Raw genomic sequence first — 110,756 nt, 5'->3', positions numbered from 1 at the left:
AATCCTTATTTCTAAAACTTTCACCACGGTGAGTCAAAAATATAAAAATAATGGGGGGTATCCGAATTCGTTGCGGAGATAAAATGTCTAGAACACCACCGTACCCTAAATTTGTAAAATCGGGCTTTGTTAGTGAATGTGGCTACAGTATTTTTAAGTCCACAAATATTGCAAATAAATCCCTGAAATAGAATTTTCTCTGGCTAATATTGTTTTAATATGTGAATCTATTACCTTATAACATAAAATTTTCGCAACACGTTTATTTCGCGATTTCGGAGATCGGATATTTCGCGACACTTTATTTTCGCGATTTTGCGAAAATGTCCTAACCTAAATCACTTTAATTTCGCGATTTTAACTACAACATTAAAAGTTTGATTATTTTTTTGACAATGTGAGATCAGACGCTTTACAAGATTCTTTATTTCAAGAGGCGCTGATGTCTTCGTAACTGTAAGACGCACATTTCCGACGGCCACCATTTATACGAGGATCTTTAGAGAGTCTTTAGAGGGGCCAGTAGAGACAACGGTGAGAAGAAATACATCACAAAGAATGTGGAAGCTAGTGAGATTTTTAAGTTATGTACCAAAAATGTATTGCTCGGACATGGAAGGCAGCATTGATTACGAACTTCCTTTACTAGACGTTTAAGTGAGTAATAAATTCATCCTTTCTTTAATAATGGACATAGTGACGGTAACTTAATTTTGGCGTCATCTTATGTTCGCGACACTTATTTTTCGCGACACTTTAATTTCGCGATATTTTTATAATCGCGAAATTAAAGTGTCGCGAAAATTTCATGTAATAAGGTATTTAAATTTCATTAACGAGTGCAGTGACGTTCCTTTAAAAAAATCTTATCATTTAATGAGGATTCGATGCGGTGTGGACAGAAAAATTGGAAACTTCCCACATCGAATTTTTGTTCAGTTTTTTACAAACGCTGGGAATTGGAGAAGGAAGGTCGTCTATTGATTAGTTTGTAGATAGCTCCCAGTGAATAATCTCTTCCCTGAGACTTCTTGTATGCAAGACTGCCTGTATAGCCCAAGCATAAGCATTAGGCCTTTTAAGGACTATCCTCACCCAGACAAACACACTATATTTACGAAATTTTGTAGGTATGCAGTCTCTTCAGTGACAAAAATTCCCAAACCTTTTGATTCTTAACACAGCTTACGACACCATCTCTTTTGTACTCCTCCCGCTTTATTACAAGGTGTGCCACCATTCTGAGGTTTGGGTGAGTCACACTTTCGTTCATGAGTTCGCACGCCAAGTCACGCTGCAAAATGACCAGTGTCCCCACTCGACCCAGCCTCCATTGACTTAAAGGAAACAAATCAAAGGTTTCATTTAAGAGTTATGGGTGTAACGATAAGTTTTATGGCTATCGGGCACTTATTTGCCTGTACTTGGGAACTCTTAGGCGGATAGCGAACGGAATGATTCGGTAAACAATGTGATTCAACGCGGAGCGGGGAGGTTAACTCGACAGAGCCACTGGCTTGGCTGCCTGCACTCGTTACGTATGCCAGAGGCACAGAGAACTTGTTTCTCCGCCTAAGTGGACGATAACGCAGCAGAAAACCAGGAAACTTCTTTGGAACTCAGCAAATCTTCTGCAGGATAATCCTCGATGGTACTTCAAACTAACTCATAGTATAAACTGCTAAAAGTAAACTTCACGGTAATCAAGGTAATCACCAAGGTAATCGTCAATGTTATCCAGCAAGGTAATTCACAACAGTTTACGCGTTATTTACATACAAACCTAGGTAAATACAGTTGTCTTTCGCTATCGAGTTCTTATACAAAATTAAAGAGATCTTATTGTAATAAGAAATGAAAGTTAGTTTTCCATGCGAAAGATTGATGTTTTTTTTTTCCAAAATATAGTGTTTTCATTGGCTAATTTTTTTTTCTTGCAGAAGATCACAAAAATCACAAAGACCAGAAAGCCGAGCACCAGTGCTGAGCCTACGACCGAGTTTAAAGCTACTGCGGTTCTACCTTATGTCAAACAGTCAAAGGTCTTTCCCAACAACTTAGACGCTGCCTACAACAACAAGGCGTACGCGCTGTTTTCAAGTCGGAAACTACTTTAAGATCGAACCTAGTACAACCGAAAGACGCCGTTGATCCGACTAAGCAAGATGGCGTTGTTTACAGAATTTTCTGTGAGTGCGGCAAAGTTTACATCGGTGAGACTGGAAGACCTATGCAAGACAGGATCAAAGAACATGACGGGGACATCCGGCTCGCCCGTATCCAGACCTCCGCCGTTTCGGAGCACACCCACAACACCTGAAAACAAACAAACCGACGCTTTGAACTCGAAACCTTGCTTGAAACTTTTAGTCGCACTTGCGAAGACGCGAACTCACGCTTTGAACTCAAACTCTTGTTAAGATTTTATTTACACTTGTGAAGAAACAAACCGACGCTTAGAACTTGAAACCTTGCTCGAAACTTTTAGTCATACTTGCAAAGACGTGAACCCACGATTTGAACTAAAACTCTAGTTAAGAATTAATTCACACTTGTGAAGAAACAAACCGACGCTTTGAACTCGAAACCTTGTTCGCAACTTTTAGTCGCACTTGCGAAGACGCGAACTCACGATTTGAACTAAAACTCTTGTTAAGATTTTATTCACACTTGTGAAGAAACAAAACGACGCTTTGAACTCGAAACCTTGTTCGCAACTTTTAGTCGCACTTGCGAAGACGCGAACCCACGGTTTGCTCTTTTTTTCCTTGCCGGTAGACGCGAACCCAGCTTTCACTCAAACTCTTGCTTAACGTTTATTCACACTTATGAAGAGGCGAAAAGCGCTTTGAACTCGAAACCTTTCTTAATTTTTATTTCCACTTGTTCACCTTTATGCAACTGTCGCCCCTACCCTTCCCCCGCGCCGTCGCTATTTTCACTGAACAAAACCTACCAGTATCACCCTCCCGGGGAGAATTTGTCTTTTCTTCGATCTTTCCGAGCGTTTAAATTTCCCGCTCGTATGCTAATCGGTAACTCCGTCAAATCCCTCGTGTGTTCTGAAGCTGTTGCGCCATTGTTCAAAAATGGCCATATAGGGTCATTTTTCGCTTGTTAAACAAAGCCTATTGTTATCAAAGTTGAAACGCATTTCTTGATACGCACTTCCCGCTTTAGAACGAGTTAAAGTTTATTGATCGTGAACCACACTGGTACACACGCAGGGTCAAAGATGCAATTCAGATAGGACTTCATCCTAACAATATCAACAGGGATAGTGGAATTGAAATTCCCGAAGCATGGATGCCCATGATCAAAAAACACAACACCAGGAGAACTGAACGACAGCGGACCCCTAAGGGAACAACAGCACACCAGAACAGCGAGGATCGAAATGCACCAATCACAGCTGTTGAAAACCAACCAATCACAGCGCAGCAGCGTGCTTTAAAACTTTACACCTAACCAGTCGACCTTATCGCCTGATGAAGACTAGCAGTGTGCAGTCAAAACGTCGCGATTTACATCACAAGTGACACTACGTCGTGAGACAAACGGAAATACTTTATTATTGAGTAATAAAGTTGTTGTAAAGTTATTGTTCTAGAGGAGGACTTGCTTTTTTGGACGGTACTTGCTTTGAGTTTTGATTGGAACACTGAATTGTCCGTGTCCTTTGTGATTAGCCAGAATGCTTGGTTTTGTTTTACGACACTCAATTGAACAGCGCTCTGAAGACACACTTGGCACTCGCTCGTTGGAAAGTCCATGTAGATTTCCGCTATACTCAACCCGCGTCCGGTCTCGGTACAAACCGGGCCGGGAGAAAGAGAATGCAAGGAGAGCTAATTTAAAAAAAAATTGCATTAGATAAGGGCTGCTTACTGAAGAGAAAGCGCTTATCCTATGATTTACATCAAATAGGAAAAGTAAGTAAGGGTGTCTCAGTGATGATGGGCGTCGAATAAATAAGCCGTTTGGATGATATTCGTAGGGCCCAGCCGACCACTCTCACCTTAAACACTACCAGGTACTTAGGCGGGGGAAAGAGTCAGTAGCTTACGGGCACCCACAACTAACTCTCAAAGATGGTTGAGCGAGAAGTGAAAAGAAATCAAAAGAAAAAAAAGGGCAGAAAAAAGACTAGCCTACGCGCATGCAGCCGCCGTCGCCCTTTTCCCCCGCTTGAAGGAAATAGCAGATAGCTGCATGCAGGCTAAAACACTTTCACAATTTTCCCGCTAACGCCCAACGATCTGCAAGGGAGATTAAGATTGGGCCAAAGTGTCGGTTGTGTAATTTGCACGTGGCCGGGAGTAGATACATACACCCTGCTTATTGTGACCACCTACTAACTTAACATCCTCTTCTCTTGAAAGGCCTTCTCCTGCATCTTCAGTGCTATATGGTCAGCAGGAGACGTTAAAGAACCCACACAAGGAAGAGTACAGCACGAAGTTCTCGCAATGTTGTGTTCTGGGCCCAGTTGTTCGAAAGGTGGATAACACTATCCACCGGATAAATCGCTATCTAGTGGATAAGTCTTAACAAAACATACTGTGCTATCCACCGGTTAGTGATTTATACGGTGGATAGCGTTATCCACCTTTTGAACAACTGGGATCTGGTCTTTTCCCGCTGTACCGTTGTACTGTTGAAATGCTTGGAATTACGAGCTATATTAAAAGCTGCTCTACAGTCCGAGGATAAATAAAGTATCCACATTCGAGTCAGCAAAGGTTAGTTTGTACAGGTTTTCGAAATAAATCTTAAAACTAGTTTGATTAAAATAGCAATGCCAGACTGACAGGACATCGTTGTAATCTTTATTAACACGAATACGTTAACACTGAGTAGTATGGTATAACTTTCGATTTCTTTTTTGACTAAACTTGGTGGCCTGTATATTTACTTAGAAGCCTATGACACGACTTGGTATGTCTACTAACTTGCACGGCTATCACAGCTTATGTAGCTTAGATATATGACTGGATTTATGAAAACCAGGTTAGTGAAATTTTCACCGTTGTTAGCGCAAATCGACGTCAACGCTTTTTTTTTCTCGCCAGAAACTATCTCTATAGTATCTCCAAAGTAGACGATATAAAAACTAACGTGAACGTCAGTCTTTTTTTCTCTTCTCCTCTCTCTCTTCTACCTTTCAGCGCTGTAGTTCATTTTGTTTTTCTCGGTATGTTTTTAGGCCACATCGCAGTGTAATGTACTTGGTCAAAAAACACTCAGGTCACCGGCTTTTCTTTGACCACGTTTTCATAAATCCAGTTATATATATTTTAATGTAAATAGTGTCCCCGATTAGTTTTTTCTTAAGCTAAATACCTCACTGACACCTAATAATTGAAGTCTTTCAGATCTTTAAGAGAACATATTTTATCTGGCTTGACGTCTTTTGATCCTCTGGTATTAGCTATTATTTGCAGCTTTAAAACAATTACATTGATATTTTGGTCAACTTTGGTCAGCTCAGCTTTACTTTTCAGCTAGCTTAGGAGAATATTTTAAAAACGGACCTTCCCATAAGATGCAACCTAACTATACAAATGCAAAATGGTAACACATTTTTTGTTCTATCCAGATCTCAGTTAGAAGTATAGTTTATAATGCTCAGAAATCAATAAAAACTTGGGAGATGGAAGGATGAAATAATCGCACCAGTTGTAAGACAACAACTGAAAACGACTATTTTTTTTTTTGGTATGTCGAAATTTTGGGAAGGGAATTCGAATAATGAAACGGACATGTGCGTCTAATTTATTTCCTCTTTAAAGGCCAGGAACCAACTCGCAGTGTGAAGGCTGGATTTGCTATAACTTAAAAGGCTTGACTTAAAATTCAAGAACCGTAGTCCTCGTCATCACTGTCTCTCCAAATTGCATCTTTGCTGTATATATGCCACCCATTCTGACTAGATCCTGACGACTCCCCATGATCGATCCCTTCGCCTGAGTATGTGTCCCAGTCATGTCCTGAGCCGGAATATCCTTCATAAATGTCTGCTAAACAAATGAACGATTAATATATTTAACACTGCTCCTGGTACAGTGATACTACATAAGTACAAAACCCGGAACGTATAGTTCCCCCATGCCTGTAGATAGCCCCCAGTGCATAGCTTCCTCCATGTCCTTTCTGGAAGTACTTGTAGGTAACCCTGCTTGTGTAGCCCCCTCCCTCTATAATCTCAATGTCTTATATATTTTGAAAAATGCCGAGGAAAGACCGTCTATTTTTTTTCCTTTTTGGGAGTAATGTTTGTTGTAATGTAACGAAATGTACACTACTTCTTGCAGGCTTTTGCTATTGTACCGTATCTAATTTATTCAATTAATCAGTCCGTTTGTTAGACAGCCAGCTAGTTCAATGTAGGTATCTCATACAGTAATTCAGATATCATTGTCAGATCTGGCATACAGTCTCACAGCAAATGACTTGATTCCAGGGGTATCACTATTCCTGTAATGACTGTTGTTGGCGACTGATGTTTCGACAACGTAAGCAGAGTCAGATATAAGACTTGACTCTGAAGATGACTTCTGCTCATGTTGTCGAGACTTCAGTCGGCAACAGCAGTCGTTTTCATCTTTTTCAGAACTATCCTCACCCGGAAAATCACACTTTTCGAGTTATTGTATGTATTCAGTCGCTTCAGTGGCAAAAATTTTCAATTAAATACTGCAAACCTTTCGATTCTCCACACTTCCGTTTCCGACAGAATCTCGTTTCCACTCTTTCAGCTTCACTACACGGTAACCCCTTCCGAGGTTTGGGCGAGCACACTTTCGCTCACGTGACCGCATTCCAAGTCCGCAAGTCAAGCTGCATTCTGACCAGCGACTCCACTTGCCCCAGCCTCCATCGATTACTAAAAAGAAAACAACAGAACTATTTTAACGTAGGCTTTATGATGTGAGAAACATTAAGTTTACTTTATATTTCTCCTTTCTTTTGTCCCTGCACGGTCTCTGGCGGAAGGGTATGGAGCTGGCCTAAAAGGTGGCTTAACTTGTATGCAAGAAGCATTTTTATACAATTTAAAATCAGAAGTCCCCGCTTCGTTCATCAAAATGTTTTTGATAATAGCTGTGTACAAGCTTGGCTACTGTGTCCTTGCCTTTCAAGCGAAACCCTAACAACACCTTAATGTCTACACGTTAGGCTTAGGATGAAGGCCAAGAAAAGGAGCCTTATTGCCTGTAGAGAAGAATGTTTTTGCATGATACTAAAACTATAGTTCTCAAGAAACAGGAAGATTGATGCAAAAGTATAACAACAATTGCCTGCTTGCCTTTATGTAAGTGAGAAACGATCTTTCCAGTGATGTATGTGCCGAACAAGGTACTATTAAAGTGGGTGATTGTTGCACATTATTTTTCACAAACAAACTAAAGTGCCAGTCTATGCACACCTTGGCATTCCTTTATTCTGCACTTTTCCTGTCCTACTTTTTCCGCCTCGTTGCACGGCGCGCCGCGGTACTGAGGTTTGGGTGAGTCACACTTTCGCTCACGTGACCGCATTCCAAATCCACAAGAAACGCTGCATTCTGACCAGCGACTCCAATCGCCCCAGCCTCCATTGACTAAATGAAGTAAAAAAAAATAATAATCATGGAATGACATGAGTTTCAAGAGCAGTGAGGTCAATAATATTGTTCACATGGTTATAAGGCGAAAATAAAATAGTATAGCTTTTAAGTCAGTATTTAAAGGCAACCTGGGAATTGAAGAAGCAATAGAGCTCGTCGTTCAGGCAGTTACGCCAGTTTCCTGGACGACGTAACTAGAAGTTGGTTATCATATACATCTTTTTGGATCATCAGATTGTCCAGCGTAGGTCACCCTCCAGCATTTTATCAGATTTTACCCCAATAATTCGCCAATACCCATTCGTACAATTGGTTCGAGAGAGGCACTGGGAGTAAGAACTTTCATCACACAACATAACGACCCTGGCCAGGACATCTATATCTGAAGACCAACGCGCTTAGCATTAGGCCATCCCCGCCTTCCCCTCCCTCTACCGATAAATAGAAAAGACTCACCTGGGGCAGAACAACCATACAACTCCAATCTGAGACAGGAAACTTTAGCTAACGTCACGTTTGGCGTCACTCCTTGCGGTGCCATTGGATAAATACGAATCGATCCTGTCGTTATTGGAGGCTGCAGATCGTGTCCCTTTAAGGATTGGACATTTGTGTTGCCATCCAATGTCTGCATAAACCAAAGAAACGTAGTTCAGTGCAAACTGCATTTAGGTTATTTGACAAGCAATCAAGAGGCATTGTTTTGCATGGAAACCGAGAATCTCTCCTGGATCAAGCTCTACCTAGCTGTAATCTTTACACTCACTAAGTAAGGGGGGGGGGGGGGCCCCCCCCCCCCCCGCTTAAATAAGATCTCAATTAATATCTCAAACTGTATTTACTGTACATGTAAAGTGTTTGGCGTTGGTAATTTAAGGTAAAACAAGACTGCAAGAGATAATAATCCTATTCTTCTATTTCTGGTCAACTTTAGGTATATTACACTAACCATCTAATAAAGGTTTATAGAAAAGGTAAATAAAACATAAATGCATAGAGAATAATCAGAGCCAAATCATGCAAACATTGGCAAACAGAATCAGCACTTCTTACATTTCCGACTGGATTACTTTTTTCCAATAACTTTATAATGTACACTTGCTAGGCTTATCTCTCAGCGTGAACCACATGTTTTCAAGCTCAAAATTGTATTCCAGTAAAACTGGATCTAATAAAAACGAATCCAGTAAATCCAGCTTTGAATCACCCTGAATAAAGACACCGTCGAACATTATGGTTTTTTTACTTACCAGGCTCCCATCTGCTTTCCGGTAGACAAACCACTTGCCTTTCTCCAGGTACTTGATTTGATATTTCGTTGCCCATCTTAGATCCTTAAGACTACCCTGTGTCATTATCTTTGTTATCGACTTTTCCTTGCCCAATAGGACTTGTATATAAGGTGAATTATCATTCAGCGCTGAGCACCAGGCCCCTTGGGGATCGTCCAGTCGTGCCAAGGCAGGGACATGGTTTGCACTTAACCTGGATGATGCCGAGATGTTCGCATCTGGAATTCCTTTGCTTTGCATTCCCAATTCATAATTGCAATCACCTGAGAGAATAAAATGCTTCAAAAGTCGGGCATGATTACCCAGGAACATTTGCCATTTAAATTCTGAAGTTCACCTTGCAAAGTTCCCTTTATACAAAACTCTTTGCCCTCAAGAGAATCTGAGAAGAAAGCTAATAACCGCAACAGCACCCAGAAAGGCGTAATTGTCTCGTTAAACTGATATAATGCACGGTTTCCAAATCCTTCTTTTAGACATTTATTTTTATTTTTTAAAAAGGCCCAGAGACAAACGAATTTCTGTAGTTTGAAAGCTAAAGATAAATAAATTGCTTTTTTAAATTGCCCTGTAAGTAGATTTACTAAAAGTGGCCCATCTTTTTTATAATCCAGTGACCTTTAGTCACTTGCTTTGATATATATTTTTCATAATTAAGGGCCTCTTCATATGATCCCGGTTGACCGGGCTGGCCCAGTTACCGAGATCTCAGCTCACTCCTATTTTCTTGTAAAATTTTGGATGTGTTCATATGAGAAGGTGGGCCAGCCCGGTTACCGATATCTCGGTTTCTGCAACCGAGATCTCGACAACCGGGAAGAATATTTTCCCATATGAACGCTCTAGCCCGGTCGCCGGGACGCAACTTTTTTTGAGAAAATAGCTTCCCTTTCGTAATTGGGCGGTCCAAATGGTTTAATTTTGCCTTGTATTTATTTCCACTTCAGAAATATGCGAATTAGCTTTATTAATAAAGTTACATGGGTCAATAAAGCTACGACAGTCGCGAAAGATGCAACTTTATGTGTCGCCATTTTGCCTTCGTTTCTTGAATTTTATCCCCGTCAACCGGGCTAAAATTTTCCATATGAACAGAGGTCAAAATCCGTCCTGGTAACTGAGACAGCTCGTAAACCGGGCTCATGTGAAGAGGCCCTAAGTGTAGGTATTTTTGCCCTATTTTTGGCCCTTGTTGGGCACCGAAGTAATATATATTTTTTATCTTCTCTATTTTCTGCTTGGTTAGCAAATTTTAACTGACTAATTAAACATGCAATGTGCAGCACTTGCAGATATGCCATTATTAAGGAAATAAAGAACTTGTAGAAGGTCAAGCATGTTGTACGGCTTCAGTTTTCGCAGTGCTATATTTTGCTTTCTCAGTAGCTATATTTAGTTTATTTTGCTCTCTCAGCTCACATGCTGACAGATAAGATAACTTATTTGGTCCGTGAGCAGTTGACAGAAGTTATCAACAAAAACGGTGTGTGAGGGATTTGTTATTTTCCCCCTGCGGCGTCAGAGATCTGCCTTGACCTGTTAGGGAGATAACCAACCGGGAAAGATATCAGTTACTGTGGTTCTTGTCACACAAAACCATAGGGGGAAATAGGAAATGATTTTTTTTTTAGTAGAAAGCTAAAACCAAATTTTTCAAGTGGAATCGATTGCATTTGACCCATAGAAGGTCTATGGTAATCTAACATATAAAAATCGAAACAGTGCTACAATAACTGGCAAATGAAACTTCCAACGAACAAGATAGAATACTGATTGTTTGTGTCTGTTAAGTGTATACGATTTGTGTCGATTTATCGACTATTATCGATTTCCTTCGTTTGAAATAAAGCTGTGACGTCGCAGATTTACGTGCGTTTCCTGTTTTGATGGAAAAAGCTTAGCTTGGCGCTTTAACCGATCTTTTCTGCTTACCGAAGTTAGTCCTAAATTTCCCATATGAAATCATGATACTTCAGAATTTCCCCCAGTTAGGTACAACTCCATAACTTTTGAACTTGAAAAAGAGTTTTCGTGTCCTTCATACAGGGCAACTTATACGACTTCAGTGACTGTGTACAAAAAGGTTAGCTCACAGACTACTGCAAAACAAGAACCGGCCGATCGAAAGAAACTATATTCTTACAAAATGATGCCAGCTTTAAAGCAGAATTTTCTGTGCCTTTTCCGTGAAAACGAATCGTGAAAACAACCGTTATCGAATTAAAAACATTTTAACATGCAGCGCTGAAACCATTCGCAGTATAAACTTTCGTAAACATTAAAAAATGGAATATGATTCGGTCAGAAATGAAATCTCACCTTTTACTTCGCTGGAGTTAAAAATAATCCAGATGAGGCACGTAGTGAGGAAGATCCTCATTGTGTCTGTAATTTGGACGTATTGATTAGAAGCTAACTTCGAAGCCAAGTTAAACTCAATCAGTAGACTGAAGACAGTCAGCCCACAGACTGAAGATAAACGAAGGCTTCAAGTCGACAGATCGAAGACAAAGCTGAAACTGTTGTATAAGGTTAATGAACTAGGTCACGTTTTATTTCTGAATATTCATTTCAATCACTAACTGTCTTAAAACAGGACACGTTTTAGCCTGCATGAGGTATTTGTTTATTATCTTCATTCCACTTCAAAAATGATGATGCTACCGCGGTCGAAATTTTTTTGTAGTAAAATTTCTTGCAGAAATCCCCAAAAACATAGAAAATGCTCATAATAATGTTTTTTGGAGAACGTTTCTGCAATGTTTTTAGAAAATATAATGCCAAACAAGAGTTATAAGAGGTCCCGTTTGAACCTTCTGGTCGGGTGGGGGGGGGGGGGAGTGGAGAGAGAGCGCGGGAGGGGAAAGAGTGGAGAGAGAGCGCGGGAGGGGAAACACTGAAAGTTCTCGTGTTGGTTTCAGCTACTATAACTTAGTAATTATGCAAGCTCTAATAACCATGATCGCAACGTTTCCTAACATTTGATGAGAAATGTTTTCCTGTGTCAAATGTTTGTTAATACGTTTTGGAATTGGCTGATCTAAAGCCTGGTTTTCACTAGCGACGCAAGGACAAGCACAAAGATAACAGCTATTATTTCACCGCGAAAAAGGTTTCGACTCAAGCAAAATCACAGGTGCATTGCATTTTGATCCTTGTGCTTGTGCTTGCGGCAAGCACAAGCACAAGCAACTAGCCGGCTGTCACTCACTGATAATTTCTCAGTTTTATTTTTTAAAATATGCTCGGAGTGGCTTTAAAAGCTGTCTCGTGAGGGTAGCCCATTCAGCAACGAGGCTGGTAATCATAGGGGCCCTGGGAAAAAAAGATATCTGCGCAACTTTCGGAACATTTCAACTGAAATATCCTGGAACAATCTATAGCCCTTTATAAGCCTCTTGTAGTTGGTAGGCCACCACCTTTGTTTATCTGGTTAAATTTGGATATACTCCACATTTCGGGGATTTTAATCTCAAATGATTGTAATCAAGGGGATTAAGACCACTATTTATTCTCTGTTTATTTATTTTTGCTTTTCCTAATGGAGAATTGCGGTTAGCTGCATGTAACTTCAAAATGGTTCAACGAAAAAACGTGTGATGGCATAGAATCAGAACTGATGCAAAAAAATAAAACAAAAACAAAAGAAAAAAAATATATGTGTATATTTATTAATTCGTAAACCCTGTAGCATTTCAACGTTTCCACGAGGAAATGTTTGCTTCCAGCAAAACTGTTTAAAGCCATCTGCCTGTCGCGTGCACCTTTAAAGGAAACTGCTTTTTTTTTTTGTCTGTGTGTGTCCCGCCTTTATGGGAGATAAACACTTAGGTAACATGGTAAAGTTTATTTTGTTTTCCTGCTAGATATATCACTAAACCAAGTAAGTAGCCAACTGTTTACTTTTATTTGCTCTCTTTTTGGACAAGGTCGCCGAACGTTATCTCAGTGTAATACTGTAAGCTAGAACATTTCAAACACTGCAGGTCGACCCAAACTGCTTGCATTTATCTTTGAAACAGAACAGGACATTATTCATTATTGCTAGTACCCTGTAAAGGGATCACGAAGCTACTTTTACTGTGTACGTTTGTACAATGACAGTTACACGCTGGTAAATTAGTACTTGTTGCTACTGACACGTTCAATTACGGCCCGTTTACAAAACAAGCTCAAATCGGGATCGGATCGGATCTCAAAACCTCGGATTGGATCAAGCTCCCGCCATAAAAAAAAGGATCATGATGAAGCTGAAAATGACATCAATTTCCAATTAACAGCATTTCTGCTTATAGACCCTAATAGCCATTTAGCCAGACGAACGCCATTCCCAAGTCTGTGATTGTTACTATAGTCGTACACCTACTTTTCTTTACAAGTGACATGTTTACAAAGTACTTTTCGAAGCAATTTGAAGAGTATTAAAAATGTTGTTCACTGATTCGTATACATTCAAGTTTTATCCGGAATATTAGTCAACTCGTGTACCCATTGCAGACCTATGCGAGCTACCTCCCAAAAGAATAAACTTTTATTTGTCAAAAAGCACGCATTGCATTAAACAATTTAACACTGTGAACGATTCCTGCCCTGTGACACTAAAGTGAATTTCATCGATAAAAAAACTTTGATATAAGCACCAACTTGAGTAAAAAAACGTGTTGAACAGTGCATCACTTTGTCTTCGAATGTTGCCTATGTTCTTTAAGTTTACATCTGACACATATTTTTAAAAAAATATGGTTCTTTTTCTGAGAAGACTGAATTTCAACGGAGTAACTTGTAAGTTATTTCGTTGAAATTCTTTAAAAAGAGCAACATAACCAAAACTTTATATAAAAATATTGAAGATCCGATACCAGGATTCATTGTAAGAAAATAAAAAGCGTTCTCTGGTAAAATGTTTTAAAAATTATTAGCTTTCGACAGCCAGACTGCTGTCTTCGACGGATAAAAATGAAGTCCGTCGAAGACAGCAGTCTGGCTGTCGAAAGCTAATAATTTTTAAAACATTTTACCAGAGAACGCTTTTTATCTTCTTTCAAAACTTTATAATTAGCTGTATAATAAACGCTCTCTATTTTTTTCTTTTTTGGAAGGCAAGTACTGTCGGCGGAATTCAAAAACCTCAGCAAATATTGAAATTATGACGATTAGAAGAAGTGGGAAAAGCTCTTTTAATGCGACATTTTTATCATCTGTTGATTAAGAAATCGTACAGACATATTATTCCCCATAAGTCTCAATAGCTCTAGTTTATCCTCCGACACGCTCCCTTTGAAAGGCTAATTAGCCTTATGAACAGTTGATTAGTAATTTGTATCGCCTATAAAATCCCTCAGACCACCCCGGCTTTGCATAATCATCTAAAGGGATTTCCTTGTGCCTGCTGGTTTGCAGTATTATTTTAATATCACTTACATGTGATCTTTCACTGATATTTTGCCTTAACTTAATGGTCTGTATGATCACGTTACAGAGCATATCAATTAAAGTAAACAGGAACACAGTCATAAAGAATAGAGAATAATTGTTCTGATTCAGCATGTTGTAGTCTGTGACATGCAGAGAATCTTGGCACTGGCCTGGTTGTTAATTATGTTGCTTTTGCCTGCATTCTTATGCCTTTAGTCACATGATATTATCTCGCCACACTGAATTAAATCCATTAGATGTCTGACAGTTGTTGTTACTACAAACATGGATTTAACAAACTATTCCTATGCTAGTGGCCAGAGCTGAAACAGCTCCAATTAAGTTTAATTAAAAAGTTGTGGTTTTCACTTGAGCTAGTCTTCAGGGCTCAAATAAGCACGTAATAATTAATGTAAGTTTTGATCGCGACAAAAACTAGTTTAGTGTAGCAGTTTGAAAGAAAGGCTAAATGTACGTGACAACTATCGATAAAATATATTTAGTCCTGCTTTCAAATAAATACAAAATAAACAAATAAACAAACAAATAGCATACATCAATAGAAATATTTTTTTTTTATTTGGAGCTGTTTCGTTACTTAAAAGGTCGCACAAATGCAAAATGAGGGTCTACCGGCCCCTCAAATAATACTGTTTTCTATAAATTTGTTTGTTCCTTTGAAAAAAAAAAAAAAAAAAAACAAGAAACAAACGAACACACTAACAAACAAACAGATACATGGTATACACAATTTTTATTTTTAAATCAAATAGGTCACCTTGTTCCAAAAGACCAAAAAAACAACGACTGGTCTGAAAAGAAATTTAATTCAGTTAAAAATTAATGGTCTTTCAAAATTGTTTTGTAATCAAACTTTTTAAAATTTAACTTACATGCTCTCTGGTCACAGATCTGTCGGGAAATTTCTCCGCTTCATCAAAAATGTTCAAGTTTCTGTTCACAAACATCTTTGCGGTACTTTATTCGATAGTGTAAAGTATGCGACTTCAGCGTAAATAAAAACTCAAATCGCTCAAAGGCCACAAACAATAGACATTTGATATGCGTGACTGCACTACGACATCCCATATTTCACCAAGGTCTTTTATTATTATTTAAAATCACTTGAGACTTTGGAATCCGACCATTCAGGCAAGCCACACATAGCCTGGTTATGCTTTTGACCGCCAGCTGGAATCGATCCGGCTCAATCCAGGGTTCAGATCCAATCCACTTCCTCCGATCTTATTGTTGTTTCTGTCAATGTCAAAGCTATTAATTTCACAAAGCGCAAAGGCGTGTCCAACTTTGACAGCCAAAAACATTTCCGTGGCAAAAATAAACACAATTAAACCGCAGAATACAGATATAACGGTGATCGATAAAACAACCTACATCAGCGTTTATCTGTTCATAATGAATTTACGAACGTATAAGAAGTTTATCAAGAAATATTCATTCCGAGTTACAATATAGAGAAAAAGAATGTTTATCACTGGTCATATTTGTTTTTGTTTTTGTTCTTGAAGGACATCAAAACAAAATTACGCGAGATAGTACGCTAAAAGAAAACATAAGGGTTCATTCATTGTCGCTATGTTTCTAGCTTTCTGTCGTTTGCAGCTTGCCTTGTTTGGAAAAAAAAAATCTCATTTTCTGCCAGGACCATGTTTGTCATTTCAACAAGTTTGGGTATAAAGGATAATAACCTTACAATATACGTGATGATTCGTTTATCTTACTATTCAGGAAGCCTCCAAGGTTAGTCCTAAATTCCCCATGTGAAATCATAATACTTCAGAATTTCCTCAGTTAGGTACAACTCCATTCCTTTTGAACTTGAAAAAGTGTTTTCGTGTCCTTCATACAGGGCAACTTATACGACTTCAGTGACTGTGTACAAAAAGGTTAGCTCACAGACTACTGCAAAACAAGAACCGGCCGATCGAAAGAAACTATTCTTACAAAATGATGTCAGCTTTAAAGCAGAATTTTCCGTGCCTCTGGTGAAAACAACCGTTATCGAATTAAAAACATTTTAACATGCAGCGCTGAAACCATTCGCAGTATAAACTTTCGTAAACATTAAAAAATGGAATATGATTCGGTCAGAAATGAAATCTCACCTTTAACTTCGCTGGAGTTAAAAATAATCCAGATGAGACACGTAGTGAGGAAGATCCTCATTATTTCTGTGATTTGGACGTATTGATTAGAAGCTAACTTCAAAGCCAAGTTAAACTCAATCAGTAGACTGAAGACAGTCAGCCCACAGACTGAAGGTAAACGAAGGCTTCAAGCCGACAAATCGAAGACAAAGCTGAAACTGTTGTATAAGGTTAATGAACTAGGTCACGTTTTATTTCTGAATATTCATTTCAATCACTAACTGTCTTAAAACAGGACACGTTTTAGCCTGCATGAGGTATTTATTTATTATCTTCATTCCACTTCAAAAATGATGATGCTACCGCGGTCGAAATTTTTTTGTAGTAAAATTTCTTTCAGAAATCCCCAAAAAATAGAAAATACTCATAATAATGTTTATTGGACAACGTTTGTGCAATGTTTTTAGAAAATATAATGCCAAACAAGAATTATAAGAGTTCCCGTTTAAACTTCTGGTCGGGGTGGGGGGGGGGGGGGGGGGGGAGTGGAGAGAGAGCGCGGGAGGGAAACACTGAAAGTTCTCGTGTTGGTTTCAGCTACTATAACTTAGTAATTATGCAAGCTCTAATCTCTCTAATTACCATGATCGCAACGTTTCCTAACATTTGATGAGAAATGTTTTCCTGTGTCAAATGTTTGTTAATACGATTTGGAATTGGCGCCTGATCTATAGCCTGGTTTTCACTATACGACGCAAGCACAAGCACAAAGATAACAGCTATTATTTCACCGCGAAAAAGGTTTCGACTCAAGCAAAATCACCGGCGCATTGCATTTTGATCCTTGTGCTTGTGCTTGCGGCAAGCACAAGCACAAGCAACTAGCCGGCTGTCACTCACTGATAATTTCTCAGTATTTTTTAAAATATGCTCGGAGTGGCTTTAAAGGCTGTCTGGTGAGGGTAGCCCATTCCGGTATCATAGGGGCCCTGGGAAAAAAAGATATCTGCGCAACTTTCGGAACATTTCAACTGGAATATCCTGGAACAATCTATAGCCCTTTATTAGCCTGTTGAAGTTGGTAGGCCACCAACTTTGTTTATCTGGTTAAATTTGGATGTACTCCACATTTCGGGGATTTTAATCTTAAATGATTGTAATCAAGGGGATTAAGACCACTATGACATTTGAGCGCACGTTATTCGCGCAGTTTCACGTTTTTTTTTTCTCTGTTTATTTATTTTTGCTTTTCCTAATGGAGAATTGCGGTTAGCTGCATGTAACTTCAAAATGGTTCAACGAAAAAACGTGTGATGGCATAGAATCAGAACTGATGCAAAAAAAGAAAACAAAAACAAAAGAAAAAAATATATGTGTTTAATTCGTAAACCCTGTAGCATTTCAACGTTTCCACGAGGAAATGTTTGCTTCCCGCAAAACTGTTTAAAGCCATCTGCCTGTCGCGTGCACCTTTAAAGGAAACTGTTTTTTTTTGTCTGTGTGTGTCCCGCCTTTAGGGGAGATAAACACTTAGGAACATGGTAAAGTTTATTTTGTTTTCCTGCTAGATATATCTCTAAACTAAGTAAGTAGCCAACTGTTTACTTTTATTTGCTCTCTTTTTGGACAAGGTCGCCGAACGTTATCTCGGTGTAATACTGTAAGCTAGAACATTTCAAACCCTGCAGGTCGACCCAAACTGCTTGCATTTATCTTTGAAACAGAACAGGACATTATTGCTAGTACCCTGTAAAGGGATCACGAAGCTACTTTTACTGTGTACGTTTGTACAATGACAGTTACACGCTGGTAAATTAGTACTTGTTGCTACTGACACGTTCAATTACGGCCCGTTTACAAAACAAGGCCAAATTGGGATCGGATCGGATCTCAAAACCTTGGATTGGATCAAGCTCCCGCCATAAAAAAAAATAAGGATCATGCAGACAAGCAACATGACTGGAGGTCAAGAAGTGACTTTTAAAGAAGTATACTGATGAAGCTGAAAATGACATCAATTTCCAACAGCATTTCTGTTAATAGACCCTAATAGCCATTTAGCCAGACGAACGCCATTCCCAAGTCTGTGATTGTTACTAGAGTCGTACACCTACTTTTCTTTACAAGTGACATGTTTACAAAGTACTTTTCGAAGCAATTTGAAGAGTAAAATGTTGTTCACTGATTCGTATACATTTTTCCTCGTGTACCCATTGCGGACCTATGCGAGCTACCTCCCAAAAGAATAACCTTGTTTTATTAGGGATTTAAAAAAAAAAAAAACGACGAAAATCTGGATGAAACTCAAAATATTATTTGTCACAAAGCACGCATTGCATTAAACAATTTAACACTGTGAACGATTCCTGCCCTGTGACACTAAAGTGAATTTCATCGATAAAAGAACTTTGATATAAGCACCAATAAATCAAATTCTTGAGTAAAAAAAACGTGTTGAACAGTGCATCACTTTGTCTTCGAATGTTGCCTATGTTCTTTAAGTTTACATCTGACACATATGTTTAAAAAATATGGTTCTTTTTCTGAGAAGACTGAAATTCAACGGAGTTACTTGTAAGTTATTTCGTTGAAATTCTTTAAAAAGAGCAACATAACCAAAACTTTATAATTAGCTGTATAATATACGCTCTCTATTTTTTTCTTTTTTGGAAGGCAAGTACTGTCGGCGGAATTCAAAAACCTCAGCAAATATTGAAATTATGACGATTAGAAGAAGTGTGAAAAGCTCTTTTAATGCGACATTTTCATCATCTGTTGATTAAGAAATCGTACAGACATATTATTCCCCATAAGTCTCAATAGCTCTAGTTTATCCTCCGACACGCTCCCTTTGAAAGGCTAATTAGCCTTATGAACAGTTGATTAGTAATTTGTACCGCCTATAAAATCCCTCAGACCACCCCGACAATGCATAATCATCCAAAGGGATTTTTCGTGCGTGCTGATCTGCAGTATTATTTTAATATCACTTTCATGTACATACACAACTGCTGTCATCTTTCACTGATCTTTTACCTTAACTTAATGGTCTCGATGATCACGTTACAGAGCATATCAATTAAAGTAAACAGGAACACAGTCGTGAAGAATAGAGAATAATTGTTCTGATTCAGCATGTTGTAGTCTGTGACATGCAGAGAATCTTGGCACTGGCCTGGTTGTTAATTATGTTACTTCTGCCTGCATTCTTATGCCTTTAGTCACAAGATATTATCTCGCCACACTGAATCAAATCTATTAGTTGTTGGACAGTTGTTATTACTACAAACATGGATTTGAAAAAGGAAAAAAAAAAAAAAAACCAATTTGTGAAAAAAAACTCACAAACGTTGTCTAGTGCCAAGAGCTAAAACAGCTCCAATTAAATGTAATTAAAAGTTAAAAAAACTATAGTGGTTTTAACTAGAACTACGTAGTCTTCAGGACTCAAATAAACACGTTATAATGTAACTTTTGATCGCGACAAAAACTAGTGTAGTGTAGTTTGAATGAAATGCTTAATGTGGTGCCGACTATCGGTAAAAAAAAAATATTTAGACCTGCTCCTGGGAGAAAAATGTTTGTCTCGATGTTAGAACCGAGATATATTCCTGCTTTCAAATGAATACAAAATAAACAAATAAAAATAACATACACCAATAGAAAGATTTTTTTTATTTGGAGCTGTTTCCTTACTTAAAGGTCGCACGAATGCAAAATGAGGGTCTACCGGCCCCTAGAATAATACTTTTTCTTTTTTTTATTGTTCCTTTGAAACAAACCAAGAAATAAAGGAACAAACAAACAAACTGATAAATGGATAAATACATACAATTTTTATTTTTAAATCAAACATATTGCCTTGTTCCAAAAAAAAAAAACGCCCGGTCTGAATTAAGTTAGTTAAAGGTCTTGTAAAATTGTTTTGTAATCAAACTTATTAAAATAAAACCTATATGCTCTCTGGTCACAGATCTGCCGGGTTTCTCCGCTTTATCAAAAATATTCGAGTTTCTGTTCACAAACATCTATGCGGTACTCCATTTGACAGTGTAAAGTATGCGACTTCAGCGTAAATAAAAAGTCGCTCAAATCGCTCAAAGGCCACAAACAATAGAAACTTGATATACGTGACTGCACAACGACACCCCATATTTCACCAAGGTCTTTTATTATTATTTAAAATCACTTGAGACTTTGGAATCCGACCATTCAGGCAAGCCACACATAGCCTGGTTATGCTTTTGACCGCCAGCTGGAATCGATCCGGCTCAATCCAGGGTTTTAGATCCAATCCACTTCCTCCGATCTTATTGTTGTTTCTGTCAATGTCAAAGCTATTAATTTCACAAAGCGCAAAGGTGTGTCCAACTTTGACAGCCAAAAACATTTCCGTGGCAAAAATAAACACAATTAAGCCGCAGAATACAGATATAACGGTGATCGATAAAACAACCTACATCAGCGTTTTTCTGTTCATAATGAATTTACGAACGTATAAGAAGTTTATCAAGAAATATTCATTCCGAGTTACAATATAGGGAAAAAATGTTTATCGCTGGTCATATTTGTTTTTGTTTTTGTTCTTGAAGGACATCAAAACAAAATTACGCGAGATAGTACGCTAAAAGAAAACATAAGGGTACATTCATTGTCGCTATGTTTCTAGCTTTCTGTCGTTTGCAGCTTGCCTTGTTTGGAAAAAAAATCTCATTTTCTGCCAGGACCATGTTTGTCATTTCAACAAGTTTGGGTATGAAGGATAATAACCTTACAATATACGTGATGATTCGTTTATCTTACTATTCAGGAAGCCTCCAAGGTTATCTGCAAGTGAAGGTATGAGATTCTCGTGACGATTTTGCTCAAGATATTAACAAATATAGATCGAAGATAATACGCGGTCGCCTTTGAATTCTTGGCGCTCGGCTGAGCGGTAAAAAAAAAGTCTCACTCTATAGTCTCTTCTCTAATTCTCAAGATGAACTCTGGAGACCTCGTTTGTTCTGGTCAGTGCGGATTTAATAGTGTGTTGAATACACACATACGCCTGAATGATTTTCGTTAATAGTTTTGACATGATAAGAAGTGAATTGCAATCTCATTTGATATTTTAAGCACCTTAAAGGGCGTCGTAATTATCGAACTTGGCGCCATTACTCAAGCGCTTCGCTGGAGGCTCTAGGCAAACATGATCAAAATGAGGTCTTCAGTTGTTCTCGCGTTATCTCTAGCAGTGTTCGCTTTATCCGAAGGCTTAACTTCGCAAGCCGAGAAGGAATTTGCTTCTGGCTTCCTTCAAATGCTTCACATGGATCATGCGCCTAATATATCTTGCAATCGCCATGACATTCCACGCTACATCTTAAATCTGTACAAGAGCAAGTTCGCAAGGAAACCGTCCGGCGTCGGTGAAAGAGCTTCGGAAGGCAGTACCACTCGGATTCTGTTCCCACAAGGTAACAATGCCGGATGTCTTATAGTTTTACAGAGTTAATTCGATAGTTCATAAATCCACGCAAGGTGCCGACATTTGTGATAAATATGTGCTAAGCAGAGACTAATTTGTTTGTTTGCTTTCATGATCGATTTTCAACAGATCTTAACGAGGCTGCAAACACCATTTCCCTCCAGTTCAACTTGTCTTCCGTTAGCTTCAACTGGAGCAAGATACTACGAAACGCTGAATTGCATATTCATGTTTACCCCGGAGCTGTTCGCACTGTGAAGGTCAGCATCGTTCGCGTGGAGCAGTCAAAGAACTCGAGAAATATTTCAGACGGAGATCAAGACACAATATCAACTCGAGATTGTCACAAAATGACCAAAAACAGATGGACGGTATTTAATATCACTCGAGTCATACACTCGGAGCTGAAGAGGGGTAGCGAAAATGTCAAACTGTCTATCTCTACTACTCCTTCGGTCAGAATTGGTTTAAATGGAAAGCGAAAACCTTTTCTTGCTGTTTTCTCTGGGCCGAATGAAATGCCAAGTCGTGGGTCACGCAATGCTCTTCCACTGATGACGCAACAGACCGTGACAAGTAACGTGACCAAGAACATTGGCGTGACAAACCAGGCGCAAAAGACACGCAACATGAAAAGAACGAAGCGTGGGGAGCCAGCGGAGGTAAACATCTGTCGAAAACGCCGCCTTTCAGTCCGATTCCGCGAGCTCAAGTGGAACGGCTGGATCATTGCTCCAACACGCTTTGGATTTCACTATTGCGATGGTTCCTGTCCGGGAACTCTTAGCCAAGACTCGAATCCAACAAACCACGCCATCATGCAGAATATTCTACATCACCGACTTGGTAAGAAGGTCCCAGCGGCCACTTGCGTACCTACGGAGCTTCACTCGATGAGTCTTCTCTACTATGACGTAGATGACACCATCGTTTTGAGGGATGTTCCGGGGATGGTAGCGTCAAACTGTGGCTGTAGATAAATCTCGAGATGTTTATCAGCAGCAAAATCTGACAAGGAGCTTTTCCAACCCAGAGTGAATGCTATAGCTGAAGCCTCGTAATAATTGTTGAAACACTTCGTTTTTGACAAAATTTGCCCTTCCTCAGCTCATCCTTCAATTGTGCAATGTTGACAGTACACTTCAGAACTGGTACATTGTAACCTTTTCAGGAGTGTCAAAAGATCGCAATCTGTCGTTTTTGAGTGTTTCGACAAAGTTTAACGAGACTTCGCTAATTTGCTGATTATAACCTCTGTGAGGTCTGACGCGTTCCAAGACGATAAGTGAGGTTTAACTGAGGACAGGCACTTGCCGTTTTATATGTCTTGAAAAACAAGAAACTGAATTACTTTTTGAGGCCTGATAAAGCAAGCCGCAGAAGAGTCGACAAGAGTTAAGGGTGGGATTCAGACAAGAGTTTTCGTCAGCTGGGCAAACTAGCCGAGGCTGTGAAAGCGCACAAGAACTGGTGGCCAAAGTAGAGTTTTAGTTTGACTCTCTCGTAAACTCTCGTCGATCACTCAAGTTTTAGTTTCAAAACTAACAATTCGTAAACGAAAGGTTTGGTATCAATATTGGTCCATTCGGAATTAAGTTAAATTTTGGTATTTTCTTATTCGTATCGAAAAGTAAAAATGGTCTGGCCATAGTAAATTAAAAACAACAACAACAACGACGACCGACAACAACAAGAAAAGATCAGTGATCTTTTCAAAAAAAAATATATATATTCACTATTACTCCTGCTTAAAGATGTCAAACATCAGTCTTAAAAAAGCAGCTTTAACTCGGCCATTCTCCATACGTACATAACATTTTTGAAAGATGGTTTGAAGAATGTGAATGTACATCAATACTAGTCAGCTTTGATGGGTTTCGTTATTCTCATCATCTGTCATCCGGAACTAATAAAAATAATCAAATTTAGGCTTACATTTAGCCTGAACTTTGACAATTCGTCTTTTGCTAATTAAACCGTTTTCTACCTCAGCTCAATTTTATTAACTTTTATTTATTTTGAAAATTTCACAAAAGTTGAAATAATGACTTTAGGTTAGTAGTTTGGGTCGTTAGGCAGTTATACTCTAATTAAACCGTTAATCCTTCAAGCCCCATGGTCAAACATGGTAACTCTACATTTCTTACAATCCTAGTTAGGAAAGTTGCTTCACCTATTAAGACAATTTCGAGTGTTGATTATTTGGTTAATTCTCATGACTTGTGAAATGGAGTATTATTTGATAATACAAGGGTTAATTTGATTTGTTCACCGGGTCACGGATTTTAGACATACAAAAATGGCAACCAAATTGAGTGAAATATAAAAATAACCACTGAAAACAATAGATAACAAATCAAATCTCTTCCGCGTTTTGCGTCGTCCGCCCCACTTCTCCCTTCTTCCGGCAGCCTTTCATCTCCCGCCGGGTACACCCTACATCACCTCTCTCACTCCTTCGACCGAGCACAATCGTTCGACCTCGACGCAATAACCGCCCCCCACCCCCGGTTCCTTCGGTGCTCGCTGCGTTGTCCCGCGAGGGGGATTGCCCATTCGTGACTCTTGGTGTTCGCTGTTCCACTCGACTGCGTGTCTCGCATGTTGTGCCGATTCTCCTCGTGTGTGGTGTCGTTTTGTCGCTCCATTGTGTGGCGCTTTCGCCTTTCAGCCGGCGTTGAGTGGTGTGTCACTTTTTTGTATCGTTTGTTGTGACAAGTCACTTTTTTGTGTCCCGAGTTCCCTGCGTCCCTGTTAGTCCCGAGAGTTGATCCAATTTGTCTCTCCCTTCTCTTTGCTTCGTCGAAAAAACTATTTCAACAACGCAGCTGACACAATAGAAGGCACGGATGAACAAAAATTGAAGAAGGTTAAAACGGATTGCAATAAGGGTTTTGGAAAAACTGTTAATTGAACAGTTCTCAAAGTTAACGTCGTTTGTTCAGTATAACTTTTAACTGTAACGTCCGGGAGACATATTAACAGTTTGTAATGAAGCTATGGTTTTGGAATTCCCTAGAAGTAGTTTTTTCGCTAACGTTAAAAGTGCGTTCCTCTGGGATGATCCGGATCAAAATCAATGATCTCAGATCATTCAGATCATGGTGCGTCAAAGGAACCGATGAATCCACTCTGGGCAAGAATCAGAAGAATTCCTCGGTACCTTTAATGCACCATTGATCCGACTGATCCGGCGCCGGATCATCCCAACCGAATGCACCCTAAAAGTTTCACAGCGGGTACTTGGCAAACTTCATAAAACAGACTAAACTCAGCCGTACTACAGTCCCTTTAAAGGGTTAAGGTAAATCAAAGCTTGCAGTTTTGTGTAAATGAAGACCATCTTGAACAGTTAAACTGCGTTTATTCTCCATAGCATAACTATACTAACTACATCGTGAATTTATGAGTTCCAAATGTCCAAGTTTGTTTGATTCCTTTTTTACAAGGCTTGTCCCTTCATAAGTGACACTGATCTCACATAAAATTGTAAAAATAAGGATTACGTACAACAAAGCAGAGATCACAAAGACTGGAATTCATAAGTAATTATCATACGCATTAGACAAAAATAGCAACGGGTTAATTGCTCAAACGATATTAGACCGTCTACAAGTCAGCCGAAAACATAAACAACTTCAAACATTCGATAACAAACTACGGACTTTTTAAAATACCCTATGATTTTCGTTTCCATCCAAAGCTGTACTTACAAAAGTTACTACTGTTTGTTTACTAAACGTACTTCCCCTCGGAGTTAATAGGAATGCTTTATCCAAGGCTATCATTTGCTAGCCTTACTTAGGATCGATATTCATTGTTCATTGTTTCTATGACAAGAATATTCAAAATTCCTTTACGATGCCAGGCAAATATTCAATATTCTTCTAAGATTTAAAGTCTCGGTTATGCGATTCCGCTTCAACCGAACTAAAACATCTAAGAAAGGACAACTGCAACGGACGAAGTGAAATTAGTGTTCATTATCATAATAAATACACTTAATAATGCCCAATTTAAATAAAAAAATGTGAGGCAAATATCGGCTATAAACAGTATACAAACATGTTCGAAAAAACATCTAAATAGTACTTCCGCTGCTATTTTGACATAGAACCACTATCAGAACTCTTTAAATGGGCTCTATCACGCATTTTACCAGATTTTTGAACAGCCAAATTTTATTTATTATGACGCAGGGAACTTAACATAACAGTCCATTTTTATTACAAATTGCTATATCAGAGCACTGAAACTGTCTACGAGCTTCTTTGGCTGCGGATGTCTCGGATGGAAAGGGATTACAATTTGAAAAATTATAGCTTAACCTACCAAGTTGTTTCCTTTGCGTCTTCAAAATATCGATATTTATAGCCGTAGCTTGATTTCTATCCGCAAATTAAGGTTATACCTTCCTATAGATGATCAAAGATAATGTTTTCCACGGGGTTAGTTGCTTACCACTAATTTCAGAACAATTTAGACAAAAAATCTACGAAATCCCTGTGACGAAGCTACGTGGAATACAAGACCAATCAGATGAACAAAAAAAAAAAAGAAACACAAAAATGCAAAAGAATATATTTATATATTACAAAATATAAATTAACAAACTTATTTTAAGTATTAACACAAATAGAACTATTAAAATAGTTCTAATTGTGTTCTTTTAATTACAAAACAATTAAATTCTTCATTATTTGTTTGATCAACCTCCAAAATTGTGTTAAAATAACTTCCTATTCGTACGTAATTAATAAATATATGAAAGATGGTATCTTAAACTATGTTACCTCTATAAACAATTGATTGCACTGATCCTAAGCAGAGAAAAATAACAAACTGGAAAGGCTATGCCATTTTCTCAACAGGAAATACCTCCTCAGTTGTATGTTATAGCAAATTCTCAACAGAAAATATTCCACTGTTATTTGCCTAAAACTTCCAACTGTTAAATAACCATGCACAGTTTCACGGTCTTCCTTTCCAAATTGCTGGCCAGATTTTGGAGCCGAAGAATGCGTACGGATTTAGGTTTTCCAGCGTTAAAAACGCGATAAAGATGAAAAGCTTCCTGCTGGGTTATCGCGAAACGAAGTTCTGGAACTGATAGTTCAAAGATTTCCTTCTGGTCAGAAGAAGTTGTCTTCACTTCGATGTACGTGCTCAAAGTGGTACGATTCTCGTCTCCTCCCACGCCTTTTAGATGTCGCCGTATTTCAATATCATACGGCGTAGTTGTATTCCCTCCTTCATTCACCCAAATAATTTCCACTTGCACATCTGGAGGAACGCATTTTGCTTGGTTCTGAAGGAACTCGAACACGCACTGCTCTCCCCATCGACCAATATCTTCTCTGTTTGGATTGTCCGCTAGAGGGATCCGATCCAGGATTCTCGTGTCACAGTTAAACGGGAGATCCTCGAAGTCGACTTCGGCCGTCCCTCCATTAAACCATAGATACGAGCGAGTAGGAGAAGTTTGCCCAGGGTTAGTTACGATACAATGCTCTGAAGGTCCAGGTGTTTGTGGGGACTGGGGTCCCACATGTGATGTATTATGCCTGCTGCTTTCATCTTCAGTGGGAAGCGAATCTGTTGTCCCTCCAACCAAAGGCGATTCTGGGTCATTCTTGTCACTAGTGTTAACAACTGTCGCCTCGGGTGTTGTTTTTACGGCAGTTGGAACGTGATGTTGCAAAGGAAGGGCTTCAACAGGGTGGTCACGAGCTAATACTGTTTCATTTTTCTCTCTGGGTCTTTCCTCGTGCACTATTGGTCTTTCGGTGTTAATGTCACGCTGCGTTTGTCGTCCCTGGGCCAGATGATGTCGGTTATCGTCTTCAGGAGGTTTCTTCACAGAGTCGGGCGGAGCCGGGGGAGGCCACATCTTAAGCGTGCTTTCACTGCTTGATTCTCCTTCGCGTTGGCGAGTCTTATCATATTGAGCAGCAGACTTGGGTGGCCAGGAGTGAAGACTACCGTCGCCAGGCTTGGATGAGTTTCGTAAGTCGGCATGAAGAGGGACAGCTTCACTCGTAGCTTCTTCTTCAACTTCAATGTCTGGTTCCTCGGGAGGTGGTACACTCCAAGGCTCCTCTCCGACTGGTAATGGATCCAAACCTTGTACTTCTTCCAAAAAGAACTCAAGATCATTTCCATTGTAATTCTTCACTGCAACCAAGAAGTTACTGAGGTCGGACGCACCCTGCTTTTTCCCGCCTAGCAACAGTTTCACCATCTCGGCATTTAAGACATCGGCATTCTCCTGATACTCTTGTACCACGTAACAACAGTACGTGGAACCCACCGCTTGCACGCCAGACTTTTCTTTAGTTGGAATGCGAACTTCAGGGTGCGTACTTAACGAATACACAGTTTCCAAACTTTGCACAGAGGCAAATTGCATCTGCAGCAGTTTCTGTGCAAACCCTTGACGTTTTAACTCATCGTATACTGTTGGGTTTCTGGAATGTAGAAAACGTTGCACTGATGGTATTAGTTGGTGAAAGTATTTCTGCAGAGGAACGCATTGGTACTGTACTAGATTAGGAGTAAACTCTTTCGTTATGCATTTACTCAGCGATTTTACTTCACAGGTCTCCAGGAACAATGAAACATTGTGCTGCATTTCTTCTCTGTCATGCTGAAGCTTACGCATCGATGAGCGCTGTTTTTGAGGCTGGAAAAAATCCCCGAAGTCAAGGAAATGGACGCTTTTCTCTTTCTGGAAAATCTTTAACAGAGACTTGTCGTCGGGTAAAAGCGGCTTGTCGGTAAGTGCAACCCATTTACCGAATGAAGGGAAAATGCACTTCAGTTCTCTTTCTAGGGATTGTTTTAGAAAGGCAGCCATATTTTCATCTATTTGCTTCTCAACTCGTATGCTGTCGTTGTGGCCGCGTGCGACACACTTGTTTCCTAAAGTTGCAAAAATCTTCAACATGTCATTCGACGAGGAGGGAGAGGGAAACCCAGCAACTTCAGCAACAGTTGAAGCCATTTCGATGTACTCATCTACATTGGGTGTTTCGTCTACATGCAGTTGATCAATGAAGAAAGCCGCCAGACTTTGCTGGCTTTTTGGGCTACTGTAGTGCCTCTCTAGTAATCGCCTTGTGGTTACCTTGCCGTTTTCCACAAACAGCTTCACAGCCACATCCGTCGGGTCTCGCCAGCACACATCCTTTTTCAACAGAAACGAGCCTGATGTTTTTTGTGCCAATTGGTGCTGTTGGGAGGACGACTCTGGATGGCGACGAGGGACAAATATCAGCGCATTCTTGTGAAAAGCATCATTTATTTTTCGCCTGTCTTCCTCATTCTGGGACATTTTCTCAAAGAGGAAAGAGTAGACTGTACCCATATGCGCCACTGAAGTTGTAAACTCGAGTGGTTGACTTCCATCTATGGCCTCACTACAAGAAGCAGACCATTGCTTCATCTCGCTGATCATACCATCCACGTTGACTGATTCTCGAATGCGTAAAGTGCTGATGAACGCATTGCTCTTTAAATCAGCAGCAACGAACTTCACATGATCCTCTAGCAGCTGGTAAACGAGATCACTCCACACAAAGAGGTCCCTTGGAAGAAACAAGTTGGTCCCTCCAGTGCTGGCCGCCATCCATGGCTTTGAGACAAGATTCAGGTAAAAGGAAGATCGAGTTTCGGCTAGGACGTGGTTATTTGTATCTTTGACTTGAACTGGACCATCAGCGAATTGTGCGTACTTTATTTCCCACAGTTCATCGATGCATTGAGCCAAGACCTTCGATTCCTCAGGGCTGATTCGTTGCTTGACGTTGGAAGCGACAATCTTATCAAGAAATTCTTCAAATTCTTCGCAAGCCCAGTCATCGACTATGTAAAAACCATCTGGTGTTGTTTGCCAAATAGGTTCGTAAGTAGCCCAAGGAGACTGAGCCTGAAAAACAGAGAAAAAAAAAGCAAACGTTGCATTTTGCGGCCATTTCTAGGGTATTAACATTCCAAATAAATTCCTTTGTACTTTAATCGAAAGTATAGCATTATACTCAACCAAGTGTGGAAATCAGTCTTATAATAACGTTACTTATTACGAGCTCACCAAGCTGTTCCGATGCAGTTTAACTTGCTTTCTTTTAATGGCAAGAAAGTGTTGCACTCCAAGCTCGGTAAGAAAATCTTTCCAATCCGTGGGGCGAGCTTTTGATGCTGAACACGAATCCAAGTACGATTCATCAATAAGAGTCCAAGAAATACCTAAATAGCAGGAGAAGAAAATGTTACAAGTTAAAGATAACTGCTGATCTACCAGATCAGTTATACAAAACACAATACTAAAGCGACAACGTTACGAAATAATCAATCTGGCGACTGAAGACGGAAAGCAAACTCAGTGGAAAAGGTAAGGGTAAAGTCTGCGTTCGATCTCCGATGAGCTGTCTCTTTTTTGCTTATCTTAAGCGATTCAAAGGAGTATTTCTAACCCCCCTTGACAGGATGCTAGTCCATCGCAAGGTTACCCCCATCATTACTTCGCCGGAACCCATTTATACACCTCGTTGGAGAGAGAGGGCCGCGGCCGCACTTGAGAGTTAACTGGGTTAATTTTTGCCCGGTTCCCCTACTAGGTGTATGGTTCCTCTCGTTTTGCGTGTGATGGAGATTCTTCTCCATGGATGATGACTGCAACAATGTTGATCTGATGCCACTCCTGGTACGACCCAGAAGGTGTGACACCCAGAAATCTTTGTTCGTTTCTGACCGCTCCTGGTTCGAGTCGGTTACTCTCCATCGCGCCGCACTACATTTTTTACCCGGTTAATTTATTGATTAATTGGAAATACTCGGTTCCCATGCGGCGCGGCCACTGTGAGATCAAAGTGTCTTGCCCAAGAACACACTTCAATGACCCGGCCAGAGTTCACACCCGTCCCGTTCGATCCAGAGTCCAGCACACTAACCAGTAGGCTACTGCGCCTCCCACAAATTCAATAGATAAGTACCCACAAAAAATATGTGGCTTACTGGGCAGTTGACGTGCAAGGTCAATGGTGTTGCCGTATTTTGGTGTAAAATGGATCGGGGTTGCTATCGGGTTCCTAATCCCCTTGTTGGTCAAAATCTGTACGCAGGACCTCAGTTCATTCATGTCACACAAAGAAGGATCGGTCAAACGCTCTTCAAGGATGTACACAAGATAACTTCTTAACACCTCTTTAGACTTGGCCTGCAAATCACAAAATACATCTGTGTTAGCAATGATTTCAGCACGCAAACTTTTGCATGCCATGCAACTAATCAAATATGTGGAGCATCGCACCGGTATCGCACACAGGTTCAAAATCCCGATGAAGCCCTGGGTTTTTTTCAGTCTTCTTTCTTTTGAACTTCTTCTTTAATTGTAATTTCACTGCAAGGATCATTTCTTTACTTTATTTCTTTCCGCAGTTCAAATATGAATTCTTTCATATATTTCCGCAGAGAGGACGATAGCGTCTTTCCCGCGTACGCCAACTTCTTCAAGTTTACTGGGGGTCGCACTTGTTTGGATAATTTGCGGCCACAGATTTACTGCCTCATTAAAAACTGCTCCGCCAGTGCTTTTCTTGTTCTTAGTGCGGTAATCTCTTGATGAAACTTGATAAATAGGGGCAAGCATCTATTTTCAGCAATCAGGAGCAAACTCAAAAACCTTCTGTGAACCTTAGATCTCTGAGATTTAAATTTCGTTGTACATGTTCCGGCCCCTCTTTATCTAAATGCTAAGGAGTATGGATTATAACAACACCAATATGGTACCTTCCACTTGTGCGACTTAAAAGTAGGAATAATGTGACTGTTGATAAGCTCTCTAGCGCTCCAACTCTTGACACCCAAACGTCTTAGCAGCTGTTCAACTTGAGATCGACCGATATCATCCAGCGAAGAGAACAGGGCTGGGTGCACTGTGGAAAGATCTTTCTCAAGCACAGTGGAAAAAGTCTGTTCTTGAGATTTGGCACCTAAAACAAAAGGATTTTAACAGCATATCAAAAAGATAGAAAAATTTCGGCAAAGCTGTGAATCGCCAATTGACAGTAACTCGGTGAATGTTCAAAACTGATTTTTGCCAGTCTTCAATTATTTCTATTCAACTGAACGCGAACTGCATGCGAACGTATCAGGTAACTTTTGAAAGCTGGGGGATATCGCTTGAGTTTTGACTCTGTCAAGTGGCGTCTTTAAACTAGTCGTGCGGGGAAAATTGAAGTTGACGGATTACAACTAAGATACATAAGACACTTCAATTGAATTGAACGACAACCAATGATTAAATTTTAATTTCAGTCCCAGGTTGAAAATATTAGTACCTTTCTTCTTCTTTGGCGCAGCTCCCTCGGAAATTTTCTTCATTGACAACGGCAGGAAAACGGAATCGCCCATCAGGTTCACGAACGAGCCATCCGTCAGCGGAATCACGCTAAGAGACCCAATCAGATCCAACATTTCCTGACTGCTATTTCGCTCTTGTTCAAGGCATCGATACATGCACTGCAACCATCTAGCCACCCAACTTATCCTCCCAACATCCGGTCTGCGTTCATCGCTTTGAAACGCAGCCGTACTAAGCTCTGTTGAAGCTCTTTTCGCTTCCGCTTTTCCAATCTCAATCAAGTGCTTGCTGGATAGAGTCTCAATTCCGAGTCGAGATCTGAGAGTTGGATTAAGTGCTGCCACCATTTCTGGATGGAGGTAGCTTAAACCCAGATGTTCCTCTAGCAAGGCAGGAGTAACAAGCTCTTGTATCGTGCGGTCTTCGCAAAAGACTGCTTTACAAGGAAGGACCCACTCGTAGTCATTCAAAGTGTTGTCACCGTCGGTCGCTTGCTGGGTTGCCTCACTGGCCTTCTTCACTGGAATGCAAGGCTTGCCTTGAAGGAGTTTTAGAATATGGCGGGCAACAGGTGTGAAGAAATCTAAAATTTCTTCCTCAAGCGGGACAAATTGAAAGTATGAAGCCAACGCGGCCAGGCCGGAAAACGAGGAGTGGTCCTTTAAAAAAGAAAAAAAAAAGTCGTCAGACATATCAAAAAATTATTATTATGTTCGACCATCTTTTTTCGATGTGTTTTCAATGTCCATCTCTTTACTAAATTGCGGTTCAGTTTTCTTACACAATCAAAGGACAGTGTATAGAAAAACATTACAAACGTGTTAAGAAGCTACGGCAGAATTGTTGAAACACCAAGCAATGATTTCCCATTAGCTATTTCAATACGAATACAAATATCGGGCCCCACCCCCTTTAGTCCGAGAAGCCTTTAGATCGGGGCCTTAAAGATCCCGCGTCCATGAAAGTATGTAATTATGTATATAATTCCGACTTAAAACAAAGGAAATAATTAAAAAGTAACTTTATTGTCACCCACCATGAACACAGAAAGAGCGTCAATGAACAGTTGTGGAATCTCCTCCCTGAGCCACTGATTCCAGGACTTGTCGCTGTCCACATCTTCCCTTGACGAAGGAACTTCAAAATCTCCTTGAATGATGAATCGAAAACCGTAACTTCGGAGAGGAAGATAAGCAAACACATTCTGCTGTGGCAAAGTCTGTAGAGTGTGAAATTAAAAAAATAGTAAAAACAGTTAGTCAGCTCTTTCTCCCTTTCCTGTAAGCGCAGGCTACTCTTTAGTGTGATGTTGGTCCCTGTCACTTTCTTATCGTTGCTAAGTTGAGCATCAACAAAATGCCTATATCGTGTCTTAAGTGATATCAAGCAACTGGTTTATTTCCTTCCCTGGAAAGGGCGTTAGCTCATGGCAGGTAACCGTGAGTGTTTTGCAAAAGAATAAAGCAACACGACATTAGTTCCCGAGGCAAGGCGCTTACTGGTCCACCTAGACTTTCTCAAAGCCCGTTTCCGGTAGTAAGGTCGCTCGCTTGTCGCATCTTCGTCGCTCAAAAGAGTCAACTTTTGGCAAGTCTACGCTCCACCGCATAAGTCATTAACGAAATGGCGATTGTAGTCCACGACAGTTTCCGTCAAATTATTTTCAATTCAAACTTGTGGTAACAAGTCAATACATTTCACCTGATGTCTCTTTCCTAAACTTGTATCATTGTTCAAGTCTCCAAACAGTGGAAAAGCTAGCGCCAACTCAGTCATCTCGACGTCTTCTTTCATCTGAAAAAAAAAAAAAAAATCCATGGTGTTCATATTGGTAATCTACTGCAAGAAGCAGTACTCAAAACCCAGGAGCCTTGTCTTTCTCAAGGAAAAACACTAGTTGTCACTCGTGTTCCACGATTACCGTAATGATTCCATTTAGCGCCCGGAGCGCTTATTTTTTGGCACCTGAAGGGAGGGCGCTTATTTGAGACTGGGCGCGTATTTAATTATTTGAGAAACAACCAAATGTTCAAAACAAAACTTTAATAAATATCAAAATAACTGGTAATAACAGAAACTGTAATAGTAAAAAACTGTTGAAAGTTTGGTTAAAAGAGTTGTTCATTAGCAGTAAATATCTACATCTACGATACGGTGAATGTTCATGAGTATATCTTTTCGACGTCGATGACTTTAGCAGAGGCAGTTAACCACAATAGGGGCGCTAATTAGAATAGGGGCGCTTATAAAAATGGGGGCGCTTATTGACAAAAACACATTTGAAGGGGGGCGCTTATTCGGAAGAGGGCGCTTATTGGAAGGAGGACGCTAAATCGAATTATTACGGTAATTTTAAAGTTCTAGAAAAACAACAACAAACAGCAACAGCACAACTAAATTCACCGGTGTCTGGGGAATCTTACATTGGAAGCATCAAGTTCTTTCTTGATCACCAGCCAGCGGTCTGTGCCTTTACTGTGCGACACTTCCATGATGTTATCTCCCAGGTCCTTCCTCACCATCTCACGACGGCTGTTATTTACCTGGAGAAATACAAATATAAATAGCAAGAAGTTTAAAGTTCCTGTTAAGGAAACAAATCCTAGGCGGTGATGGTCGCAGTGGTTTTCTTAACAGCCCAGTTTACTATCTTGTGGTGTTTTTAACTAATCAAAACTAAACCAAAATCAATCGTGACTTGGCTTAGCTCATGCACGTTTTCCTGCCAACTTCCATAACTTCCATGTTTTAGTTTTAATTCTGATTGCCTCATTGTTCGTTATTTTTCCTTTTCTTGCGACTGAACAGAAGTGATTACCTGGTAAGCGCGACGTCTGTTTTATAATTTTCTGTTAGTAGTCTCAGTATTTTGTTACCTGGTCGTGTATAAAAATTCCTCTTAAACGATGCAGGAATAGAAGAAGCGAGGGATGAACATCTCGGAACCTGGCGGAGAGCGAAGACTTCTGGATCCCTTGATGTTCTTCTTTCAAAGGCAGAACAATACGAGTTGGCCAGCTGTTAGAAAACAAAAACAAAAAATAGATGTGATATTGAAAGATGGTTGCAAGAAAAACAAAACAAACAAATGAAAGCATGAACGATTTCATCTCCGTACATGCCAGTCGTGAACACGTGTTTTATTCAGAATCTTTAATCCTATAATCTGTCTCTATCTTCAGTTTACTTTAAAATGGCTTTATTCGCTACCTCGCTTGCTTGCATTATGGTGCTGAATTTAGCAATTGGCAAACGATGTAGTATAACGTTTAATTTCAAATATGCTAAGCATTTTAAGGATAATTCATTCCTTAATAAGTAAATTCCACCTGAGAGTTTTACAAAACTCCCTTCCTTTTCGTGCGATATTAGCCTCCTGGCCCCAGTTGTTCAAAAGGAGGATAACGCTATCCACCAGGGCCGGGTTGTTCGAAAGACGATTAACGCTAACCCAGGATTAAAAGATGATCAAGATTTTAATTTCTCTTGTTTTAATTAAAGGGTTTCCCAAAGCTAATATTTTGTTAAGTTTGAGATTGGTCCATGTCAAAACTGTGGTACAGAAAATATTAACAGAAAACCTCAACGAAATTATATAAAATCCTGGATTAGCTTAATCATGCTTTAAACAACCGGGCCCAGATAAATCACTATCCGGTGGGAAGTGCAGTATGTTTTGTTAACAGTTATCCACTGGATAGCGATTTATCGGGTGGATAGCGTTATCTACCCTTTGAACAATTGGGCCCTGTGAAATTTAGTGTAAAATCTGCTCGACCAGTAATGAATTTCCCATAGAATCGTAGTTCACCTGTCAAATTCTCCTCTAACATGGCTTGCTACTTCACAAACATCGCCCTCTTCCATGTCTTCATCTACGTCGTCTTCATGCTCAGATCTTTCTTCATCCGGGTACCGCCCTCCAATCCACTGTGGCAATATGTAACCTATAGGACCACTTTTGGCGTCAAAGCGGATGTGGTAACCGTTGGAATGGACTTCTGGACAATCACTGACGCGGAATACCGACTTGAAACCGATGCCTTTTTGTCCTGGAATAGAAATGGGAATAAGTTAAAACCTACGGGTCAACAACTCTTCTTGCAAAAGATAAGTTTCTAACTTTTGTCGACTTGAGACTTCGTTTGGCTGGGACTTGCGTGCACTTGTGTTGACTTGCGTTTATTTGGATTGAAATGAAATTGTCCTCAACAAGTTTTACATATATATCTGAACAAGAATGTGATTGATCAGTTTTGTTGAAAACTAATCGGTTCTTTCTTTATTTTTTAGAAAGATTGGCAAACGGTTTTAACGTGTACCTGCTTATAGCTGTGGTATTTTATCGGCTAAAAGTAGTTTAGTAAGTTCTGCACAAACTTGTCCATAGACAACATTTTTCTCTTCAGACAAAAAACACGAAGCCTGAGGCCAATACAGGCCAATGTAGGGCCAGGCATCTTACTAAGTGGGTCCGGAAAACTAAGATGGAACCACAGTAGGTAGGTATTGAAATAAACATCTGACTACAAACCAATGTAACCATAGCGATGCGCTCCTTTAGTACTCCTGCCAACATCACACAGCGCTCGGATATTCTTCTCCTCGAATCCAACCTCGTTGTTTAGTACCATGATCTTATCCCGCTCGAGGACAAACACGAGGGACGGGAATCCCGCGCCGCTACACTCCTCGGGATATGTGTTATCGTCTGCATTCTGCACAAGTTCCAGCACAAAGTGCGTGTCCCTGGTGTACAGCTCGGTGGACAGACGGTGTAAACCGCGACCTTCACGTTCACGTTGTCGCTGTACAAGTTTGGATTCTTCTTCTCCGAGTTCAAGACCGATTCCAAAATCTTCACGGCGAATTTGTTCGATGACTGCCCTGCATTCCTCTTGTTGTTCAGTGGAAGGCGCAGCGGATGTGGATTGAGTTGGTAATTTGTCCTTAGTGTCTGAAGTTACTACTGAAATGAACGAGGTATAATGTAAGTTGAGTTATAAGTGTAGAAGTTTTAAAGGTAATGTCGGTGTAGGGCCAACGAGACCCATCTTGCGGGAGCTTATCCCAGTTTCCACAGCATTAAGCGATTAGAGGTATTTCTACACCCACTGGATTGGATGCTAGTCTATCGTAAGGTATCCCCAACATTATCAATTCACAGGTACCCATTTATACACTTGGTTGGAGAGAGGCTTTGTGGGAGTAAAATGTCGTTTCCAGGAACACAACACAATGACCAAACCAGGGGACGAACCCGGACCTCTCGTTTCGGAGTCTAGCGCGCTTACCATTGGGTTAGCAAAAAGACATTCAAATTATAAGAACAGATTTTGAATTAAAAGCAGACTATAAGAAGAGTGTGAGAGAGCAAGTATGAAAACAAAATCAGAGAGGGAATTGACGAAGAAAAGAAGGAATACAATTATAATGAAGAAACAAACCAACCAGCTGAAGTAATGAAGTAATGCAAGTAATAAAACAATCAGAACGAATAAAACAACGAAAGACTGTACTGTAACGAAGGGAAAAAAATACTGCTCAAGTTTAAAATCAAAGGAAGGCAGGTAAGCTGAAACGAAGCAACGAAAGTATTAATAATAGGGAGATAATATGAATACCTTCCTCTCCGTCCTTTACAGTAACACTGTCTTCAAACTGAAGGTTTGTCGCGTCATCTTCTGGCTCATTTAAAGAAATCTGGAATATTGGACAAACAAGAGGTCATTTATCTAACAAAGAAAAAAATCTGTAATCATACAGTAAGAAATGAGGTGATATGCTTCTGATATTGCTTCACAAACGAACGAAAAAAAGACCCACCGACCGACCGACCGACCGACCGACCGACCGACCGACCGACCGACCGACCGACCGACCGACCGACCGACCGACCGAACGAACGAACGAACGAACGAACGAACGAACGAACGAACGAACGAACGAACGAACGAACGAACGAACGAACGAACGAACGAACGAACGAACGAACGAACGAACGAAGCTACCTACCTCTGATTCCTGCGAGGTCCCTTTGTTGGAAGACGCGACTGGTCTGACCACAGCAACTGGCCTCTTGTGTTCTCCATCACTGTACAATCCAAAGTGTAACTCCATATCTTCCTGTTTACCGAACGAAACTCTGTTCTGAAAGTCTTCTATCCACTGACTTATACCAAGGGCAAACCCAAGCTGATGAAGGTGGCTGCGTTGAGACTGGGTCGAGCAGCTTGATAGCAGAAGCGATGGCGCTTCGGACGAGCCAACAAGTTTCTTAAGAGGCTCAAGAAAAACCTAAAAAAATGTACGAGTATAGGAAATTAGTAAACAAAATGGGTGGATAAGCACCGAATGCCACAAATTCCATAAACGGCATTCAACAAGTAAACTAAGATGTTAAACGTTTAATTTTACCTGAACGGAGTTAGATTTGCAGTCTGTCCAACATTACAAGTATAAGTTAATAGGAGTTGTCTTTAAGATAACAGGCTTAGTATATTGAGAATAAATGACTCGAAATATTAATAGGCCATTTCCGAGTTACCCTTTCCCCATATTTCAATACAATACAATACAATACAATACAATACAATACAATACAATACAATACAATACAATACAATACAATACAATACAATACAATACAATACAATACAATACAATACAATACAATACAATACAATACAATACAATACAATACAATACAATACAATACAATACAATGTTTAATGTATTCGACTCGTTTTGCACGAGTTTTCGTGCAAAACCATTCATATAAAAATGACTTTTACCTACAGGTCCATTTTCATGCAAATCAAACTCATTTTCATTTGAATGGTTTCGCACGTAGATTCGTTTTGAAACAGAGGCAAAGGTTAACCGGAAATGGCCTAATTTTTACTTATTGTCAATTTTTTTCTAAATGTTAGTTTTGAGAATGACGATTTGTCCTGTTTTTGCCGATTGTGCGAAGAAAAAAATAATAAATATTCATTAAAACGTACTTTTGTTGCAATTGCCTGGGCCAGTCTGTGTGGCATTCGAGTCAAACACTCAAGAACAAAGGCAGAGCGGTAATCAGAGTCATCTATATCATGATCGGCAGCCATGGAAGCTAAACAAGACTGCATGTGATTGGCTAATAAGGCAACAGGTGTATTAGCGACTCCACCATTCACTATCACCATGGAAACCAGGTGACCAGCGGTTCCAATGGCGTCTCCGCGACATGCGCACTCCTTGAACATCTCGGGAGATGTGTCGGTAGTGACTCTCAGAAGAACCCCTGGTGATGTTTCCATGACAACCAGTGGACTCTGGCTTTCCAGCGATGACTTTCCAGCACTCATAAGGATTCTTTCGTTTTCCAAAAACGACTTGAGGTCGCCGAGTTTTGACACGTCTCCGCCAAAAACTTCGTCCCAGTGAGTCCACAGTGAAACGTCCTCGAGTAACGGAACACTACGTATGGCCTCTACCGCTTCCTCTTTACTCTTATAACCCAGGACACCGCTGTTATGCGCGGCTAACCTAACGCTCTCAGAATCGTTCGTGCCAGTGTCTTGATGGAGGAGGGCAGCTTCGTAAACTACCGAGGGAGTGCTTATTCTCGCTACGTTCTTCTTTTGCTCTGTGGCTTTTTTCAGCAGATTCGAACAGGAGCCAAACCCAAGGTCCGTCACTTTACTGACGCCGTAGTAACTGCACAGATTGCGTTCAATTGCCTTCTATGAGAAAGAAACATTACAAAATTTAATAATTGTGTTGGTTGTTTTAATTTCTCGTACAAATTTGCAATTACGTAATATATATCAAACACGAGAGACAAAGTCTCATCGGGATATTCAAACGCCGAGAAGAGAGTTGAAAATACGACGCGCAGCAGAGTATTTTTGACAAAATTCGAGGTGTTTGGATAGCCAATGAAACACTGTCTCGAGTAATAAACTATAAATGAACAAGGATCGGGAATCGAAAAAAGACTTTGTTTGGGGATCTGCGTGGTAAAATGTCTGTTACTTCAACTTAATTTCACGTTGATGTCCTTACTAGATTTTAAAAAGTGAAGTTATATGACTAAAGGTAGACCCCGTGACGTCGTAAGCAACATTGAACAGTTGTTTTTCGCGCTGCCAACTTTCATGTACATGTCGTTCTCAGAATTTTCTTGGAAGTTCAATTTCAAGATGGCGGCCAATCTGTCGTTCCGGCTGCCATCTAAGTTTGAACGTCCGACAAGGCCTTGGGGACGAGGTTGAAAGGAGAACCCGGAAAGAACAGAACTTGTTTTCGTTAATGAGAGCTCTAAGCTTCAAATTGGCAGAGCAAAAGTCTTTTATTGGCAAAATCACGGCCACATAATGAACAAGGATGATTTCCGAGCATTGTAAACGACACTTTAACACAAATTAAGATTAACTTGAAAAAGTCGGGTCGACGTTTTTTTAAGTTTAACCGAACGCAATCCGTTTAAATCTTCTCGAATTTTTCCCATCTATTCCACTTTTTGGCCTTTTTGTGTTTCTTTTGAGTTCTTCTACAGTTTTAAACCGTTATTTGAACATGATATATCAGTCGATTCTATGACCGGTTGGTCAGTGCTGAAATTGCCTACAATTGCGTGGCATGGCCCCGTTAACTTGAACAAGTAAAACTTACAGGAGATGTTTGCGTTCCACACTGTGATATAAAATCCAGCACATTATTTAGCGAGACCTGATGACCAAGCGTCGTTCCCACTCTCCCTGACCGAGCCATCCCACCAACTTGTTCAATAGCTTCAAGCAGTTCTTTATGCTTCGTCAAGAATCTCAGAAAAGAACCATAACCAAATTCATCAAAACTGTTGAACCCTGGAAATTTGTTCACAATATTTCCCTCAATCAATGCCAGTCTAGCAAGGTCCACGTTGTCGGCGTTTGTTAACCACTTCTTCACTTCTTGAACAATTACACCTGTCGAGAAAACGACGATTAGTAAACTGCGACACAAAATAACTTTATTTCTTTATACCTTTCTTCTAAAGCTGCGAACTTGACAGTAAAATAAAATGAAACACTCATTTACGATTCAATCTCAAATTTAAGCTCATTGGCCGTTTTCACACTAGAGACGGACAAATCGTCTGAGACAGACAAACCTTCTTAGTGTGAAAACGGGACGGACACGATTTTGGACGTACAAGTCGTCTGAATTTGTCCGTCGATTTGGCCGTCTGGGAAGACGATTTTTCTGAGGACGACTTGGTTGTCTGGACAGAGAAGTCTTCTAAAACCCATCTTAAATTACGAACAAATCGTTAGACGACTTGTCCTTCTTGACAATTTGTCCGTCTTTTAGTGTGAAAACGGCCATTGCAATCCAGTCGTGTTTAAGTGTTACTGGCCCCATGCGGACATCCGTATTCCTCTCAAAGGGTCTTTGGTAGCTGCACTGTTTTCTTTGTATGTCTTTTTTGTTAGTTAAACTTATCAACATTTAGGCCCTTATTTTGAGGCATAATTCAACTTTCAGACCAGTCTGTGTACAAAAGATTCAGCCTAAAATAGCGAGTTCCATCGACTGCAGAAAAGCTACTGTTTTTTCTTTTTCTTTTTGTTTTAAGAAATAACATTTTCCATGTTTCTTTCGAGTTACAGAAACATGAGTGGAAGCTATAGAAACACGGTTTTAAGTGCGCTCTTTCTTATGGGTCAGTTGAATTCTCAAATTAAAACAAAGGAAATTAAAACCGTGACGGTGGTTTGGATAATTATGTGATTTTTACGATTTTATTTCTCCGATTTCTCCGTAGTTAAAGTTTCGATTGAGAAGATATACATGTATGAATCACCTCGAAGTTCATCAAAAATATTCTCCTGCGCGTATTTTCAACTCTCTTCTCGGTGTTTGGAAATGCGGTGAAACATTCTCTCGATTGATTGATAAATTACAGTACTTCTCTAATATAAACTACTTGTAAGAAGGAAATCAAACCTTCACTAGGTGGAACAGGCCGTGCTTCCGTCTCCTTTCTTTGCGTCTCATTGTTAGCGGCTTGCATCTCAACTTGAGTGTCAACCAGTTCCTGAAGTGCATCTCCAAGTAAACGCTTGCAACTCATATAGCATGCTAACTGGAATAATCTTCTCCCGAGCAAATCACCAGTTACCATGGTGAAAAACTTTGTTATTTGTTTCTGATGTTTGCCGGCAAACATTTCCAAGCAGCAGTTGAAAACTGCTTTGAGTGAATCTACAGGAGAAGTGTCTAGAAATCTCATCACACAGCTCCTCAAATCGCCGAGCTCTTGTCCAAGAAGATCTTTCTTGATTTTTCGCAGGTGCCTCTGTATTTCTTCGTCCATATCGATCGTCACTTGTTCTCTGACAGCTTTCCACTTCTCACTCTCGCCATGTTTAGCTTTCTTAATCACCTACAAAAATGATTATAATAACTGAATTAATGCCCAAGCTGCCAGTGACAGGTGAAAGAAAAATCTGGGCTGCGCCAAAAACGTGCACACACCGCAAGGCCTTATCCCAGTTCAAGTTTGCGAAAAATGAAGTGATTAGTAACAATTTGATACTTTCCATAGATAAAGCACTAGCCCATCGCAAGGTAGGTTGGCCCAGGATTTTATCAGGTTCGCTTAATAGACCGTGACAATATAAGGGCTATTTGTACGAGAAAAATAAGATGCGAATTAGAGCCATTACTTCACGCATGCTGTTGTTGCGAGCTTCTTTAAATAGCCCTTATGTGAGAGTAAAGTGTCTTACGCAAGAACACAACAATCGTACCCAGACCGGTCGTTGCTAAGCACTAGGCCACCTTAACTTATGTCTAAAAGGTTAAGCAATAATTTAAAGAAAGGGCGGATATTTGAGAGTGGGTGCGGCCTTATGGAGAAAATATAGTGAAATATTTACAAAATCAAAAACGTTATAATTGCATTACCGAAATTGCCAGTCCGATGCTCTGAATCCTGACTCCAAGTTCGTAAGGAGTTTCACATTTATACTCTTCACAAAGGTACTCCATGAAATGTTTTAAATCCACTTTCTGCCGCCACAAATCCTCTTTGGTCATGTACTTTTCTAAATGCCTCAAAATCTGAATGGTTGTAATGTGTGGCAGAGCGGGAAGACCCGGTGGCGCTTTGAACATGTCATACACCACAGGCTGTTGTAGCAGGGGACCCAACTTGAGATCTTCAAAGTCTGGCTTGGAGCCCAGGTCCGCAAGGCTCTGGTTTAGTTCATACAGTGTGGCGATACTGCTTGACATGACGTACGCATGCACGAATAAGCTAACCTGTGTAAGGAATGTACAAATTGTAGGATTATTATGGGAAAATATAGGCTGAAGATAAAAAATAGGACACACAAAACGTCATTACTTTTCTTTTTTTCACGAATGGTCATCCGCCATGTGAAATTGAATATATTTGCATTTGTTGGAACGTGCGAATTTTTCCATTTTTTTTTTTTATTTAAGGAAAAATTAACAAATTCGACTTGGAGCTGGTTTTACCGCAAAACGCGTTGTTTTATCTCAAATGCAAGTTTGTGACGTTATACTGTATATGTTGTAATAATAATAAATAATAAAAATATTTGTATAGCGCCAATATCCTAAACGTTCAAAAGCGCTTTACAGAAGCAACGTTAAAAATATTAAATATACAACAACTTTATTTCACATAATATTTAAAGAAAGGTACACACGTGGATAAAAAGGTTATAAAAATTAACTATGGCGCAAAACTATTTACAATAAACGGTTCTATGATACAGTCGTTAAAATGAAAAGCCAAATATGTATATATACAGTAGAAAATGAAAAAAAGCTGAGAAGCGTTTAAAATTGGAATGAGCAATTTAAAATGCAAAGTAATGGTTACATTGTGTGTTTGATGTGATCCGGCGTACGCGAGTAGCAATCAAAAACAAAACAAAACCTATTTACTTGAAACTATTTACAATAGACACTTTCTGCAATTTCAACGTCAATGTCAGTGTTTTTAATTTCTCGTTGAGGTCTTCTTTGTGCCCTAGAGCCTCTTAGACTTGTAAATGAGTGCAGATCTTAATAATGCAAATGAAATTCGGCTTCTGATCCATAACATGGTTTTTGCATATTAAAACACTATTGAAAAATAAATATAAAAATAGTAAAAGAGTTACAATAATACTTAAAATCTTAAGACTAATAAAAAAAGTCGCTAAAAAGTTATAAAATGCTTTTTTAAAAAGGAACGTTTTAAGTTTATGTTTAAAATCTTTGGTTTTAAATTTTCAAAGCAGTTTGATTTTTTTTGTTCATTTTTTCATATTCATAATCATTATCTGAAAGAAAGGGAGATAAAAATCAACCAAAGATAAATTTTAACCAGAACATATATCAAACAAGAGAATGTTTCGTCACATTTTCTAAACAACAAGAAGAGAGTTGAAAAGACAACCGACAGCGGACCGAGTAAGTTTGGCGAACTTTCCTAATACTGACAGATAACGGTATTAACTTTCAAGTACTCACTTTAGCTTGCAGCTGAATCAGATCATTAAGCGCAGGGATGTCCTTATCTCTTCTAAAGCCCAATGCACTGAGACTCAATTTTCCAAATTCTTTGCAAAGTTTAGCTTTTACCACTTCAAGGGAAACAAAGCGACCCTCTTCCGCCATAGAAGTAATGATTTCCTCTGCTGCCCTGTTAACTTCTTGGAAAGAAATGTTTCTTGTAGACTTTGCATTGGGTGTAACAGAAACCATTTGTCTATAGGCGAAGTTAATCGAATTTTCCAATGGACCTGGTGTGCCAACTTGTCTAACACGTGCATCTTTGAGCTCTACTGGAGAGGAAGAAACAGAAGAAACATTTCCTCTTGCAGCTTTGGGTGTGTCCATCTCTTGCAATAGCCTTCCATATCCAACATTGGGAGAAGGGAGACTTTCACTGGCTAGTTTTTCCTCTTGAGCTTGTTGTTCCATTATTTCAAGAAGCGATACTGTCCTAGCATTTAGCTTTGCACTACTAGTAATAGCTTCTGTCATTTGCAGTGGTGTCATTTGTGTTCCATGACCAAAACCTGGGAAATGAATATTTATTATAAATTCACATTATTACAGGACGTTATGGACAAATCTGATTTGAACATCTTAACTTGTCTTTATGTATGGGCAGTTTTGTGGATGTTTGTGCTTCTGGAAAAAAGGGTGCCTGATGAAAGATTAGGTTGGTGAGTGTCACTTGTCATTCTTCACCAAAGATTGTAAATAGTTTCTAAAATTGGGGTAAAAATGGATTGGGCCTCAACTGGAAGCTTTCAGTTTTTGTTTGTAAAGGCAAATAATAGTCTTGTTTTCACATGTTTCATAGCATTCGATAAAGCAATTTTCCAAATCTAGATCTTTAAATTATATAATTTCTCAACAAGATTTTAATTTTGTTTTAAACAAATTGACAGAAATTTGAAAATTTATACATTAAATTGAATAGCAAAATTTTAGTTTTGATCTTAATTTAAATTAAAACTTATTTTAGTATGAATGACACAGTGACAGTCACACAGACCATTTGATGTGTGTACCTTGTGAGGTTATCCTCTTGTTTGGAAACTTTGGAGACATTTTCCAGTCCAGTCAACCAGAAAATGCTGCTCCATAACCATTCACTGACTACTGGAAGTATCCAGAAATTCAAACAGGGTTTTTTGGTCAAATGAAAAGTGTCCCTGGTAACAAAAACTAATTTATGCAAAATCTCATAGAACACTTTTTATTGCACAGCAAGGGTAATAACAATGTTCTTCTTTTATAACAATAAATTTTTATACCTGAAGCTTCTAGTCTAGGAACTGGTGGTGGTGACAGTGGAAGAAGAGAGGCACCCATGAATGTTAACGTGGAAGGACTTGGTGATGCTGGTAACTCTGCAGGGCCAGCTAATGTTGAAGTACTTTCTTCAGTTGGCTCATCATTTGTTTTTTTCACTTCATTACTTTTCTTTACACGCCTACGTGCTTTTAAAAATGCTCGATCACTGACATTTGAAGAAGCATCTTTGGGATTTGTGGAGCTCACATCTGCACTGGCACCAAGTGATGATTCCTTGTCTTTAGTTGGTGAGATGGGAGTTTTTAATGACAGTTTGGAATCCAACTTGACCTGTTGAAACCCAACATCAGCATTACTGGAACCCGTCTTGTCTGGTGAGGTTAAGTTGTTCATGGCATGGCTTGAATCTGGCTCTTTCAGTTTCATTACCACACCAGATTCATCGTGATATAAATCAATGACATCACCTAATTCTGCCATAAGGGTTTTCAACTTCTTTCCAGTCCTTAAATACTTATAGTATTTGTCGAAGTTCTTCCCGAACTTTTTCTTGTACTCTGGTTTGAAGTGGCCAATATTCAAACAATGTCCTTCGCAAGCGCTCAGAACTTCGACGACTTCTTTCTTCAGTTCGGCTTTAGCAGTGGATTCCGAAGCACTTGCCATAGTTGTTACAACTTTAGTGAGAAAACCTTCACAACAATACACCCAAAAGCTGAACGGATTCGAAACTAATTAAGACTTCAAATGTGCCGGCCGGTACGTTCAGCTGTGTAAACACCATCTCCAGCTCATTGGCGGTTTAAACCGGGCGTAGAGGTCGGATTCGCAAGACATTTGCAAACCTGAAATAAAACTGCAATGCATTTCGTAACTTCAGTTATTAATTATTTCCTTGTTTAAACGGCTTGCCCAATGAAAATGCTGGAATATGCTGTGATATTTTCTAAGAAATGCATAGTCAACCCACGCGTGTTTTCCTAGAAATACAATTTTTACCAGGCGTTCCTGCCGTATTTCCTCGTTCCTAGTCCTTTTCAACCACATTATGATCCTTTGCGATACGTGCAAAATGGCGGACTGACTCGAGGTTTTTGCTGGCAAATTCATCTGAAAGTGAAAGTAAAACCGTTGTATTACTGATAAAAGTGTTCAAGTAGGAATAACACGCAATAACTGTTGAAAGAATGGCGGATAGTGAAGATGAAGAAACTCCCCCGGAGCGGGATGTGAAGGTACATTTTGCTTTCAAATGCTGATCCGTTTTCTGCTGACTGCTGCACAGCGAGCAAAACCAACGTGACAGTTGTCTTACGCCAAATTTATATGCTCAGATTCTTAATAAAATTATCCTGCGTTACAGGCGAACTATACCGGGGTTTATTTCGTCTGCAACGCAGGCTAATTCTTAAAGCAGCAATTGACTCTAAACATAAAACGGAAACGTGACTGCAAAAAAACTCACAATTTCGTTTCCCGCCAGCAAATCGATTTAAGTCCCGTGGAGATTTTCATTTTCATTTTTTAACTATAAGCTGTACACGTTAAACTTAACGTTCTTAATTAAGGTCAATGAACAAATGCTAAGGTTATTTAGTTTATTAATTTTAAATCAATTTTGATTTGTTGTAGGATTTTAGCTTCAAGCAACTGAGAAAAATACGAATGTTTGATGCACCAGCAAGTTTACCCACAGCTCGCTCAAGTTTACTTGCTACTTCAGTCAAATATGGCTTCGTCTTTGTAGGCTGTCCTACAGGTACAACGCTTAATGCACCTATCAATGGTTTGCCCCAGGATGGGGGGGGGGGGGGGCAACCCCAGGGGAATTTGAAATTTTTTGGAAGCCAAAGTTGAATTCCCCTCTCCTGGGCACCTAGTAAATGTCAAATTTCACATATCTCCTCTTAAATTTCTAACCCAGCAGACCATTTTAGATGTCAAAATCCCTACCCTGGGAGAATTTACGATGTCAAATTCCCGTGGGTTGCCCGCCCCCCCCATCCTGGGGCAAACCATTGATAGGTGCATAAATCATGTCAAGCCAATATTTGTATGATTTACTGTGCATTCATTAGCATTTCTGCTACAGTCAGTGACACAAAAATGTTTTATGCTATGTATTGGGATTTACTACTGTAAATAAAGGCCTGGCTATAAATAGCTAGGAAATATTGTTGCAGAAAAATTGGCAAATGTTTCCCAGTTACATGTAGCTGCATGAGAAACAATCCTCGTGTTGCAGAAATATTATTCCTCAGATCAAAAACATTTTGCTTCGCAGATGCAAATTTTGCTTTAGAAACATGTTTTGTGCATGTGGCTAAACTGGGAAGCATTTTCCTCTGCAACAATCTTTCTTAGTTTAGCACGTTTTAAACAAAAATTGCTGCAAAATGGAAAAATTGTAGCAGTCTATGTGCATGTCTTCATTGCACTTTTGAGTGGTTAGCGGAAAAAACTCAGTTAATTCCAACTAATAAATTGTTTACTGTTTAAGCAACATAGCCAGTACATGTTTGTACTTTAAAAAGTTGAAATAGCCCATACTTACATCCCAACTCAATTTTAACTCTTTTATCTAAACAGGAATCAAGGTGATAAAAACTGAAACCATTGAAAGGATTAATGAGTCTGATGAAGGAAGCATGCAGAATATCGGTATGTTTATTTCCTGTATTTTATTTACTGTATATAAGTTCATGTAAATACTGCATGTACAGCTGTAGTAAAGGTGGAAACCCTGTTTTATGAATTTTCCCTTTTAATCTACAAGTTAAAATAAACGATAATAACGAACGACGTTTCGGAGTCGTCATGACACCATTTTCAAGTTCAAAAATGAAAAGAATAAACTGTCAGAAAAAGTTCGCTTAAGATTAACATAATAAAATATGCAATGTCACGCGAATAGTTTGGCTCGGATTGAGTCTGATTGGACATTTAGAGATGGTGACAATTCTCTAATTACTAGCATTTCATGCACTAAACAATCAAACTTATTATGTTAATCTTAAGCGAAATTTTTCTGACAGTTTATTCTTTTCATTTTTGAACTTGAAAATGGTGTCATGACGACTCCGAAACGTCATTCGTTATAATTTATCGTTTATTTTTACTTGCCTATGTATATCAAAACCCTTGCTCATAATCTACAATTTGACATTACTAATGTCTTGTGTGTACTAATTAAGACTTCTCTCTTTTAGTGGGGCACTGTCCATCATCATTCATAGAAATTGGTCATTCTGTTCGGTTTGTTGGTGTAAGCAGTGATGATCTAACCCTGTCTGTCTGCTATGAGAATGGAAATCAAACCATCATGGTACTCTTTGATGTGCCAACCCTTGGAAGTTCTGTAAGTTGAAGTTAATATGATGATCTTACACTCATTTGATTCATAATTTGCATGTTCAATCAGTTACTCTTAAATAAGCTTTGTCACAGACAATGCATCTTTAAAAATTGGCAATTTTTTTCAAGTTTGTCTTTCCGGTAAAAAAATCTATCTCAATCTTCATCAGTCAAAACCATCCTTGTTTATTTTCAGACTTTATTACTCTGTTGGGGTTTTACTATACAGTTGAACCCCGTTATTTCGAATTGTCAGGGGAAACAAAAAATAGTTCGAAATAGCGGGAGTTCGAAATAGCCGATAGTAAATGACTGAAGGGCAAATCCAAGGAAAACAGGTTTTAGTTCAAATTAACGGGAAATTCGAAATAACCGAGTTCGAATTAGCGAGGTTCAACTGTATTAGAAAACCATTATTTTGATATTTCCTTCAATTTCAAAGTAATCAGAAAAAATGACTTAAAATACTGTGACATAGCTCCTTTAATGTGTGTTTCCAGAAATATCCATACTCACTACATGAAAAGTTATTGGAAGCTTCTCACCTGTCTGTCAGACAGACAGTCTGCATTATTTTTGTAAGGCTGAGAATGCATTGGATGTTATAGTAAAGATTCATTGTTCAAAGTCTTTACTTTGTCATTTCAGAACTCTTCAAATGCCAAGTTTGGTGAAATTACTCTAACTAGTGATGCAGGTTTGTAATAATTGTATTTTATTTTACTGAATTCCAGTTACATTCTGTTTATAAGTGTCATAGTTCAATTTTGCCCTTGGTACAATTTGGTAGTTTCCTTTGTTTTGTATTTATCATCTTATATTACCATACATTAAAAGGAAAATACCACCGTGACATTGTACCACTCTTAATACACTCTTTACTCAATCATACGTACTAGAACTCCAGGAATAAGCCACAAGTCTTATCAGGGCTTGAATTTAAGTAAGTATATAGAATTTTGATTAATGAAAATAATGTACACTGGTGTACATTGCTGTACCTCAATCTATTTGCCTATACATAAACATACATGTACACATTTATTCATTTGCCTGTGATCAACTTCTACCAAGGCTGTGCTCTAAGAAAAATTACAAGGAGCCCAAAGGTTCCAAACTATGAGATCCTGGGTGCCCAGCATAAAGCTTACATAAAAGTATGTAAAAGAAATAAGATTATCTGGTCGCCCAAGGACAAAAGTTATTCGCCTGAGGCACCCTGGCACTCGTAGAGCTCAGCCCTGTTCTACAGTCATGTAATGTTTGTTGTTTTGAACTGTTTTTGTTTATGCAGAAGTAAAAGTTGGGAACCTTTTGTGGAATCCTGGTTTTCCTGGTATCTTTGCTGTCTGCTTCAGTTCTGGTTCTGTGACCCTGATGGAGTTGACTGAAACATCAATCAAAACAATGGCATCCCTGCCTGCAAGTGTAAAAGCAAACGCAAGTAAGATAATATTATAGAGTTATTTATTAAAAGTATGGTACTGATCTCTGAGATCTTGTGTACTTTCTGAAAAAAATAAAATATTACATCTTCATAGCTCACTTGTACCTGTAACCAGTGCAAATTATTATTAACATTACTCAGGGATGTAGCTAAGATTTTCAACATGTGAAATTTTCTTGATCATGGGCGGAAATTTTGGGTTGCATTAAACAAAAGATCTACCCAGATGCAGTCTTTTAGTTGGAAAATTTAACTCCTCAGGTGGTTATTTTTTCTGCCTTCATCCTGTTATTTACATCCCTGATTAACTGCTGTTACAAAGTTCATTCCCTTCCATTTTTCATGCTGAAATTGGTCAGATGATAAACACCCAATACCTATACTTGAAGGCAGATTTCCTTCCTGAAAAAGGCACACCATAGGAAAGAATCTGACTTCCTTGCCCCAAGAATCTGATTCTTAGTAATAATTTTGTAGCCAACAAAGGATATTAAAACTTGATTGCATCAGGTTTTCTTATTATAAAACACATTCTCTGAATGTTGTTTGTCTCAACCCCATTTTGTACAGTACACACATTTTGCTAAATTCTTAACCTTTTACAATTACAGTACATGTACTTTACATGTACATTTACCTATGAATTGATTTGTTTTAATTAATGTTTTCTCTAGTTTGTTGGAGTCCTAAAGGCAAGCAGCTGGTTGTTGGCCATAGAGATGGCAGTTTAACACAATATTCACAGGTAAGTAAATGGTAATGACAGTACATACATGTAGCCCACAGAAAGGTCATTACTGCTGACATGTAAGGCTACATGCATCTTGTACCATGCCGTTGATAAAATGTTTGGAAAATCTAAAGTTCTTATCGGAAGCTGGCCAGTCATCAATACACACTGTACATCTTTAAGTCATCTTTGTAAAAAATTCAAATTCATTCTTTACAATTTCTGTGCTTGGCAATCAACAAAATGTATTGTTGGATACTGTTTCTCTTTTCTGGCGATCAGTAAAGGTACTGGGAGGTTCTTACAGTGTATATGTTATCTACAAGACTTTTTTATCTACTCTCGGTCAATCAGAGTAAAGTAACTTTTAACCACATAATTATTTGTATAAATTTGTATTTAAAATCATTCTTATTTATAGGCACTCCAAGTAAAAAGGGAAATAGAATGCCCTGAAATTTTCATTGATGATCCACATTCAGGTAAGCACATGTACAGTGTAAGTTATGTTACAAATGTACGTGTGTCCATGTATAAATACATAGAGCATGTACATGCATGTAGGTAATTGGGCACAATAACTGTGAACAGTTGTACCAAAAATTAATGATTTTCTCCCTACATTGTTGTTATCCAGTTTGGCTTATGGTTTATTTTGATCATGTTTGTATTGACAAAAATATTTTTACCATTCATAAATATTAATGAAAAGGAATTACCGGTACAGTAACAAAGTGCAATGAAACTTTATGTAAACATTTAGTACTATGTACTGTAAAAACATTGCATATGTTTCTCATTTTGGCTTTTTCATCTGTTTTTTTTTTATGTAGTGACAGATCTACTATGGATTACTGCAACACTGTTTGCTGTTGTTTACTCCAGTTTTGAGGAAGGAGACACCCCAAAGTTTCAACTTATTTCCACTCCTGTAAGTCAGAGTTTTTCCACAAACAATTGTCATTCTTGTCCCCAGAGCCGCTTGTCCTTCTTAACCAGCAAAGCATGTGCATGAGAAAAAGCGACTCACATGATTTGATTGGCTAGATATTGCCATGATTAGTGCTACATGTAGATTAAATGATACTGTACATGTATAATATATATTAATTTTATATAATTTTATTTAGTACTAGATACACAATAAGTACTAGATACATGTACATATATATAGCCAGTGTTGTCCTGCATATTCAATAAATTAGTTACATGTGGGAGGCGCGGTGGCCTAATGGTTAGCGCGCCGGACTCCGGAGCGAGCGTTCCGGGTTCGAGCCCTGGCCGGGGGTCACTGTGTTGTGTTCTTGGGCAAGACACTTTACTCTCATAGTGCCTCTCTCCACCCAGGTGTATAAATGGGTACCGGCGAAATAATGCTGGGGGGGTTCCCTGCGATGGACTAGCATCCCATCCAGGGGGGAGTAGAAATACTCCTAGCTGCTTAATGCTAAGGAAACCGGGATAAGCTCCGGCAGTATGCGCCACTTTGGCTCGAAGCTGACCTTTTTTTTTTTTTTTTTTTTAACATGTAATGTACACTTATTTACAATTTGTTGTTCTGTTTATTTTCAGAAAAATGAACCAAGGACCATTACTAACTTTGACGATATCTATTATGTGATGAGTGAGGAACGGCAACCAGTGTTTTATTTCAAAAACCTTGCTGACTGGTGAGGAACATTCATTAACTGTAAAAGCTCTTAATTTATCAATTGATTCTCTTCTTGCAAAGATTGCTTCAAAGCAGTAGATTTTTCTGACTTTCTCAATTCAATCTTGTGGATAATATTTACTTTGAACATCAGTTTGAACGGCAATAATCTTCTTTCAGGTCTATGCTGGTGTCAGCTTGTTCCAATGGGTTTGAAGCTGCTGTGATTGGAAAATATGGAGGAGAGGTACATGTATGAATTAGTTGGATTCTTCAATATTGTTTGCCCTCAATTTTAACCAAGATTTTGTTTTTATAAATTGGTGAAACATCCATATTAATTGAACGTTGCATCTTGTACCGATGAGTTAATTCTCTACTTTCCAGCTTGCATTGAAGAAGGTACAAACTGGCTTAAGATTAAAATTTATGAATAAAATTATTACAATGTAAGCACTGGTTCTCTAGAAGCAAAGAAATGGAATCACACTCAGAGATGCTTCCACTTTCTACATCCAAAGTGAAATAAAATCTGAGAATCGGACAAATAGGAGAATACAGTGTAAGCGGAATATATTAATCTGAGCTGACGCCATTAAAAGCCCTTTATCTTCAATTTAACCTTAATTACTAGCTGTTAATGGTTTTTTACGTGTGCATGTATTTGAACAGGCCTCGACCACCTGGGAAAAGTGGAATTTTGAGGAAACAGGCCGTGCAGAAATGCCTCTGACTAACAACAATGATGAGACGTTTCCCATGGGATTGGCATTTGACTTCACCTCAACCAGACCAATTGCTGTAGGAGAGAAGAACCTTCCCCCTGCCCCAATAATGATGCTTCTATCAACAGATGGTGTCTTGTGCCCGTTTTATATGATAAATCAAACTCCTAATGCTAATGTCAGTATAATAAAAGCCTTGGAGCCTTTGCCGCTAGGAGGACAAAGAAAGCAGATTGTGTCAAGTACTGGTAATGTGTGTCAACCACCTAGGTATACAGTCAGGGGGAACAAGTGCAAGTTGATGGGGACATCACTTCTCAGAGAAGTGACTGAGCCGTGGTTTTTGTCCCAGAAGTTGCTAAGCGAAATGACGACATGTACAGTATTTGCTCGCTTGATTGCTTTTGGGGTACTCGTGAGCACTTACGCTAGTTTTTGATAGGATGGAATCATTTGGAACCTCTTTCAGTGCTTCGGCGAAGATTTGCCAAAACTGGCACTTGTTCCCCCGACCAAAGGCTTTCACATGTGCAGTTGTTATAATTTGAAGGCTTAACTTATTGACTGCACAGTGTGCAACACTCATATATTGATAACATTGAAAAGAAGGAAGGGGGAGGTGCAAGGTGCAATTTAGATAACTCTAAGATTACAAGATGCATGCACAATAAGTTTGCACAATGAACATGTAGTGTGCACAGAATATAGTCTATAAGTTCAAAGAGGTCTTTTAAGTTTCTTGATTCAGTACTACCCAAACTAATATCTGCTGGCTTTAGCTTAACTTTATACTTGGTTGCAATTTTAGGTCCTTCTTCAACTGGTACTGTAGGTGTGGGCCCTCAAGGAAATGTTCCACCTGCACTTAGTACTGCTGGAGACCTTCCTGTTGGTGTCTTTTCATTTGCCGGTGCCAAGCCAGCTGCTTCATCGGCATCTGGTTTTTTGTCATCAGGGCCATCAGGGAACCTCCCTGCTGGTACCTTTTCATTTGCCAGTTCCAAACAACCTGTTTCCTTTTCATCAGGGACTCCAACATCAGCAACACCTTCAAGTGCGGCAGCTAATAGCTTTTCATTTGCCAGTCCCAAGCAAAACATTCCTTTGAGTTCTGGCACTCCCTCATCAGGAACACCAGGAAGCCTTCCAGTTGGTGCTTTCCCATTTGGTCCCCCTAAACAAACTGTTTCTGCACCTGGAAATGCCCCTGGCAGTGCCTTTTCATCAACCAACCAGAAGCAATCAGGGTTAATAGCTGCATTTAAACCTCCTGCACCGTCCCAAGTCCCTGCAACAGAATCAGGGAAGCCCTTAGGGAGTACTCCACAGCTTGTCAAACCTACACCCACCAGTCAAACACAGCCTGTTAATCCTGGACTGCCATCTTTTCAAAAACCTTCACTGGCCACTGCAGCTACTGTTAAAGCACCAAGTCAAGCACAGGTAGAAGTATACAGTGTAGCACAATGTATTTTTTTAAATGTAGTTGCACTGCTCCTCTGGTGCCAGTTCTAAGACCATTATACTTCTAAGTGTTTTTTGTTACCACTGTCTGCACTGTGTCTGATCTGCTTCAAACAAATACTAACTGGCTTGAATTTGCATCATGGTGCAGGCAATTGCCACATGATCTGTAGGCTTTCATTTCTTCTCAAGCCAAAACTAAATTATCGATAATTACATCTAACTGTTAATGTGATACCTTAAACATGCCAGGTGATGCATGCACATTTAAGCTACTGTGTCTGCCTTTATGACAGACTTTTCACCTGACTCATATTTGCAACAAAAAATAAATCATTGATGAAGTTTAAATACTGGGAAGATCAAAATTTTAGATGCGGCCAAGTTATGTCACTTAAAATCTGTGCGCTGATCATGAGTTCGCATGTAAAAAAGGTGTTCTAAAAATTTCATTATAGGACCTCAATCTTGGAAGTGGTCAACCAAAGACAATCTCTTCAGTTCCTTCCCAGTCGGCAGGCCAAGACTTGTTGGCACAACCAAAGCCAATGCCTGCCAAAGCTGTTGTGACCAGAGCATCTGGTACAAGAAAGGAGCTGTATAATGAAGAGAGATCAAGATTGCCAGAAACAAAATCTACTCCACTGGGTTTAAAATTACCAGGCCAATCAACTGTCACAGAGGGTGCAAGGCAAGAACCTACCAAAAAGGTACATAAGAGATGTACTTTGTTCATTTGTTTGTAAGCATCCATGTAGCCCATCGGAAGAACACCATATACATTTATTATGTATTTTAGTTTCCTTCCCTCCCTTCCTCCCTCTTCTCCCTCCCATCTTGTCCAATACAATAGCTGCTATTGTGTAGGGAAGAAGTTTTACAAGCCAACAACTTGAGTGGATCATTTTAACATTGATTACTTGACATGCCTTTAAAAACAATCTAATATTTAGATGTGTTTAATTTTATATCTGGTTTAAAATTAATTTTTTCAAACCAGTTTGATTTTTATTTTTCATTGTCTCATAATCATTGTTGTAATCTGAAACAAAGGAAAATAAAAATAACAAGTTTGAAAAATTTTAACCCAAGGATAAAATTTAATCACAACAGATGCAAACCTGGTTTTTTAATGAATATAGATAATGTGACTTAAAATCAAGTGTAACTGAACTGTTTCTGTCTGTTTTTTTTTTAATTTATAAATTTTAAATAAAATTTTCATTTCTTTTTTCATTGCTATAGAAACTAGAACATGGCCGTAATGATGTGTCTATATCTTATTTTTCATTTTAGTGTCGATATATTTTTTCAATGCTTTATTATTGTTTCTTTGTCAGACTGTTCAAGTTTCAAAGGGCAATGTCATTGAGGCGTCTGTGTCGGAAAATATCCAAGAAGCGGTAATTGTGGCTTAACTCTTTGTTCTTTAGTGTTTACATTTATTGCTTATGTTTCAAGTACATGTTTACAGGGGGATTTTTGTGTGTACTCAGTTGTGTTGTGACTTTCATGAATGCTTCAGCCTTTAAACTGTCTCCTTCCAAAATTAATACACTGACCACTGTTACATGTCATTATTAATTTGTTTACACTGATGCACGAATTACCTATACTTGAAAAACTAAAACTGTTTGCAGGACAGAAAGGAGAGGTTGGTTGATTGGTTAAATTGGTCAGTCAGTCAGTACCTTGGTTGTTCAGTTGACCAATTCATCAACTGAATAATTGACCATTTTAACAATTAATTGGATTCATTGCTTGTGTAATGGTGCCCAACCAATTGACTGTCTCTTGGATGAACGGATGGAGGGGCAGGCAGACTGATAAACAGAATGATGGACAGACTAATTTTTGTTTCATAGTTATTTTTGCTTGCATTTGTTTTAGATTAACCACTTCAACAAAGAGATGGCAAAGTTACATGATAATGTGAAAAGCATGCAAACGAACTGCTGCCTTACAGAGGATAACAAGGATTTAGCTTCTTTTAAAAAGACAACAGATGAGATTGGTCGAACATTGGCAGAAATCAAAACAGCAACCAAGGTTTGTGAAAGTAACTTGATCTACAGTGTTTGTATGGGAAACAAAAGGGAACCTTCTCAATAAGGTGTCATGTATTCTAATTCAGTAGTCTCTTACGGGAAAAATGGACTTTGTTTCTTGTAACTGTTCATTTGGAACAAACTTTTAGCTAAGTGCTCATTACTGTATGTTAGAGTTTCTGGATACTTTAAATATGCAAATTGAGTAAGAATTGAACTTTTCTGAGATGCATTTTGTTGTCTTTGAGAGACAATAATGTTTGACATTGACTATTGATTTGCTCGTTTAAAAAGTCAAACACAGTAGTGGTCAATCTTGTACATGTAGTAGCAAGAAAAATTCCTGCTCTGCCATCCAATACAGACATCGCCCTGCTACTACTGTAGCTGTGTAGATTTGTACTGACTGTAAAACTAATTTGCGTGTAATATAATTATTCCATTTTGTGGAATTTTGTCCATTTCCATTCTCTCAAACATGACAGGATCAACAAAAGGATATTGATGATGAAAAAAGAAAACTGTTTGAAGCATTTGAAATGCTTGAAGATGCCAGGTATGTTGATTATTATAAATAACTTGCCACAAATCCTGACCAGTTTAAACCTATTGTGCATGGTAAAGGTAATGTTATTCATGATCTCCTTTTTGGTAAGATTTTGGAACTACAAGGACATACATCATGTACATGAAGACAGGAGCAGAAAATCTTAAATCTAAAATCCAAATCTTCTGTGTGTATAAGTATCACAACTGATGAGAGAAATTCCTGGTCACGAAGTGATCTTTGGAATTGGTCTATAAACTGAACACTTACTTTACTCACAAGTTTTATAAGCTTTTGTACTTTGTTTGAATAACACTGAATTCCCTGAACCATTTAAGCACATGATAAAATTTTCTTCCCTTTTGTGGATTTAACAACAACATCAATGGCCATCATTCAGTCCATTACATGTAGTTTTTTATATAAATTTTGTCATTTTTGAATAGTAAATTGTGCAAAGTAGCATTTCATAAATTCTTTTTTTTTACCTCATAGGATCAGACAAGAGAAGAAGAGTGACCCAAGATATGTTCAGTTATTGAAGGTGCACTAAAATTTGTATGCAATATTTATTGAACTGTTTAAAGTTTAACAGAGTGTTAATTGCATAAGAATCTGCATGATGCCTAAGTGACATTGTTTTCTGACTTGTAGTCATGTACATGTATGAACCATGCCGGCATGTGACAGTCACAAACTTTACATTTGTATGTCAAATTTTGTGTTGTATACGTTTATAATGATGGTATTGAGTACCTTGTGCTCCAGTAAACTATTTAAACCACAGGCGGCCCAAGCTCTCTATCAGATTACCTTTGGACGTGACTCTTGCTTACGAGCGGTGTTGTGTTACAAAGATTCGATTTATAAGGGTTTGTATGGGAAACAACGGCCCAGGGGGGGTACTTGCAGTATACATGACGGGGGGGTCCGACGGAGCTTCATATTGCGAACCCAAAAAAATACATGAGCCTGAAATTTTACACCCAAAAAAATACCTGACATCAAAATTTTCTACCCCAAAAAGTACAAGACCTAGCACCTCTATACTGATTTATTCAATAAAACAGACTTTAAGACCTAAAAAAATATATGACAGATCTCTTGACCCAAAAAAATACAGAGGGTGTAAATTTTCAACCGAAAAAAATACGTCGGGACCTCCCCGTCATGTATACTGCAAGTACCCCCCTGGGAACAACGGTTTTGCTTTAAAAGTAAAAAAATGTATATTTTGTGAACAAAGTTGACTTACTCTGATTCGTTGTTTCATTCTTTGTTGTCTGCCAGATTCTCAGGTCGATACAACGCGTTTTCGGCGCGTTATCGTTATTTAGGTGTCCACTGCTAAAATAAAGACAAGGCTGTACACTGATTTCCGGAGTGCCCGCCGCTCGAAGCGAATAAATCCTCTGAAATTATAGTCCTGTCGACCCAATTCCTCCACAGAATCAAAGAAGAGATGTTGAAGTTCCATGTCTGTTCACTTGATTCGCAATTCTGCGCTCAAACGCCTTCGCTACGAAAGCTTTTTTCCGAAATTGCTTCACTTCACAAATTCGAAATAGCCGCGTCCAAACTGGCGTGGACGTTCTCGTGGTTGGGTGACTATAATTAACCCGACAAGGGTGGACAGCATCGATTTGTCGCCGGTGCATGGCTGTCAACAAATCGATGCTGTCCACCCCCATCGGGTTAAGTATAGTCACCCAACATGCTATGCGAACCACGAGAACGTCCACGCCAGTTTGGACGCGGCTATTTCGAATTTGTGAAGTGAAGCAATTTCGGAAAAAAGCTTTCGTAGCGAAGGCGTTTGAGCGCAGAATTGCGAATCAAGTGAACAGACATGGAACTTCAACATCTCTTCTTTGATTCTGTGGAGGAATTGGGTCGACAGGACTAATTTCAGAGGATTTATTCGCTTCGAGCGGCGGGCACTCCGGAAATCAGTGTACAGCCTTGTCTTTATTTTAGCAGTGGACACCTAAATAACGATAACGCGCCGAAAACGCGTTGTATCGACCTGAGAATCTGGCAGACAACAAAGAATGAAACAACGAATCAGAGTAAGTCAACTTTGTTCACAAAATATACATTTTTTTACTTTTAAAGCAAAACCGTTGTTTCCCATACAAACCCTTATAAATCGAATCTTTGTAACACAACACCGCTCGTAAGCAAGAGTCATGTCCAAAGGTAATCTGATAGAGAGCTTGGGCCGCCTGTGTTTAAACTTTTACAGTGAACTCCTTCTAAGCCCAATTGTTTGATCATTTCCATACCATTTCTATTTCATAGTCTAGAGCTCTGGACCCGTTGAATGCAAATAAGATGAGAGTCATCAGAAATCTGCACCTTTATTTAGATAAAACTCTTAGGTAAGTAATCGTTAGTAGTTCTTATTGAGGAATGATTTGACTTGGCATGTGGATGAGATAAGGTGAGATGAGATTTAGCATGATTAGACCAACATGTGATGGATTGCGATGGGATGGGATGAAATGGAATCCATGGGATGGCCGGATAGGAAATAGTTGGTCCCCATTGCCATCATCCAATAAAATTATGTAATACTATGTAATTATCATTACTTTACATATGTTTAGGGAAGTGAACATGGTTCTTGATGAACAGTGGAACAAAGAAAATGAACAAAAAAGGTAAAAGAAGTTTTTTTTACTGTTCATTTAAACTGGAATGGCAGTCCTGCTTGCAATTTGGGAGCATACTCTGATCTGACGGAAACTGTTGCACATAATTACAGCTACATAAATGGGGATATTATTTCAAACAGTCAATAAAACAACACTACTAAGAGTAACAGGCCCACGATCAGGGCTCAAAATCGTGGGCTAACAAGGATAAGTATCTTAATAAGAACTACTGCAAAATTTACAGTGTATGCTAATCTGAGAGTTACTTTGACAGATCCATTCAACGTCCTGCTTTGGATGAAGTTTACCAGACTTTGAAGGTCCACCACAAAATTGCACAAGATCAAGTAAGGCCAGAGTTAATCCCCAATTCTTGTCAATTAGTTTGTTATAATATTTATTTAAGTAAATTCTTATTCTTCCTGACTGCCACATATTGTATTATAATTATCATGCAACAAAAATATGATGTATTGATTGGACCTTTAAGGCAGTAAAGTTGGAACAAATCACACAAGATATGAAGAACCGCAAACTGTTGTCAACTACCTGGCAGAGGAGTTCAGTTCATACAGCAAGTGCAAGGTATCTGAACTGTAAAACCCATTACCGTACCCAAATTCCCAAGCGGGATCTACTGTCCTGTCCAAATTTTTCGCTTTTTAATTCAAATTTTGATTTTGAAGATGAAGAGAAGAAACTCCAAACAAATGAGTGAAAACAATGTCAGAGGGGGAGCTTGATAGAAGTGTCGAAGATCAGAAAAGTATTAATACAAGCAGGTCAACACAGTTTGCCGTAGGTACCTGGCAAGCACGGCTTGAACAGAGCGATTCTGTTGAGGTCGAGAAAAAAGCCATTGAAGTTTACATAAAACAAGAACTATCCCAGCTTTTAAAGCAGTTTTACTTGGAAATATGCATGGCATATTTCCAACCGTCTTCATGGAAAACCATTCAACCATTCAATATGCACGGCATATTTCCAACCGTCTTCACTGAAAACCATTCAACGCAGTCTTGACCCGTATTTGCAGGAAAAAATGCCTGATTCTCCATCATTCGTGATGAGCAAAAAAAAAAAAAAAAGCCCTCGGCGCAAAAGTCAAGCTTCTGAAGAAGTCTGGGAAAGGCAATAAGCCAAGTGCCACTCAACTCAACTGTTGTCCGCTGAGATGATTGAAAAGATGTGGGAGAAACAAATCCTCGGAAACATGACGTGAAGCACTCACCAACGCTTATTTCTTAAATATTAGTCAACACTTTGGGTTCCGTGGTCGCCAGGAGCACCACCAGCTGAAGTTTGGTGATTTTAAAATCTTCTCCACAAGTGCTGGAAAGTACGTCGAGTGGTCAGTGGAACGACTAAGGAAAATTTCAGCAAATGAAAGGAAGTTCAATCCCAAAATGTGGGCCACCAACCACAAAGAAAAATGCCCAGTGATGCTGTTTGAAGAATACATTGCTCACCGACCAAGTGAAATGTGCCTCCCAGATTCGCCGTTTTGGTTGGCAATTAATTACAAGCCATTAAATGGAAAGCTTCTGAAAAACCAGAAAATGGGGATTAACAAAATCAATGGCCTCATGAAAGCAATGATTGAGAAGATAATCTGATAGAAACGGCCAAAAGTACACAAATCACAGCAACAGGAAAACCCTCATTACCAGGCTGCTGAAAAACAACGTCGAGCAGTCAGATATTGGCCAACTAAGTGGACATCGCAATGTTCAAAGCCTCGACAGTTATGCCTCAACCCCCGAAGAAACACAAAGGAGAATGTCATATATGATAAGCAAATTCAAGCAATGCTGGCCGAATCCCACAGTTGTGCTATACGCGACCAGTTCGCAGAATTCCTTGAATTCCAGTGCAAGTGGCCTTCTTTTGGTGCAAGGTTTGAGAGTGCTGCCATTACTGTCAGCTTTAACTCTGGTTCTCTCCTCCAACTGAACATTTTTGAAACTGCTGAGGCAAATATCTGAAGCTTTCTTGTCATATGTATTTTTTAACATTGTGTGTTTGTTAATTCCCACGAGATGAGATTTTCTTTTCTTCGGAACGCACTGTAGTTTCCTCTTTACCAAATGACAGTGATGTTTTGCAAGACGGATTTTAAACATTTTGGAACCACAATTTGTCATTTTGTTTGCTGGATATAACTTAAAATACAATTTTTTTTTTCATTCATCACTTCTACCGGTATTTTTCGCGCCTGGGCCACACGATAGAACGCCTGGCAGATTTCATTACAGTTCCTACTAAAAATAACACAGGATTTTGGGCTGAATTTGGGTACGGTATATACATGTACCTAATCCTACCTTTTTGGTAAGCTTCAGCAGCATATCAGGCTCGTTTTGTCTCGCCATGGGTATTTAGGCGAGACATAGTCGAGCCAAAATTCCAACCATGGCTCGATCAAACTCGCCTGATAAGCCGCCGAAGCGTAGCAAAAGGGTACGATTAGGTATAAGAATCAATCAATACAGTTCTTTATGTTAAATTTGTTTGTCTTTTAATTTGATTTGCTATGAAAACCCGTATTATCATTTGATGCATAACTATTAGTTTTTGTTTCAGGGATGACTTGTCATCTTTGGGTGATCCTTTTGCTGTGACGAAACAAGATGTAAAATCGCCAGTCAAAAATGTTTCAGGTACAACATAATTGTGTACTGAAGGGTCCAATATCTGATAGTCTTTTCCCTGTGGTCCTTCTACACATATACTAAATACATACACAATGTGTCCCTCTGATTACTTCCTGGTTGATTGGGTTGTTGTTGTGCAGTCATGTGGTCCGCTGCTGTTCTTGTTTTTGTTCTTTATTGCTGTTCAGTTGTTGTTCTCACGTACTCTCTTTCCAGCAAATAACTCTAGCTGACTTCGCCCCCCCCCCCCCCCCCACCCGCAAAAAAAAGAAAACAAAAAAGAAATCAATTTACAGTTGCTGCAGTGTTTTTGGTTCCAATATCATCCTAACTGCATTCTATACACCCGAATGCAATTGTCCATCCTTCAAAACTCCATATTGGTGATGATGATATGGTTTGAGTCTTCAATACAAGTTTACAACTAAACCACTGGGTATCTAATTTTGGGTATCCTGTTATTATACAGCCCCGATATCTCCTCAAAAGCAAGCTCAGCTGAGAAGCATGTTCCAGAAACGAGGGAATACCCCAGTGAGAAGAAGCATGATTTGTAAGTTAATGATCACTTCCGCTTTAGCTGGTACTTTTGTTGGTCGCAAATCCAATGTCTTCTGCGCTGTTTGCAAGTTTATGACAACCTCGTCTTCCAGGAAATCACTGATTTCAACATTGCAAGAGAAACCAAGAATTATGAGTAGAGTATACTTAAAAAAAAAAAAAAAACATTACCTTTTGCAGTTCCGACTGCTACAGGACTTCAGTACATGTACACGCAACTGTGCAAAATCTAGTGGACTGAGTATTGTGTAAGAATCAGAGACAATAAACATAAGCAAGATTGTAATTTTGAGCTCCATCTTTGCTCATCTTCCAATTACATGTCATATCCTTTTCTCTTGCAAGGCTTAAGGCTCTAACTGCTAAACTACTTCTTTTCCAGTTCCCAGAACTGTTACTAAGACACCCATAGTCAAACAAAATAGATCTGAAGTGCCATTCTTCTCCTCGACACCAGCCGTAAAGCCAGGTGATACAGCAGAAGGATCTAAAGGCAGCTTCAGCTTCGGTGTTCCTATTCCAGAACAAAACGAGGTGTCTGACAGTGATGGAAGTACTTCAGAAGAGTCTCAGGAGGAGGAATCTAGCGAGGAGCAAGAGCTTGAACAATGGAATGTAATTCACAAAGCCTCTTCAAGTGGATCAGGTCCTTCAGGTCCTGGGGTAACATCGAGTTCAAAAGGAGGTTTCAGTTTGGGCAGTGCACAGGATAAAGCTGTTTTGGTGAAGCCATCTCAGCCAGTGCGGATCACAGTGGCTGCTGACACCTCGCAAACCAAGTCCATCCCACAGCTTGCTGTAGGTGGAGCATTTGCTGCAGTTGAGAAATCTGGTGGTGGCGGCATTAAGCCACCTGGATCACAAAAAACACCAGCAGAACCAGCTAAGCCACCGAGTGGTCTTTTCCTTCCTACAGCCAAGGCACAGGTGAAACCTTTATTATTTTATTTGCAAATGTTGCCATGTTTTGTTAAACATAATGTCCTGCAAATAAACAAAGGGTGGTCAGACTGTATGGGAGTTGCACTCTCCGGGTAATGGGCTCCTGGTTAAAATTATTCGTAATGTGTTATCAAGAGCATGTAAAATTACCCCATATTATCTTTGCTTGAGGGAATGCTTTCATTTGAGAACTACTTACGGGGAGGTTCTGCTTAAAGAATATCTAGTATGACCCTCTGTTGGCCGGTTTGCTTTGTTTTCTTTTAACAATTTGTCTAAGACAACGTTTTGTCTTAACAGCCCTCCCCTTCTGCAGCTGCAAGTGACTTTATTCCAAATGTGAAGGTTATCAGCACAGAAACACCTCCCAACATTGCTGCAGCCATGGCTGCCATGAGCAGAGCCAGTGCAACTCAGGGTGCTGTCCAGTCAAGCAGTAATCTCGATCCTTCAGCAAGCATTGAACCAGTAACACTAGTGACTTATAAGCCACAAACACAAGGTGGTGCACAAGCAAAGGACTATGATGCAGGAAACAATGCTGCCAAGGCCATTGCAAATGCAGCACTGATGGCAGCCACGGCTGAAGCCCAAAAGCCTTCCACAAAGCCGCAGAGTAGCACAGAATTCATCTTCAAATCTACAGACAGTGGTAAGCCTGGTCCGCCTGTGGTGACCTTCAAGCCACCATCCTCTTCACCACAAACATCCGAAAGTGCATCCAAGGTTACTGCAGCTCCTAATGTCACTGTAAATCCCACACAAGTCTTCAAACCTGCATTTGCACCAGCCGTGCCTAGTCCATCTACAGCTTCCAAAACTGGTGGGTTGCAGCAGTCCCTCACAGCAACACAAGCTGCTGGCTCTTTCAGTCAAATGTCAACCTCCAGTGCCCCATTTAGCTTTGCTCCTCCAGCTGGCGGTTTGTTCAATTTAGGATCTTCCTCTGGGACTGCCGCTTCAACACCAAGTGCGTTCAGTTTCAGCAGTAAGACTAAAGATGCAGTACCCAGCCAGATTCCTGCAGCAAGTGTTGCCGCACCCAATACTGCCAAACCAGTGACTACCCCCTCTGCACCAGCTGTAGGCATCACACCAAGCGCCAGAGTGAGCAGGAATTTATTTGCAGACGGGGATTTAACCTCTCCAACAGTCTCAACAAGTGGGGAACAAGATACTAAGCCGGAAGACAGCAAGGATGCAGTGAAGGCAAGTAAAGGAATATGATATGTGTTACTTTTTAAACCTTCAATCTCCGGGCCAGCCGTCACAAATTGAAGTAAGCGTATCACAGAGATGAATGCACCTTCCCATATATTATTTGACGTAAAAATAGTAGAACAAATTTTGGGACTTAAAGAGTCAATTACTGCCTTACTATAACCCATTTATGTTGTCAGGAAGTTACTAAGTAAGTTAAATCTAATGTCTTTGTACTTTGACAGATCGTGCAAGTAACGACTGCAACTCCATCCACTGCTAGTTCCAGTGGAATTGCAACCCCGGCGACAGCAACAACAGGATTTGCATTTTCTGCTCCAACCTCAAGTGGTGGAGGGTTCTTTAAGAATCTTAATCTTTCTTCACCTAGCAACGTGGGTTATGTTTTTGGCACTGGCGATTCAGGCAGTAATCCTCCCAGCATCTTGGGTGCTTTAATGCGCTCATCTACCACAGGAAGTGCTACAGGCAACACGAGTAATTTGTTTGGTACAGCTCCCACGTCAGTTTCTAACGATGCAGCATCTCCATCTACTACACTATCGAGTCAGGGTCCTCTGCCTTCTAAAGGGACTCCAACTGAAAACAAAGATACCAGCACCACAGCATTGACGTCACCACCTGGTGTTGGCGCATCCGCTAATGCAGGAGGCATTTTTGCACAGGCTCTGTCAGAAAGTAGCAAGCCCAGCATGTCGCCTTCTACAACTGCAGCTAGCACGTTGCCTGCTACTGGAAGCATCGTTGGTGCTCCAGCCTCAACAACTGCCTCTGCACCAGGGGGTGTATTTGGCCTGTCACTTGGTGGTGCTAAACCTGACACCACAGCTCCTTCTACCACTGTAGCCGCAAGTAATCTGCTCAGTTTATCAGCTGGTTCTGGACCGTCTGCCTTTTCCGCCACAACCACTGCCACTCCATTCTTTCCCGGTATCAGTCCAGCTTCCACAAATACCTTGGCACCAACTGGAAGTACCCTATTAACAACTGTCTCACCACCCACTACAACAATTACCGAAACGACTCCAACGCAGGTTTCATCGACCTCAGCCCCAGGTACAGGTGGTCTGTTTAGCAAAGACATGAGCACCCCAAGTGCTTTTGGTGTGGTTGCAAGTACAACGAGTAGTGGCATTGGCTCTTTGGGGGCTCCTTCAACAACTGGTGCTGGCAACCTGTTTGGGGCATCAACATCTACTGCCTTTGCACCCACACCCGTGTTTGGAACATCAAGTGGCAGCACCTTTGGAGCCCAGCCTTTTAGTTCTCCTGTAAGCAGTCAAGGCAGCGCTTTTGGTTCTGCACCAGTATTTGGGTCACCAACCACAACAGCTGGAGCTGGAACAGGGTTTGGTTCATCTACAACTGGTCAGACATCGTTTGCACCAGCCACCAGTACTGGGTTTGGTGTTGCATCAAAGCCAACTGAAAATGGTAAGAGAGGATCCTAAAGCCGGCGACACACTAGGCAATTTTATTCGCTGATTGTGGCGAGTTTGATCACCAGCAAATGCCGGATATCGGGGATTTTATACCCAAGTTGTGGTGATTGGCAAAAATTAAAATTGCTGCACCGGTCACACTTGGCGGCAATCGGCGAATAAAAGTGTCAAGTGTGTTGCCAGCTTAAGTCTGGTAAGGTATAAATAGGACAGGTGATCATGTACATTTGTACCATAGAAAGATTGAAGCTGTGTTTGTTAATGTGAGTTCTAGTTTTACATCCGTGTGTAACCCTTCTATGTGACCATCTGGTTGAAAGCTAACAAGAAGAACATGAGCTTCCATGCGGTGCTGTTTATTTTTCAACATGTTTTAAACTGGAGTTTCTGCATAAACACCTTGAGAACCATTTTTGTTAGATTTAACTTGGCTCCTTACAATTATTGATACCAGCGATCTGGCTACTGGGCCATCTGGGTAGCTTAGAATTGCCAGTTAGCAGTGTGATTCACAATATAAATGTGCCTCTTCCCATGCTCTCTTTTAGTAGTCATACTTGTTTTTAGCCTTAGGATTTGGATTTGGTGGATTTGGTTTAGGAGGACAAGCCAGTTCACAGGCTAGTAAAACCAATCCCTTTGGCGTCACTCAAGGATTTGGAGCGGCGACTACTACGCGTGAGTACCTGTTTTGTTGATATCTGTTTTTTGTTTGTTTTGGTTTTGGCGGCTCGGGCAAGGTAACTTAGCTTTAAGGGGTATGTGGTGCTAAAGTATCAGAGCGTTGGGGAATTATTCACAGAAAGGAATTTTTTTAAGCAGCCATGAAATTTCTTGGTTTTCTACCATAGAGTCTTCATTGTTTGGTGGAAAGTCTGGAGCGGATGTATTTAAGGTTAGTAAAATTAACTGGAATAAGTGTGGTACCATAAGGTGAGCCAATCAAGTCTGCAAAGATTTTCATATAGTAGGAGTTTAGTTTTAAATGTCAGTAAAGCTTATGTCATATTAGAGCCGTGTGGTTGATGCCGAGCTGTTGATTTTATTTGCTTTATGAACTCTTTATTATCTAAATACTGTATAGATGTGACAAGAGTTACTGTTAGTATTCCAGTGATTTAGTATTTTAGGTACGTTTTTATCTTCCCTGGTGTTTTAGTATTACATGAGTTTGCCCTGCGAGTAACTGCTTTACTGGTGTTAAAAAGGGGATATCTTGATCATGAAAAACCAAAATTGCTGATATTTTGTTCCTATTGTTTGGTTTCCAGGTGACTGATTCGTCGAAGCCAGTGTTCGGGAGTGGTCCATTTTCCCAATCTGGATTTGGATCCCAGTCCTCTGGTGGATTTTCCGGAGGCTCGTTCACTGCACAAGGTGGTTCCGTGGCTGCTTCTGGTTTTGGCTTTGGTGCTTCATCACCCTCTGGTAAAACATTGCTGTAAATTGCATTGTTTTTCCTTCGTTTTTTTGTTTCTTTTCGCCTCAGAGCTAACAAACAATATAGTGTAATGTCAAGCAATTTCAGGCTAAATACCTGCCTAGGATGGCGAGTTTTCTTTGGGCTATGTGCTTCGAGCTTTCAGAGTTGCTACGGTCAGTGAATAGTCAGGGAAAAACAATTTCACGGTCTGGGAAAAGTCAGTGAATTTTTGCAAAAAGTCAGGGAAAGTCTTAGTTCTTGTCAGAGTGAGTGAAAAGTCAAGGAATTCAAATGCCATGCGTTCAAAATCCCGTAAAAAACGTTAAGAGATCGAAAATGAAACGAAGAATATTGATGGTCTGAAGAAGACGCTGAGGCAAATGTAATTGGCTTATTTGATAATTCACTTAATGCAAGGTCAGTGAAAATTGTTTTTAGGTCAGTGAAAAGTAAGGAAATGTTTTGGTCCTAAAGAGTGGCAACCCTGTTTTAAAAATCAGTGATAACTGAAAAGTATTTTTGTCTTCCGCATATGACTTGATTCTCTTTTCACGGTACCACAGGGTTCGGCTCACCACAGCCCTTTGGTTCACCTTCAGCTGGAGGGTCTGTGTTTGGCGGTGCACCTTCATTCGGTTCTGCTCCTGCATTTGGAGGTGCTCCTACATTTGGTAGCTCTCCTCAAGGAGGCCTGGGCGCTAGTCCATCTGGAGGGTAAGTGTCAAATTGTCCTGTCTTTTTTGGGAGAGGAAATGGACAAGCACCTCGTTGCTCTTTGCTCATCTGCCCTCCATGTGGTCGATCAGCACCTATTTTTACTCATACGCATGTTATTGTGGTTGGTGCTTGCCCTATCACCAGACTAAATTGCACTGCAGCAGGATGTTAAGAAAAGCCGCTGTTATGGTACATTGAAAACAAAAAAACGTGTAACTGACATGTCTGCTTTTTTAGGGTCTTTGGAAGTGCGACGTCTGGCGGATTTGGGCAGTAAGTACCTTTTCATATGGTATTTTACACTGCGCAATTAAACAGTTAAAAGCAAGAGAACGTTATGTCGATGAACTCGCCCACCTCACCCAACTTGCTCATGACAAAGACATTGAGGAGAGTACTCCTAAAATTGACATGGTATACGACCCTTTAACCTGCAAGCTTTAGACATTAACTTTTTAGTAGAGGAATAGTGCCAATTGGCCGGTTGATTAAGCCTAGTCTAGCAGTTACTGTGTTTGAAACCACGCAATTGTTTTGATCTGCAGGTCTCAAGGCAGCCCTACATTCGGTACCTTGGCAACCCAGTCAAACCTTCCATCATTTGGTGCTGTGGCTGGTATGTCCGGAACTCAAGGGTTCGGTGGTATACAACAACCACAGCAAGCTCCCCCTACATTTGGCTCGTTCGGTGGCGGGGGCTCGCAGTAAGTAGAAACAACTTCAGAAGAACTTGTCTTTAAAACTAAAAATCGGGATATGTTAACCTACACTGTACATCTGAGGAAAAAAAATTATTTGTACTCTATTGTCTCGAAGAAATTCAGTGCTCCAATATTTTTTTGTAAAATTTTAATAGGCATGTTTCAAGGGTTAACCAGTCAGTGTACTCCAGTTGTGATAAGCGCTGTACGTCTCATAATTTTGATACCAATTGATAATCTTAGAGGAAAATATTATTATATCACAAAAAATTCTCCCTGCCGAAATGATGTAAAACGTATGTAAACCAGCAACGTGGATTTACATGCTGGTTTTGTGAGTAAACTTGTTAACTCGGTTAAATCAAAGATTGTACATGTTGGAAAATTTGGTGAACTTTTTTCATGTCCACCATAGGCCGTTTTACGGATATCGACTTTGCCCCCTTCGCATCCTATAATATATATTTTTTCTTTTATTATGGTAATTGCAGAATTATCACAATAAAAGAATAAATCATTTCAATGAGCATGCGAAGGGGGCAAAATCATTATGGCCGCCGTATCCGTAAAACGGCCTATGACATCCTATATCATATACTTTTTTGGCTTTCAGAGTAATTTTGTGCTATTGTTCGTTTCTTTATAGGAGCCCCAGCGGTGCTTCTTTCGGACAGTGGAGGTGACGCGACTGGACTTCATTCATGGCCGACTATTTCGGATAAATATTTAGCATTTGCAGTTTAGAAGCTGCTTAGAGAACAATTTCCATCAAATCGATAATTGTAGTTCGTTGCGTGAACGACTATACCAAACTGTAAGTTGTTTAGGAGCAAAGTATGTTGTGAATAACCGCTGTCAACACTGGTTTGTTGTCGCTGCTGCTGCTGTTGTTATCATTGTAATAAATCAAATTTAAGATTAAAGAGTTTACTCCAATTTAATCACTCCAAGAATAACAATTTTTCTCCTTTATTAAAAACTGCAAGATTTGTGAAAGTACAATCGACAATGCCGGAAAAAGGCTGCATATTAAAATGATTCATTTTATATTTACATTATTGACTCGGAATATTTATACAAGGTTAAACAAATTTTTCCCTTCCGTTAATCGAAAGTGTTCGATTGATAAAGTCATATTCTTTTACATACACTGTACAGTAGGTATCGCCACCCCATTTCCCCCCCCCCCCCCCCCCCCAAAAACAGCCAAAAAAAAAACCCCCCATTTTGGCTCATTACAGCCGTAATTCTAATAAAACGTATTGTAGGACAATGACCAACAGCTGACATTTAAAATGTCAGCAGCTTAATTGACGGTCTTTAAATCAAGTGATTGTCTCACTTGCCCCCTGAAGTAGTTCTGCTTATCTTAGAGTTTACCCGATTCGCATATTTATATTTATTTGGCCTAAAAAACCTCTTCAGAGCATTTTTTGACTGAAAATCTGACTTATTTTTAAGTATGACATCCCTTATGTCCAATTGCAAACAGACTACTTTAAACGTTAACAGAATCTTAATAAGTTGTAGCCTGCCCATAAAATGGGAAGCAAGCCGCATGATTCTTGAAGAATGGTTTTTGCTATATTTTTTTTTTTTTTACGTTAATTGGATTGTTCATTTTATTGACAATTAGTTTGCTCTAAATCACTTGGCAAGTGCCAGTTGTTTTAGTTTATTCTGCAGTTCAGGCATGCAGGACTGGTACGCCAGCCCTGTGCCAAATATGTAGTTCTGGTTTGCATTTCTTGCACGAGCGTTATGCAGCTGGTCCACCAGTTGTTCCCGCTTCCACGTTTTCTTCCTTTCGTCTAGGGTGAGATTGGTGTCTGCCTCTCTTGCTTTTGGCACGTTCGTTTCTTTACTTTTCTCAGAGTTTGCGTCTTGATTGCCTTTCGATAAAATACTTATCTTCACATCATTGCCCATGGCTTGGCCGGAAGACAGTGGATTCACAGAGATAGGTGGTGGTGGCGGTGGAGGTGGTGGTGGTACACCGACTGGTACAAACGAGGTTTCGCTCTTTCTTTGCTCCTCTGCTTTCCTCAGTAGTACAGTGGTATTTTTTGCCAATGTTGACTCTGTTAATTGCCTCACCTGGGTCGACGGAGCTCTGTCGAAACTCTTTGGTGGATCCCCTTTTATCGGGTTTTGGGGAGGTTTTTCAGGATTGGCCCTTGGAGAAGCCGTTTCCCCATGTTTAACGATGGTCATTTTGCCTATCGACCTGACTACCGGTTTAGTTTGGAACGATGGCTGACCAGTTTGGCTGTTGCTGATGTTAGGCTCTTCTCTCACTTCGCTCATAGTTTGATTTTGTCTCCAATTCGGCAACGCTATAGAGTTATTGTTTATGTCTGTTGTTGAAGGTGCCGCAGTAACCACCGTGTAATTTCTTTGTAAGGTTGTTGCTTGGAAGTGACGAGAACTTGGCTCTGCATTCACAACCTGGGTCTCGAGGTTTTGAACACGATTTTTCACGGATGATTTTCTTTCGCGAGTGTTGTTGATCGAAACATGCGTTTCTTCGTTTTCGTCTGGTCTCTGATCGTTGAGAACTGTAGGCACCCTTTTGGCGATACCAGGTACTGGTAATATTGTCTCCACATCAACTATGGTGCTGAAGTTTGTTTGATCTTCGTGTGATGGACTTGGCTGTTGAATAGAGGTGCTTGGGAATCCGTCGACCACTTGAGTATCTGTTCCGATTGTTGTGCTAACTTCTGCATGACGATCTCTTGGCACATTGTGAATCTCTACAACACACACATTGTTTTTATGGGTGGCTTTTTCTTGTCGCTGAGTTGCTGAAACAAGCTCATCGATTGACACAGCTTGGTAATCAGGCTCGGGAATCAAAACGGAATTATTTCTTCGCCTTGAAATGCGTTCTTCCGTTTTTTATAACCTTTTCCTTGGCTCTTAGAGATGGTGCAGACCCAGATCTGCTGATCTTTGAATTTTGTTTGGTAGCTTTGGCTTTTTTAACTTCATTCGTAGCGTCGGTGACAGTTCGTTGGGCCTTAGGACTTTTCTTCGATTTGTTTCGTTTGGTCTTTTCGCCCTCTCTTTTCAGGGAGATGACTATTTTATCAAATGGCACTGTTTCATCCGCAGCTAAGATTGCCAGTTCACGCTTCGTATATCCTCGGAGAGACTTACTCCTGGCAAAACGTTTTTCTTGACTTTCCTTGTCATACTTTAAGGAACGAGTAGTACCGTTTGCTTTTCTGTGCTCGGCAGAATCGTCCCAGTTGAACGATTGACTGCGTTTCTTTCGTACATCACTCGGTTGACGTAGCAGAGTCTCCCAGGTATACTCAGATCTTTGGACTACCTCGGGACTTTTTCTTGGAGCCGCAGTTACTACGTCAGGCAGAGCAGCCCCGTCTAAACGTGACGTGCTTGCTAATGCTTGCGGTCCCGGGCTCGGGATACGTCCGTTTTGTTTTTCAGTGGGGTTGATTTGTGGGGAAACAACAGGCACCTCCTCTGGATCCCCTGGGATCTGGCTAACGGACGGGGTGGAAGTGGACAATTTTCGACGAAGTTTGGTGGACCCTGATATAGTATCCATGCATAAGCCATCTACCTTCCTCTCCGAAACCTCGCTTGCTTTGACGTGGACTGCCCAATCTTTGTCATCAGTGAGACGTTCAGGGTCAGGGTATTGGTTCATCTGTACCCTGCAACAATACGCAGAACATGATGACTTAATATCAGTCAGAAAACCACAAAGCTTAAATCGGTTAGTTGTAGCCACCAGATAACGAGTAACTAGAGCATCAGTGGTACCTACATCCTGTGATTATGCGTCTACATCTTTGCCAAAAAAGTGCATTAAAAAAGGATTCTCGATCATAAAAAGTGGCTTTTCAGAATAGCTAAACTTGAAGATTCGAAGACACTGGTCAAATGCCAACTATATTGAGGGTTCTCTGTTGCCCTCGTTTCTGTGTGTTGACTGCGAACAATATTTTGCCGAAAAATTATAAAACGTTACTTAAGAACCCTTAGGCATTTTCAGATAATTCTGCCACTTTCATTAGATTTTAAAATTAAGCTTCGGTGGGCCGTCAAAAGCTCCCGCATTCTGGGTGATTCTACTTATATTTTCTGTGGTAACCAGGCCATCTTAGATCGGACGAGACCGAACGACGCCGAAAACATCTCTCCGTGACTGCAAACATGTAGGAATTTAATTTTTTGGACTGGCTGCAGGGTAAACGTGTTCGTGGGAGGTGAAGAGACTTAATCTAGTTGCTTTAATTACCCATGCTTGCATGTGGCTTCTGTTAATTATTGATGCTGATTATAAATTTAGTTTTGGAAAGGCAGAAAAGTTAAGGGAAAAGTGAAGTTTTTGTGTAGGTTTATCTGCTTTGTGTAATTTGAAAATACAGATACGAAAGCACATTGTGTCGTTAAAAAAAGGTCCATTAGTGTCATCCAGCAAGTAGGACTGACATGGGAAATTATGCTGAACTATCGCCAGTTTCATGTGCAGTTAGTGCTTCAGAAAATGAGCCTTTATAGCTTATACCAAGATTGAAAGGGATGAAAGTCGCAATCTTTTCGTCTGTTTAGTTTACTAACTACTGTTTTAATGTAACTTTGCCGGTGTCCTGCAGCGCTTGTGGATCAGTGGTGATGGCTAAGTCATTAGTTATGCCATCCAGTTGCCAAAATTGCCAATCTTCAGTTTTTAAAGTTAAACTACCACCTAAGTGTTAGAAACAGCGGAGAGCTTTACGCCAGTTAAATGTTGGCGTCAGTGTTTTACCTCTTCTTGCGTCGAAATATTTTATATGCGACAACCGCCACGTAAGCGAGCAAGAGAAGGCCACCTCCGCAACCAGCTAAAATGATCCACCAAAGCTCCATTTAGATCTGTGGAAAGACAAAATGAAAGGTCTGAATGGTTTGGCAGTCGACAGCAAACTACTCGAGGAACGACTGGAGGAAATGCTGCACCTAAACTAAAGCATGCACGAAGTGTCGTGCATTTGACTTAACTATGAAAGACAGTACTCTTTATATCTCCCTTATATTTATTTACATATTGGACTTCCTAAACACCTGTCCTAATTTTGTGTAGTCGCGGCGAATAAACTTCCGCAGCGGGATATTCTAGGGTATGCTAACTCATCAAAGTTTTCGTGTGCGCTATTGATATTTTTTCTTTTCAGTTAGCTGAATTGTGAAAAATGGGACAAAATGAACGTTTTGTTTTTATTAATTCTTATTACTACTGCTTTACGAACAGAATTTTGTTACCTTTCAAAAGTCATGGAAACAGTTATCTTTACCGCGAACCAGTAAATACACTTTTCACTGAGATCAAATCACTGTAACTGCCTTACGTTAGATGTTCCAAAAGGAGCTATAGCCTATGGAAACCTTCGAAAGAAAATTCGTGACTTCTCTTAATGTATGTCTACCTGACTAAACCTTGGTAATCGAAAATCGACGTTTCCCATAGTAGTTTAATGAAAATAACGATGGGCTGCATAAAATTTGCAAAGTCGTACATGTACCTTAACTTAGAGTAGACGAATGTTTCGAACGATAAGAAGGACTTCTAGATATGGCTGCTGCTAAACGCTTTGCAGTCGAATCGCCGAACTAACTTCTTGGCATTGTAGAATTCGACGGAGCGGTTGAAATTTGAGAGGACACTTTTGGTTAAGTGTAGTATCGTATGACAGTCCCGATATCTAATTCTGACTGGTCTGCACACTAATGCTGAGGTAAAAAATACCTGTATACGTTAAATGACAGAGATAAGAAGTCTTTAACTTTGACATAACGCGACTGGAAAGGCAAATTTCAATTATTTTTAAAAGGATGCACTTTAGACAAAACTATATTTGGCATGTCTTATCTTATAAACACTTCAAAACGTGAATAACAAAAATAGCTTTTCATCTGCCGCCGATATTTGCATTGCTCGGTTCATTTACCAATGAATTAAATCTATAAATAACTTACATTAGAACCGTTCCAAAATACTCACAATTTTCCATACACCAAACAACATTGGAATTCAGTTCGGAAAGAGCGAGTCTAGTTCTCACGCTTTTAGCAAATAGTTGTTTCATTTTGGCTTAAAAAGGTGTTATGTTTTGGCTCGCGTTTATTAATGTGGCCGCTTTTTGAAAGTGAATTCAAAGGAAATTCTGCTGAGATCTTAAGCTTTTCATAAAATATTAACAACTTACAGGAAAGCACTCAATAAAAGTTATCATATTTCGCAAGTGAAAACCTCGATGTAGAAGCCAAATAGATCGTGCAAAAAAAAAAATTCCTGACTAAAAACAATCGTAAATGAATTCCTTAATGTTTTATGATTAACGTAAAATGCGTGCAGTTTCAGCAATTCTGCGAAGCTTTTTGAGTGTAATGCAAGCCTCCAAATTCAAATAAAAAAAAAAAAAAACCAGAGTATTCCAAAAAGACAGTTTTAATCAATTAAGGTTTTATCTTACCTTTTGGCAATGCTTAAAAGTCCCGGGAAAGTGTCCGACGAAAATAACTGTTCGTCTTTCGGGATGTTTTTGCAATTTCGAAACTTTGCAAATTGTACCAAAAGCGTAATGATCTTTGCTCGTACATCGACCACCGATCGAATGGATCGCAATTTGAATTGAAATAACTTTAGCAAACACTTTTACAGCGGTCAATCTTAATATCTTAGCAACAGAGTCATGTTTCTTTCATTGTTTAAATGACGTTTCTCTGTTCTAGAAACAAAAAGTTGCCAACTCAAAGAATTTCCTTACGTCACTTGTTTTGATTCTCGGTTGGAAATGAAAAGTTAACACATGGGTCTGGGCATGTTGTTTCACGGTTCATAGCTATGACGTCATATACTGTCAGGGTTTTAAATGGGATTTTCAAGTTATTTTACACCACGATTATAATATTAACTCATACAAACACTGACTGAACGGTTTTGAAAAGATTTTCATCACTTCAAACCAGACTTAAAAATCAAAACTCAATATACCCAGTCCTGGTGCTACAAGCTTGTGGAGCATGTATTTGTCGGTGATTCATGAAATTGTGGAAGAAGAAGAAAAAAGTAAAAGACATTTGAAATGTACTGTTCGTGGTCTAAAAATTACCTTGATTAACAACTCTACTGAGAAGGCAGTTTTCCAAATATAAAGCAAAGAACTGCCCTAGATCCTTCTACTTCGATTTTGATCACCTTACCTATCAAATTTCTCACAGATAAATTTTTCCCTCTGGAAGAAGGACAGTCAAGAAGGTGGCGAACCGTTGAATTGGCGTAAATGATTGTTCAATTTACTTGTGCTAGGTATAAATTATCATTCTTGCATGGATATAATACAAACAAACAAACCTTACAAGAGTTCTGGAGAACATTCAAGTACAATACTGAAGGGCTTATTTCACGGGTAAAATAAGATCATATCAAAATATGCATCACAAATCTAGTCTTTGACTCAAAATGTATGAGTTGCTAACAATGAAGGTACAACTACCACAATTTCTAGCATCTTCGTTTTGACGTAAAACGTTAACATCTCTTTGATTACTGAACTTATAAAATATATTCAATTCGAACGACTCAAAAGGCCCACCACTATTAACAATGATTGTTTTTAATGAAAATGAACAGTTGGTTCTAGACGTTTTCAACTCGTGGTCAAATTAGCACGTTGTCCCTTGTTCTACTGATGCATGAAATAAGCACATTAATTATTTCAACTTGAACTTTCAGTAAACAAACTACACAAAATTCTGTCGAGTTTTATTCTCTTTTTCTAATGCTCTCGTTCAGTTGCTGTCCCCTTTCAAGTATTTGTAAAATCTTTAAAGTGAAAACTTCATAGCGTTTTTTGATTTAAGTTGTCCAGCGAAATGAAACAAAAGCTGACGAATGACGTTTGGGGTGCAACTATGTAACATCTAGAATCTTCCTTTTGTAAGTTGAAAGTTTACTCGAGTTTGTATTGTTTAAAGTGAACAATAACTTTACAAGCATTAGCATAAAACGCACAAGGTTAAACAGCCTGTTTTGCTGCCGTTAACATAATCTCACGCAAGCATTCATGTTTTGCAAGCAACAAATGTGTTAATCGTGTTAAGCTTATAATGGAGTAACGTCAAAAAATGTATCAAAAGTATAAATACTTCACATTAAGCGTTCTGTAACGTTCAGTCGCTGCGATCAGCATTCAAACAGACGAAAGTACTTCATTGAGCGTTTTAAAATTTTGTGTTAAAACCATTATATGAAATATCCGTTTTCTTTATAAACAGAGAAGCATTTAGTTAGTTTAGTTAACTATTTGAGCACTGGTATAGATTTAAAACTTCCTTACGAATTTCAAAACATGTCATTGTGATCAAAACATGAACAATCAACTGAATCCGGCATATCTCTAGAATAGTCTGACAACTGTAAATTTTCAATTCTAAAACTTGTCTAAAAAATTGTAAAGTAAGCAACAACTTTTTCTTACCTTATGCAAAGAGGCAGTTGTTCCAGTTCCAAATAGTTTCGCCAGAGCTCGTTTCTTTACAACTGTTCCCACGCTTTCTAGACTCGCCTGGATGAGTCAATTAGGCAAAAGCTGTTGTGATCAAGGACTCAGCCAATAGCATAAAGCCCCCTGCCATTGACAAGTGTACATGGAAAGCTGAAATGAGGTCATCTATTATAGTAGGACAAACAAGCTGACTTTACTTTTCTTGAAACAGCAGCAAAAACCAGTTATATTGTTTTAATTCGTTTCTTGAAATGCAAAGTTAGAAGAATAGACTGAAGTCAATAGTTTATAATGTTTCTCTTCAGTTTAACTTAACAACAGATTGTGTTTTGATATGTCCGTTCGCTGTCACAACCTTTCACGAATTTGCTCTCCAAACGCATTTATAAACAAAGTAAATAACTTGCGTACACAGTATAATGGCAGTGCATCAGAGATTGTCAATCAAGGATTCAGTGTCGAAAACTGAGTTTTATTTTATTTTATTTTCACAAGGAAAATGGAAGCATATGCCAAAAGTACAGAACACGTTTGATAGAAACTGATGGCATATTAAACGTAGACACATTGGGATTAAAAAACGTTCGTTTTTTTATCCTTATAATCTTAATGGCTGCTCGTTTAAATATTTCTTGGCCAAGCAATGAAAATTTATCACTGTGTCAGCGGAGATTCGTGTAAATGGTTTATTATTCCCTCCCTGTTAGACCTTAGCGGAAAAAACTGTCACCAAATTTTTGAAGATAAAAGTCAGAGCAGTCTTTTTGAGGCTACCATTGTTGTCACAAGCAGTGTAAAGCTGACATGAGCTGATACTGTTTAATCCCCGGTCAACTTCTGTGAAACTGTTCACGATTATCAACAGATTCTTGTTATCACAAAATTATAAATAACGGGTTTTTTACCAATCAAATTGGTGTATTTGGTAGCGTCTAGAATCCACGGCAACATGACCAGAAAATCCGCTTTTAAAATCCTGTGCTTTAGTTTGTTTAACAGACATTGTAATATTCTGTTTTCATCAAAGTTTTGTTTCCAAGTTTTCAGTTGGGATTATTACTGCTGTGTTTGTCATTGTTGTTGATAATGTTTCTTACAATATTCTAAAACTACGTTGTTTGTTGATGTGCCTGTGTCTGCCTTACTTGCAGTGCCTTTTAAAAGCTACTTTGCATGTTTCTATGCATGTTTGTGGATCCGGATTGAGCGAAGCCAAGGAGGAAATTGACCGAGTACAATGAAACAAACAGCAAGCAACTTCTTACAGAAACATTGTTTCTTTGTTGGAATAAACTTCATTTTAAACACATAGCTCTACATTACAATGTAATTTACTTAATCAAATTACACTACTTTACACAACTTACACTACATTTTAAATAGACCTCATTAACAATAAAGTGTTCATTTAGAAGTCAGTAAACATGTAAGGAGAATGGAAAAATTATCATCTACTATGAGGCGATATTGCCTTCTTTGTTGTGTTAGCATATTATTAGAGCTGGAGCTCTAAATTAAAATAATTTTATTTGCCGTCAGCAAGAATTATTGAAATGGTTGTTGAATCTATCAGCATTTTCGATAATATGTGTACGCCAAAGCGACGAATTTGTCGAAAAACGTCAACGAGAGGCGAGTTTGAACACAAAACTGATCGAACAACAAATTCTCCCCAAGTTTAACTTTCATGACAATTAGCTTGTGATACTGTTTACCGTGGAACATTCTTATATATAGCTTCTGCGTTCTACGGTATGCCAAAGAAAATATCCATTTATCTGCAATCACGAAATGCAGATTTTATTGCTTTAATGTAAAGTTTGAAGTAGGCAAATTCTCCATATTTCAGCTACTTCCACTGCCTGCTAATTTGTCAATAAATACATGTGTAATTTTATGAATTCAATGTTTATCACGGCTTGGTGTGTTGAATAATCAGTTCCAATACACTGTTCAAGTACACAATGCCTTCAAAAGAATAGTTTATAATGCCACTTTATACGTTATTCAAATTTCTTAAAAAAGCTAATTGGGTGCTTTTTGCTGCATGTAAATAAATGCAGTTATGTATCATTTGCGTTTCACAATCAGATTTTTTCATTTAAATTTTTTTTTTTGTTCAAGCACAAGTTTTCAAATGTTTACTTTAACAGTTTAATACATGTCGTTGCTAAAGAAATAAACAATTAACGGGTCACCTTGAAAACATTAACAGGAATAATTTCTTTGTTCATGTGATAATAAATTCAGGTTAAACAAATTCTCTTTAAGCTATATTTATCCTACGTTCTCTCAAAGGAGTTCGAGCTTTGCAAAGAATAAAAGATACCCCGCTTTCAGATTGGCGTCTTGTTTACACGGCTATCATCATCAAAAATCCCTTCAACCAGTATTTGCTCTTGAGAACTGCATTTCTGCCATAAAATTGTCGCAGATATAGGCACCATATGTTTTACTCTTTCACCAGGTTTAATACAATGATTCATCTTAGCACATATTAGAACGAGAACACCAATATATTCCGAACAATGCGACAAATATTGCGTTTAGTTTTATTCAGTGTCGCTCCACTGATATGATGCACTGTTTTCGTTTGCTGTAAACGCGGAACGCAGCGAAGAAATAAAGGCTATCCAAGGTAAGTTTAAATACTTATTTCTTTGCAAACTTTTTATTCGAAATAGAACGTGTATGGTTCCCAGCAAAAGGACTCATCAATAAGCTTCGCTTAGAACTTTGCTGGGACCAATCCCGGCTGCGTTCTTCATCAAGTATTGCCTAGTTTGTCGAAGGTAAAATTACTTTTATAATATTATCGGGTTGAGTATATAAGAAAAATTTGAACCGTCTTATTCATTATCAGCTATAAAGCGAGCAAATAGTTAAAGAAAAGAGCATGCCGTATATTTATTGGTCGTGTTAATTTCCTTGTTTCTCCAAGTGACATGTTTTCAAAGGTTTTAATTATAACACCTCGTTTAAAACCGCGTGCAAATCGAAACTGAATTGAGGCTGGTTTTGGAAGATAGCAACAAATAGAAAGCTACGGGAGCAAATTAACAACTTAAATTGAACGACTTCGTGTTGTAAAGTAGTTGTGCTGGAGTGTATAAACACCCGATCATCGAGGCGGTATAGGTACGAGTTTGAGGGTACTATCAGCTCTTGTAACTTTTTTTCGATGTAAACATTCGAAATAACACAAAGTCAAAGGCTTAAATGTTAGACTTTTTTTTAACGAGACGAAAAAAACCCTAGAGAAATCAAAATAATTTAAAAAATCATCGTGTCTCTTACGACAAATTTGCTAGATATTGTCCAACTGGGTCGGTCATCAGCGTTGCAATTTAATGTTTTTCCTTCCTAATTAAAATGCATATTCTTCTATATTCTTAAAGAATTATAAACCTTTTTTGTAAAGAAAGTCACTATATCAGTATTTGACTCTCTATTGTCGATACAAAAAGGCTTATCGAATAGAAAAAGAGCTAATTATGTCATCACAAGTTTACAATTTGTTTTTAAGGCTTCAGTATTTTTCATACCGAGTACTGTTTTTTTTTTTTTTTTTTTTGTATAAGGCTGGTTCTCATATGATCGCCCCGATCGTCTCTGTCGCTTCTGTCGTTTGCAAAGTCTGAGGTGATTGGAGCAAGCAAACTTTTTGAAGCGACAGAAGCGACAGAGACGATCGGGACGATCATATGAGAACCAGGCTATAGTATAGATGCCAAGGCATAAATATAAGCACTTTAGGAATGTTATCGTGATAAGATATTCCAGTTCTAGCATTAAAAGATTAGTTTTTTTCATTGCGGTATTTAAAACAAAAAACAAAAACAACTTCTGTTCAGTGGAAGGTTGTTGTTGTGTTGTTGCCAACACGCATGAAAGGGGTTTCGTGACGTTTTATATATTCCAAGGTGAACATTTAGCAAGTTATATTGAACCTGTTTCATAGTCACGCCATTTAATATGATTCTGTGACATACAAAACGTTTTTTAATTCTTAAATAATGTTTTTTTTTTTAACCGTGGAAAAGCTATATGGTAGCAAGAAAGAACTCGCGGGTGGTCCAAAATTAAAACGGGTCACATTTGTCTAGTCTGGATTTGCGTTAACCTGCGTAAAGACAATTTCCTTCCTTAGCCGCAGGAAGGAAATTGCCGGGCCGAAGAGAACGTGTTTACGTCAAATTGTATCAGTTAAACATATCATATAGTCGTGAGAAAGAATGTTTCGGCATTTTTGTGTCAGTTAACAAAATAGCTTGGCAAAAATCGTAAAACAGTAACTGTATATACTACTGGACAAGAGAAAAAAGTGTTTCTACGTTTACTCAGTTTTTCTTAAGCCATGCTTTGCGCTTATATAGTTATTCCTTTTGATATTTTATTTGTCTTTGACAGTTTGCTGACTAAGCGTGCCGTGACTATTATTTTCGAAACTGAATTAGATCATCATAAATACACACCTAACATCAATTTATAAAACCGGTTATTGCTGAACGGAAAGGTAAATAGTTTAAATTTAATAGTAATAATACAACATTTTAAATGACCTTAGTCACGTAGTCAGTTTAAAGCAACCCTCAAACTTGTCTCAGAGCCTTTATATTTGTGTGATGTAAATTTCTCAAACATTGCAGCGACAAGAAAAAATTGGCGGCAAAATCACAAAAATATTTTCCATTTTTATTTTTAATTTTTCAAATTAATAGTATTTCTCTTCACCTCAAATATCTCCTTTTCTCATTGCTTGTAATTTCAAACTATGTAAACATTTCCTTACGTTTTATGCACTATATATGATAATATTGTAATACTTACTGTTGTAAATAGTTGTGTTTATTGTTTACAAACTTTGCAATTGACGTCCAAAACCCTATTTGTGGACTCAGTTTGTTTCGCATAATGATGCGACTTAACGTGACGTGACGTGACGTACTCACAAAACACCAATATGCTTCCAGATCAGTGCCGGTTTTTTTTCGTGTATAGAGGTCTTTGAGCCGACTTCTTCCCAGGTGCCTCCAATACCATTTTCCGCGGGGGACTGGGGACAAGCCACTTGCAGCCGTCTAGCAAAGCTTTATCAGACATTAACGAGAACATAACAAGTGGGCCTATTGACGTCACAGTGAACCAATGACGTTAAAGAGTTTTCTTGAAAATAACAACAATTATTATTCATTAGTTCGAAACCTTGTGGTGATAAAGGAATAAACCGTAAATAGTACTGACGCAGACTGTTGGTGAATTCGGCGGGAACAGCGACACAAAGATATAACAAAAGAAAAGAAACTTGTCACAAAACCACGATTCAAGTCTCTGGAAGAATATTCCAAACTTCCATTCAAAAGTAAGTTGAAAATATTTCGCTTGGTTGTTGATAAAGCAGAACTTCTCTATCGAAACTTTCATACGTGCACCTTGCACTATCTGTGCTAATTTTCCCTTAGATAGTGCGGTGTAGAATTTTTAGCTCGTTTTCATTTTGGAGCAGTGCATTTTTTAATTCAATGGGATATTTTAATTTTATTTCTATTAGCTAGTGCAGTTTCTAACTTTGCTGACATGCTCGCTTAATTTATTCGTGCGACAGCTATTATGTTCCTCTTTCAATTTACATCATAGTTAGGCGTACATGCTTGACATATTATTATTATCATTTCTTAGATTCTTTTCAACCAGAATGACGCTAGAAATTTCTTTTCCTTTCCGCTTAAACGGCTGAAATGATTGAGAAAGATTGATGCTTAATATTCATCTTAAATCGCTTGCGACATAAAATGCCAAATATATTTTTTGTCTTGATCAAAGATCGAATAATGTTAAATAACAATTCATCTACACTAATTTTCTTTTATTATCAGTAATGCAAACAAACTCGGAGCAACCTGCCCTTGGCTTTGTCCCTAAATTTCGTTTTATCTCAGTTGTCCGACAATACACGACAAAATTTAAAAACTAAAATCGAATTGCTGAAACAATTTTCTAGACGCGTCGCATCTGATATTTCATCGTTCAAGCAGGAACTAAGATATCAAAGGTAGCCACGTGACCTTCTTAGTAATAAATAATAGAATAAAAACAAAAAATAACAATTGCGTGTCCACACGCATGAAAATATAACATAAATCGCTCTAGCGCGTTCACGCTATTTTGACCCAGGTTACTTGAATGTAGTTTTCTATGAAATATTAACTTTTTTTCGTTTTATTTTTATTGGATTTCCGGGAAATACTGAAGGGTAAACCAGAAGTCATGACTTCTGAGTAATAACTCATTTCCTCCGGTAGATATATCTCGGATATTCTTTTTATAAACTTTTCCCGGATTGTGATATTAGTCACACACATGACCACAGTCAGCGCAGAACTCCCTTTTCAAGTGGATCTCAAAAGCTTTATATTTAGAGCAAGGTATTGGAGAAGCATTAATAAGAAAGGCGGTTTACTGATCCTTAAATTTTTATCATCTCTTGCTTGATGACGTTGAAGATCACATCGTTTATTTCAAAACAAGCTCCTGGGAATAGGTTTTATATTATGTATGTATTTTTAAGTTTGGGCCGATACGTGCAAGTTTCAAACGTCGGCTTTTTGTCAGTCATTAGTTGTTGACTCGCTGACCTTTTTCTAGTTTCCATGTTTTCCTAGAAAAAATATTCGTGATACTATATTTTCTTTACTACTCGTGTAACATCAGTAAAAAGGTATTTCAAAGCATCTCATCAAGGATGTACAGTTTGGATGAAAGGACTGTTTTAAATTAGGGAGCATTTGCTATTTAGGAGATCTTTAAATAATGCCCCACGCTTTTAAAAGAGTGTTTGCACTTTTCATTCATACTCATCGACACTGTCGGATAATGGTCTTAATTTGCGATCACTTACGAATCCAGGAAGCCTTACTTAAAACGCATTACGTTTTCTAACTGAAACTAGAAGAAGACTTAGATTTGTTAGATAATATGTAACAAGCTATGTGATTGGATGCGCTGGTTAGTGACGTATTAACCCTACGTGTTTAGGCTGTATCAATGTCCCTGTATCATGAAGAAGCATTTAAAAAATCATAAACTTCCGTTCTTGGAATCTCTCGATGGACAAGTGCACCATTGTCAAAACCTCTTTCGGAAAACTACTATTACTGTAAAATTTCATTTAAACAACCGAAAACTGTTTTTAATTGATGAGCATAGTGAGAGTGACCATGAAAAACATGTTTTCAAGTTGTTTTATTTTTTATTTTTTCATTTTTTGCCTGTGTATTTCCAAAAGTTCTGCTTCTCTACAGCATCCTGGAGTCTTTTACCTTTTTTTCTTTGCATCCGGCATTGTGGACAGACATACCAGTCCTCTACTTTGATAAATAGGGAAGAGATTGCAAGTAAGCTATTTGGGCCTCTCATGTACCGGTTGCAAAGAAAATTGAAGACCCCCAGTACACAAAGTAGCTACAATGAACACAAATCTCTCACCATTTAAATCTCTCATCATTTAGCTAGGCTTTGCAATAACAGCTCAAGTACAACGATTTCTGTTTTGGCAAGCGGCTACTTTGTATAAAACTAACTGCTGGTTCGATTAATAATACTGACTTTATTGATGTTTCTGTTACATTTATCAGTGGGGAACTTCCACTGCTAATAGGGGACACCTTACTGAAACTATCTATATTTACATTTATTAGAAAACTTAATAAGTAACACAATTACGTGACACGTGGATATTTATATATCTTGTGCATTTTGGTTTGAAATACAACATCGATTCTTCATGCAGTTAAACTTTTTTGCCAACTTTTGCGCAAGGTACAATACCCTTATCGTTTCGCAATCACATCATTTAACAGCAAAATACGAAGGAAATGTTATATATTCCATGATGCCGAGTTGTTAAATACTACGTAATCATATTAAGGAGATTTGCACGTAGTGCGTTTTTTCGAGTGGAAAGATTTCTTAATTGGAGAGATTTTCTTAATTGGCCAGACTTTTCTGACAATCGAAGCAATTGCGAAGCGTCGAACGCAGGCATTTTAGGCAATAGGGACCTTACGAAACCACGACGGCGACTGCAAAGAGAACGTCGCTAAACAAAAAGTTTAATGAGCAGAGCAATAGCTCTACACGTGCGTTATCCATCTTGGTACATTTCTTAGTCGTCCTCTAAAAAATGAGTCGACGACGTGAAATTAATGACAAAATTCTGCGAGTCTGAAAAACGTGACCCATGACGGCAAATTTTTCATGTTCTAGTTTGAATTTTTATGATGCGCTTAATTATTCAGCTAAAGATCAGTTCTGACACCACGAACAAAACAAAACAAATTAGGATAGTTGCGAGATTCTAAAGTAAAATATAAATTCTTTTTTTGTCAACGTTGTCATCAGTGTCACCGACGTGGTCCCTAATAGCAGAAAATAAAAACACACTCCTTTCATATTTACCTTCTTACTAGTAATGCATAGCCTCTTACAGCAACATGAAAAAATTAATAAATTCACGATTTTTATCGAGGCAAGTGCCTCAGTTCGCCTCTTACCTAGCTACGGCCCTGCAAATGCGCTTAGGATACCTTTGGTCAGCGTGCTTTTTTATTCATAAAATCAGTCATTTATATTAGTCCCCCACATCATGTTGATCAGAGTTATTTTAAGAACCTATAAAGTACTCGTTTATTAAAAATTTAAAGGATCTGTTATCACAGATTTATCGCTGATTTTCACGCAACAGGATTAAAAGAAGTCTGAACCAATATCTTCCAACCAATCCCCACTCTCTCCTCCCCCACTCCACCAAGTTATTGCCGCTACAAGATTATTTTTGTCCGCACGCGAAATTCCATCAGCAAAAAGGGGCTTGTTTTAGAAGCTTTTGTCTACTGAAGAATAATAATACTGCCTTAATCACTGAATCCCATTAACTAATACACAGAGCCCTGTGTAAATATAGCAAGCGTCACATGTAAATGGAGTGGAATGTTCTCAGTGTAAAACCTTAAGATAAAAGCTCAACGATCAGTGTATAATTGATAACATATTAACAATTTTTTTTATTATCAATATTACCGAAGCATTTTGAAGGGCTAAATTTTCCGATACAAAGTCAGTACAAGAAAAGTCTACTTAAAACGAGAAGCAGCATTTCTATGCTTTTTTTTAAAAAAAAAAAATCACGACTTCCGCTAGAAAGAGATATAAATCGCACGTACTTTCATAACTCCATACGTTATATTGGCAAGCACTTGAAAAAGTATGCAACGCATGCACACTCGCAGGCAGGAAGTTTTATCTTATTAATTGCATAAATAAGTAGGCGACACTACGGCACGACAAACAGATGAACTGCTCCGGTTTAAACAAGCGACGTTCTTCAGTGTAATTCTGCAAATCAAGACATCAATGCTAAGCTGAAGTAAGTAGCGTGTCTAGAAGACGGTTAACGTATTATTTAAAAAGTAGAAGCTTAGAATTTGTTACCGAATGAATGAAATTCCACGCTTCGTGAACGCGGCAGCGTGGCTCGACAGTGTTCGACAGTGTTCGACAGTGATTCATCGATTTGACTGTTTCTAGTCTGCCACAACCATTGTATCGAATTGTAATGCAGCAAGGCGGTCGAAATTATTTATCAATACAAACATCATAGAAATTATACAGCTTAGCTTAATGCGCTGAGTCTAATTGTAAAGCACGTTTTAATACACGGAAGATCAAGAGTACTTTGCGGGCGGTTATGTTGTAGCTTAACGTACGATGACAAGAATTTTCCGGTTTATCCAACAGTGTAGTTTTCATGTTATTTTACCACAGTTTCGTTAACGTAAAAATACTGTTGTGAAAAATAACAACAAACGATGCAGATCGCATGGATGGACATATATCTGCACGATTTATGGAAATTACCATCGAAAGATGACTTAAAATGATCTATTACCCTTGCTCAAATGAAGCCCGTTATTTTAGCTGAAAACTGATAGACAAATAACCTTCAATATTTCTTGGTAAAGCTGTATCATATTTTCGTATGCAGAACGATAGAATTATTATTGTTATTAATATTATATATTTATTTTTATTCAAGTTCACGACTCATTGAGTACATTTGATTTCTGAATATGTTAATCACGATACTTTAGTCACATTTCGAACATTCTGTAGCTCAAGATAATTATCATCAAGATGTTAACGTGTTCTAATGTATGCCCTTTTTTCAATTTTTTTGGTACTCTGCGCAGTTCCAGATCACTATGCAAATTGGAAGGTAAAATGTTAAAATCTCTCCTCTAAAATGTAATTTCGCAGCGAAGTTTTCTTGTTGAAATATTTATTTATAGTAGTTATTCTAATATTGATTCAGTAAGATCGTCTTGAATGTCTTATTTTTGTTTTGGCGAAGCCAGTAGACACATACTCTTTGTCTTTTTGGTGTTTCTATTGAAAAGCTCTAATTCGCCAATTGTTCCAAGCAGCCAGTCGTGCATAGAAACACGCTAGGAGGTTCCGTTCTCTCTGGGGAAATGATCGATTACAACTGGACTAAATGAAAGTTCGCTTGGACACGCTGAATCTTAATGTACGGTTTATCTAAAGTTTAGAATTTGAGCTCCAACTTATGTTGGCAGAGACCGATGATTTTTATTTCTAATCAACAATGATCTACAGAATAATTGTCATCTTGTATAACCACTCGTCTTGAACAAGGCCGTGCTTCACACAAGGTATGCAAGACGTTCTAGATTACAATTTCTAAGGAATTTGTCTTCGATAGGGCGAAGAATACATTTAAGGTAGCTCAGTACAGTTGACCTAATTCGGGATTATACCACGCACATGCTTTACTTGATGGAAGAGTCTTCAAATTAAATTTGGGCTACGGAAATTAATAAAAATTGGTGTTTTACGTGGTTTTGCAAAAATAAAGGAGATATTAGAGTTTTTCTTAATTATCTAAAGAAATTTAGATAAACCAAATTAATCCACCCCAAGGAATTGCCACGCTTGAAATTCACATTTTAGATGGTAGATTTTTACATTTCATCTTCAATTTGCATAGTGACTTAAGACATGCTAGAAGTCACAGCATGTTGATTGTTGAGCTTTGAACATAACAATAAGTGGAACATCATTAATTTGTCACGCCATTCTTCTACATTTCTATGGAATCTTTTAAATAAAGATTTTTGTGTCTAGGTGTTATTCAAGTCGAAAAAATCGCAACTCTTTTAGCAAGGGCATTTAAATAGACTCCAATTGTTTTTCTGTTTTATTTCCTCAAGGAAAGATTGTTTTCGAAAAAGCTTGGTTCTGCTTTAAACCAACCACGGAGCTCAATTTCGCAACTGGAACCGCAAATGATTTAATTGATAGGCAAAATCTGATTACTAAATATTCCGTTGCCTTTTTGGGCATAAAGCTGCCAAAAATTCATATAATATAGAACTCGTTTCAGAATTTTCAAATTGGCCACTAACAGTAAGTCGAAAAAGAATGTACATGACTTTATAAGCCAAGTTTGCAAAAATTCAAACTTTCTCTTTACACCCCTTGGTATGAAAAGCTTTTATTTAACTTTTTGGGTTCGTGGTGAAGGTAACGAATTGTTCAGGAATGGGACTGACTGATGACGTTTCGTCCTTCTTTGTTATATTTCAGAACATGGTAGAAGCAGAGCCTTGGTTCATTGGCCTCATCGCTGGATTAGCGACATTGATTTTGGTTCTGCTTTGTCTGATCGTTATCTTTTGTACATTATGGGCCAGGTAATTCAATATCCTTTTTGGATTTTACTGTTATTATTATTATATATATATTATTTACTATAATTATACTTTGTTTCGCTTATATCAATATTGGATACCATAACTACAATGATCTACTTCATAACAAATTAACGTTAAACCAGGCAAAAACTATTATCAAAAATGAAGTTCAATTGTTTTTGGACATAAACTATCTACATTACCGAAAAATGAAATGGAGAATTTTCATCTCACCGGCTGTCATTGAAATCCGTGCATATTTTAAAGCAATTGCCCTTTTGTACATTTGCTTAATCAGCTAGGTAATTTTACGCCAGCCGATTATACTTTTTTGTCAGTGTGCCAAAAATAGACTTTGCGGCATTGTTATATATCACAACAAAAAAGGTTGGTCTCTTGTGCAATAATCTCCTGTTTTGTTGTCATATCATCAGGAAAGATCGCAAAAGGAAACGTGAAAACCGCCTGCAACAACAACAAGAACGACATTTTGCCAATGTAAATGTGAAACATGACGTCGTGGGACCGCAGTCCAATTCCATGGCATTGGTTCCCGTAAACAACAACACCAACTGGTATCTTTCAGAAAAGCCACACGACGAGTTTCGCTCACCGCCAACTTATACAAGAGCAGCAGGAGATGAGCCTTTCTTAGTGGGTAATTCCATCGTAAGATATTCCAAAGAACTTGACAGATCAAGCAGCTATAATTATCGACCAGTAACAGCAGAGAAATACGCTGGGTATCACAGTTCCTCCCAATGGAATCGTCCGGTTCATACACTGGCCAGGCTAGAAGCACCGAATGAAGCTGAGACCAGAATGGTGAGATTAGGGATGATTCCGCCAAGACCCTTGAGTGCGAATGGGAATATTCCTTCAGGCTACTACACTGAACCTGGGAGAGGAAAGTCATCAAAAGGAAAAGATGGAAAAAAGAAAATCAGAGAGATAGAGGATAGCAGAAGATACCACGAGGAAGAAAGACCAGGGATGATTCCGCCCAGACCCGTGAGTGCGAATGGACACATCCCTGCAGGTTACCTCACTGAACCTGGTAGAGGCAAGTCGCCAAAAGGGAAAGATGGAAAGAAAAAGTCCAAGGAACTAGAAGACAGTCGAAGACACAGAGGGGAGGTTTTAGTACCGGTGAGAGAAGTTCAGTTATGGCCAATAGAAGAAAGTTCATCGAATCACCCAGCGCCATTTCCACTTCCCAAGGAAGATTACAACACGGATGGAGCTACTTGGTACTATTCTAGACCCCTTGATGGGCAAAGCGCGACCAGTTCAAAATCAGCGGAACATCTTGTGTATCCGCCTTCACCAACTGGCAACTATCCAGGGCACGGTTCCCAAAACGTCAATGGTAGGATTGTGACATCGTCACTCCCGCACAATGTGTCCCCAACTTCGCCAAAAGTAATGGCGGACCTTTTCCATGCAAATGACAACCCAGATAAACTCAAACGAGTCCAGCGTGTTGGTGTTCCAATTTTGCCAGAATAGCAAACTGTACATTAGTATTCTGACATCTGCTCTCAGTGACTGCCTGGTCCTATATCTGTGGGACTTTTATTGCGATTACACGCGTCTTTTAGCGTGAAGTGTCTTCCCAAAAGATGGACAACAAACGCGAACAACTCAATCCACGCAAGACGAGCATGAAAAAATGCCACCTTACACAGTGCATTAAACAAAAAGTAAAGTTCATCAATCATGTAAAAATAACAAGACCATCGTGACAAAAACCGCAATTACGTATTTTTTCGCGGCAGGAACATAACATAATATGTATAACGGAATAAAGGTTGCTATATTTCATATAACAGATACTAAAGCTAAAGAAATGAATCGGGGTAAATTTACGGAGGTGTCGATACACACGGTTGATTTGTCTTCAACACACCACTGCACTTTGATGCACGGCCGTACGTTCGGTCGCGAGAGCATATATTTGTAAAGGCGGGAAAGATCATAGCGAACAACATTTATATTGGATCAGTTTCGTAGTTAACCATTCTTTGGTATCCGTTGGGTTTATTTAAAAAGTTGTCTTGGTAATGCCTCAAATTAAAAAAAGAAAGCAAGAGACAATTAGTAAACTTAAGGGTATTGTTTAAATAAGAATAAAGACCAAAAATAAACTATGAAAGTCATAAATGTTTATCTCAATCCAAACTAACCACGCCAAAGCTCTCACATCAAAGTGGTGCGGCTACATAATGTTTGGTTTAACTCCCTAAGTGTTTGCCTATTAGATTACCACTTGGTAGCCAACACGTTTGTTGAACAAGAAAAAAAGAAAAACCAACCAAAGCCTCTATGGTCTATTTCGAATCCGTGAATTTGATTGGCTGTGCCCAAGAAATAAATCGCAAATGAGCTTAACAATCCAATCTTAGCAAATACGCGCAGTCACTGCAAAACAGTTATCAAGCACTCCAACTAAAAACGCGTGGGCTTGAACCAAAAAAAACCAGTTTAGCTTAATCTGTTAGGTTATTTATAGCTGGGGTCAAATCAATGAATGGCGCTATTTTTAGAATTGTCGGCAGAAGCATATGCTTCTGTTCTCAGTTTGTTATTGTTCTATTTATTGTTCTATGTTTGTTATTGATAAGCAATTAACAGGTGTTGTGGCGTGGATTTTTTGAAATATCTGTTGCTCTGACATCGTTGAGATTAACCGTCCTTGTTACCTTTAAAACATCTATAAGTACATGTAAATAACATTTTAAGCCTCCTAAAATAAATAAAAGATTTAACCTCAGCGAAAACCCCAAAAAAATAATTTCGTGACCGCTGACAATAGAGTCTCGCTTCGAATGCGCCTATCTAGTTTTATTTATTCGTCAATAAATGGTATGTTTTGCGGAAAACAAAATTCTTAAGTGATTTTTCTAGTGTAAAGGGAACGTATGTTGGGAGCAATCTAAAATTATTTTTCTGGAGGCATGTGTCTAACGAGGCTTCAATATTGAATCAAAGGGCACTTAGAGCCAGCTCATTCTTCTGCCTTTTTCGGGGGGGGGGGGGGGGGTAGGGTTTGGGAGTGGTGGTGGGTAATGAAAATGTACTGGTACAGTCTACTTAAGTCAAGTACAGTCCCCTGTAAAGTCAAAATGAGATACGCATGTGAAAAGAAATGAAATCACAATTTCACAACTTCTAAAAATGGTGCAACGTGAATCAAGTTGCCGAGCTGTTTAGACCTTAGGGACCCTAAACGTATTTTCACGTATTTTAACACGCGCTGACACAAGCGATCAAGTCCATTGAGGCAGCCGGAAGTAATTTTACATGGCCCCATTCCCCGCTACGTAAAAGTCCACAAGCAGTTATTTAAAAAAGAAATAGTATTTCGTTTCCGGATCGCGGTACGATAAGCATAATAAAGATATAAATGATAAGAAGAGAAGATCCTAGGTCGAGAATCAGTATTACGCGGGGAGGAAGTGTGAAACAGTCAAGTTTTTTGCGTGCATGCACATTCCTTTACCCTTCCGTGTCAGCAAACACGAGACATCCGAAGACATCCTGTCTTGTTTGCTCTTCTTAGCGCTATTATTGATGGAAAATGTACAAAGTCAACAACAACATAGACAGAAAAGCTAGAATATTTACATAACCGTTATGTAAATATTCTGAACAGTGCGAAAGCCCTTTCCGTGTTTAATTGTTCAACAATTAAACACGGAAAGGGCTTTCGCACTGTTCACAATATTTTTCACCAATACATCGTTTTAATTGATCTTAGAAGGATCGCAGTCGTTTGGTATTTCTATTGTGTAATTAAACTGCAAAGCTTTTCGTCTTCTTGACAAATATAATTTCGATATTTGAAGAACATGTTTGTACTGCTAAAACGTGTGGACATTGTGGTTACGAGCTTTCTTCTGGTTGGATAGTGTGTAAATAGTTCACATCTTCCACGAAGCTCAGATACACATGTGAAAAGAAATGAAATGAATATTTGTTACCGTTTTAAATTACTGAATTGCGTTTTGAATAACCTTTCTGTCAGCACGCATCTACCGGGCAGTGACAATCATTGTTCATGGATTGAGCAGCGAATGAAATTTGAGAGAAAGATGCACACGAACACGTCGTGTACTGAAACGGATGACGTGAGTCACGGGAAATGAGATGACGTGACAGAAGACAAAAACGTGCTGCTCGGATGTCGTGTTTTTATCAGTGAGCTTTATAAACGTTTATTTAGACGAGTCATATGGCAAGCGTAACTCCATAGTAAAAGTTAATAATAAGTTCCATGAACAAATCTTGGCGCGATATCTCTAGATTTTTACCGACCAAATTAAATGTAGATGTAGATGTAGATGTAGAATCTCAACAATAGGAGAGGGGTAGCGTATTAAATTTACTTCCGGCTGCCTGGCGGAACTTCATTGCGTGTAACAGCGCACGTTAAAATGAACCTTGATTACGTGTGTCAGCACATGATAAAATAAACCCCCAGGTTGTCAACATTTCGACTTTGTGATACACGTTTCCCTTTTTAAAAGTTCCGAAATGTGATTTGATGTTAATTTATTTATTACACTATACAATGATTTCCTTTCTTTTCACATTTGCATCTGAGCTTCACTGAAATTATTTTTGGCATTACTAAGGGGGCAGGGGTAGCATATAAAATTACTTCCGTTCTACAACTTCCGCCACACATTTTTTGTACACGCAGACTTCCGTCAACATCTGTATCACTTCCGTCCACACAATTTTTGTACACGCACACTTCCGTCAACATCTGTATCACTTCCGTCCACACAATTTTTGTACACGCACACTTCCGCCAACATCTGTATCACTTCCGTCCACACAGTTTTTGTACACGCACACTTCCGTCAACATCTGTATCACTTCCGTCCACACAATTTTTGTACACGCACACTTCCGTCAACATCTGTATCACTTCCGTCCACACAATTTTTGTACACGCAGACTTCCGTCAACATCTGTAGCACTCTATTACTCATTCTGGAGAATGAGCTAAAAATGATGATTTTACACAGCTTTATTGACTATTTAGTATTTACCCACAGTTGACACCCATATATTTAACAATAAATGAACACAACGATCTTTATTATTCTTCTTTATCTTACTGAAACTTCAAAACATTGTTAACAATGGGAAGAAAAGAACGGAATTTATTTTTAATTCTCTGGAAGTTTCAACGCCCTATGTTGTCACAGTCAGATGTGGGCGACGATGTCAGAAAGCGGAAATTATAATCTACTCAATGGAAAGCTGACTTTTGTTTCTATTGTTAATATCTTCTTTATTTTGTCAGTATTTGTATTACATAATAAAACTGTTTTGTGCAGCAATCTTCAGAACTTATTTTAAAACCACCAGCAAACACAACCTACCCCTTACTTCTACAAAATGATATAATCTTCATTTATTATTAGGTCTCGTACGAGTACGCTTCATAGTGTTTGAAGATATGCCATTAAAAGCATGACTTCGAGAAGTCAAAAGCCAAGCGACAGTTAATACGTTACTAGAACCTAAAAATAATGGTTTAAGTTTGTTAACTAGGGCACTAAAGATATAAATGGTGTCGTATCATAAGCCTTAAGCATTCACGAGGATATGATCTCAAAGTAAAAAAAACAGTCGGGCAGACTTTTTTGCCTTTGTTTCTTGGAAAAATCACCAAAAAACTGATTACAAACTTCTCTACCTTCAACCATTCGATTTATATCCTCACCTTGGTGTACAAAGCAAATTCCGTACATATTTAACATCATTTTGACCAAATATAATGTAGCAAAATCTCTGCGATAGTGCTCCTTTAATTATTGTTTACCGACAGCCACACGCCGACACAGCCATGTCAGGAAATTCTTTTAGCACAATGGAATTATCCTTCCAATCTCGAAATAACATTGCCAACGAGTTAAGCTGTGTTGGTACACATAAAGCACTGGGAATATCTTTGCACGAAGCGTGGTGTCGAAGTATGTTTTGCAAGATGGCGTGATTGCTGACGTCAAATGGATAAACTGGGACTCTAGGGCAAGTGCCTTCGCAGTAGTTAGCCCAATAGCTTCGAGGAGCGATTATCCACCTGTTCCACTTGAGCTCCCTGAAATGCACTCTTAGGCGGCGTCGGCGGCAGTACACGTCTTTGATGGCACGACTTTTACGATCGTTTACCGTTCTGTTTGAATGGGACACTAGAAATGGTTTAGCCTGTTTTGATCCGGGTCCAATTCTGCTGAGAATTGTCTGAGAAGATTTATCTCCCCCATCCCTAGTGTAGGTCACTAAAAAGGGCCTATGTCTTCCCTTCTTACCGATTCGACATTTAGCACACGCAGCCCCGTCTGTGGACAACCGAAATCCCAACTTTCTTTCAGATCCATGAATTATCATTCTGAGAGCAGCCGTGACGTTAAACGTCAGCCACTGACCTTTTAAAGAGTTCTTGACTTTTAAGGAATCAATCAATGTTTTTGTGGGATTCTTTCGGCCAATAAAACTATGCACCATAACTGAATATTCACACCTCAGTGGTTCACCTTCAGTAGCTCTTTTCTTGAGAACATGAAGTTCAGCTCTTACCAAGTTCTTTGATGTCATAGCTCGTAAATCAAACTTTAATTCAAAAGAAACCATAGGCGTTGTTTGTCTTACTCCTCCTATTTTCGAAAAAAAATTAAATAGTCAAATCTTTAAATTCGAAAGGCTTGTTTGCACACTACAGTGAAACCATGGAAAAACGAAGAGCCAAGGGATTGGCAAAGTATGTTCGCTACATCGAGGTTTGGTTATATCGAGACTCTTTTCCAAATAGTTTACTTTTTGGGGGGCAAAGAATATTGTTCGTTACATACCGAGGGCTTCGTTATATTGAGAGTCGTTAAATCAGGGTCTCACTCCTTAGAATTTTCAACAAGAAAACCATAAGTGTGCATGCAGTATTTTGTTTCTAAGTGATAGATGTATCGTCGGAAGTAATGATAAAAAGACAAAACTTCCTCGTTACTGTCTATATCGAGATAATATGAATATTCTCTTGTCTAAATGCAATGCCAGAACGATATTTTAACTGACATACCTTCGAGAAAGAAAGCAGTTATTGTGTTCCTGTTGTTTCTCCTTGAAGGGTAATGTCTTTGTCGATACAGTTTCAGGAGATACCTCGGTACGGCATTTTCTTGGTCAAGGTGTTTGTAACTTCCACTTGGTTCTAAAAACTGGAAATCGGAAGATGCATTTCTCATTCGCATCGGCGCAGCTTTCAGAAACTGAGTTACTACAAAAGCCAACACTGTCAATAACACGTTGAAATGTCTCATTTTGCGACTTGATGTCTAGTGCACAGCTCAGGTCGTGGACGCCAACTATCAAGCTATGAGATACTAAGACAATTTAAATGAGACACGATTGCACTTGCGTGATTTATGCCGGCCAATGTGGCTGCGGTATACTTGTTTGTTTCGCGTTTGACCTAGGCTCTCGCTATGGGTCGATAGCCCCTCAAAAGATGAGTGGTGCATAAGAAAGGCAGAAAAACACGTGGGATGACATAAAGAGCTAGCAAAGAGTTGCCGACAATTCTTTAGCCTTAGAGAACAGTTTACTAAAATATATATTTAGCTATAGAAGTGAAGATCTATTGTCCTCAACCACTCGATTTTGTTTACTACTGTTTAGGTAGCGGGTTCTCTCCTGAAGTTTATTTGCTGACATAATATCGTTGAAAGATCCAAGAGATAACGAGAAACTCGTGGTGAACTGAAAACAGAAAAGCTAATTCTGGACCAATTTAGCTTACCTGGAAATTTCTTTAAAAGCTATTCAAGGGAATTTTCTGAAACAGGGGGCATTCATTTCTTAATTTAACAAATTGACGTCACCTTTTACGCGTATGTCGCCTTATTGACAATTAATTTCGTCATAGCGTTGTCAACGTAGCTGTGAATTCACGAGTCAGTGAAGCTGAGTTGACCCACAGACTACTTTGACAAAATTCAAGCTTTCAAAATTCCAAATTTTGGGCAGGCGAAGAGCCACTCTGTGGATATACTGCCCGAAGTGCCATTATTATTATTATTATTATTATTATTATTATTATTATTATTATTATTATTATTATTATTATTATTATTATTATACTGTGACGAGATTCACTGTCACGAGATAACACAGTCAGACACACAACTGACACAGAAACATAACTGACGAGAATTTTTTTTACAATAACAAAAAGCCAAAATAATCAAACCGACACTCCAGAAAAGATAAAACGCTAGGCAAAAGAGTAAACGATTGTGAAGTCAGTTTTTTTTAGCCAAACTGATGATCACAAGAACTTCGGTATCATTAGCTTCAAACTACGTACAAAACTTTTAAAAAATAAAACCTAGAAGCAGAATTTCAGAAAACAGTCATAAGTCTAGTCAAACATTCTTTAAAAAGCAGTTAAGATATTCCCGAGTTCAGACCACTCTAACTTTGAACACGGTAATATTCCACTTGTCGATTTCCACGTCAGTCTATTCCAAGAACCTCATATTTTTTGCTTACAGCTGATCCAATTTTCTTAAAAGAACATCTGCAACTTCTTCCGTTCAGATGCAGTATTTTACTGATATCAAGACTTGACAGAACTATGCACGCTTTATTATATTGGCGAAATGTTTAGATTCGAGCGCGAACACATCAGTATGTGTCTGTACTATTTTGGCGATAACAAATATCCAATGAGAGAGAGCATTTCAATTTACACAGTTATTGCGGTAGAAGTGTCTTAATTCCTTGAAACCTTTAAATTTACAACACATTTTTGTATTGGTAACATGAGTAGCGTTCATTTTATTCAGTGGGTAGGTGGAAAATCAGAAGATTCTCGTCCCTTCCCAGACCCACGAACTCCCCAAAACCCCCGACTCAAAAGGATTAACTTTTGAAATCGTTTCTGTGGAAAGGCGTTTCCGTGTCAGGAACATAATAAAAATACCTACGTCTGACTCCATACCCCTAACAGGTGAACGCTAAAGACCAACACTACGGTTGGCTATAACTTATGAATGGGCTGCTTTCTTTTTTAGGCTAGCGAAAAAGTCCTGCTTGAACACAGTTATGAATTGAATTACATCCCTCGTTAAATTCTGGTGAGGGTGCGATGCCCTGGACACGTTTGTGTTGTTTTCCTCCCTTAGTGCCTGTGGGGTTCAGTAAATTACTCCACGCCAGTGGCTCTAGAAGTGCCAACTTCTTGATCGCTTTAAGAGAGTGCACTGGCCATGGCAGATGGGTAGCTGCAAGGAACACGAAAACGCTGTACAAAACCAATTAAAAGAAAATAAAAGACGATGATGGATGCAGCCAATCTGTGAAAGCTGCAGATGCTCAGAAACTATAAACTGCAATGTCTAGCGAGGAAGCCACATCAGCCCTATAGCGTTTTTATTAGGTTCCTCTATCAAGGTCGAATTGGAATTGAGAAATGTTGGTTTTTCAAGTGGGAGGAAAACGGGAGTATGTAGAGAAAAACCCTAGAAGCAAGGCGAGAACCAACAACCGAAATCTAGCCCGGGAACATTATTGGAAGGCGGGTGCTCTGACCACTGCGACATCCTCGCTCCCCCAACCATGGTCTCATGGAAATTGTTCAACATCGACACGATGTTGTTATGAGGGCGTCCAGTGTTAAGTGGTTTGTGGACCGCATCTGACAGACATCTTGGGAGTCCAGATGATGGTCAAACAAAAGGAACTCTAATCTCCTTTCCTCTTCTTTCTAGTCATGGACTGACTTATGAGGGCGACGACAGCTAAAAAGAATGAGAGAAAGAGAGGTATAAGTCTAGCAGACATTCTTCTCAACGATACAGAACCTGGACGACGATGGCCTGCAATGCAGCGCGCATAGAGACCATACCCAAGAGAAGATGGATCTGCTTAACTGATTTGCAAGCCTGGGTGGCATGAAAATGAATGTTGGAAAGACAAAAGCGATGAAATCAGTAAACACCACGACCGACCAACCGGTCACTGTCAACAGCCAACAACTGGAAGCCGTGGATGAGTACACTTACCAGGGCGCAAGAGGCTTTACAAATGGCAGGAGAGAATAGGATGTGTTGGCAAGAATGTCCAAGGCAATCTGATCTTAGCCTTCGTGAATCGTAATCAAGTCCGGAAAATAACTATTAATGTGCAAAACAAGAGCAAAATGTTCATAAGCAATAAATGCTCTATGTGTAATCATTATGGAGGTAAAAGCTAGAAGGTGTTAATCGCATCTTTAATTTTTCCAAACAGGATCAGCAACGGTGACATCCTGTAATATGGAACCGCTCTATATTAATTGTGCGGAAGAGAAGGTTAATAGCTGGGTCATGTCCCACGGATGAAGCAGATTCACTGCCAATAGTTGCATGGAGATCGACTGCCCAAAGAGGCGTAAAAGACGCAGGCCTAATTTGACTTGTCGAAGGGCACTGATAAAATATGAGCAAAGAACAAACAATAGTGGAAGTCCCTAACGGAAGACCCGTGTTCCACTTTGGGCAGTTCGGGTCCTGGAGGAATGAGAGAAGGGACCAATGTTCAACTTCTGAACCTTGGCCTTTGTCAGACTATGTATTGTATACAATGCATTGTGTCTCTCTATAGAGAGAGACACATTGTGGATAATGACAATTGCAGTAACCATTTGACTGCTTATTGGCGAGCAGACCTCTGAAAGATATATAAGCTGTAACCGTACTAGATCTTTATCCCATCAATTCTCTCCAATGCCACTTGTTCAACATTGCATCGTGTTAGCCAGTGGCTGGCCGTTTTCCAAAGATTTTCACCAGTATTGGGTCTCCATTTTATCTCTCCAGAGATGGAGAGATTTCGAATTTCCTCTAAATTTTCAGTGATGTAATTTCTCGTGGTATTTCGAATACTAGTTCTTGCATCAGCAGAGACTTCGTCAGCTTCAGGCTTAGCTTGTGAAAATTTGCTCGTACTCTGCCTGTCGAAAGGTTAGTGTTTTCAAACAATTTGGCAAGGGCTGTTTAGGATTCATCATTGCGTCCCATCCTGGCTACAATGAATCAATATTTTCATTGCAGAAAATAAAAATACTAGTGGTCTATGTTGTTGTCAGGGAGATGGTTTCTTGTTTGTGGTAATAAATGCCGTTTGCGGTTAACAGTTCCGTGAAAATCTAACAAGCAACAGTACAAGCAAACACCGACTTGGAAATTTTACTGTGTGGAAATCTAGACAGATACTGGGCAAACAGACACAGTCTTGAGTATTTGTTGCTTGCTTTTTACAGCAGTTAAAAGCCCTTTTATGTGGGAAACTGTTGATGTTGGCCCTTCAAAACTCATCAGTTTAGTGAAGCCTTCATCAGACATTTCTCCAGTGAACAAGGCCAAATGCTTTTACTCTGTTAAAGTAAAATTGAAAACCAAAAGTCTATCAAGGAAGCTGTACCACTAATCTTTCTAAACAGAAATTATTTCCTACATTTTGCATGTTATAGTTTAGATTTAGTGAGTTTCTTTTTAACATTTGTTCTACCCTTTACAAGAAGTCAAACACAGGGAAGAACAGGTAAAACTTGAAAATGCATGACATGACACACATTCAAGCACAACTTTCTGCCTCCTTTAAATGTGTTCATAAGAAGTTAACAGCTGTGAATGTTATAAAAATCGAAATTTACGGTATTTTTATTTGACCTCAGTTGATTTCCAAAAGTGACACTGTATTTCCCGCCATAACAAGCATTAAAAAAAGTTGGTCTGTTTTAAAATGCCTCAGGTCTCAGACATCGCTAATCGGTGCTCTTTGGAGTAACACACCGTCATTAGGTTCAGCACCTTATATCCAAATATTGTGGAAAGCTTTGAGGGTAAGTTAAGTGACATTTTTCAAAGTTCTGTTGGGAAAATTCTGGTCATACAAAAGACAGGCTCAGTGGCAAGAGACAACAGGTGAAATTTCAAATAAATTAAAATATATAGACTTGTAAAAAAATAAAAATAAACATACAATGTATTTCTCAGTTATTCTTTTACGACTACGTAAGGAACCACCGAGGTGGAACGAGTAGAGACCCTTATTGCTAAAATCAAGGACCTATTAGCTTGTTACACCTCGGTGACTACAACATTGATCTGTTGTTAATTTTTTCTAAGAAATTGGTCGGTTGTTAGAAATAATTGCCGGATCGAAACAATGGAAAGTGCATTAATGCTTCTAAATGGCGCGTGATTAATTTTTCAACACGACATATAAATAATTCGTTTCTTGTATTTTTGTCTCCGAAATTTGCATGAAAGTAGACAAGGCTCTACCCCAGGAAAGGTCTGTTCAGGAAATTACAAAGTTTTTGCTTCTATTCTACTAGAAACACCTTCCATCACCGCCCTTCCTTGCTTAACTTTTTTTTATTTTCTTTTGTAATAACCAAGAATAGTTCTTAGGGATGAGGCTGGCCCAATGTAAATGTATTTCCGCCGCAACTGCAGCCGTTCTACAAACTTCCACGAGAGTTTAAAGTAATCTATTGACGTATGTGGAGTGAACCGTGAAGAGCTGTCATATCATCTTGGGCAGTTATTGAAAAACACTCCCATGAATATTCACCTCCGATATGGGTTAAACTTAACTGTATAAGATGTAAAAAACGCCGCTCGGCCATAATTATTCGTCTAAAAGACGGCTAGGCTGTTCGAAAGAGAGCTGGTATCGACGTATATAGGGTGCGCGGTATTCGCGTGAACTCTAATTCTTGCACATCTCTCAAGTCGATAACAACATTCCGTACAGCGCAATCGACTGACACTACACAATGTTTATAAGATTTGTTATATTCAGTTTGTTAATCTGTCTTTCATACGAGATATCTGATAAGGTTTTAAGTCGATCATCCGAGTTGCTTCGGGGATTCAACACGAGGGAGTTTCAATCGAAAGAGCCGTCAAAGCAAAGAGACGAAGTGCCAAGATTCCTTCTGAACTTGTACCGAAAGCGAACGCTCTTGCATCGTAGTGGAGTGAACCAACGGGACTCAGAGATAGTAAGAGTGTTTTTCCGAGAACGTAAGTACCCTTCAGAGAATCTAATAAGTTATAGAATGTCGTTGGTTGCAGTAAGCATTTCGTAATAACACACATCGTAAAGCCTGCTCATATTTGTTTTCTTTATCTTTAGCCGCAGGGGATGGCGAGCATACAGGGCCACTTCATCACGGATTTTACTTCAACTTGTCTTCCATAGAAGCAAAGGAGAAAGTCAAGAAAGCTCAGTTGAGAATTTACAAAAAGGCACCGTTAGGCCAAAACACAGAAGGGCGTTTTAAGATCAGAGTTCTTCGCTTGAAAAATTTCCAGAACAGGAACATTGGGGTTCTTGTGGCTTCCCATCTTGTTAGTTACAAGGAAAAAGTCGGCCGGTGGATCAGCTTTGACGTATCTGCTGCAGTTAAACACTGGAAAGATAAACCTGAAGAAAACTTTGGCTTAAGTCTCACAGTAGAAGGCGTCAAGGCCTTTCCCAATGATTTTCGTATTGGAGCTCACGGAAAAAGAGCACCTTTCTTGGTAACTTACACTAAAAACCCATTGAAAATGCCAACAACTCAAAAGAATTGCAGTAGTAGCCAAGTGGCAGACGATGAAGAAGAGTACGTGCCGCAAAACGTCTCAACGACGGCTAGAAACCGTGTTAGGCGTTCAAGCACACTCAAGAGATGCAGACGTCGTTGGGTTTACGTACAGTTCAAAAAGTTAAAATGGAACTGGATTATTGCCCCGAGTGGTTACAGCGCCAATTACTGCGAAGGCATCTGTCCAAATGTTCTTGATATGCACCTGGAACCAACTAATCACGCCATTTTGCAAAGCATCTTACACAGACTAGACAGTCGGATCCCGGCTCCATTATGTGCCCCGACAAAGCTGCACGGCATTAGCGTTTTATATAAGACAAGCGACCGATCGATCGCGTTAACAGAATATGGTGGAATGGTAGTGTCATCTTGTGGATGCCAGTAATATACGATGGTTAAATCTAAAGAAACGTTTAATGAATAGAATAGCGTGGAAAAATATTGCATTACGTTTGACAATTCTGCTTGGCGAGGACGACTGTCAAACTGACTTAAAGATTTATTTAGTTTTATTTGATTTGACTAAAGTCGACAGACATGTACAATTAAATTGTTTTTAATCACGAATGTACCCCTATAAATGATATTTTAGTTAATTGTTAAGTAGTACAATGAACGTACTTAGGTGATATTTTGTCAGGCAGCTTCTAATTGAGATGATATCAGACGAGGTCACTTTTAATACAAGGACAAACTGAAAACATTTAAATGTTACCACAACCTAAGCACAGAATCTGTCTCAAGCCAACTCGAGCAAAACCTTTTATTTCCTCTAATTAAAAAATAGTTCAAATAATTTAAACATCTAGACAAAACGTCACGAACGTAGACACAGTAGACAATTTTAAATTCAAATTTATAGTTGTGACGCAAAAACCGTTATAGCTTTAACTAGATTGGCATAACGAAGAGCCACAAAAATGTCTTTTGTGGCCACCAAAGTGCGGATTGTATTTGAAGTAAGAGCGTTAATTTTAATATTTGCAACGGCGCCAATTTTTGTGTGAGAAGAGAAAGGACGTGCAAGAATTTCTAACCTCGTGACTGCAATAATTAGGAGCCTGCTAATATTTTCTTGTTAATTGTCTTTAGCCTACTGTGTTTGGCAGACACCGAAGGTCGAGGAATGGAAAAACTTTTCATCGGCAATTAATACTTCGAAAAAGCAAATACAGCAGATATAAAAATGCTTTTATTGATGAGCGCTCACGAGTTACTTGAACACCATAAAAGCTCATTTAGTTTGAACACAGAAAAAATGGGGGTTACGTAGCATGTTTTTATGACAAACAACTATTAATAGGTATTAATTACTATTAGAGTGCGATATCGAGATTCTATGAGGGATACGAGCTACGCCTCGTTAACTTTTCCTTCGTTAAAGGAAATGAACGCTTTTAGCGGTAGGAATTTGAGGTGATGTAATGAAACAAATGATGATATATCGATAGAAAGAGTTATTTTATTTAATTTGTACATCAGAAATTAAAAAGGGATTTTAGTATACGCTTGTGTGGTCCTACGTGTACTTGGCTCGCTTTTCTACCAAAAGAAAACTTGGTTAATTACATTCGAAGTAAGATCTGCTCTGGTGTACTTTTCCAACGGAGGAGGAGATAAGATAACGATGCCCGCACAAAATGATATGCTATATTACTCATTTGCAATCTATTATTAAATAAGTTATTTTCACTTTTCTAGCGCGTAACTCCATAATCACGTGAGAGGCAATATTCCATTGTGTGTGGGTTTGTAACAAATAAAAAATTCTTGTAACAAACCCGCAGACAATTAGATATTGACCTTCGCGGGAGAAGAGACCAGGCCAATATGAAATGACGAGATAATGGAATGGGCAACCGTATATGGAAAACTATGGGTTCTTCTTATAGAATAGAAAAAATTCGAAGGTCGTTGTTCCGTTGCAGTCAGAGTTAAGTTGTTTTTAGTTCTTCAATTTATTGACTAAAAGAATGTAGTTGTATATCTTGTCAATATTATCGAAAACTGGAGAAAAAACGACGGAAAGGGATAAACAAAGTAGATTCACATGCTTACGCACCACTCCCAGATTCTTGGATTTGTTTATTAATGCCGTCTGGTTGTTGTTTGCGATGCAGTGTGGTTGCTATTGGCAGGAGAAAAAGAATACACGACAAGCCACCACAAGAAGACTCATTAATACAACATTAACGAACCTTTAAGCCTGGTTTTCACTACCGACGCAAGCACAAGCTCGAGAATAACAGCTCTTATTTCACCGTGAAAACGGCTTCGACTCAAGCAAAAGCGCAAGCGCATTGCAGCTTTATGCTTTTGCTTGTGCTTGCGGCAAGCACAAGAACAAGGATCAAAATTTGTCCTTTTTGCGTGATTGCGCTTATGCTTGCGCTTGTGCTTTCGTCGCTAGTGAAAACCGGGCTTGAGAGTCCTGTACGGAAGGTTAAAAGAAGTTGTCATACTATTGTGGTCTCCGCCATTTAGTTTTAAATTCTTTGGTAAACTTCGACGAATCATCTTTGCAGTTCTCCCCGAATCTGACACACAAGTCTGCAATTCATTTTATTTTTGGAAGTTCAATAAACTTTGAGTTTAGTTGTAGAAGTTTGTACAATTCTACCCCTAATGCTGGTCGAATTGTTTGTGGTTTCTGTCTTCTGTAGCTTTACGCGCGAGTTACAACAAGTGGTATCCCCCAGTAAAATACCTTTATCAGGTACAGATCCCTTTACACATCTTAAAATGATGTGATACTTCAGCAATTTCACCCAAATTAAGGGAAAGCAAATTGCTTTGCTCCGACAAAATGCAAACGCTCGCTACTTCTCGTGATTGAATCTTAACGGCGGTCAATTCACCCCATCAACTGCAAGACATCAGTTAATATATGCCTTCTTTAATTCCCAACACTATCTTTTATTTGAATGCTCGTTTCAGGATCTCGATCCAAGATATAATTGCCGCTGCCTGTTTTATGAAAAAAGGCAGTTCTACTTAGTCAATATAAAATGTGAATTTCAACAACAACAATAACAACAACAATTTGTAAAGGTATTTCCAACCATAACAGTACATGGCATCACCTATTTAAACTAATAATTACACCAGAAATAAAGATAAATTTCTCATTAATATTTTTGAAAACGAAGTTTCATGCCTAAAGTAAGGGACTTCGCTCAAAATCCAAAAGCAGCAGTTGGTCAAAATACAGCAGCTTGGATCAATGCTATTACAAAGGAATGAAATTTTTGCATTAATATCGTACTTAAAAAGGGTGGATTTATTTCTAACATACGTATATAGCTTTCGCATGCGCCCGTTGGAATTTTGTTTTGGTTTTTACCTCTAAAACAATAAAAAATACCAACGGGCAAATGCGACGTGTATCGGGTATGTTGCAAATAAATACTCCCTTAAAATGCTGTAGAAAACGTATGTTATCATATAACTTACGTGAGAATAGAAAATGCGTTTCATTTTCAATTTCATCTGAATTGCAGAAAGAAAAGAACAGATTCTCAGAAACAGAATTTATAATTAGCTTAATTAGCTTGGGTATTTTGTGTCTACCTTGTTCATTACGTAATTTATGATTCCCTATAAAGTTGAAATTTATTTATAGCAGTTTTGTGATGAAAATTGTTATCACATTCAGGAGACCATATATTTTTAGCATCATATTTAAATGCAGCTTAAAAGTTTAATTTTCTCTTTGTTCCAATTAATTGCCAATTAACTGCTTCGCGGCCTAAAAGGCTCGCTTCGCTCGCTTATTTACTGTGAAAACTCGTGAGGTCGACTTGTGGCAAGTCTAGTTAGCGCTTTGCTAATGTTTTGCTTAATGCGGGAAGTAAAGAGTTTTCTGCTGTTTTCATTTAGTTTGATAGAGCTCGAATTTTACTTCCTGCATAATTGATTTTTTTTTTGTATCAGACCTGTCTGGTGTTAATCAGACAATCTACTTAGAGAAGAGTAACACTGCTTAGCGTATTATTTTCCGACAAGATTTTAAGATGAATCCAGAATTTTATTATGGAGATTTTAACGGCCAATTTTACATGTAAACTTCCAAGTTTACATTTGGAATTGTTTATTTACTCCTAGAAATTGTTTGCAAAGATATGTGTTTTTTCGATACCGTCATTCTCTAAAGTGTTGAAATTATCTTTATGGTAGATTCCATAAACTTCTGAACCGTATAGTAGAATAGAAAAAAAAAAAGAGAGAATTAAAAAGTGACATCGAGGGACAATTTTGAAAATGTCATTATTGCAGAGATCGTTTCCAATTTTTTGGCAACAAATTAGTCACCTCTGCCTCCCAGCCTACAAACGAAAACGAAATAACAGGCTAGGGACAAAATATCACAAGTAATTGATCTAGAAAGAAACAAACGTAGCCTACCATGTACGAAATTATCTTTATAATGGAAACCATGGTTACCTTATCAAGACTATCAGCCCTGTATTTAAAACAAGCCGAAAGGCAACAAACATAAAATATAACTTTGAAGTAGGAACAAAATGTCACAAGTTACTAATCTAAAAAGAAAGAAACCTAGCCTACCATGCACGAAATTATTTAACACTGGATGCCATGGTAACCATATCATGGTAACCGCCCACCGGTTAGCTCAGTTGGTAGAGCGCCGGACTACCGTGCGGGAGGTCTTAGGTTCGACTCCCAAACCGGACCAACACTCAGGGTCTTAAAATAAATGAGGAGAATGTGCTGCCTTTGAAATGACATCTGCAAATGGTTACATATTCTTGTCTTCTCGGATAGGGACGATAAACCGTAGGTCCCGTCTCCTGCATCTTCAGGGTTATGGTCAGCAGGGGACGTTAAAGAACCCACACACTTATCGTAAAGAGAAGGGCATGGAGTTCCCGGTGTTGTGGGCTGGTCTTTGCCCACCGTGGTGTGTACTGTTGTAATGCTCGGAGATATTAGCTGTAGAAGCTACTCTGAAATCCGAGGGTAAAAAACATGATGTGATGAAGTCCGACAGCATCAAAATTATTGAAAACGAGGCGAAAACCAACAAACATTGAGGTGCCCTTTTGGGGGACAGGCCATTCCGGCAGGCTCTGTGGGTTTATCAGTTAAGATCGTCGCTTGCCTTATTCATATCTTGGTCATTTTTTATGTCTGTGTACTAAGTGCTAGATATTACTTACAGTCATGATTGTAGATAAAAAAGATTATCCCTAATTTTCCTATCCTACAACTTAAATATTATGCAATAAATGCTTTCTTTGTACTCTAGTCATATATTTTAATGGAGCAGATTTTTCTTTGCTTTATGCTTGGACGTGTGATCAACTCACATCTTAAAACTCGGGCTGACGGCTAACCGTAACCTTCTTTCGATAGCAAGATGCCGTTAAACGTAAGGCTTCTCCTCGTCATGCCCTGCACCACCTTTGCCACTCCTTCTAGCTCCTCCACCAGTATATTTGCCATGATTCCCGACACTTTAGCGGCAACTCATTAATGGAGGGAGGCATCAGTTGGATTAACGTTTCGCACATCTCGAGAAATTTTTGGCAGTCTCGGAACGTAGCCTCTAGCTCTCAAGCTCAACTTACATTAACCATTCTTTATTATGATATTATTAATTTTAAAAAAAAGTACCCTAAAACTTTGAAATTACCAAGAATTCAAATATTTTTCAGAACGAAGCCAATTTATTTAAGGCGTATGAAAAAAACTACTTCGTTACTTTTGCCTGTAAAATGTTCGACTGCAGCGTAAAATAATTGCACGATCATTAAATCTTTGTTGCTTCAAAAGTTATGTGAATTTTATCTGAGTTAATTTATTATTTTTTCCATGGCGTAGGATGATTATTTTATTTTTTCTTCCGTGTGTCATTCTATTGACCAATTCAACTAACTCCAGAAACTTAAATCAAGTATTAATCTTTTTTTCGTTAAAAGATAATTAGGAATATTTGACTCAAAACTACGAAGGAAGCATTCAAACGAGTGCAATTTTTAATTGGCTCGACAAATTTCATCATTTTCTAACTTTCTGTTAAGTAAAATATTCTATGTTTCTTTTAAAATCCCACCTTAGCCTTGCCTCTGTTAGCATTGTGTCAGCAGGGATTCGTTGAAAAGATAAGGCAAAAATTATAATTGGACTAAGATAGAAAAAAACTCAAATTGATCCACGTTAATTATATACAATGAGATGAATAACAAAAAAGTATTTGCACTTCAGTCATTTTTCTTCGTTTAATTTTGCTGCAAATTGGAATCAATTTTTAAATACTTCTCTGCGGAAATGAGTTTATTTAATTAGAGGCAGCTGGCAAAAACATTATTAATAATTGCTGCCGTTGGTTCAATTTACTCAACAAATGATTTTGTCTTACCCTGGAAGATCTATACTGAATTTTATTTAAAAATATATTTTTTATATTTTTGACAGTAAGTT

At 38.8% G+C, this 110,756-nt stretch overlaps 6 protein-coding genes and 2 pseudogenes across 12 annotated transcripts; 4 read left to right on the top strand and 4 right to left on the bottom strand.

Annotated features, from left to right (window-relative positions):
* Window positions 1-4,815: 4,815 nt before the first annotated feature.
* Window positions 4,816-11,426, bottom strand: LOC144633302 (coadhesin-like; annotated as a pseudogene). The gene is made up of 6 exons (XR_013567020.1): window positions 11,221-11,426; window positions 8,860-9,164; window positions 8,066-8,237; window positions 7,430-7,603; window positions 6,705-6,886; window positions 4,816-6,020 (listed from the first exon to the last, which is right to left on the bottom strand). The product of XR_013567020.1 is annotated as a coadhesin-like (transcript).
* A 9,761-nt stretch (window positions 11,427-21,187) lies between these two features.
* On the top strand, window positions 21,188-23,908 carry LOC144633037 (protein dbl-1-like). Its single transcript, XM_078491812.1, has 2 exons — window positions 21,188-21,883; window positions 22,024-23,908. Exons 1-2 carry the CDS (start codon window positions 21,616-21,618, stop codon window positions 22,872-22,874), a joined length of 1,119 nt encoding a protein of 372 aa, XP_078347938.1. The 5' UTR covers window positions 21,188-21,615; the 3' UTR covers window positions 22,875-23,908.
* A 2,677-nt stretch (window positions 23,909-26,585) lies between these two features.
* On the bottom strand, window positions 26,586-47,044 carry LOC144633073 (uncharacterized). 2 transcript variants are annotated; one of them, XM_078491848.1, is made up of 19 exons: window positions 46,075-47,044; window positions 44,777-45,327; window positions 43,196-43,552; window positions 42,233-42,671; window positions 40,916-41,211; window positions 39,262-39,984; window positions 38,270-38,551; window positions 37,879-37,957; window positions 36,789-37,223; window positions 36,066-36,306; window positions 35,131-35,272; window positions 34,678-34,797; window positions 33,956-34,048; window positions 33,291-33,473; window positions 32,232-32,913; window positions 31,681-31,883; window positions 30,907-31,108; window positions 29,984-30,138; window positions 26,586-29,821 (listed from the first exon to the last, which is right to left on the bottom strand). In XM_078491848.1, the coding sequence occupies exons 1-19, from the start codon at window positions 46,739-46,741 to the stop codon at window positions 26,846-26,848; spliced, it is 8,826 nt and encodes a 2,941-aa protein (XP_078347974.1). In that variant the 5' UTR covers window positions 46,742-47,044; the 3' UTR covers window positions 26,586-26,845. The 2 variants fall into 2 exon arrangements, with proteins under 2 accessions (XP_078347974.1, XP_078347983.1); XM_078491857.1 differs by having other exon boundaries at window positions 39,262-39,981.
* A 76-nt stretch (window positions 47,045-47,120) lies between these two features.
* Window positions 47,121-71,414, top strand: LOC144633085 (uncharacterized). The gene is made up of 34 exons (XM_078491867.1): window positions 47,121-47,310; window positions 47,708-47,834; window positions 48,665-48,736; window positions 49,285-49,433; window positions 50,078-50,126; window positions 50,724-50,873; window positions 51,551-51,621; window positions 52,028-52,088; window positions 52,440-52,537; window positions 53,179-53,276; window positions 53,438-53,504; window positions 53,930-54,230; window positions 54,791-55,425; window positions 55,905-56,156; window positions 56,787-56,849; window positions 57,337-57,495; window positions 57,980-58,050; window positions 58,537-58,585; window positions 60,343-60,422; window positions 60,651-60,704; window positions 60,973-61,045; window positions 61,189-61,283; window positions 63,282-63,358; window positions 63,822-63,905; window positions 64,296-64,840; window positions 65,156-66,064; window positions 66,301-67,510; window positions 68,086-68,196; window positions 68,370-68,413; window positions 68,790-68,946; window positions 69,505-69,655; window positions 69,896-69,931; window positions 70,204-70,362; window positions 71,006-71,414. The coding sequence occupies exons 1-34, from the start codon at window positions 47,263-47,265 to the stop codon at window positions 71,040-71,042; spliced, it is 6,342 nt and encodes a 2,113-aa protein (XP_078347993.1). The 5' UTR covers window positions 47,121-47,262; the 3' UTR covers window positions 71,043-71,414.
* Window positions 71,415-71,582: 168 nt separating this feature from the next.
* LOC144633027 (uncharacterized) lies at window positions 71,583-77,752 on the bottom strand (annotated as a pseudogene). The gene is made up of 3 exons (XR_013566988.1): window positions 77,729-77,752; window positions 75,143-75,249; window positions 71,583-74,045 (listed from the first exon to the last, which is right to left on the bottom strand). The product of XR_013566988.1 is annotated as an uncharacterized LOC144633027 (transcript).
* A 3,714-nt stretch (window positions 77,753-81,466) lies between these two features.
* On the top strand, window positions 81,467-93,631 carry LOC144632888 (uncharacterized). 4 transcript variants are annotated; one of them, XM_078491662.1, is made up of 3 exons: window positions 81,467-81,519; window positions 90,546-90,652; window positions 91,087-93,631. In XM_078491662.1, the coding sequence occupies exons 2-3, from the start codon at window positions 90,549-90,551 to the stop codon at window positions 92,159-92,161; spliced, it is 1,179 nt and encodes a 392-aa protein (XP_078347788.1). In that variant the 5' UTR covers window positions 81,467-81,519; window positions 90,546-90,548; the 3' UTR covers window positions 92,162-93,631. The 4 variants fall into 4 exon arrangements, with proteins under 4 accessions (XP_078347788.1, XP_078347772.1, XP_078347780.1 ...); XM_078491646.1 differs by lacking the exon at window positions 81,467-81,519 and adding an exon at window positions 83,863-84,243; XM_078491654.1 differs by lacking the exon at window positions 81,467-81,519 and adding an exon at window positions 88,182-88,305.
* Window positions 93,632-95,761: 2,130 nt separating this feature from the next.
* Window positions 95,762-97,791, bottom strand: LOC144650913 (bone morphogenetic protein 7-like). The gene is made up of 2 exons (XM_078510719.1): window positions 97,746-97,791; window positions 95,762-97,326 (listed from the first exon to the last, which is right to left on the bottom strand). Exon 2 carries the CDS (start codon window positions 97,301-97,303, stop codon window positions 96,488-96,490), a length of 816 nt encoding a protein of 271 aa, XP_078366845.1. The 5' UTR covers window positions 97,304-97,326; window positions 97,746-97,791; the 3' UTR covers window positions 95,762-96,487.
* Window positions 97,792-102,714: 4,923 nt separating this feature from the next.
* On the top strand, window positions 102,715-105,818 carry LOC144632834 (bone morphogenetic protein 6-like). Its single transcript, XM_078491579.1, has 2 exons — window positions 102,715-103,743; window positions 103,856-105,818. The coding sequence occupies exons 1-2, from the start codon at window positions 103,494-103,496 to the stop codon at window positions 104,695-104,697; spliced, it is 1,092 nt and encodes a 363-aa protein (XP_078347705.1). The 5' UTR covers window positions 102,715-103,493; the 3' UTR covers window positions 104,698-105,818.
* Window positions 105,819-110,756: the final 4,938 nt, after the last annotated feature.

This window comes from Oculina patagonica, chromosome 1 (assembly GCF_052425735.1).
Source record: "Oculina patagonica isolate OP01 chromosome 1, crgOcupat, whole genome shotgun sequence".
In the NCBI taxonomy this organism is placed as follows: domain Eukaryota; kingdom Metazoa; phylum Cnidaria; class Anthozoa; order Scleractinia; family Oculinidae; genus Oculina; species Oculina patagonica.
The sequence above is the reverse complement of the archived record's forward strand: the minus strand, read 5'-3'. Positions and strand labels throughout refer to the sequence as shown.

What these genes read in the sequence shown, in the direction of transcription:
- LOC144633037 (XM_078491812.1), top strand. Translation starts at nt 21,616, where the DNA reads ATGATCAAAATGAGGTCTTCAGTTGTTCTCGCGTTATCTCTAGCAGTG. An exon ending in TCGGATTCTGTTCCCACAAG is followed by an intron (nt 21,884 to 22,023) that starts GTAACAATGCCG and finishes GATTTTCAACAG; the next exon opens with ATCTTAACGAGGCTGCAAAC.
- LOC144633073 (XM_078491848.1), bottom strand. Translation starts at nt 46,741, where the DNA reads ATGGCAAGTGCTTCGGAATCCACTGCTAAAGCCGAACTGAAGAAAGAA. An exon ending in TGATTCAGCTGCAAGCTAAA is followed by an intron (nt 43,553 to 44,776) that starts GTGAGTACTTGA and finishes TTCCTTACACAG; the next exon opens with GTTAGCTTATTCGTGCATGC. An exon ending in GAATTTTTATACACGACCAG is followed by an intron (nt 34,798 to 35,130) that starts GTAACAAAATAC and finishes GTATTTCTCCAG; the next exon opens with GTAAATAACAGCCGTCGTGA.
- LOC144633085 (XM_078491867.1), top strand. Translation starts at nt 47,263, where the DNA reads ATGGCGGATAGTGAAGATGAAGAAACTCCCCCGGAGCGGGATGTGAAG. An exon ending in TGGAGCGGCGACTACTACGC is followed by an intron (nt 68,197 to 68,369) that starts GTGAGTACCTGT and finishes TTTCTACCATAG; the next exon opens with AGTCTTCATTGTTTGGTGGA. An exon ending in GGCGCTAGTCCATCTGGAGG is followed by an intron (nt 69,656 to 69,895) that starts GTAAGTGTCAAA and finishes CTGCTTTTTTAG; the next exon opens with GGTCTTTGGAAGTGCGACGT.
- LOC144632888 (XM_078491662.1), top strand. Translation starts at nt 90,549, where the DNA reads ATGGTAGAAGCAGAGCCTTGGTTCATTGGCCTCATCGCTGGATTAGCG. An exon ending in TTTTGTACATTATGGGCCAG is followed by an intron (nt 90,653 to 91,086) that starts GTAATTCAATAT and finishes TCATATCATCAG; the next exon opens with GAAAGATCGCAAAAGGAAAC.
- LOC144650913 (XM_078510719.1), bottom strand. Translation starts at nt 97,303, where the DNA reads ATGGTTTCTTTTGAATTAAAGTTTGATTTACGAGCTATGACATCAAAG.
- LOC144632834 (XM_078491579.1), top strand. Translation starts at nt 103,494, where the DNA reads ATGTTTATAAGATTTGTTATATTCAGTTTGTTAATCTGTCTTTCATAC. An exon ending in AAGAGTGTTTTTCCGAGAAC is followed by an intron (nt 103,744 to 103,855) that starts GTAAGTACCCTT and finishes CTTTATCTTTAG; the next exon opens with CCGCAGGGGATGGCGAGCAT.